At 41.9% G+C, this 144179-nt stretch overlaps 1 protein-coding gene across 1 annotated transcript; it reads right to left on the bottom strand.

Moving 5' to 3' along the window:
* Positions 1 to 29536: 29536 nt before the first annotated feature.
* EMB2421 (FAD/NAD(P)-binding oxidoreductase family protein) lies at positions 29537 to 137438 on the bottom strand. Its single transcript, XM_087664324.1, has 11 exons — positions 137199 to 137438; positions 136548 to 136683; positions 132392 to 132485; positions 113684 to 114177; positions 113026 to 113073; positions 111742 to 111916; positions 88419 to 88531; positions 88223 to 88314; positions 52372 to 52596; positions 30788 to 30953; positions 29537 to 30219 (listed from the first exon to the last, which is right to left on the bottom strand). Exons 4-11 carry the CDS (start codon positions 114020 to 114022, stop codon positions 29752 to 29754), a joined length of 1626 nt encoding a protein of 541 aa, XP_087520450.1. The 5' UTR covers positions 114023 to 114177; positions 132392 to 132485; positions 136548 to 136683; positions 137199 to 137438; the 3' UTR covers positions 29537 to 29751.
* Positions 137439 to 144179: the final 6741 nt, after the last annotated feature.

Raw genomic sequence — 144179 nt, 5'->3', positions numbered from 1 at the left:
CACTGACATTAATGACTAATATGGCATTGGTTCTCTCGATCAATAAGAAAGCTGCACTTTCGAGTTTTTCACACTTTGACCGCGTAGTAACATGACAACATGTTGGCTAAAATCATTGAAAGACATGTTTGTTGCACTTCACTATGTTGATTTATAAATTATAGATTGTTTGAGCATGATGGCATTCATAGTTGCATTGCACATATCACATGGTAACTCCTAGATGCATTGCAATTGGTTTCCTATACACATGACCTATGTTGAGTTGTGAGACATCTAATCTATAGGTTTAGGCATTTGGGTTCCTTGGGAAATTGTTATGTGAGAAAATATCTTATATCGTGGATCGTTCTAAAGTAAGAGTGGAGCTTGTTATGCCTGTGTTATATGTGATAGCGGTGCATCGAGGGGCCAATCCCCCTGGTGTAGGAGAGCTATAGTGGGGCCACAACATTCAACCAGAGAGGTGCCTCCTTTTGTTTGTGATTACAAGGTGTTTTATATCGATTTGTGTGTAGGGACTCCCTCTAAGGAGTGTGAGGCTTAATTGTTGGACTACAACTCAAAACAAACGCGAGATTCACGGTAGTAGTTAGGGCAGTGTGTCCCTTAGATGCTCTTGGCCGCAAGGCCAAGGGGGTGTGGTTTTTGAATATAGAAAGACCCAGCTAGTGCTTAGAGCCAGTGTCAGGCCCTTTGTTGGGAGCCACTAATATGTGGCAATTTTCGAATCTCGATCACGAATCTCGGTCAATTGGGACTAATTTATTAGCGTATGCAAAAAATCAGTGAGATAGACTCACACGACTATCAAGCCGAGCTTCAAAAGCAAGAAATAGTTGAACGAGCTAGACAACGGGCCAAAATAAATAGAAGATATTTTTCAAAAAGGAGTGGCCCAATATCTTGACAAGGATGGGGTCTTAGTAGTGTAATGTGCCCGCCTATCGGCTATCCAAGCACGTTTTAGTGGTCCATCGAGAAATGATTCTAGTTGCCGCCGCCCGATACTCCCATGGAATGTTTCGGGGCTTATCGCCTAGGGTTTCCCCAATCAGGCTTGCAACGGAACGTCCACGGTCGAGAACCCACTAGGATCGACCTAACATTTGGGTTCCTAGTAGACAAAGTCTCCTAACAGCATCCTAGCATCGGGTTTTGGACATCCTAATTTATGTAGAGATACCCAATTCGAAGTAGATCCATATTGCACTTGGTTCAAAGAGAATGGGAAATGAGAGGGATGCGCCGCTCAACCTCTCTGCCAGTAGGGCATAGTCCCATTCCGGTCCCCTAAAACGGCATGAATTGGGTTCTAACTTAACAATACCTAAAGTTGAATGGTGATAAATCCTTGTGAGAAGTCTCCCAATTCCATGGGACCACCTTGCTGTAGGATGGACTCGTCGGGGATTCCGTCCACCCGCTTCCCTTGATAGGTTTAGTTTTCTAATTAGGTCCTACCACATTTATGTGCGACATTTAAAATCAGCTTCATTAATTAAGACTTTTAGGGCACAGGGTTTGTTCGTGTAATTTACGGCACTGACACAAAAACAAAACAAGAAGTCCTTTTGACAAACAAGTTCCTTAACTTATCTTCAAGTTAATCTTTGTCTCGTGCCCATGCATGAGAATTATGTATCCCTTCTATCCAACAAAAGTACCCAGTCCAAATCACATGGCACCAAAATTTCCATCCTTTATCTAGAATAGGATCTTCCCAAGCCCTAGACGTTGGGCTCATGGGGATCTCCAACTCCATTCTGGACAAGCAAGGGGTGTCCAGAGCTCCAGCTGACCCACAAGCGGTCTAGGAGCGAGATGCTATTTTCGTGGTTGGCCTTTTCACCACTCGACCATCACCTGTGAATCGAGCAGTGCCCTCTCAGGGTAATCCGTGGTGCGATCTTGGGGATGATCCATGCATGCAAAATATCCTTCCTTAATTAATCCAATTAAGAGTCAAGTACAATCAAGGCAATCAACCCTAATATCATTTTCTAGGAAAACATTCCTTTATTCCTATGGCAACTTGTCATTACAGACCCCTGCCATGCGTTGGCCATCAACACAAGCCTTGGAATATTCATCCAAATCACAATGCAACAATCAATTGATTGAAAGAAAAACATTTAGGGTGTTGTTCAATCAACCAACAAAACTAATTGTATTTTTTCCAAACAATACAAGAATAGACGTGATAATAAATTCACCACATATTCGCTCTCTCCCTTGGGATCCAAGAGTGATTCTAAGCAAAATTTTCTTAATAATTGTATGCACAATTCTTAATGTCATCCTTTTTTTGATTATGCTATTCATAACCCCTGATCGATTGCTCTATCAACAAATAAGCCATACGCAACTAAGTGCAATTAACTTCCCTTGATACATGCATTTTTCAAATTCCATCTTTCAAATATGTGAGAAGAGGCCTATCCCTTCCCATGACCTATTCTTGTATAGTATGGAGCCTAATGTATCTCATGCGAGAATCAAAACAAGCATCTATCAATTTGCAAATACATTAATTACGACCGGTACCCCAATTGGATTGATAGTGATGCCTTCACCCGAAGCTTCGTTGTTGGTTGTAGGATTGCCATCTGCACGTGGCATTCTTTGCTTGGAGGCCATTTTCCATAAGTAGACTCAAGAGATTAAGAAGGCGGAATAGATTTGAGATGGAAGAGCGTAAAAGAAGATGGTTAAGTCGAGGATTGAAATAGAGGGAATTGTGCAGCCTCTCGGGGTAATTCTTCTCTCTCTCGCTCTTTCTCTCTCTCTCTCAAGCTCTCTCTCACAATCACTTAGAGGGTTATCATTCTCTCTACCTCTCTCTCGCAGTCTCTCGGGGTCTCCTTATGCTCCCTTGTGCCTCCCTATGCCTCATATTTATAATGAATTAGAGAGGAGGGGATAAGACTGAGAACAAGAGTGGAGGGGCTCTTGGAAGACTCAGTGATTTGATGCTCAGATCAAATCTGATGGTTGCATTGGCTCCAAAAGGGGGATAAAACATCAAGACACTTGGTTAGAAAGCTCTCAGTTCACTCCTTCTTCTTTTCTTTGTTTGAAGTGCTGTCTACTGCTTGTAGACTGCAATTGCGGCGCGCATGATTTTGCCAGTCACTTTTCTTTATTTTTCTTTTTATAAAATCTCAAAAACTAACTAAAACATTACTTGTCTTTTCTTTTAAATGACTTTTAGTTCTATCTTTTTAGGATAATATCTAAAATATGTTTTTTTTAAAACCATCCAAACTATACACATTAATAATAGTGATTAATATGGCTCATAAGTCTCGTTCACGTTGTAACTTTCGTGAGGGGTGGCTACGGTCCTTGTTAATCTGATGATTATATTGCATTTACGCCTCTTGATTTTTCTAAATAAAATATTTTCAGTTAAATAAAAACTATTAGTTATTAATGTTAGTTAGTTTTTATCTTAGTTAGTCTTTAGTTAGTAATCTTACTAACTTAATGATTGACTAACTAACTTTCAAACTAACCAACTAACTTTTATTGTGTGGAAATATTACACTTACTAACCCTAGATTGACGCATAGTCCATTAGGGGGAGAAAGCTCTAGTACTTCCCCCCTTTCAATTAGTCCATCCACTTCGAGTGGAGTGATAGTTTGGGTTGTGCAAACTCCTTTAGCAAATCCAATTGTTACCATGGCAGCGCAACCCATTGCAATTGTTGTTGGAATGGCAGATTTGCTAGCCTTAGGGTTTCCTCTGTCCATTTTTAATGGCTTAACAAAGGAAGATGCGGAACTTCACATTAATGAATTCCAAAACTTAATGTTTAATAATTGGATTCAAGATAAGGGACATTCGATGATGTTATTCAACATGACTTTGAAAAGATGAGTTGCATTGTGGTATCATAGCCTAGAGGATGGAATCATAAATACGATCAATTTATTCTTTGCAGCCTTTCGAAGGGAGTTTGCCCAGTATTGGCTAAGTGTCCTCAATGTTACATGTCAAGAACCTCACGAGAATGTTCGTGGTGATTATGCCAAGAAACTAAAGGAGGTATTTCGAAAATTGCAAACCTATATTCCTATTCCAGCTATTGCTCAGTTGCAATATTTTTTAAATGGGTTAGACTTTGACATTCAAGTGTAGCTGAGTAGTGTTGCTCTTGCTGACATTGATACGGCTATTACACGAGCAGAAGAGATAGAATCATGATTACAAGCAGCTTATGCATTTAGGTCAAATTGGAATCTAAGTTTAGGGTTTGGAAATACTTTACCGCTGATGAATGGGAATCAAGGGATGCCCATGAGTCCTACTAATGGGAGAGGAAGCATAATTCCAAATGTGCCCATGTTGCCAGCTCGTCCTAGTGTGACCATGCCTATGACCAGTTAGATGGCTCACAACCGACGGTTGGAAGCCCAATGATAAATCCTACCGTTGTTCCAGGGAATCAACAACCAATCCCTAATCAAGTGGTTAGGCCAATAGGACAACATGTAGACGATCACGGCTATGAGTTGAGTGCCTCGAATGTCCTTGGAAAAGTTAAGGATATGATGAAGTACTATACTGATATGATTAGCAAACAATATAGACAAATAGCCATTGATGTCAATTTCCTTAAGAAGCATTGGAATTTGATAGGGAGTCGACGCCTTGAAGAGGGTGGCCCCTAAAGATTTAGTTGTAAGTGGTGTGGTGGTCAACATTTCCCTAGGAATTGTCCAAATGTTAAATGTGACATATGTGGGAAGTCCGACCATTTAGCTAGTATACCTGTTGGAGTAAGATTACTTCTCTCTAGCAAGGAAGTGAACAGCTAGGTCTAATTAATCATAGTGCACAATGGAATAATCTCTAGCAAGATGAAGGATTGAAACAAATATTACAAGGAGGGAAAGTTATGGTAGAGGAGCTACCTAGTGGTAGTGGAGTTAGCCTTATAGAAGTTATTTGCATCAATGGCACTGAAGCTTCTAATTGACGGGTTACAGACTTTATGCAATTCTGCAACTCTAAAAGAAGGAAACCCTGTAACCAATCCTCTGGACTGCATTAATTTCAGCCTTTGCACATTTGCATGTCCCATACGTTTATGCCATATTTCAATATCTACAACTACTCCTTTTCCTTTAGCATACATAGCAGCATCCATTGCAGGAATTCTAGCATCTAAAGTGAACATTTGGCCAACTCTACTTCCTTTTGCGACCAACCTGCACTTATAATTAAAATCTTCTACAAAACAACCTTTTGCATTGAATCGAACCTGCAACCCTTGCTCTACCATTTGGCCAACAGACACTAGATTCTTTGTAATTGATGGCACATGTAATACATCTGTCAGACTCTTTATCTGGCCATCATGAAAGGACAAGGGAACCTTTCCAATGTGTGAAATTGGGTGGCATGAATCATCACCCGTCTACACATAACCTGGATTTTGTAAGTCTTGCATCTCTCCAAACCATTCAACATGACTGGTCATATGATTAGATGCACTTAAATCAACATACCATACATCATTATGTGTCCCCTTTCCTGTAACTGCATTCATCATATGCTGCATAACAAACAGACGCTCATTTTTGTCTTCATTTTGTCATGAAGATGATGCATAGTTTCATTGCTGCAATTTACCACTGCAAATATCATCCTTCTTAGCATAGCAATGGGCTGCAATATGGCCTGTTTTTCCACAATAATGGCAAACAATAGCAGAATTTCCAGAACCTCTATTCTGCTATCCACCTCTTCCTCTAGAGCTCCCCTGCCTCTAAAGTTTCCTCGGCCTCCTGAAACGTGCATTTCACCAAATTGTTGATTGAATTTGTTTTGTTGGTTATCGCCAGCACGTCCCATACCATGGCCTCTTGAAGAGGATCTACCACGTCCCCTTCTTGAACTTGAGTAAAATGCTTGAACCTGCTCACAATTTTTTCCAGATGAGTCACCCTGCATATTGATCTCTTCAATAATCATGAGAGAGATCAACTCATCAAAATTAACAAATGATTTCCATGCCTTCTCATTATTAAGGCCACTCAAAGTAGATGAAACCAAATCATCATCATCAGGCATTATATCAATCACTTCTAAAGCATTTGCAATGCTTCTTACCTTCAACACATACTCATTGGTGACAGACATTTTCCCTTTCTTCAAGGCATTCAACACTCACTTAAGTTGAATCTTTCGTGCCTTTGTATTTACTGAAAACATGTTCTCAAAAATTGTCCAAGCTGCATGTGAAGTTTCTACATTCTTGATATGTCCAAACATCGTATTATCAATGACTGCAGATAACTAGTACATCACATTTTTGTCTTTCACATTTCATTCTTTCCATGCTTTTAATTCATCTGCTCGGAGGGATACCTAGCTCTGGCTCCTTTTCTTCACTTGAAACAAACTCATAAAGGCCCTTTCCAATGAGGAAGTTCGTCACATGAAACTTTCATGAAGGGTAGTTGTTCTTGTCAAGCTTCTCAATAATGGGATTTCCACTATTCTCTGCCATTATCACAAACAAGGATACAACACAACAAGCTAGTCTTCTACAATCTTTCACAACACGTGCACAGCAATACACCAAGCAATCTTTTTCATTGATTGCTCAATAGTACATGTAATCTGTAGCCTATTTGTAGATAAACCCTATGTTTGCTTCTTGAAAATACCTCAAAAATTACAGATTTAAAATTTGTAACTTGTGCACCCACTTTCGGTCAATACAGCCGAAATCATAGTGCACCTTGAAACTGTTGTCCGCAACCTTGCGGCTCTAAAACGGAGCCTGAAACGGCTTCAGACGCCCAAAATAACAGTGGGAAAGTCCTAAAGGGCCAATTTGTAGAATATACAGTGCTCTGCTCGCATACCAAATCTCATAGCAATCTGAGATTTTCGCTCTACCCTGCTTCCGGTGCCTCCATAGACACTATCCAAGAGAGAGAGAGTGGAAGAATGGGAGAGCTTCTTACCCATTGCTTGCTTCCTCAAACCTTCCTTCTTCTCCTTCACTTCAGCCTTCAAATTCAGCCTCTCTTAGTGGCGCGACTCTAATACCATGTTAAGAATCGCGTGGTGGGGGACTTTGCTTGAGCCGCTACGCCAAACACACACTATATACACAAGAGGAAGCTCACTCAAGAACACAAGAAGAGAGATGGAGGCCAAAATGTTTTCTTGCTAATTTTTTCTTCTTCTTCCACACACTATACAATGTACACAAAGTGTACACAAAGTATAGATAAGATACAACATAAAGGAAAGTGGCATTCTAAGTCAAACAGTGCATAACCGACTATACTAATCGACTGGCGCTATATCTTTACCAGCTGCAGGTAGGTGTAACAACCTAAATATAATAAGTGATAAGTCAATGGCCATGTGAGTGTCATAATGACCACCAATGTGCTAAGTGTAGACGTGCGAACCCATCTAGCCAGGTGGTCCATCATCAATGTCTGCACATGTTGAGCTTGCCATCTCAACAGGGGGGTTGAGTGTGATAGACCTTTTGTTCGAACAAACTGAGAGGTAAGGTTTGAGAGATATTACGACAACTGGCGATAATGTATGTTCCCATTTCCCTATGCACATAGGGGACGAACCTTTAAAACCACAATATGACATGTCACTCCATTATGCGTATTACACTACTAGGCTTTGTGGCTTTCCTTCTCGCAAATATTCTAGACAAGATACACATGTACCATCAACTATGCACATTGGCATACTCTCTCTATGTCCCTCAATTTGTCAACTTCTAAAATTGAGTGTGAGACAAAGGATGAAACTATGTATTATTATACTGTCATACTCCACTTGCATAGCTGCCTTCCATGCTGGATCTGCAAGTGCTTCTTTTAAGTCAGTTGGCTCCTTTACTTCTCTCATAATCTCAGCCATCAAGGCCATATTGACTATGTGAGTAGAAGCCCTCCTTTGCTCCTCTATTCTCTGAGACATCCTTGGTCCGCCGTCTGCTTTCTCCTCAACAGATGTGGGCATAGGATTATTATGGTCATAGAGCTGCTTCACCCAATGTGGCAATGGCTTTTTCGTTGGGGTGATGTCAGGTTGGTGAAATTTTTCCTCATCATCTGAAGATGATTCTTCCTCCTCCTTAAGGATAGGGACAACTCTCGGGAAAGGTTCATAGTGGACTACTTCTTCGCTTGATGATAAAGTGGAAGAACTTGCCTTCTCCTCCTCCACTGTATGTAGCTGCTCCTTGAACACCACATCATGGCTCGCGATGATCTTCTTTGCCTCTTGGTCATATAATTTGTAAGCCTTCTGCTCATTACTATAACCCAAGAAGATACATTTTCTGCTTTTTAGTTGTAACTTGTTTCTCTTCTCATTTAGAATATGTGCATAACATTCACATCCAAAAATTCTGAAGTGTGAGACAGATGGTTTTTTACTAGTGTAAGTCTCATGAGGTGTTTTTCCCTTAAGAGCCTTTGTGTAGCTCCGATTTAAAATGTAGACTGCAGTATTAATAGCTTCAGCCCAAAAAGGGTTAGGCAATCCCTTGCCCTTTAGCATGCATCTTGCCATCTCCACAATGGTGCGATTCCTGCATTCCACAACACCATTCTGTTGAGGTGTGTGAGGCATTGTCAATTGACGCTTGATCCCTTTGCTCTTGCAAAAGTCTTCAAACTCCTTTGAGTTGAACTCACCACCACCATCTGTTCTAAATTTCTTCACACTTTTCCCTGTTTCATTCTCAACAAGTGTTAATGTTAAAAACTATTTTTTTCCTTTTTTCACTATTTTTCTTCATTTATTTAAATAAAAATAATATTTCTAATTTATGAGTTGGGACTAATCACAATCACCAAGAATTGATTTTATATTCATTTCTACTCCACATCTACTCCACATAAACTCCAAAATCACTACAAAACCCCCAAAATGTATCATTTTCATGAGAATCGCATAATTGCAGGTTTTACGTGTTTTGATATAAATTGTTAAATGACTAAATTTTGTGGTTTTCTTCAAGATTTCTGATAAATTTTAGTATTATCAATCAAAGGCATCCATTTACAAACAAGTTCGTCAACCATTTATCATGAAATGAATGAAATGATTGCTTACGCACAGAAACCTGGTTTTGGAGGCGTGTATTTAATGATTGGGAGGCCGCTAATGCTTAGTTTTGGTCACTGACACTCTCTGCAACTTTGATCTATGATCTCCTTTGCTCCGATTCCATTATTCCATTAGCAACTTGCATCCAACTCCTTCCCCTTCTCCCATAGAATCACACGTGTGAACAGCCATCAAGAGGAGAGAGGAGGGAGGAGAGAGAAAGTATGATTTTTCACCTTCTACAACAAGTAGCCATTTTATGATCCGAGACCAGTGATGAGGAGCGAAAATTTGCAGAAGATGATTGCCATTGTCTATTTGGTGGATTGCTCATCACAGGCTGCAATCCCCTCCTCACAAATCATCGCTTTTGTCATGTCCCTTTTGTTGGTCACTTTTGATCTTTAAATTGCCCAATCACTCACATCGCTTCCGTCCGATGCCCGATTCCAAATTTGAAAAATCTTACATGTCCAACTTGACATCTTGAACGGCTAGGAAGTTCTCTCTCTTCAATTCAGTCGTCAAAAAAATTACTAAAAATCCACAACCACTACAACTGCCCAAGTTTTGCATTTCCATCTTCCTCGATCTCTAAAAATTGTCGAATCTTCATGTTCCACTTCCATCAGCTTTAATTTCTTGCCTAAAATTTGCATTAATCCATTCCGTTTTGAGACTTTATGGGTCTTTAAATGCTGCTATCTTTGGCGACTCAGTCCCTCGAATCTCATGGACTGATTTGCACAAAGAACCAAAGAAAGCATCAAGCTGCAACAAAAAATACTCAACAAACACAATAACAGCTCTCACCCTATCCCTTGACAGAATCAAGGCATGAAAATGTACAAGGGATAGGTCCAGCATAATCTAACAGAAATTCGGAGCGAGTCGCTAACTAACTGCTCTAACATGGACTGATTAAAAACCCTATCAAAGAGGTCATCCTAGTGGTGGTCTGAACTATCTACCTAACTTAGGACAACGGAACCATGACCTCCTACTAGTAGGCGAGGACTCCTAGCCTAGTCATCATATTTTTCTAGTAACACATTTGTCTCCTAAGGTTTCCATACTCGGGCGTGTAAAAAGGAGGGAGCTGAGCATAGAGTGACCTAAGAAGAATAGGGCATCGGCCTTAGGTCCTGACTTGGTACACAAGAACCTACCAAGCTCTCATGAGACGACACTTAATCCTTTTCTTTCGCTCACTTTTTTTGCTCCAACCTTCTTTTTTTCTTTTTTCGGCTAGTTGCAACCCCTAGGAAGACAAGGCATTGGCCCCAGATCTCTGACTCATCCCCAAGAACCTACCAGGCCTCCGCAAGGTGATAATCAACTCCTTGTAGGATTTTTCCTCCTTTTTTTTTCATTTTCTTATTAAGGGGTTAGAACCCCTTTTTACACAGCTCTATAATTTTTAACTTTAGATATATTCAGCACTTGCTCTTCTTTGCTATTTTGGTAGGCTTCTCTAATTACCTCATAGTAGCATGGATTCCTAGGACAGTTGCCTAGCAAGCAAGAAGGACAGGGTCGCAAGGACTACCCTCTATCATGGGTCTTTAATGCCTGACAATGCCCTAACAAGAGGTAGACAACTACTCAAATCTCCCCCAGATATACCTAACCAAATCCTAGGACTTCATGCATTGATTGCCGGTCCCCACAAATGCAAAGAAAATAACCCCCACATACACATATAATATCATCAGCTTAAGGGAAAACTCAGAAAGGCGACGATACCTCCTATTATGGCTACAAGAAGCTCCTATGTAGAAAAGGCTCCCTCCAAGCACTTGATCCAACGTGTGTGATGCAATCTCTAAAACAGAAAACCATTAAATGTACCTACACCAAACAGACGTATGGCCCTTTTGGCCTTATGAAGTAAAACATTAAAACTCGATAGAGGCGGCCCTCTTGGCCTTATGAAGTAAAACATTAGAACTCGACAAAGACGACCCTCTTGGCCTAATGAAATAAAACATTTTACTATCATTCAACACAACATACTACTGAAAAAATCCCTTGGTCCTAACGTTACTCAACTAAAGCACAAAACAGACCAAGGATAATCTCTGAGACCCTACACTAAGTGCATCAAGTTATTAGCTAACCCCCCTACATAAATAGCAAGGGGTATTCGATGAATATGACGATACACAATCCTATGCATCATGATAGAGTCAAAAGGTGCTCACTTGCTACCTGACTCATAACCTAAACTAACCATCAGTGGTCAAAATATGACGTGTCAGAGCAAGAAGACCCCGAAGTAGTCTAGGACTAATGTTAGGAGGTAATGCAAGGACTCCACTGGACCACAATTAAAAAAGACATCTTCCACAAAAGCATAATTAGCTAGGAAATCCGCAAAGCGATTCCATTGTCGAGGAACTAACTAACAAGTCACCATCTCAAAGATATGCAACACATCCAAGGCTACATGACAATACATTCGTAAGATGGGATCCCGCACACTATAGGTCCCATTTAGATTATTGATTACTAACCGCGAGTCACCTTTAACCAATAATTGATGGATACCACCACATTGGGCTACATTTAGCCCTATGATCAAGGCCTTGTAATATGCCATATTATTAGTAAAAGAGGGTCCTAAATAGACTCCCGTCTTAATGACAACCCTATGTCGAGGATCTTTAATGACCATACCAATGCTTGCATGTTTAGCAGGCCCTCTAGAAGCTACGTCAAAATATAGAGTATAAACCCGAGATTCATTGATAGGCCACGCCATAATAATTAGCTCACTTGTACTTATGATAATCAAAATCAAGCCGAGAGAGAGGATGCATAACATGCAAAATCCCTCCTTTATTTCACTGAACTCAATAGGAATGTTAGTGAGAAGTTGTTGACAATGGTGGCACTAGACCTTAATTTCCCACGTAAAGGACCTGTCTTGCCACTCAATAACCTGATACCCTTTGCTCCACCAGATCACTCAACCTTGATGGTAACATTTCTCAAGATATGGATGCTCCAAATAGGGAATGATGCATCCCATCCGCTTGTCTTGGTACCTACTGTGTGTTAAAGTTTAATTCTAAAGGACCTGCATAGGCACCAAGCCCAACGTTAGCCCTTACACATAGTAAGGCTTCAGCTTATTAAAGTTAACTTTTAGTCTTAAACTCTACCCCCTGCAAATCTGCTAGAAGGGCCGTAGAGCCATTCTTTCCTAGACGTACAATCTTGTATGGTCCATCCCATTTGGGTTCTAATTTTCTCAGAAAGAGCTCCCGACAAACATCATAATATAGCACTAACTGACCTTTGCAAATTTGTACTTCTTAGCCCAAAGATCATGAAGGGCTTTCATTCTCCTCTTCCCTACTTCTTGATGTAGTAAATCTTGCAACTGAATCTCATCAAGATGTGCCAAAGATACCATTCATGTAACGCTTCTCCCTCTCCCAATGAATGATTGAGGACAAAACTCATAGTGGGGAGCTCTATTTCTAATGGCAAAACACACTCCTCCCCATACACTAGCTTAAACGGGGTGTGGCTTGTGGCTCTCTTGAATGTCGTATTGTAAGCCCACATTGCCACATATAATTTCTTGTCCCATTCTCGCTTGATTCAGATACTATCTTGGATAAGATTCCCACCAGTTGTTTATTCGTACTCTCAACCACTTGACCCTTTGATGGAGGATTATACGGGGTAGTCTTATTGTGTTTAATCTTCAAAGCTTCAATCGGGGCCATTATAACCTTGTTCAAGAAGTGTGTCTCTTGATCAGACACAATCTCCTTCGGTGGACCAAAACGGCAAACAATTTGCTTCATAATAAAACTGGCCATCTCCTTAGCATTGTCCTTCATTGTTGCTCGAGCTTCAAACCACTTTGTAAAGTAGTCCGTTGCTACAATAATATACCGCTTCCACATAGTTAATGAAGGGTATATTGGTCCCAAAAAATCAATACCCCATTTTTCAAAGGGTAACGTAGCCAAAATGGGATTTAGAGGTCGCCTGCGATTTTCCCTCACATCGTGTCTTTGACAGACATCACAGCACCTAACATAACTAAAAGCATCTTGGAAAATCGATGGCCACCAATATCCAGCATGGAGAGCTTTTTGGGTGGTAAGCTAGCCAACAAAATGTCCCCCACATGCTAAATCATGGCACTCCTCAAGAATAAATGGTACCTCCTCGCGTACTATACAATGACAATAGATATCATCTACTCCTCTCCGATATAAGACACCTGCTATAATCGAAAACTGTACTGCTTGTTGCTTGATCTTTCTCTTTTCAGACTTCAATAAAGCAACCCCAAATCCTCCTGTAGATAAATAATGTGTTATAGCCACATACTAGGAAGGGATGGAAGCTGTATCAATTTTAAATAGACCTTCAATATCACTTTCTTTAGCCAAAATTTTCTCTAGCTCCCCGAAATCCACAAGACATTCCACAATACCCTGCTGCTTCGATGGCTTGCTCCTAATCTCATAATTGAACTCCTGCAAAGTGATTAACCACTTTGCTAAAATGGTCACATAGCTGCAACTTGTTCAGCAACAATCTAAGTCCTTCTGCCTTCGTAAAGAATACTATCTTCACATAGAGAATATAATGCCTAAATTTCTTCGTCGCAAAGATCATTCCAAGGCACAATTTCTCCATGTACATATAGTTAACTTCAGATATCCCCAATTTCCTACAAGAAAGGCAATTGGATGATACCATTTCTCCTCCCAAATTTGAGCTAAATAGCAACAGCTAATACTATGCATTGTGGCTGTTGAAAATATATGGAAAACTTCACCTCTTCTGGGTACTCTTAGGATTGGCACTTTTGCTAATTCATACTTCAGATCCTTAAAGGATACTTTACAGGCTTCATTCCACTCAAACAAACAGTTAAAAGATAGAAGGTTTGTCACATCAATGGCAACACTCTTTTCGCCAATGCATTGATAAATCTTTAATAATATCCCATTGATGATGACAGAAAGCTATGCACCTCTTTTGGAGTATGCGGCCCGCTCATAGAGACTATAACCTTTTTCTTTTCAGGGTCATAGTCACAATACCAACTGAACTAACCATATGGCCAAGTAACAACCTTTAGGGTACTCCAAATACGCACTTTCTAGGGTTAAGAGCAATGCAGAACTGTCTACATTGTTCAAAACATTTACTCAGAATAATTAGTTGTCACTCCCTTGTGGTGGCTACCCCTAGATCGTCAATAAAGACTTTTAACTCCTCTAGGGAGATATCACCAAAGGTCTTATCAGTTGTTCATTGCCAAGACCCAAGCGCATTGCATAGACCAAAGGCCATCCATGATACGCAAAGGTACCGAAGACAGTAATAAATAACATTTTCCATTTGTCTTCCTCTGCAATAGCCATCTGGTTATATCCAGTAAAGCAATCCATAAACTAATAGATTTCCCTACCCACTAACTGATCCAAAATCTCATCAATAAATGGCAACATGTAGTAATCCTTAACCTTCTACTTATTAAGCTCTCTGAAATCTACGCAAAGCTGAATCTGATTGTTCTTCTTCTTCCTGATAACAATTGGTGAACACCATTCTGTGTGTTGAACTGGAAATATCAGGCCAGCCTTTCATAGCTTTGTCAATTCTTTGAATAACTCGTCCCTTAATTCGAAAGTCATACTCCTTACTTTCTATCGCATAGGGCGGCTACCTTTCTTCAAAGGAATCGTATGAACAACTAGGTTGGGAGGAATACCTCTCAACTCTCATCATAACTCCAAGCAAAAATATCATAGAATTCTTAAATCAAGGACGCATAGTCCTTCCTTTCTTCCAAATTGAGCATGGACCCTAATTTCATTGGATGTGAATCATTCATCATACCAAGGTCGCTCAATTACATCCGCATCCCTTATCCTCTCTTGAGCCTCTATTGGCTCATTCAAAGTCACTTGGTAGATATCCTCTGTAGTGGACCCCTCATTAGATTCATCACTTGATGACGTCTCACTAGCAAATGGAGCATCTAGTGTATCAAATTCTGGCGAAGATAATGGAACTCTCTCATTCTGAGGAGATTCAGATAGGCATCTACTACTACACGTCTAGCACCTCAACCAAAGATCAATCGCCTAGTGGGTATATCAACCTGATAGTCTGCTTATAAGATCCATGGCCTACCTAGCAATACTTGATAGCTAAGTCACCCTACAAACCTAATGACCCTAAAGTCCAGAATGCATTCCACATTGGCAATGGTCACATGGACTTTAGTGATACAACCTTCGGGTTGTCTTAAACTGTCATCAGCCATTCGGATGATCGTGGAGGCATATTTTTTATTTCTAATCCCAGTCTCTCCATCAATTCCAAACTCATAATGTTGACAGAGGATCCTGTATCCACAATAGCATGATCCACTAATATTCCATTAACATATGTTGCTACCCTCGGACAATGCTTTTCAGCATGCTCAAACCAATCATCTCCTACTCATGTTATTCTCAAGGGCTCAATGATATACCTAGTGCATAGAATCTTCTTAAATGCCTTGCGTACTCCTAGAGACAACTAAATTAACAGTAGAAGATTTACATTTGGGTTAACTCTACAAAGAGAACTTGCTAAATCAAATTCATGATAGCTAGTAAGAGCTCGCTTTTCTTGCCAGACCATTCTCTCCTTTGGTCTTTGAACCAACATTGGTGCTTCTTTCTTGGCTTTTTCCTTCTTCTTTGGGGACTCATTATCCTTATTGGGGTTTTCTTTACCATCTATGGCCTCTTGAGAGTTTTGCCTTCCATATTGGGATTAAGGACTTGCATCCCCTTATCATCTTGCTTGGGATTCATAGGTTTTGCCTTGGCTTTGTTGACTTCTTTACCCTTTTGACCTCTTGTAATAACCCGTAGATTAGAACTTCTTTACCCTTTTGACCTCTTGTAATAACCCGTAGTTTCAGTGCCATTGATACAAACATCTTTTATAACTAACGCCACTGCCACGAGGTGGCTCCTCTACCATAGCTTTCCCTCTTTGTAATATTTGTTTCGCTCCTTTATCTTGCTAGAGATTATTCCCTTGCACTCAACATGACTATTTACTTCCTTGCTGAAGAGAGTTTATCCTACTCCAACAGGTACTAGCTAAATGGCCGAACCTCCCACATATGTCCCATTTAACATTTGGACAATGTTGACCACCACACCACTTACAACTGAATCTTGAGGGGCACCCTCTTCAGGGCATCGTCTTCCTATCAAATTCTGCTACTTCTTAAGGAAATTAATATCAACAACTATTTGTCTACATTGTTCACTAATCATATCAGTGTAGTGCTTCATCATATCTTTAGCTTCGCCAAGGACATTCGAGACACTTGACTCATAGTGCAATCGTCTACCTGTCGTTCCATTGGCCTAACCACTTGATTAGGGATTGGTTTTTGATTCCTTGGAACAATGGTAGGATTTATCATTGGGCTTCCAACAGTTGGTGGAGCCATTTGACTAGTCATAGGCATGGTCACATTAGGAGGAGTTGGAAACATGGGCACATTTGCAATTATGCTTCCTCTCCCATTAGGAGGACTCATGGGCATCCCTTGACCTCCATTCGTCAATGCTAAAGTATTTCCAAACCCTAAACTCCAATTCCATTTTGCCTTAGAGGTATAAGTCGCTTGTAATCGTGATTCTACCTCTTCTGCTTGTGTAATAGTCGTATCAATGTCAGTAAGAGAAACACTACTCAACTGCACTTGAATGTTAAAGTCTAGCTCATTCAAAAAATATTGCAACTGAGCAACATTTGGAATAGGAATATAGGTTTGCAACTTACAGAATACCTCCTTCAGTTTCTTGGCATGCCCACAGACATTCTCGTGAGGTTTTGACATGTAACATTGAGGACACATAGCCAATACTGACCCCCCCTTTTAGGGGCAAACTCTCTTCGAAGAAAGGCCGCAAAGAATAAGTCAATCGTAGTTGTGGTTCCAGCCTCTAGGTTGTGATACCATAATGCAGCTCGTCCTTTCAGAGTCATGTTGGAGAACATCATCTAGTGTCCCTCATCTTGAATTCGATAGTTAAACATTACCTTTTGAAATTTATTGATATGCAATTATGCATTTTCCTCTGCTAACCCATTAAAAATGGGTAGAGCAAACCCTAAGGCTGGCAAGTCCATTGTCCCCTGCTGGGATTGCAATGGGTTGCACTGCCACGGTAACAACCAGATTTGCTAAAGGAATTTGAAAAATTGAAACAATCACTCCACTCAAAGTGGATGGATTGATTGGAAGGGGGGAAGTAGTAGAGCTTCCTCCCCCTAACGGACTATGCATCGAGCTAGGGCTAATAAGACCCCATCCTTTTAAGAATATTGGGCCACTCGTTTTTGGGGAGAATATCTTCTATTTATTTTGACTTGCCGTCTAGCTCATTCAGCTCTTTCTTGCTTTTGAAGCTCAACTTGACAGTCTTATGAGTCTATCTCATTGATTTTTGGCATACACTAATGAATTGGGCCCTATTGATCGAGATTCAAAAACCACCACTTATTAGTAGCTCTCGGCAACAAACGCACCACCTGTAGGACCTAAAACAAGCCCGACACTAGCTCTAAGCACTCATCGGGCCTCTTTATACTCAAAGAATATACCCCCTCGACCTTGCGGCTAGAGTGTCTAAGGGACACACTACCCTAACTTCTATTGTAAATTTCATGTTTATTTGTAATTGTCATCCAACGGTTAAGCCGTACACTCCTTAGAGGGAGTCCCTACACATATATCGGTGTAAAACACCTCGTAAGCACAAATAGAAGGAGGCACCCCTCTGCTGAATGCTGCCATGGCTCCACTACTGCACCTCTCCTACACCTTGGGGATTGGCCCTTTCGATGCGCCGCTAACACAAATAACACAAGCGTCACAAACTCCACTCTTATTTTAAACCATTCTAGGAGATAAGATATTTTTTCACTTAACATTTTTCCAAGGAATTTGAACACCTAAACTTATAACTTAGGCATCTCACAACTCAACGTTGGTCATATGTATAAGAAACCAATTGCAATGCATCCAGGAATTACATCGTGTGATATGCGCAATGCATCTGTGAATGCCATAATGCTCAAACATTTTATGATTTATAAATTAGCATAGTGAAGTGCAACAAACATGTCTTTCAATGATTTCAGCCTACACGTTATGCTGCATTGCTAAGGGTTAGCACTGAGCCTTCTCATGCTACTTGACTGCTTTAAACTTAAATTTTAAACATCCTATATGGTATGCACAAACAAATAGATCAGAATTTCATATGTTATCAGCAACTAATCAACATCAAAACCCTCTTCTCCCCTATCGTTTAGATTATGCATTGTTGATAGGCGTAAAGAGTGATTTTTTCATGTGTTTTTCTTGTAAAAAGCGGTAAAAGCAAACTTTAACATGAAGGCAAGGATGAAATAAGGCTTATCCCTCATGCTCCAGTTATGTCATGCCATACACTCACAAACATGAAGCATATTTTTTCTTAATTTTCTAACACAAAAAACTAAAAAATTTCATTTTTAACTATTTTTCTTTATTTATTTAAATAAAAAATATATTTTTTATTTATGAGTTGGGACTGATCACAATCATTGAGAATTAATTTTTATATTCATTTCTACTCCATATGAACCCCAAAATTAATCATTTCCATGAAAATCACATAATTGCAGGTTTTGCATGATTGCGAGTTTTGATATAAATTTTTAAATGACTAAATTTTCTAGTTTTCTTCAAGATTTATGATAAATTTCAGCATTATCAATCAAAGGCATCCATTTACAAACAAGTTCATTAAACAATTATCATGAAACGAATGAAATGATTGCTTACGCATAGAAACCCGATTTTGGAGGCGCGCATTTAATCGTTGGGAGGCCGATGACGCTCTCTCCAACTCTGATCTACGATCTCCTTCGCTCTGGTTCCATTATTCCATCAGCAACTTGCATCCAACTCCTTCTCCTTCTTCCATAAAATCACACGTGTGAATAACCATCAAGAGGAGAGAGGAGGGAGGAGAGAGAAAGACTGGTTTCTTAGCTTCTACAATGGGCAACCATTTCCTGATCCAAGATTGGTGAGGAGGAGTGAAAAATTGCAAAAGATGATTGCTATTGTCTATTTCGTGGGATGCTCACAAGCTGCAACCCCCTTCTCACAAATCGTCGCAAGAAGGGGGCGGTCGTTTCTAGCTGCTTTGTTTCAAAAATGCCCCCCCCCCCCAATCAGGAAAATTTTTGGGGGCCATTGGCCCCCTAAGGCCCATGCCCAATTGTCTTATCCCTTTTGTTGGTCACTTTTGACCTTTAAATTGCCTAGTCACTCGCATCTCTTCTGTCCAATGCCTGATTCCAAATCTAGAAAATCCTACATGTCCGACTTGACATCGCAAATGGCTAGGAAGCTCTCTCTCTTCAATCTAGCCATCGAAAAAATTACTAAAAAACTGCAACCATTGCAACATTCGAAGTTTTACATTTTCGTCTTCCTCAGTCTGTAAAAATTGTCAAATCTTTATGTTCTCCTTCCGTCGGCTTTAATTTCCCACCTAAAATTTGCATTAATCTGCTCCATTTCAGGGCCTTTAAATGCTGCTCTCAATAACTCTTCAATTGATCGGTAGATTATTGTCATTGAGCAGTGAAAAGACAGGGGAGAGAGAGGGAGCTTGAGCTCTTACAAGACATACCACACACAGAATGGGAAGCTAAAAAACCCTAGTTTTTCTTCTTCTCCACTATAACAGCCTACTAAGAAAAAAGAGAGTGTATAACATATTTAATACATGAGTGGTCCATAGTCTGAGTACGCTAACTAGAAAGATAACTAAGGTCATCTGGGTACATGAGTGTAAGTTCATATGGAGCTTGACATCTCAACACTCCCCCTCAAGCTCAACTTCATGACATGTACACTAAGTAAGCTTCGAAATCATCAAAGCTTTTCTGCTTCTAGGGACTTGATAAAGATATCTACAACTTACTGCTTTGTGTACTCATATATATGAGATTAATGTCACTTGCCAAGATCCACTCTCTGATGAAATGGCAATGAACCTCAATGTGTTTTGTATGTGTATAAGACACCGGGTTTCTCAGTAATTTTATGCTAGTCATGTTGTCACAATAAATAATAACTCTCCTGTCCATTTGTATCTCCAAATCATCAATTATTTTTTGCATCCAAAGTACCACACATATTGCCATAGTAGCACCCTTATACTTTGCCTCCGTACTCAATGATAAAATATTGGATTGTCTTTTACTACTCTAAGTCATAACCCCACTTTCAAAGGAAAATATAAAGCCACTAATGGATTCCCTGTCAAGCATACTACTTGCTTAATCTACATTAACATAACTAAATAATTGCACCATTGAATCAACCTCATAAAAGATATCATAATCCAATGTGGCCTTAAGGTATCACAAGTTGTATCTCATGCCGTTCAAATGAGGTTTACAAGGCACCTGCATAAAGTGACTCTCCAAGTGAACTATATAGTTACAATCTAACTTAGTGATAGTGGTGAAGGTCAAACTTTCCACCTCTTCCTGTACATTGTGGGATCCCCGAATGTCTCATCCATATCAACACTTAGCTTAATACTTTGATTCAATGGCACTGAGATTGACTTACAATCAGTTATACCTTACTCAGTCAACATATCCAAGATGTATTGTCTTTGTGAGATCCATATCTCCTTAGATGTTCTTATTACCTCAATGCCAAGAAAGTACTTCACCTCTCCCAAATCTTTCATATCACGTTTCTACTTGAGAAGACTCTTCGCATGCTCCACCTCTTACATGTTATCACCCCAACAATCAAATCATCCACATACAAGGTAATCATAACAATGCACATATTAATATAATGCCCATAAAGCGAGTGATCTACATTTTCGACATAAAAACCAATAGAGACAAGGTATTGTGCTATCTTCTCGTGCCATGCTCTCGATGCATGTTTTAGTCCATATAAGGCTTTGCGTAGCCTACACACATAATCCGAGGTAAGTGGTGCTTTCATAACCCTATGGGTGCTCCATGTACATTTCTTCTTGTAACTCGGCATGCCAAAATGCATTCTTTATATCCATCTGATGCAAGACCCAACCTTTTGATACAATCATTGCAATAATAGCTCTTACAATTGCCATCTTTGCTACTAGAATATATGTCTCCTCATAATTAACCCCATAAGTTGTGCATATCCTTTAAAAACTAGTCTTGCTTTAAACTTACTCAAGTAGTGGCATTAATTCTCAAGTTTATTTTACATCTAATAAAGCTATTTATTTCTCTATATATTTCTCCCAATGAAAACGACCAATATCTTCCTCAAAACAAGTGGACTCAATTGATTTTATAATATCCACATGTATTCATAATAGCGAGTAGGATAACCATCATATATACATCTATTTATGGAATGCATTACTCTCATGAACATGTATACTTATAGAGCACTTTGTGATCCCTTTATGTCAGGCATTAGTTTTCCTTTCACCAAGTGTGTGAACAACAAGAATACCAAACTCCTCATCCATACTCTAATTTGAGCCCTCAGACTCACCATCTACATGTGAATACCCTGCATAAACATCTAGCACACCAAGTGGCTCAACCACTTTTTCTTTTCCCTTTTGTGACACATTTTCTACACTTGTAGGAGTACTATCCACATGTAATCTATCACTCCATAGTCTTTTACTAGACCTACCAAAATAGGGATCTTCTAGCCCACTCAATATATGTGGACCATGGACCCATACTTTTTGCAATCACCTTTTCTTTTATATCATATGCAACAATCTATTTTTTAGTTACATATCAACTCATCTTATGAAAAACAATACCTCTACTCACTTGTAACTAGAATGTAACTTGATTATAGCATACGTTTTAACTTTCGGATCCAATTTTTTTCTTATTAGCTCGTTAAGAATATTGACATATGCAAAGCATCCAAATACTATAACATGTGACAAATTTGGTTTCTTGCTAGTAAACTTCTCCTTTGGTGTCATATCATGCACTGTAGCAATGGGAGTCATGTTCATAATATACACAGATGTAAAGACAACTTCAACCCAATAATAATGAGACATATTATTTTCAACCACATCAAGGCTTATACAATGTCTATAATGTGCACGTTCTTTCTTTCATCAACACTATTTTGTTGTTGTGGAGTATATTTGCATGTAAACTGCATTTGAATTCTATGTTATTTCAAAAAATTACTACATTCATTGAAGAGGTACTCTTCCCCTCCATTTGACGTCATGTACTTAATTTGCACATTTCTTTATTTTTCAACCATATTTTTAAAATCCTAAAAGTCAGATAATACCTCACTTAAACACCCATACCTTCTATTTTGTCGTTGTGGAGTATATTTGCATGTAAACTGCGTCTGAATTCTATGTTATTTCAAAAAAGTACTACATTCATTGAAGAGGTACTCTTCCCCTCCATTTGACGTCATGTACTTAATTTGCACATTTCTTTGTTTTTCAACCATATTTTCAAAATCTTAAAAGTCAGATAATACCTCAAACACCCATACCTTCTATGTATAATCATCAATAAAGGTTACATAATACTTACATCTAGCCATTGAGTAGTATTTGTAAGACCTTACACATTTGAATGTACACGTAAATGCATACTTACATGTTTATCTTGAGAAAATGTATGCCTTGTCTATTTTTTAAATTGGCATACTCCACATACTTTCTATATATAAGCCACTTTGAACTTAGACAAGTCCATCACGATTTCATGTGACTGCATATTCTTCAACCACTGTATATTTACATGCCCAATATTGACATTGATGTCAAACGCCAATATCAACCACAATTCCTATCCCTTGTGCAAACATAGCAACCTTCAGCTTAGGGACATTTATAGCTAAAGTAAACATCCTTCCCACATAGTTGCCTTTTGCAACCAGTTGACATCTATGTTTGAAACCTTCTACAAAGTGGCCATTCTAATTAGACCTTACTTACAATTCCTTCTCAACCATTTACCCAATAGAGACCAAGTTCTTTCTAATGTTAGACACATGCAACACATCAATCAAACACTTAACTTTTCCATTCTATATATAGATAATGGGATACCCCCAACATGAGCAATAGGGTATGATGTATTGTCACACATGTTGTATTGTCTCTAAACCATTCATTTCTCTTGAGATGTATTATGGTTAGAGGCACATGACTCCACATACCATACATCGTTGGTCATTATTGCTAATGCAATTGTATTCATTGCATTCATCATATGTGCTATATAACAAATAACTTTTTATTCTTGACAACGTGATTACTTGTAGATGCATAATTATTATGTTGCATTCTCTCATTTTTATTGTTTACATCTCTTCTCTTACTTGGAAAGTCACATGCAATATGATCTTTCTGGCCACAATTATAGCATTCTATGTTATCATAATATGCATCATGTTTGCTATGTCCTTTATGGCTCCCCCTACTTGGAGACTACCACTTGTATATGACTTATCTTGTGAGTCATAAGATTGCCCCTAACTTTGTTCATACTGGCCACCATTGCGACCTCTACCACCATGACCTCTATCTTTACTTGTGTTAAAGTAGAGCATCTTTTTTGAATCGTTCTTACTTCATGACAAAGATGCAACGTCCCAAGTTTTTCTCTTCTAGTCTTAATATAGACATCAGATCTATAAAATCAAGGATGGTGTCTCTTGTGTTAATGGAGATTTGAAATAGTTTGCACTCCTTGCACAAGCCATCCAAATATGTAGCCTCTATATCATCATCATCAACTTGCACTTTCATAGATTCAAGAGCTTCAATAATGCTCTAAATCTTTAATGCATAATCATTCATAAAGATATTACCAAACTTAACATTGTTTACCTTAGACTTCAATTGCAACTTTCTAGCTTTGGTATTTATACCAAACAATTTGATCATGTTATTCCACACTTCTATAAGACTGTTTACATCTTGTATATACCCAATCATATTATATGAAATATTGATGAAAAGACAATACATAATGTTATGAGCATCCTGATTCCATTCCTTAAATGTGTTGGCCTGCTCAAGCATGGCATTTTCCTTTGGTAACACTAGAGTCTCAGTATTATCTCCTTCAATATAGTCCCACCCTAACCTCTACCATTATAGAAATTGGTCAACCCGAACTTCCAAACATGAAAGTTATGCTTTTCAAGCTTGTCATTGATAATTTGATTAGATCCCTGAGACATTGTGTATCAAAACCCAAAAATATTCTTTTATCAATAATCTGCTTATTCATGTAAACTATCACTCGTACTAAACTCAGTACATAAGCATACCTTGAGCAACATATGTACTTTTTGAAAGTTTACAAATATTATGTGCCACACCTAACACCTACAACTTATTTACAAAATGATGAAGTTTACAAAGTTCGTAAATCTCACCAAATTCGTATACGAACACCCTCTAAACTTTGCAAAGGACGAAACACACTTAAAACACAAATCTGCTTGCACAACCTCAAACAAACGTCTTTCAACTCCCTTCAACATTCCAAGCTTGTGAAGACAACTTATCAATCAAAAATTGCATGTGAGAAATTTCCATAAGTGTACTCTACATGTAGAATTTGTTGTAAACTTGTGCTTGCAACTCATAGCTCCTTACTTAAACGCCACTCTGATACCATGAAAATATACAAGGAGACAAAGGAAGCTTGATTTCTTGCAAGACACACAACACAAAGAATGCACACATAATAGGAAGCCGAAAATCTTAATATTTCTTCACTATAACACTATACCAAGAATAAAGAGAAAGTACAACATACATAATATACAAGTGATCCATAGTGTGAACATACTAACTGAAAAGATGACTAGATAGATGTACACAACTCAAGTAGGTAGATTAACTAATATCCATTTGTAAGGTATCAATGGAATGATATGGCGGGCAAATACCAATGATGTCAATGATATGAATGTGAAAACACTCTAGGAAAGCGAGTGTCAATGTGTGTTAAGTTGGATATCTCAATAAAATGAGCAATTTCATATGCCATGCCTCTTGGCATTACACTATAGAGCGCATATGGTTTGAGCATAAGCTTGATCAATAAGGGTCTGATTGCTAGATAGAGCCTCATGTTACATTGAATAATGATGGATCATTAGATCCCAAAATCATTGTAATGAGGACCAAGTAAGCTCTCATCAATACCAATTGAATGGGCATCTTCAAAGGGAACACTGCATCCCCTCGAACTTCCGCCAAGTTATATTACCTTCTCATCACCAAATACCCACATCACCCTTGTTCTCTTGTTGCCATCTCTTTACCACAAATCTCAAAAGAAAACCCAAGGATTTTTTTTTTTGATAACCACAATCTTGCCTTCTACAATAAGCGATGGCATGCTATCAATTGAAGGTTTGGAGAAGAGTTTTCTAAGCTCAACATTGTTCTATGCATCACATCGCAATGGCACCTCCCCTTTGATATGATCAAGTGATTACTTGCTCAATCAACTTGATGTTATTTATTAATACTAAAAAGTTGGTTGATTAAATTAAATGCAGTTTGCATCAAGAGTTGCATTGACAAGATTTTTTATACAATGTTGCATGGCCTACAATTATGGAGTGTTAAATCTTTTCTAACATAAATATATACAAATGATATCATTTTAATACTTGAAATTTTTCCTAAAAATGTTATTATTATTATCGATACCTTGTCTATGTTTGGATTGATTACTAAACTATGAATTAATTTTTCAAAATCTGAATTATATTTATATAACTATTGTGATTTGTATACTTTGTTATGGAGAGATTTTAGCCTCATTGAATTTTTGCAAACATGAGCGATATCTTTTTGGACAAAATACCTCTTAAGAATAAATTAGATTTGAGTTTCACAAAAGTTGAGATAGAAGTTACAATATTGAAAGCCTCAACTTAGCTCTTTCATGTTAGTCTATATTATTGAGATCGCAAGCTCAACATGTGCAAACATTAATAATAGACCGCCTAATTAGATGAGTCCACACATCTATAGTTAGTACATTAATAGTGAATATGATTCTCACATGGCCACTAATTTATAACCTATTATATTTTGTTAGTTGCATATGTCTATAATACTGACATTGTTTTAACATCAATTGATTAGTATAATTTATTATGCATTATTTATCCTAGTAGACTATATTTTTAAATATTATATCATATCTATACTTTATGTATATTATATTATGAGAAAAAAAACTCTCTTAAAAACACATTTTAACATCTATCTCATTCCTCTTCTTTTACTTTTGAGTGAATTTATTGTTATATTGTGTATGTTCAATACAATAGCTCAAACAAATTCTCCCACCATGCGATTTGTAACATGGTATCATGGTATCAAAGTGACACCATTGAGAAAGGGTGGTTTTGAAAGTTTGGGTGACAGAAAGTGTAAGAATTCAAGCAAGCAAGCACTTTGCACGAAGCTCTCCTGTTTTCTTTCTCTTGGCTAGGGCTTATGGAGATACTAGAAGCAAAGCAAAGCAACAATCTCAAATTGCTACGAGATTTTGTGTGCAAGATTATATGTTGTGGCTTTTTTCATCTAAGGCCATTTAGAGCTTCATTTTAGCTCTACAAGGTTGTGACCTACAGTTTTAGGACATACTGTAATTCCATCTGTGTTGACACATCTCAAGTGCACAAGTTACAAATTTTTAATACGTAAGTTCCATCATATATATTGTTGAACATTGTAAAAAAAGTTGCTTTGTTTGTTGTACACATCCTATAGAAGATTACAAAAGATTTATTTGTTTCATACTTAATTTTTGTCATAATAACTAAGAACAATGGGAATCTTATTATTAAGAATCTAAACAAAAACTATCCATAATGAAAGTTTCATTTAACAAACTTTCTTATTGAAAAATGCCTCTGAGTTTGTTTCAAGTGATGAAAAGAAATCGGAGCTAAGTGACCCTACAACTGCAAAAGAATTGAAGTTTGAAAAGAATGGAATGCAAAATACAAAAATAACGTATTAATTGTCTATAGTGATTAATAACACTATATTGGAACATATCAAAAAATATGAAACCGATGTCACAAGGAATCCTACAAATGTTGCCCCTTTCATTGAGACCACAAGACTATCCACAAGCTCCTATGTTGTCTCCACAAAGGTGAGGTGAACCATGAATATACCTTGTCCCATCAACACTATCTCTACTATGCATGCGACGTCGATACACAAGGTAGAGTGAAGCCAATCTTGAAGTTGCACCCGGGTAGGGGAGTAACCCACATTGTTCCCTCCAATTTTGTGGTGTAGATCTTTAGGAGCTATTCTATGAAGAAAACCACACGAGTATACTTGTGATCCACCCATGTGTTGCTTTGACATCTAACCAAATATTATAATTATATGTACTCATGCCACCCGTTGTTGAGGGGGTTAAAATGTAACGCTTAAATCACCAAGATTTTGTAGAGAAGAATCATAGAGAAAAAAGACAAGAAATCTTAGAAGAAAGAATGTAATCTACAATAGAGATGCAAGAAATATTGTAATTTACTTTTAGTGGTCTTTAATTCATATCTTATATAATGCATCTGGTTCAAATAAGTTCAAGACAATCGCTCATGATATATTCACTGAGACAAAGGCTCAAATAATACTTTGCATGTATCAATTCAACTGCTGTACATATGATCCAAACTCAAGATATAGACCCCTTGCCAAGAACAAAATCCGTACATAATATACATAGATTTCATTCAAGACAAAGTTGCCTGCATAAATCCAAAAGCTCTATGCTAGAGCTTTCAAAAGACACTTATTTTAGCCCAAAATAAACCTACAGCAGTAGATAGTACCCAAATCAAGTAAAAATTCAATGTCAAAGTTATGATCAACAGTTCAGCCCTGTTTTGCCCTCTATAACAGCAGTGGACTATTGTACTTCAGCCCCAAAAACACATCAGAGAACACACTTCTTCCAACCTTGCTCTTCTCAAGTGTTACCCCTGTTATGAGCGAATTGAGAGCCCTCATTAAAAGCATAAAACTCTTCCTTTCCCTCCGTGAATTCTTCAGAACAAATCCCTGTTTTTTGCACCCTGTTCATTGCTGAATTCTCCTCCTGGGCAGCATGTCATTAAAGTTTATGTAGAGAGTCTCTTCCTTCTCTTGTGTAAAGTGTCCTACAGACATCTACACTTCAGCATGAACCACATGAACTTGTCAAATAACATTAAAAAGACTGAGGTTTCACTGAGCATGTAAGCCACTTGTCAAATCTCCCTATCGAGTTGCCTAACTAACCCAACTCCTCATACAAACAACCAAGTGTTAGTAGGCATATAAGTGAACTCCCTGGTGGACTCTTTCACTATTTCATCCATTGGACATGATACCACACGACACCATGTGAGTTGCTCACCAACAAAAAACTTAGGGGAAGTATGCTGCAGAGAAAGGGAGCAATTAGGAATAAGCTGGGAGGGGGGCAATGAGACAAACGAGGAGCCAGCAGTAAGGAGGAGACTAGCAGGAGGGGTGGAGGTATAGTAACAGGCGGAGGGGGCAAGGATGGGTGGGCAAAGACCAAAGCAAGGGCTAGGGGAGCTACAAGTCACTAGGCAAACAAACCTGCTGGCAGAGCTGCAGGCGCAGCAGGTGTAGCCTCTGATGACTATGGGCACAGCAGGACACAACAGGCATAGCTATTCGCAACAAGTGCAAAAGGTTGATCTGCAGGTGGAGCTGCAAACACAGCAGGCAGAGACAACAGGAGGCACATGAAGGCAACAAGGAATGAAGGCAAACAATTTGTCTAAGTAAGATGGAAAACGGAGAGGGGAAGGGTGGTGTAAAGGTGGTGACAGCACAGGCACAAGGATAATCCCAACCACAATGGTGCATGATTCAGTAGGCTTAAAGAATGATCAACCCACATTTTGCAAGTAAAGCATCATATTGTTGTGCCTGCAACAGATGCCATGTACTAAGTCTAGCCCAATGCTTGGTCAATGCATTACAATTATAAGTGAAATCTACAGCTGGATGCAAAGCAATCAAAGTGCTTGATTTTCTGCAGCAATCATACGAGAATTATGAGTAGTTTTCTTTTATTTGGAAAAGAAAAAAGAATTAGTGTTATCATCATGATTCACACACGTGCGTGCATGCACACTTCAACCTCAGACTGGCACAATCTTAACACTATCAACACCCTTTTTTCAGGGATGCAGAATAAGTTTATTGAATGCAAACTAACTAGAAAGAGAGAGAAGGGACTAACAAATGATTATTACCTTGCTCAGAAATCCTTTATCAGTATTTTCTTCTTTTTGTCACAGGGGATGTCTCTCCTGAAGCATCACTGGCTAATAAAAGCCCAAAAACGGCAAACAGAGACTGGCTTATATACTAAGCCATTCAAAAACCATTATGCTGCAGTCATGAGGCAACTGAATGCAGAAAATTTTGATGAATGATATGACAGTCCACAGATCAAAAGAATTGTACATCAAGTGATTGTGCTTGTTCTTGTAAGGATAGTCTCAAACACATGATGGAGAACTTCTATTGAGTTACAAGGGCTTGCCACTGATGATATCCATCCTATATGATCATCAGGTCTAACCAGGATGGCTCCAACATTCGGCATTTGGCAAATATCCCACCAACTATCAACCATCTCCTCTACATGCATAATATGTTCTGGCTTCTCATGACCCCATGCAAGCATCTTCGTTCTCTCTTGACTGGACACTACACTACCACAGACCGATGGATCTGATGATGTGGCCTTTTTCCCACTGTTGTACATAACAGTGCCAGCAGGCCAAATGACCACCACCTTAGATGGGATACACAGGGTTTTTGTAACAAACAAAAAGGACTCACCCCACAACTGGCCACTGCTATTAGGTCCCACTAACAATAGAAACTCAAGCTTCTCCAACTTGATCAGATCCAGTGTTGAATATATACCCTGAAAAGGCCAGTCATTGTTAGAAGCGCTTGTAGAAAACTAACGATGATTTTACTTTTTAAGTACTTCCAATTTTTCTTCACATGAAAGATACTTGGACCCATGCATGCATGTGATTAAAGCCATGTTAAAGGAGCCTAATAATTTATCACAATGATTAGCAGGCATATTCAATGATCTTCTTTGTAATGTGACCCTAACTGTTAAAATTCAAGCACAACCCTATGCTGAGATTGGCTTGTATTAGTCAGGGCTTATAGCTACCAACATGCTTATAAATCAGCACATTAATATCTAGTGTCCACAGTACTCCTACTTAAGCTTTGCTATGTGTACATCACCTACTCACAAAGTCAGCACATTAATATCTAGTGTCCACGCTACTCCTATTTAAGCTTCGCTATGTGTACATCACCTACTCACAAGAGAGAACATAGAGTTTTTCTGAGTATATTTCTCAGATATTGGAGAAGAAAGCTTCAGTTTATTACAATCAAAGGATATTTTTAGGTATGATTGTACCAAAAGTAATGCTTCATCATTTTCAATAAAAAGCATCCATATTCACCTTGTCCACTCTTTTCAAGTGTCTGTCGAGAAGTGCTATAAATAAGTGTGGTAATCGTACACCAGGCTTGCATGCAGGCTTGAATTCATGTTTCTTTCCTGCTGCAATGTGCCGCTCTACCTTATCCGATGCATTCTCTTGCTCATAAACAGCTCCAGACATATACCTAGACATTTTCAACCACATATAAGAACATATATCTTGAACCATTACATCACATGTGTTTGCCATGTGGCAGAAATAGAACTGTGGGTTCATCATCGATTCATCCACTTTCAGTTTATCTTCTGATAACCATGCAAAAACAGCCAAATAAGCTTAGGACAAAGTCATGTTTGCAAAGAAATACCCCTTTCTCAAAGCAGAAGCCACATGATCCTGATGCAGAGAATAAACATGCATACAATGAAGACAAGTTTAGTTACTGGGCAATGACTGGTTTTCTATCTACTTCTCAATTCACAGAAGCAAGTAATCCATATCACTTCAATAGCCATACTAAACAGGTAATTAGCTTGTTCACAAATGTCATGTTTGTGTGAGATTCCTCCTTTCTTACAACAGAAAACTGTCATCCAACATTCACAAAATACACTATGTTACACTAGGAGAAATGAATCGCTTTTTTTTTTTGGCATAATGCAAAGAGAGGATCAAGTTTCCTCTTTGCTTGTTAAAAAACTGAAACATCCAACATTCCAAAAAATAAATATGTTGATTACTAAGAATGTGGATCAACCATTTATGCCAAAGATGGATAGCTGCAGGACAATATATTTGCTTTATTGGATAATTTCTTGGATTATGTACTACTTGCAGCCTTGGAAACTAAGGCAAAGAGGAGGCCACAACAACCTCATAACTAAATTCATGTCACTCTATTGGAAATGGAGGAAGAGAGGGTGTGAAAATAAGACAATGAGCGCCCCCCCCCCCCCCCCCCCCACAATGCCAATGTGATGATGTACAAGGAGTGAATCAATCACCAAAAGATAGTAAGTTTAAGGACTTGGCTTCACAAGATGAAGTAGCCACAATAGGCTACTTCTTACTTGGCTAAGAAATGCATGACTAGCCTAGAAAGAAACAATGTCCACTAGTAGACTACCTTGTATCATGGCCACCACCCAATCTGAATCACTACAGGCATGCATTTGCAAGTCTCCCCCGTTGGAATATAACAAACCATATGATTGTGTTCCTTGTAAATAACGAAAAATGCGCTTAAAAATTCGCCAATGTAGTGTCCTCGAACTATGCATGTATCTACTCACCTGTGATACTACATATTATGTGCTAGGATAGGTATTGCACAAATAGATGAGACAACCAACAACCTAGCTATAAATAGCAACATATGATGGATCATTGTCATCATGCATTGAAAGCTTCAACCATGTTTCCATAGGTGTACTTATAGGTTTACAATCTTGCATTTTAAGGCTTACTAGCAACTTCTAAACATACTCTGTGTCATGAGGGTATGCATTTTTGAAATCTCACTTAACATGTGGATTAATTTTTAATCACATGATTAAGTAAATGTTGCACATGTGAGGTGCAACTGAGGTTAGAGTAAACTTACGGGCCCAAGACCCAAGAAAATCATGGGATGTCAAAGGCAAAAGTTACTTTAAGTTATGTTGCACACGTACTTGGTGGTATCTAGTGTCAATTGTTGGCCTAGGTCATTCGTTTGCCTATAAGTGTTAGTTGGTGACACTAGAGAAGTGGCGTTTAATGGTACCTAACACCAATATGATGGTCAAAGATAGCGCAGACACACTCAGGAATGAAAGTTGCCTAGCCAATTTAATTATTAGCCAGTCAAATTATTTTTCACGGCACGGAAATAATTATTAGATTAATTTTCTGTATTTAAAGACTGAAAATTAATATTTAATTATGATTAATGCTGAAAAAACCATTTGGGAAGGCTGCCACTTGTAAAAAATGCCCATGTAAGACTGAAAAACGTCTTTAGAGGCTAGAGAGAGGCATTTTTAGTGTATTCAATCTACGAGAGAGACGGAGGAGATGCTGCTGATTTGATTTGCAGCCATTGGAGGACCTTCTGAGGCAACCAGGGGCAGGAGAAGACCAATCAACAGCAAGTGATAGCATCTACAAGCTGTTGAGACAAGGCGGCAGCAGTAAATGACTGATTTTCTTTAGTTCTTTGCATCTACAAGCTGTTGAGAAAGGGCAGCAATAGTAAATGAAAAATTTTCACAGTTCTTTGCAAAGAAAGTCTGAATTTTCTCTCTCCTCAGCATTCTCTCTCATCTCCCAGTCTTGCTCCAAAGATTGCAGCATTGAGATCACCAGAGGCTGAGAAATTTCAGTTTTCTCTGCTATAAACTCTAATTTGCAGCAAAAATTAGGGTTTAGCAACAACCTCAGGAAGCGTGCCAAAAATTGGAAGCTCCAAGACTTGGATTTTTCAGGGCTGAAGGTGAATTTTAGCTAAATTCAGGTGGAGGACTAGCCAGCCATTGAATTTGGGGCATTTCCATCGTCTATGAAGTGGGTGAAGGCTAATTAATTGCCTGAATCAAGGGGCACTGAGATCGAATGGTGCTAAGATGGGATGTTTTAATCCAATGGTACCATCAGTCTCTAGACTTCTGATTAATGAGCTTAAATCATGTTGATGTCATCCTTCACATTCTACAGTTGTTTGATAGATTTTCCTCTTTATACATTGATTATAAGACTCGTGTACTTTCTTTTGAGCTTGATAGTTGCTTTCATGTTATCGAGGGTTATTCATATAATATTAGCTTTGGAATTTAGCAAATATTTTCATGATCCAAATTTTGTTATCTATGTTTATTTTACTGAAAATGTTCGATCATCTATGATACTAATTCACACGTAAGTAGATATTTAGATTTAATTCCACATGAATATATTGATGCCTTTCCGTCCAAATTACCTAATGGACTTTTGTCATCTCGTGATACATTAGATTTATAGGTTCAAAACATTGCCCAATAGCCATCCTATTTCTCAATAATCTTATCAGACTAGCCTAAAAGGGAAAGACAAGATTGCTAGGCAACTTTACGATTACATAGCTAAATAAGTCTTTGTAGAACGTGTGTCATTCTTGTGAAAAAGGATGTCATGATGTGTTTCTACATAGATTATAAGAGTCTCAATAAGATGACCATCAAGAATAAGTATTCTCATTTTTCAACTTTTTCTTCAATGAAGCTAAGGAAATACCGAAAGGGGCGCCAATTTTGGGTACAATAGGGTGTGCATTGTCCAAGATCAGTAGGTAAATTTGTATTTATTGTTTGTTGCTATAATTAAGTTGTAATCAGGGATTTACAACCCATCCACAAAAGAAAGGTTGGTTTCACTATGACTAAGACATAAAAATACCATGCTGATTTTGGTGAATCAAATCTCCAAAAAATAGTGAATCAGCCCCATATCTGACATATAAAAAAGGAATGCAATTCAGCCTTGAAATCTGCAATTTTTCTCTCATTTGGTCCAATGAGTAACATATCATCTACATAAAGAATGACGATAATCAAATCCCCCCCCCCCTTCTTGACGTAGAGGGTGGGTTCAATTGGGCTGTTTTGGAGCCCTTGTGTGGTTAAAAATGCATCTATCTTGGAGTACCAAGTACGTGGAGCTTGTTTTAAGCCATACAAGGCTTTATTCAACTTGCAAACCTTGTGCTCTTGGCCTTGCACAATAAAGCCTAGAGGTTGTGCAACATGTACATCCTCTTCCAAATCTCCATTCAAAAATGCTATCTTTATATCCAATTGATGTACATCCCAACTAAAATCTTCATCCTAGATGTAGGAGTCAATGTCTCCTCATAGTCAATGCCCTTTTTTTTAGCATATCCCTTCGCAACCAGCCTTGCCTTGTATCTGCAAATAGACTCATCAGATTTCCTTTTCACCTTGTAAACCCAACGTGTGCCAATGGCCTTTTTACCAAAAGGCAAGTCAGCAAGACTCCCAAGTGTTATTTTGCTCAATAGAGCGCACCTCATCACTCATGGCTTGCAACCAATGCACATCCTGTCGTGCATCCTCAAAACATGTAGGCTCATCTTCATCCAAAAGAGTACTAGCAAAAGCATATGCTTCCTCATCATCAATAAGATGGCTTGTATCAACAAATTGTGCCCCTCTTGCATTTCTAGCACCAAGACGTGTACATTGAGGCAAATAAGAATCCATATAACTCTCTTTAAGAGTTTGTAAAAGCCATCTAGGGATTGTTTTGGCTATATGTATAGCAGCCCTTTCTTGCACAACTGTGTCGTCCAGTGCCCTAAGAGAAACTAGATCAGCTAGAGGCTGATTTTAGGCAACTAGGGCAAGTTCAACATGCTATAATGCATTTGTTTCTATATTTAGTAGGCATAGATCCCAATGCAAGTGGCAAAAGACCCTCAAAGACATCACCGTTCTCATAGGTGCCTAGCATTCCAAACTAATCATGGGAATAGGCTGCATTTTCAGCAAAAATAATCTCTATTGACAAACACCTTTAGAGTACAAGGATCATACAAACGGTAGCCTTTGCTCTTTGAAATCTATCCAACGAAAATATATTTTAAGTGCCTTATCATCTAGCTTCCCACAAAGCTCTTTAGGCACATGAACATATGCTATACATCCAAACACTCCACAACAATCAACCTTCAGTTTTTGATCATGCCATGTCTAAGGAGTAATCATCTCAAGTGCCTTTGTCAAAGCCCTATTAAGTATATGATTGACACATTGTAGGCCCTCAAGCCAAAACTTAAGTGGAAGTCCTTCACTTTTTAGCATGCATCTAGTCATCTCCATGAGTGTGATTCTTTCTTTTAGCCACTCCATTTTCTTGAGGTGTCATCATCACAGTGGCCTAATGTGTAATGCCATGCTCAAGCAAGAATGTCTCAAATGCACATGATATATACTCCCCCCCTCAATCCGTGCCTAGGGTCTACACCTTCAAATGTGCTTCTGCTTCCGATTTTGCAACCAAGTGTTTGAAGTGCATAAATACATCCGATTTGGCCTTCAAACCATACAGCCAAGTGTATCTAGAGTAGTCATCGATAAATGTAACAAAAATACAAATGACCACACATTGCTCTCGCCTACATAGGACCACACAAGTCAGAGTGTATGAGCTGCATTTTCCGAACAGCACGCATTGCACCATCCTTCATAAAGGCAAACCTGTGCATTTTGCCAAGAATGCAACCCTCACAAGCTTGGGGATGTGGAATATCCAAAGTAGGGAAAGCATCAACCATCTAACAACTCTGAAGAATCATGAGACTGCCAAAACTCATGTGACCATAGGAAGCATGCCAAAGCTCCATATTCTGCATAGCAAGAGTTAGTGTGCTACCTGTTAGAGCATGAAGAGATTTCTTCTCATCAATATCAAGCAAAAATTTACCTTTGTACAAAGCCCTTAATAAGTGAAGAACATAATCAAGCTCTCTATCTCTGACAATGCATTTTTCATCTTCAAAGATGACTTAAAAACCTTGTTTATCGAAGACTGAAACTAAAAGAAGGTTTTTTAGTGATCCCGATTACAAAGAAAACATCATAAGCTGAAAATCTGACCCATCCGTAGCAATGATTACAACTGTACCAATAGCACATACATCATAGCTAGAGCTGTTCACACAAGAAACTCTCTTTCCCCTAGGGGCTGATTGCATGGATGTAAACAAATCTTGAATGTAAATAAGGTGATCTGTCATAGAGTCACCCTCATCCATGTGTGCATTTGCCAATTCTCCTCTCGAGTAAGAGATTCTAGCCCCATTGTGTACTGCAAACATCCCAAGCTGCCTTTGAGGTCTTACATGACCAGATATGAGGTATGATTGCCCTCTTGATTGAAAGAGCAATCGAGGATAAGACCCATGCATCTTTAGAGCCCCATTTCCTTTGTTCTTTTGTAGGAGGAATGTGGGTAGCAATACGGCCAGCTTGCTGCCCTCTAGCCCCTCTTCGAGGAGTATGAGGTGCAAATCCTTCTAGTCTAGTTGAATTACTAGTCACAAAATCCCAAATAACCTTGGCAACAAGCAGATTGTGCACCATGAAACTCCACAAGGAGTAGTTGGTGCCATCCAATTTATCCCCTTGAATGAGGACACCCAAAATGTTGCGATGGTCATTGTGACTTTGCTGAGCCATCACTCCAATAAAGTGCACAAACTGCAACCAAACACTTCCAAGATGAAGTGCAAAATGGCTTGCCCGCCCCACCCCGCAAGACCGCAATCCCCCACAACCACCATCCGCACCACAGACTACCCCACCTGAGATCCCACAGCCCCCACACCCGCAGACTACCCCACCTGAGATCCCGCAACACTCTGACTATCACAATGGAGAACAGGTAACTCTGTGATGCCAAGCTCTCCCACCAGACGTGAAAGCCATAAAGCCTCCTTGCATGCCTTAGTGGCAGCTACATACTCTGCCTCTGTAGTAGACAACGCAACACACTTTTGTAGCCTGGAGATCCAAGAGACCGCTCCTCCTGTGAAAGTAAACACATACCCAGAAGAAGTAGACGTCCTACAATCCGCATGACCAGCATAGCCTGCATCCATAAAGCCAACAACAGATGCCTTCTGCTTTCCAAAGCAGATGCACAACTCCTTTGTGCCTTTGAGGTATCTCATAATACCTTTCACTGCATCCCAATGCTTCTTGCCAGGGGTTGCCATGTATCTGCTAACCACTCCCACTGCAAAAGCAATGTCAAGATGTGTAGCAACCATAGCATACATCAAACTGCCAACAGTTGAAGCATATGGTATCTTGGCCATTTCAGCCTTCTCATCATCAGATGTAGGGCTGTCCTCTGCACTGAGTTTCACATATGGAGGCAATGGAACCCCAATTGTTTTCCCCCCCTCCATATTGAAACGCTGCAAAACTTTGGAGATATACTTCTGTTGAGATAGATAGAGTAAACCTTTAGATCTATCTCTGAGTATTCGCATGCCAAAAATGTGATTTGCATCACCCACATCCTTCATGTCAAAGCTGCCATGAAGGCTTTGCTTCAATAAATCCAAGGCATGAGTATCCCTGCCAATAATCAGCATGTCATCAATATACAAAACCAAGATAATCAGACTGCCATCTGCTGCCTTCTTGGTGTACAGGCAGTGATCCACTTGACTTCTATGAAAGCCTTGGGACTGCATGAATGTATCAAACTTATGATACCACTCTCTTGGTGCTTGTTTCAGGCTATAGAAACTCCTTTTGAGTTTACAGACCATTAGTTATTTCCCTTGTTCAACAAACCCTTCAAGCTACTTCATATATATATCTTCATGCAGATCACCATGTAAAAACGCAGTCTTTACATCCATCTGTATGAGCTCCATATCCTCAACTGCAACCAAGCCCAAAATGGTTCTCAATGTAGTCATCTTGACTGCAAGAGAGAAAATCTCATCAAAATCAATTCCATGCTCCTGCTTGTATCCCTTTGCAACCAATCTTGCTTTGTACTTTGGTGAGGAACCAGAAGTGACCTTCATTTTGTAAACCCATTTGCCTGGAAGGGTTTTTCTGCCCTTTAGGCAACTGCACCAAGTCCCAAGTGCCATTTTTGTCAAGAGATTCCATTTCTGACAACATGGCTTTATACCATTTCTTGCTGTCCTGTCTGTCCATTGCTTCCTTGAAGCAAGATGGTTCACCACAGTCTGTCAACATGACATACTCAACCACATTAATTGCACCACGAACAAATCAGTTAGGTTGTCTGGTAGCCCTAGACGATCTCCTAACCCAATGGTCATTGTTTGCTGGCTGTTCCTGCAAATTTCCATTTTCAGCATGCTGTCCTAGCATTTCAGCCTACAAATCAGCATTAACAGCTTGATGTCCTGGCTGTTCCTGCACATGTAATGGCTCATTTTCATGGGCAATAGCTGGCTGATCATTTCCAGCATCATTTTCTGCATTTACAGGTTCATTTACAGCAGGTATTTGCTGCTGTACAGCGGGCACATTTTGCTGTCCAAAAGGTATTTCTTCCCGGAATACAACCCTACGGACCTCCTCAGTCTTTTCAGGTTGTTTGTGCATGTGATCTTCCCGGAAGATAACGTCATTGCTACGTACTATTTTCCTTTTCTCGGGATCCCACAATTTATACCTCATTTCACCCTCGTCACCATATCCTAGGAAAATGCATTTACAAGACTTTGGCTCAAGTTTGCTGCGTTTTTCTTTACGAATGTGCACAAAAGCCTCACAGCCAAACACTTTTAGATGAGCATATGAAGGTGGCTTGCCCGACCACGCTTCTTGGGGAACTCCCCCCTCCAAAGACCTGTTTGGTGACCGATTAATCAAGTGAATGGCTGTCCTAACAGCCTCTGTCCAAAAACCATGGGGTAATACAGCATGAGACAGCATCATACAGACCTTATCCTGTATGGTCCAATTCATACGCTCTGCAACTCCATTTTGGGGTGGATTATGAGGGGCAGTGAGCTCCCTCTTTATCCCTTTGCTATCACAAAAAGCCTGAAAGGCTTTGGACACATATTCTCCATCATTGTCAGAGCAAAGACACTTAAGTGTCTTATCTGTCTGATTTTCAGCCAATGCTAAGAATTTTTTAAACTTGTCAAGCACTTTATTCTTGCTACGAATAGGGTAAACCCATACTTTCCGTGTAGCATCATCGACAAAGGTGACAAAATATTTCTTCCCCCCTAAAGATAATCCTGGCATTTGACATACATCTGAATGTACTAACTCTAGAGGAGAAGATTTCAAAGAAAGAGACTTTTTGTGAGAAGTCTGTGCATGTTTGCCATAAATACAATGGTCACAGTGCTCAAAATCAGCATAACGAAGACAAGGCAAGTAACCCAAACGAAAAAGCACTTTCATTCCTGTTTGGCTTGTATGTCCCAACCGGCCATGCCACAAAGAAACACTTGGCTGCTCGGTCACGGCAACGACATGGTCACACACACTAGATACATGAAGTGGATACAACGTATCACTCTTGCAACCTCTGGCAATAACCCTAGATCCCTTACAGATCTTCCATTTTCCATCACCAAAGGTGGTATGAAAACCATCATCATCTAGCTACCCTATGTTGATCAAGCTCTTCTTGAACTGAGGTACATGCCGTACATGCTGAAGTGTAAAGACAGAGCCATGCTGAAACTGTAACTGCACACTGCCAATACCTGCAATCTCACATGCATAGTTGTCCCCAAGATGGACAACACCATGTCGACCCCCTGTATATGCAGAAAACCACTCACGATGAGGGGTGACATGAAAGGAAGCACCTGAATCAAGAATCCAGGTATGCATGTCATCATCTGTATCTGCAAGTAGAGCATGTGCACCAAAATGTGAAGAGACAAAGAGTACATCACTCCCACTGTCACTGTCATGAGTGACTACATTCACCTCTTCGATCTTTACACTGCTCTTCTTAGGTTGACTGTCCTTCTTCTCTTCCTTGCAACCATCTGTCTTCTTGTCTTTTCCTTTCTCTTTCTTCCATTTGTAGCAGTCACGTTTAAAGTGACCCTTCTTGCCACAATGATGGCATTCAATATCTTTGCCATGTGATTTACTACGTCCCTTGCCATCATATTTGCCCTTTTGCTGTGATCTTCCCCTAGTATGCAAAGCACTGGAAGACTTACTGGATGCATTGTTCTGCTGATTTATCTCTTCCATAAGTAGAGCACTCTCTACATCAGCATACAAAAGGATCACATTAGAATTGCTCATAGCAGTCCTGAATATATCCCAACTCTCTGGTAGAGTGCAAAGCAAGAAAGTAGCCCTAAATTCCTCATCAATCATGAACTTCAAGGCAACCAGCTGGCTGAAAATGGAGTTAAACTCACTCAAGTGAGTAGACATTGCTGTACATTCTTTCATACGCAAATCCATAAGCTTTTTCAGCCAATACACTTTACTTGCAGCGCTCTTCTGTGCATACAATTCTTCCAGTCTAGTCCATATAGCATATGCAGAATCCAAACCTTCAATGTTGAAGAGCAAGGCATCAGAAATCGATAGCTCTATGGTTGAGCGTGCAAGCTCATTCAACTCATCCCAATCGTCCCGATCCATGTCCGCAAGCTTTGCCCCTTTAGTTTTGATCGGCTTTGCATGGGGGCCAAGTGCACTCTCTCCACGGCCTGTCCGCTTTCTGCAGCTCACGACTGCCTCAGCCTGACTAACGATCGTGCTCAGCACGCTCAGCACCTTACGCTCTCATACCAGTTTGAAGGAATCGATTAGGCACGGAGATCGAGGCAGACAGTCATTACGCGCAGTGAGAGAGACAAAGAGAGTGCAAGTGAGCAGAGTAGAGAGTGAACACATTTTTGGTACAATGACGAGTGTACCACTTTAGGTAGATAGATATATGTATGAAAGTACAATGTGCTAAGGGTGTGTTCACACCCGTGCACATATTAAAGGCACGATGGCCCTTTATTCCCAACACCAAGCAGCCCCCCTGATCCGCACCCATTTCAGAAGATCCCCCCCAGACCCACCCCCCCTCCTACCACAGGTGGCGATGAACCACACATGCCCATATCCTCCTCGCACCAACAATGTTCCCCCTCCCACACTGCCACACACCCATCTGCCCTTGCCGCTCGTCACACTTTTCCTAGTCAGACATAGTTATTGCCACAAGAGTTCTTCCATAGTGGCCCATGGTCCTATCTGAGAGTTGCGGAGCAAGGAGAGTTCCCACTACCTCTAGAGGTGGGGATCTTCATGGTTGGTAAGTCAAGGAGGGGCAAGGTCCATCTACTAGCACCACGGGATAAACCAAACTACGCCTTTTCCCTTCAGTCCTCTCACTTAGGGGATTGGACAATGACACAGATTGGGGAGGAGTTGAAGAGTTAGGTGGCGGACCACATCTCCCAGTGGATGGGAGAAGGACTAGAATTGTTTGCACAGTAGTGGCCTGGTTGCATGATGGACATTAACTGGTGGGCTGGAGCTGAGGTACCACACTTGAGCATGATCTTTCGAGCCCCCCCACAATGGAGAGCTCCGAGGGATGTGATCGAGTGGCCCCTAGCACAGGCGGCCCGTTTCTACCAGTGTACAGAGTCACAACTCTTAGTATGGTTGATAGACACATTGATAGTACCACCTAGAGCATCTATCACCCCTTTGGTGCTCGGTTGAGGGCCATCATGGGGGGACTGGAGTTCGCCATCCAAACATGCGGGAAAGCGTACTTGCATGCCCCATAGTTTTTCCTTCTCATCAGCAACCTCCACACCAAGCAGATGCCTGTTCGATCAATCGCAAGTTTCCTCGTGAGCTTACACCTTGCATCCTGGAATGTGAATCGTCTTCACTATAGTGGGGCACATGGTTCAAGGAAGTTGATTGTTTGGCAAGAGTTGTAGCCTGTCCTTGCCGGACGGATCGACATCTTACTTCTAGAGGAGCACAAGCTCACTCCCACCCAGGCCCAGCGGGTTGGGAAGGTACTCCCGGGCAGCTCGCACACCTACTGGGAGCACACCATAGATGCCCACAGCAAGAGTAGAGGCCCGAGTCTCACCGCTGGTGTACGCGACCACGAAACGATAGTGATAGGGAGGGTTCTATGGATCAGATTGGATATTGGGGACTCTTGCCTTTGGAGTCCTCAATGTCTATGCCCCTACAGAGGTTAGGGCACACAACATGTTTGGGGGGAGATCGCGGATGGACTCCCAGAGGTGGACTCCTGGATTGTTGGAGGAGACTTCAACAACCTAGAAGCTTTGGAGGACCAGCACGGCAGAGGCAAAGACTACCACGGCATAGCTGGGGAGGAGCAGGAGACATGGGAGGTCTTTCTACTAGCAGCAGGAGTACGCGATGCCTGGAGAGACCCTGCCTTCCATAAGAGGAAGAGGTCACTAGACTTCTCCTGGGGATACAGGCGGCTAGGTGGAATCCTGCTGGAGTGGTTGGACAGGTTTTATGTGGGAGAGTGGGGTGGCTCTTGTGGAGGCCAATTGGGTAGTTGGCAAGCACCACGTTGTCCGATCATTGCCCCGTTCTCCTAACACTAGATCCCCTAGCATCTGCCCTAGACACACAAGCCTGCTGTCAGATCCCTGACTCGATCTATAGGAGGGAGGAGGTGACGAGACAGATTAAGCACGTTTGGACCAAGGAGTGGGGAAGGAGGAACCGGATCGCAAAGAAGGTTGCAAAGGCCCTAGCTGAGTCGAGCAGAATCTGCCAAGAGGCAGCCATACAGGCCAGGCAACAGAGCTGGGAGGAGAGAGCTCTCCGACGAGACCTTGCAGCCATGCAAAGATTATTATAGGAGGCACCAGGGGATCCCACCCTCCACACACAGGAGGTGTGCGCGTGAGCAACCATTGCTGGCGTAGAGGACAAGCGCTCGGAGTTCTCTTTCCGCACCTCAGCAACTTTCTCAGCCAGAATGAAGATATGATGTGCAGGGAGTTCTTCCAGGTGCACTAGCCTCACTCCTTAGGAGAGTAGATACGCAACCTTCGAGATCAATATGAGAGGACTCGTTCAAGCCTAGATGAGGTGATGGAGATTGCCACTAACTACTACAATCGCTTGTTCCAGCAGGAGACAGCCTCAGGTAGAGGGCAGCGATGTAGGCAGCAGGTCTGGGATCACATCCCATCCCTCGTCTCAGAGGAGATGGGACGCTCCCTCCTAGCCCCCTTCACAGAGAAGGAACTAGAGAAGGCTTTCCATACACAGGACGGGCAGAAATACCGGGAGAGGATGGCCTCTCTAAGGCCTTCTTCACTTCCTACTGGGAAGTGGTGAAGGACCCCCTACTGATGGCCTTTGTTCACGAGGACGTGAAAATTTTATACTTTGCTTATGTTTAATTGACATTTGATTAAAGGATTAATCAAATGTATAATTAAAAGATGCACATGTGTTACACATGTGAGGTGTAAGCTATTTTTTTTACAGTTGAAGGCCAAAGGACCCTGTGAAAAATATGGGTGTCAAAGACAAAAGTTGTAACAAGTTACACTTGTTAGATTCTAGGTGAATTTTAGTGTCAGTTTGCCCCTAGGACCATTAGTTGGCCATTAAGTGTCAGTGGTGACACTAGGGACTAGGCATTAATTAATGGATTAATGCTTGTCCAAGGGTCAATTAATGCATGGGACCACTTTGGGTTGCAAATGGCCTAGCCAATTAATTTTTGGATGGGCAAGGTCAATTTTCTGGGCATGGATTAAGGGTTGAATTAATTTTCAGAATTAATTAATTCTGAAAATTAATTAAATGGCTGGAAATTGCTGAAAATGGATTAAGAAAGCTGCCACTTAGCAAAACTTTCCTGTGCAAGTGGGGAAAAGGCTAAATAGGGCTGAAGGGAGAGGTCATTTTGGAGCTATTGGGAAGAGATGTTGGACTACTGCTGCCAGCTTTTGGGGCCATTTCCCAGCCATTGGAGACCATTTTGGTGATGGAGATTGCATATTCTTGACCTTGGGAAGCTGGCAATGGCTGCTGATGCACTTTCTCCTAAAGATCACAGTCTCTGATGCTCCTATTGTTGTTAGTGCATCCGTTTGGGGCTGGTACAGCAGGGCAGCTACTGATTTTGATCAGTTCTTCGTGACAAATCTTAGAATTTTCTCTCTCTACAATATTCTCTCATCTCCTTCAGCCTATGCTCAGCAATTCTCAGCCATTCGGAGGAGATCTCAGCCATTTTTTATGGGCTAATCTGTAATTTCTGCAGTAAACCCTAATTTACAGCAGAAATTAGGGTTTAGCAGGATCCATGCCAGAGATTAAAGGCTCAAGGGACTGAAATCAGCAGCTGATAATTGAATATTATCAAGGGATTTTAGGAGCCAACCCATCCCAATTTGATTTGGGGCAGCATTTGGTCAGCCAAGGGTCAAATTGGAGAAGAAGTCCTGGGTGAATCAAGGGGTAAATGACCCAAAAGGCTTGCTGGTCATTTATGACAGCAAGAGCAATTGGTTAGCAAGAGGAGATTGAAGAATCTCGAGTTGTACTCCTTCCAATTGAATGAAAGCTAAAGAAATACCACAAGGGGCACCAATTTTGGGGCCAACAGGGTGTCTACTGTCCAAGAATGTTTTGGAAAAGTGTGTATTTCATTTTATGTGCATTTATTTATTGCTGTAATTAACTCTTAAATCAGGTTATCACCACCCATTCCAAGAAGGAAGGCTGGTTTCAGTCTTCCAGGAGATCTTCACTTCAGGACAAATGCCAAGGAGTCTTTTGGCAGGCCTTATCAGTCTTCTCCCCAAAGAGGGAGACCGGTTGGAACTTTCCCAATGGAGACCGATCACATTGTTGTTAGTGGCTTATAAGGCGCTGGGAAAGGTGATTGGTAGGCGACTACGCTCCGTGCTTCCAAACATCATCCATGACACACAGACAAGCTTTGTCCAGGATAGGAGCATCCTGGACAATGTATTCACCTTCTTTGAGGCGACAGAGTGGGCTCAGCACACTGGGCAGAGATTGGCTGTACTACTCTTGGATTTCAAGAAAGCTTATGACAAGGTGGACTGGGACTTCCTAGAGGGCACCATGGTGAGGTTGGGTTTTCCCCAAGCTTGGATTCGCGGGGTCTTCGCACTATACAGATTAGCCACCAACAGGATTCTCATCGGTGGTAGGCTTGGGGAGGAGTTTCAGCTGGAGAGATCGGTATGGCAGGGCTGTCCCCTAGCCCCGTACCTGTTCCTTCTCTTTGACGCGGCCTCCGACTTCCAGTGAGAGAGAAGACTGAGTTGTTAGACTCAGAGTATGCAGATGGCATAGCACTCTACATAGAGGACGATGAGCTGATGCTGGAGAGAGTGAGGCTGGCTCTTGAGGTGTTCTGTCTTGCAGCGGGAGCAAAAATCAAATGGCGAAAGTCGGTTGGTTTCCTCATAGACCCTGACTCTAGCACGGAGTGGGAAGTGCACCTGGAATTTAGATAGGTGAGCAAAGGGCAGACCATCCGGTACCTAGGGTTCCAGGTGGGACTTGACATCACTCCCGCCCGGCTTGCAGTAATTTCATGTTTTGTGAACTCTGGAGGGATGATTCCATTGTAAGCGATATCTGAACGTATGCATGCTAGAATATATAGCACATGTACCTGCATTTAAAGATTAAAATACTAATTTTAGTAATTATACTCACTAAATGGAGCCAACAAGTGTGATACATAAACACTATCTAGCATGAGCATATCATGACTTTAAAACTCTCACGTCTCTATCTCTAATGACACATACAGGTGTCTCACAATGAATAACATGTGCCATGCGTAAGGCCCAACACTTCTGCCTTGACTCCATCCGTCGGTGTCCATCCTCCACAACCTACTCGACAAGCTCTGGGTTCCATGATGGAATTCCATCCCCCAATCCATGCATAGCACTATCTTCAGGGAGACGAACCACCATGATATCGCATGCCGTGTAGCTAACCTACTGGAGCACGGCTCGCCTCTCACTAGCCGACCGAGCCCTGGTGGTTAACCAAATTCTCCTAGCGACGGCATGGTATATTGCCTTGTGTTGGTGCTTCTCCTCATCCTGCGTAGTGCAGCTTCGCCACCTAGTGCGAAACTTCCTTTGATCAGGGTCAGATGGCTCCAGGGATTTCAAGGCCAAGGTGGCATGTGTGACCATCATACAGCAGCGGTCAGAGGGAGGGCTTGGAATCATAGACCCAAAGTATCAGAGTATGGCCCTCTTGGGCAAGCTAGTTGTTTGCAGACTCACACCAGGTGGGCAGACCTGGAAGGTTTTATTGCAGGAGGGTCTTCAGGATTGTAGACCGAGGTTTGGCGGTGAGTGAAGGCCGTCCCTGAGATGGATCTTCACGTCAGCCCACATCACCCACCCCAGATCACCTTTCCTACACAGCTTACTCCATGTGTGGCAGGGCCTCTGTAAGGCCCTAATCCAGAGCCCCCCAGACTGCTAGGAGGAGATAGATCGTCAGCCCGTGATATGGAACCCCCAGGTCAAAGATCAGGAAGGGGCACAAATTGGCGAGCGCCCCCACATCTAGTGGGCTGGTTGGGAGGCAGGCTCGGTTGTACCATCAGAACATGGTGGGAGGTGTACAGGATGGAGAACGAGGAGATGTTGCAACGAGTATCAGTCTGCCAGAGAGGAGTGGAGTTGAGAAGAAGGGAGATAGATGCAGCCATACCTCTGGAGTGGCTTGCTCCCCTAATGCGCATGCCGATAGAGCCCGGGAGGTATGGGCTGCTAGGTTTTCACCAACAGGCATCCCACTACAAGTAGCAAGTAGAGTGGGCGGTGCTCCACGGGGGACTTTCTTCACCGTTCAGGAGGAGGGGCGTCTGGCCCTTGACAGAGGGCAGCAAGATGAGGGGATAGCTGCCCTTTCGTGGAGGAGGATCTGGGTGGCGGGCCTTCAGGGGAAGACATGGCGACTGGACCCCTATGTTTTCTAGAAGGAGCTCAGAGAGTGGCACCTTTGGATTTGGGAGGGCAGACCACTTGATGAGCTGGAGTGGGATCCAAGAGAGTGGCTATGGCCAGCCACTACAGCCGCCCAGAAGCCATTGAGGTTCTTGGAGTACACTGCCAAGATTCGTAGACACGTACTAATGCAGGAGGATATGGATTGGGCATCATCACGTAGCACGCACTGGGCGGAGCACAGCATCACGGAGCCATTCCGACGGACTTTTTGGCACCGCCTATGGGATAGCTGGAGGCCGAGGAGAGTATCGTATTTCTTATGGCCGGTGGCACATGGAGGCTTGGCGGTGGGAAGTTGGCTTGCCCAGATACAGGAGGGGGGTTGTAAGCGCTGCACACAGCAGCCTTTGGAAACCCCAAAGCACTGCCTTTGGTCATGTGAGGAGGCGCAACTCGTGTGGAGAGGAGCATGCCATATCCTTCGCCATATAGCACCCAGCCTTGGATGTATCTCATGGGGAGCTTTCTGTTGGCAGGTAGTTAGCTAGGGCCGTCACCTTCTGTATGAGGCCGGGATGCAGGACACGATATTCATCATCGAGGCAGGGTCGTGCGCAATGGTCGGTTTGGAGGCTCTACCCATCCGCCAAGTACTGGAGCCCACAGCAAACCGCTCTAAGGTATGGGAGATCATAGGGAATCTTATTGGATGGCATATCTGGAAGGCGCGGTGTCAAGAGGCTTTCGATGAAGAGAGACTTTCAATACAGGCAACCTTAGCAGAGCTCTAGACCTCCATCATCCACTCCCTCTGCGGCCGTTGGGATCAAGTGCACGGCAAGTCCAGGGCTCATCATGAGCTCCGTTGTCATTTCATGCGTACTTGGGGCGGCCAGGACCTGTTTTTCATGATGCATCCAGGCAGCCCCAGATGGCAATACACCCCCCTCCATGGCTTCTTGCCCCCATCCCCCCTAGACCGCCCTGAGAGGCATGTATACAGATGTATTTATGACTTTGCATCAGCTCTAGCTAGTCTGTTGAGCATGAGCACTCCGTTGTAATCAGTTTTTCTGAGCAATATAATCAACCACATTTTATTTGCAAAAAAAACTAGGGTTAATTTAACTCTAGAGTCTAATGTCTCTACTTTTAAAGTCCTAGACACACTGACACGTTAGTTGTCCACATCACACAAATTACATTGAGCACTACCCATAGTTGACCAATTCTAACAATAGCCATGTGGAATGTTCATGGCATTTGCTCTCGTAGCAAACAACATTACAGATGGAGAATTTTGCATGCTAATGCTTTAGATATTCTATGTACCATTGGGCATAAAAGTTGTAAAAAGCAAGAAGAACAACCTACTGTTATGGTTTCAAGCGGTTTTATGATAGGGTCCATCAATGAAGCATTCAAGTGTGTTGATGATTGTGCATGAGAAACTTCAGCAAGTTCAGGTGGTAGATTCCTTGTTGAGATTACACATGATGGTAAGGTTATATGGCCGGTTTGTGTATATGCATGGACTGATGTCATGTAGCATTATGGCCTTCAACAACTATTAGAATCATGCCTTAGACTCGGTAAGCTTAGTTTGTCCAAGGGAAATTTCAGTATGTGTGGGAATCCCTCTCAATCTACTTTGAGATATGGTTTTATAGACGCACCCAATAGTCATGATTGGAATACACTTGCATCAATGTTTTTTAAACGAGATCTATGGTCCTAGCTACATCCAATAGCAAGGTTATACTTTCCATTCTACCAAGTATTTGCAAGCTTGGAGCCTACTAGATTGCATGTATATTATGCATGATGATTCTTTCTTGCTAGAGGTTTTGGAGATTATAGTTCATTAGCAATATATGCTTTATTACCACTTTCTGCTAGAGCTTGTAATGCTTAAACAATCAATACATATTTTCCAACGATACATGGGTAAGTTGTCTGTTTAAACTCTTCTTTTCTTCAGCATGATATATTTGATGGATGTATGATGCATATTTTGGATCAGTTTTTGAATTGACCTACTGATTAAGGGCATTCTTTCATTTGCCTTGCTAGTATGCAATGTATGAAGAGTTGCTAGACATTATGAAATCCAGCATGCTTTGCTTGGAGATAGAGATTGGATACTGCTGAGAAGGTCCTGGCACTAGTACATTCACTTTTAGTTGACACCGCTAAAATTGCAGGTTTGACAAAGGGCATGCATGATAACAAGTGTTACACACAAGTTTTTCCGCAGCCTACATGCCTCTTTTGCAACACAAAATGTGGTAAGGCTACAAAATTCTTGATCCACAAGTTATCATGCGCATGTATAGGGACTACTTTATGGATTTACTCATCAAGGATCAAGTTTCCCCCAATATAGCTGTGAATCTAGATGGAGACATAATTGACAATGAGATGGCTAACATTTTGGTGCACTTGCCGAAGGACAAAAGCCCTAGTTGGGATGGCCTCATCAATGAATTCATTGCAAAATCTGCAGATTTCTTGTCCTCGCCCTTGACCACAATGTCTCACATTGTCAAAAAGTCTGGACAACCGGGATAATGCCGACTTTTTGAAAAGATTGTGTGATTAAATTGCCACCAATTGTGCCTTCATGTTCATCTCAAACATTCATGACCTATTTCATTGATGGGCAACATGTGGAAGAATTTTGCAAAGATGTGGCTAATAGATTGCATAAACACCTTCCTAATACACTGCATCTTGCTCAATATGGGTTTATCAAGGGGAGGAATATTCTACATAATATTTTGAAAGTGCAAATGGAAATGGATTATGCTCCAGAGTTAGTAATGGTTCAACTCAATCTAGAGAAAGCTTTTGATCATCTTCATTAGTCCTCTATAGCCCAAGTCATGCAGGATATGGATTTTAGGCCTAGATTATCCCATTTGATCTACACTATCGGCAGGGGCTCTTCTTCGAGAGCTGTGCTCAACGGAAGTGTTACATAACCATTCATCATCTCTAAGTCTATCAAATAGGGATGCCCTCTAAGTCTGTTCCTTGCTCTTGCAACACATCCTATTCTAATGATGTTATCCCATTTGGTATAAATTGTGATGATATAGACTTGTCTCTCCCTTTTGGGCAACAACTAGTCCATCAAACCTTGGCAAATGATACATTTATGTTTTGGAAAGCTGACAAGGACGACCTTCGCATAGCCATGGATATATGGGGCTTGTTTGCATTGCCTTCAAGGATGCATATTAACACCACCAAATCAGTTCTCATCAATTGCACAAAGCTAGACTTGCTCACTTTGGGATGGCCAGGAAAGGTGGCAACCCATGGCAATATCAATGACACTTGGGATATTCCTTGGGGGTACAAGTCAGACTAAGAAATTGCTTGATTGGATATACACTCACATTGCTCACAAATTTCTTATTGGACAAGCATGGCCTTTCCATGTGCATCTAAATGTTGCTCAGACAATCATGCTGCCCATGATTTCATATCACTTGCTCGAAGGCCAACTTGCAAGAAATCACATTGTCTCTTTGTTTCATGCCTAAGAAAAAGGAGTCTACACATTTTAGCATTACTTTGATTTCCTTAAACCATATGTGTACACCTAAAAGAATGGGAAGGTGCAATTTCAGATGTGGAGGTGCACATGATAGCTCTCTGATGGTCTTCATTAAAAGACATGCCTTGGGGTTTAGCACAACAATTCTTTCTCAACAATGTGAGTATTTTGCATGGCAATAGCAAGAATTCAGGTCTCATTGTCACATGTTATCGATGTTGATCAGCCAGTAAGCCTCAAGTCTTTGATGTTATTGACTCATGTAGTCCATTCATGGAAAGTGGTGCTTGAGAAGTCCTCACACCCAAGCAATGATCGATTGCAGGCCAATTCTATGCAAGCTGAAATGTAGGCTGCCTCTAAAATTGTTTCATGGGAATGAAAACAGCAAGCTTAGCAGGATGGCAAGGCTTGGGCTAGTTTCTATTGTTGATGTGCTTCTACCAGCACAACAAACTTTGATGTGATTTACATCATGTACCCAGAGAGTAATATAATTCACAAGAAACCATTTCGGCATCCTTGCTTGCTTGGCAACCTCTTCCCCGGCTAGACCTGGATAGCCCCTCACAAGATTACTGGAAGGCCAATCGTAGAGCATGCATTCGCAAGTCAAGTATATCATTTCCTTGTCAACGATTAAGAATGGTTGATGGATACAAGCAAGTCCCTTTGGGCCTCCACAAAAGTAGAGATTACTGGAAATCCACAATGATGATGGGTTGGTTTTAAAAAACTCCCTTCAAATGCAAAGTTATTGTTTGCAGAATCCAGGGGTTGGACAATGGCTCTTGCTTCCTTTATACTACAACAAAGAAGACCTGTCAACATCAGCTTCTGTCTTACCCTATGGTCTCTACTGTCCGAGGTTTGGTGTTATGTTGTCACAACATCCATGCATCCACATGACTCAGCTTTTGGCAAACCCAAACTAATAGACTTTGAGCAGCCAGATGTGATGATTGGTTTCCACCTTTTGCACTTTTGGGGTTGCTAGCATAATTGGATTATCTGGAATGCATTCATATTTTATTCCCATTCCAGAGTGCAAAATCATATTGTGCCACTTGGCAGGTCTCCTACATTGCCACTTGGCAGGTCTCCTACATTGCCAGTTTAGCACCATAGTATGCGGGCCTCATTCCTAGGAATGATTTGGCTTCTGCCGTGGTGCAGTCTCTTCAATCTCTTGTCATACAAATAGTTCTCTTTGTCATACAAGAATTTCTTGAATGCAAGTTTCTTAACCCTTGCACTTGGGAGAAGGCATGATCTATTCTCACCACACCCACTTGTGCTCTTTGTTTGTAGATTTTTGTATCGTTGAGTGGGTAACCCCAAATGGGAAAAAAATCCACCATGGAATCCTCAGATTTAACACACCCCACATACTTTCAGAACGATCAACCTACTAGCTCTTTACCTCTCAGTCAGTTCACAAGACCTAAAACAAGTTCCATCCCTTCGCATGTATGACAAAGCATTAAACAATCTGACAACAAAATGAATTAAGACAGGCAAAGAAAGAACCTGAAACCAATATCCTCTGCAGGAAATTGCAACTGTAGGCTTTGGTCTTGCTCAAGAATAAGCTTCAACCTTTGCAACCTAATCAATCCCAATGGGTTGTTTGTGTTCAGAATAAGAGGGGATAACTGAGACCGACCAAGTGAAAATATACCCTCCAGTAGAGCTCTTTGTATGTTTCTAGGGAGTAGAGGGCCAATCTGCTTGTTTATCAGATCATGAACAAACCTGCCATATGTAAAGTAGAAGCCAAGATGAGACAATTTCAGTGTCAAAATATACATAGTAGCAGTCGGCACCAGTTTCTGTGTAAGACCTATTTCTATTCATCTAGAGACTCAATCTCCTGTAACATGTCTAGTGTCCATCAATATTCAACTAAATGCATGTGCTTCACCTCATTTCTTGAGAGTTTCCATATTAATCAAATAAAACACTTATGTGCCAATCAATCTGTCTTTCTGTAGTCACTCAAATAGCATTTTCTCAAACAGTATTGACAAGATTGGAACAAGTACCACTGCTTCATGATGCCTGTCAGCCTAATGTATCCCATTACTAAACAAAACCATGTGTTCTTCCAAAAGAGTCTGAAATATTATAAAACCAAATTGTAACCCAGTAATTTTCCACCATGAGCCTTCATATGAGCCAGGCAAATGAATCCTTGTAACAGGTAATCAATATCTAGCACACTTGTTCAGAAAATAGCAGCAACTATATGGGATAATTATGGATCTGAACTTTGGTGCACTCGCTCAAGAATCTGGACCAGCAATGTGTGTAAAGAAGTAACTGGACAGTAATTGGCACGACAGGATCCTTGAAAGAAGACACCAGACAGTAGCTGGCAAGATTTTTGAGAGTTATGGCTTGATTTCATGTATCAACAGCATTACGATATTGAATCCTAACTTGGGGAGCAACTCCATGGGTCATACAATGAGGTCCAGCCTGTGATTATGACATTTAGGGAGCCTCTCATTTCTCATCTTTGGCCAGTAGTTGACCATTATTCCCACAGCAGACTTCTCTTAGACAGAGTGGACTACATACCATTATCACAGAATAAGTGGATTGCTAGCAATATAGATTGGTACATTTGTTCAGCAAGATGCAGTTGTAGCAGTGAGCTGCAGAACGTTTCTATAGCAAAGACTCTTTCCATGATCTGGACAGAGATTATGCACACTTTTTGATGGAATTCTGAGTATATGAGAAGAGACGCCTTTCTTGCTTATACCAGGGAGATTATCTACTAAAACTCTAGAACAAACTGATACTCTTGAGCTGTATATCTCCAACATTATCTTTGAAGCTTATGTAGTTTGAGATTGTGCAATGGAGATGACAGGCTTGAGCTGCATATATTCAAATGTTGTCTCTGCAGCTTATTTAGTTTGACGATTGTGCCATGGAGCTTTAATATGGTCTTTAACATCTTACTAGATCTGTCTGTAATAACTCTATAGCATCAGTTCCATTTGGTGGCTTTGGTAAATTTAACAAAGCATCCCAAAGATTGTGCTATGGAGCTTTCATAACTGATATGCTTGAGCGCAGCTTATGTAGTTTGGAGATTGTGCCATGGAACTTAAATTGTTCTTTACTAAAATGAAGTGGACCTTCTTTCAAGTCTAGCTGTAATAGTGCATTTATAGCATTATTCCCCTTTGGTGGCTTGGGAAATTTTCATTAAGAAACCTCTGGCAATACTACCCAAAATTTAGGCTTTTGAGAGTGAATTGGAACTTGGTACTGCCAGCCAGCGGACTTAATAATCAAATGTGCAAATGTGCTTGCACATGTGAGGTGCACGTCAATTATTTCACAAGGTGGAACCCACAACTTTGAGATAAGTATGCCAAAGGCAAAAATTGTAATAAGTTACACCTAACAGGTGGTAGGTGGTACCAGGGTGTCAGAACTTGGCCTAGAACATTTAATTAGCCCTTAGTTGTCAGAATTTGCGACGATGCAAAGAGAGTGTAGGGTTTGCAAGGAGAAACACAGAGTGCGTACGGCAAACACTGAGAGAGAAGAAAAACTCAAAAACATAAGAACACAGTGACGATGCACTGAATCATGCTATGAGAAGAAAAGCTAGATAAAGAATGATTGAAGAGGATGGTGATGACCGAAGAAGGTGGTAATGAATGAATGAAGTGACTGTCTATTTATAGGCATAAGCCATCTAGGGTGGTGCAGCACTGTGTAGGTGCCCACTGAAAAAGTGGCCAAAATGTGCATACCATCTCTTTTTGGGGCTGTCAATGCGAAACCCTAAAAAAAGTGGGTAAACTGAAAAAGTGGTTTCTCAACATTAGTATCAATGGTGACACTAGGGAATCAGCATTAATTAATTAATTAATGCCAATTCCAAGCTAATGAGTGCTCAGGATCACTTGGCTAATAAATTGGCCTAGCCAATTTAATTATTAGCTTGTTAGATTATTTTTTTGGTATTGAAATAATTATTAGATTAATTTTCAAAAATTATATTCTAAAAATTAATTTAATGGGCTGGATAATGCTGGAAATTCAGTTTAAAAGGCTGCCACTTGGCAAATTGCCCATGCAAGTTTTGGAAAGCATATTCCAAACCATTTTGGTGAAGGTGATTGCATATTCCAAACCAGGGGAAGCTGATGATGGCAACTAATGCACTTTCTCCCATAGTTATGGGAAATGGGAAAAACTGAGAGAAAAACGGAAACGGAAACAACATAAATTTGCAGTTTTGAGAAGTTTCCAATAACTAAAGGGATGAGAAAGGCAGAAATGGAAACAAAAACAAAAACGAAAATGGAAATAGTGAAACAGTAAAAATATGGTGTTTCCAATAACTATGCATTCTCCTGAAGACTACAGCCTCTGATACTTCCTTTATTGTTGGTGAATCCGTTTAGGGCTGCAAAACTGGGTCAGCATCTCAATTTCACCAAATTCTCGTGACAAATCTTTAAATTTTCTCTTTCTACAGCATTTTCTTACTTTCTTCAACCATTTTTAGCTTTGTTCCAAGTTTTACAGCAATCTAGCCATTTGAGGTGGAGATTTTGGTGAATTTCTATTGTACACCCTATTTTACAACAAAAGATGCGATTTGACAACTACCTCACGAAGCGTGCCTGAATTTGAAAGCTTCAAACTTGAATTTTCAAAGCTAAAATCAATGTGTTCCAAGAGGATTCAAGAGGCCAACTGGTCAGTATTGAATTTGGGGCTAATTTATCTCCCAAGGAGCACAGATGAAGGTCAATCCCCTAGCAAATCAAGGGACAAATTGGTTTGAATCTTTGTTGTATTGAGCTAAGAAATGCATTACATTTTGATTAGCATCTTAAACAGCCCTAAAACATGCTTATTTAATGAAAAATACAAAAATGGTGCGTGGTTCAAGAGAGTTTCAATAAAACCCTAATTTGGGAGGGTCCATCCACATCTATAAATAGACAAGCTGCCCCCATTCAATCCTCATTCTTTTGTGCAGGTTTCTCACTCCACCATGCAAATTTCAACCATCAGCCACCTACCATATGCTGTCCAACCATCACCATTGTACCCCTAGGTGGCCTGTTTCTAGCCATCGCTCTGCTATTTGGAAGTCTCCATCTTTTGCGTCATCATAGCAAATGATCAGTCTACCTTTTTAGCATCTGGAGCTAAGCGAGAGACTGCTGCCATCTCTCCCACCAAGAGACTGCTGAAGTACTTGCGTTTTTGCTGTCCAACAAGCTGCCTACTTCAGCAAACACCTCTCCTTTTGTTGGCTGATATTTCTCTACCTCAACTGATCGCATTCCAGCCTTCTCTAGTGGTACACTCCTACATTTACCAAATTTCAACCTCCGACTACCTTGTTTTAGTGGCCAACCTGCTGCCCTTCATTATTCAGCACTCTCTCATCTTTGACTGGTGGTTACAATACTTGGGATCCATCTCTGGACGAGGACATCACTCTCCGACACTACTACTCTTGCCATGGGTACTCTGTACATCCTTCATGCATTGACAATTTTCATTCACTTTAGAGTTATGTTCGTTCTCTCCCCTCCTACTTGTGTTGGTTTTTGTGTTTGAGTTTTGAGTTCCACTTTTAGGGTTTGGATTTTTGCACGTTTATATTTGTATCATTGTGTTTCTATCGTGATCGTACACTTTGTGTTTCCTCAGTGCAAACCCTAGCAAGTACTCCACAAGCTTCTTCTATTAACCTCAGCACAAAAAGAAAGCGAACAAAGTGGAAAAGCGCAACCTAAGTCAAAGGCACAAGCGCATTTTTAAACCCAAGGCGCCCCTAAAACTTTTTGTAAAAGAGCGCCAAGCTCCCTCCTGTGCAAATTGTAAAGGTAGATGGGTGGTAGAAAGAAAGCTAAGACGAAGATAGGAGGACAATGGAAAAGAAGGCCTAGGCCACGGTCGGCCATGTAAAAAGGGGATAAAAGGATGACTGACCAAAGGGGATAATGTTAACCTCAACACAAAAAGAAAACGGAAAAAGTGGAAAAACACAAGCTAAGTCAAAGGTAGAAGCGCATTCTTAAATGCAAGGTGCCCCTAAAACTTTTTGTAAAAGAGCGCCAGGCTCCCTCCTGTGCAAATTGTAAAGGTAGATGGGTGGTAGAAAGGAAGCTAGAAAGAAGATAGTACAATGGGAAAAAAAGCCTAGGCCACGGCTGGCCATGTAAAAAGGAGATAAAAGGATGACTGTCCAAAAAGGGATTTAGGGTTTTGTATATAAAGTTGAAAAGTAAATGAAGAGCTCATTCTTGGGTGTGTGGCAGAAGTAGCTCTCCTCTTCTTCTTGTTATTGCTTGCTTGAGCTTGTGCTTGAGAGAGGAAGTGTGGAACTGTGAGAGAGTGAGTGTGTGAGGGTGAGGAACCGTGGTGGAGAAGCTCTCTGTCTTCTCCTCTCTTATTCTCCTCTCTTCTCTTCTCTTCTCTTCTCTTCTCCTCTCTTATCTTCTCTTCTCTTGCTCGCGGCGATGAAGCTTGGAGCGTGGAGTTTGAGGATTGAGCTCGCTTGAAGCTTGCACTTGGATCGTGGAGCTACCAGAGTGCTCAGGAGAGGAGGCAACTCGATCGAGCAGTTGAGCGTAAGCTCCCATTGCATTTTGATTCTATTGTCGGGACCAACGGGTTCAAGCTTAAGCACTTACGCACCTCAAATCGAGCATCGAAGTAAGGGTTTCATCCCCGAACCGAAGCTTGAGTTAGATAGGACATCTTGGGTTTTAATCCGCGCTACAAGTATATATTTTTGGTTTTTGATGATTAGTTGAGTGGAAGAAATCATTTCAATACTTGGGTTTTGATTTTTGTTGTGTTTAGAGTAGATTAGGATCGAGAAATCGGAGTGGAAAGCTTAGGGTTTACTGCTGTAAAACAAGCCCAAACAGGGCACAAACAGGGAAAAAATGGGAAAAATGAGTTCTTAGATGTGTTGGAATTGCAAGGGGGGTGATCAGGAGGATTAAGGTTGTGCCCAGCAAGGGTTTAAGACCTCGGATGGCAAGGGGAAGCCTCATTTGTAGTCTTAGGTTTAAGAGAGAGAGAGAGAGAGAGAGAGAGAGAGAGAGAGAGAGAGAGAGAGCTTGGCCACAAGTTTACATCGGATCCATCGGAGTGTGCCGGAGTTTTTTGCGAGTTTCAGGTATATGAGACTCTTGTTCTACACCCATATTTGATTTCTGGAAGGTCTTGCGGGTGGTCGTTGCTCGAGCGTGGAGATTTTTGTCAAATTGTAGTTGATGCATATTTCGGCCGATGAAATCAAACAGGCTTCCCAATGTCCGATTCCCAAAATCGAACGTCCGATTCTGCAAAATCGGACGCTCGGACCAAAGGCCTTGTCCAATTTTGAAAATCGGACTACTAAAATCAGACCCTACTACGTCATCACTCGGACCACCCTATCCTGTCCGATTCTAAGAATCGGACAGGCGAAAATCGGACTCACTACCCATCCGATCGAACACTTGACCCGTCTAATCCCTTGAATCGGACACATGCAAATCAAACCAGCCACCCCGTTCGATCGGACATACCCTGTCCGATTTTGACAATTGAACACACCTTGTCCAATTTTGATAATCAGACATACCTGAATCAAACCAGAATGAATCGGACCACTGGTGAATCGGACGTCCGATTTCCAAAATCGAACCCTGCACAATTGGACGCACATAGATCGACAAACTTGGGGAATTTGACACATCTCGGACGACACGGAGCACAACCCGCACCAGGAGAATCCATTGAACACTTTATAGGCAATTCTAGACCTAGAAATTGTTAGAATTTGCCGATTCTATGGGCAACGCGCAATGTAATTTGTGTGATGTGGACACTTATTAAAGTGTCGATGTAAGGTGTGTAACCTAGTGTTTTAGAAACTTGAAGTGGTGACACTAGGGAAATCATATGCGTGGATTCCGTTCAGCCACCGTCAGCCGGTGCCATCCCGCCCAAGGCCAGATTGGTTCTCAGCTCGAGGAAGAGTTTTCAACTGTTGTGAGGTGCTACTGAACTGGAGGAGGAGCTGTAGCTGAGCCCTTTCTTGTCTACTCCAGATCTGTCCATCTGCTCCAAATCTGTCCAGTTCAGCCATCAGGTCCAGATGTGTCCATTTGCTCCAGATCTGTCCAGCTCGATCATCTGCTCCAAATCTGTTGTTTTCAACCTGCACGCAACCTGAGGAGCTGCTGTTTTGGAAGAGCTGCTGCTGTTTTAAGCTCTGCCCGCCATTTTCTCAGTCCTGCCCACCAATTTCTGCAAACCCTAAAAAGTGCAAAAACCCTAATTTTCAGATTTGGGGTTTTCTCGAAATTTCTGGAATTTCCAATCTATTTCAGCCATCTCTTCCTGCTGCTGTTTTAAGCTCTGCCCGCCATTTTCTCAACTCTGCCCGCCTTTTTCTCAATCCTGCCCGCCAATTTCTGCAAACCCTAAAAAGTGCAAAAACCCTAATTTTCAGATTTGGGGTTTTCTCGAAATTTCTGGAATTTTCAGTCTATTTCAGCCATCTCTTCTTGAATCTCAGCTCATGCTGCCCAAAAATTTGGGGCTTTTGCTAATTTTTACTCCCAGAGTTCGAATTGACAACCAATTCAAAGAAATTTCTCAATTTCTTGGACATTCCCACCGAAAATTTAGGGCTTTTGCCCGATTGGAGGCCCTTTGCGCAAATTGTTACCAAACTCATAGACATTGCGCAATTTCTTTCACATTGGCTCAAGAAAATTTGGGGCTTTTCAGTTTTTTGGATCCAGCACGCATCACGAGGCAGCTTTCAGCTGCTGTTCACTGCTAACATGCACCACAAGGCAACATTTTTGCAAAATTTCCCACTGCAAGGTACAAATTTCTTCAATTTCTTTGAAATTTTAGAAAAAAAATTGGGGCTATTGCCTGACACACACTCCAAGGCAAGCAACAAGCAATACAGCAACATTTAATTGCTATTACAATCAGATTGGGCACATAATTTTGAAAAAAATCAGTAAATTTTGGTAACAATCAACATTAAGTAGTTGTATTTTGTACTTTTGTGGACACACAATTCGAGGCGGGTGTGGTACAGCAGTATAGTGCTCTAATTTACTAGCTGAGTGCTAATTTGGGTGGCATTGTGCACACTTTGGCATTTGAGTGACAGTTAGGTACTTGTTTCTTAATCCCATGGGGGATTTTGATACTCTGAGGACTATACTCTATACTTCAGCATTGAAGTATTTGACTGCAGATTTTTGTCTATCATTGACAGCATGGCACATCAAGGGAATAATGATCAAAGCAACATCCTTGGTGTCCTCACTCAAGAGAACAAACTTGATGGCTCAAACTACCCACTGTAGAGTTTTATGGTCCGTAACCTTCTTGTGGAGAAAGACTTGTGGGACTATGTTACAGGTGATTTCCAGCGACCACGAGGTCTTGCACCTCAGAGACCTCAGCGTAACGCTCGAGGACAGGTTGTTGGTGCTGCTGCTAGTGGTATTGGTGCTGCTATTGTTGTTGCCCCTCCTCTCCCTCCTACCGAGGATCAGAGGAAATGGGACTCAAAAGATGCACATGCACTTTCTTTGATTGCCTTGTCAGTGAAAAGGATAATTATTCCACACATTCGGTATTGTAAGATCTCAAAATCAGCATGTGATGTACTTGAGCGTATATTTGCAGCATCCAATGAGGCCACGATATCCTATCTCCGTAGAGAGTTTGTCAATGTGACCATGGATGAAGGTGATAGCATGACAGAGCGCCTTACTAACATACACGATTTGCATGAGCAGCTACTCAATGTTGATGAGGTCATTCAGGCTGCCGAATTGGTACACATCACACTGAACTCTCTTCCACAGTCATATCTTGGTTTCCACACCTCTTTGATGTTGTCTTTGAGGAGGGGCAACAACCCCTTACATTTGTGGAGTTGGAAGGCCTCTTGCTGCAAGAGGAACAGACTCGGAAGAATGTGGCATTGCGTTCAGGTGATGTGGCTATGCTTTCCAAGTTCAAAGGTAAAGGAAAAGTCAAGCAAAATGTAAAAAATCAGCAAAAGGGTGATGTTGGACAGCCATCAAATAAGGTTTTCCAAGACACAGAAAAGACTAAAAAGAATAGGAAATGCCATTATTGCAAGAAACCTGGTCACTATATCGATGAATGCAAAAAGAGATCGGCCAAAGAGAAGAAAAAGAACTCCGGTTTGGCTATCCAAGAAACATCAATCAGCAAATCTATTGATGATGATACTTCAGCCAACTTTGTAGAGCAAGACTATGCATTTCTCACATACAGTTATGATTCTTCAATGGCTGATTCAGCATTTAATGCTGCTGAAATGCAACAAATATGGTATTTTGGCTGTGGGGCGTCAAAGCACATCACTTCCAAGAAGTGTTTGTTTATCTCTTTGCATTCAGCCCCTGCTAGGAAGCATGTTTTATGTGAGAATACCAGCAATTATGATGTATGTGGCATTGGGACAGTCACTATTATTGTTGCAGATGGTTGTGATTTCATGCTTCTAGATGTCTTGTTTGTACCTGGCATTACAAAGAACTTGTTGTCTATCTCTACTTTTAAAAAGCATGGCTTTCAGATCATCTTTGAGGATGACAAATGCATTGTTAGAGACAGAGAGATGAATTATGCACTTAGGCTGTCCGGCACCCTGCATAAGCATCTATTTTTGTTGGATACATATGACAAACAGTCTCATGATGACTTAGCAGCCACTACTCTTTCGCCCGCTATGCAAAATGCGGAGCTATGGCATGCCCGCTATGGACACATGAGCTTTGGGAGTTTGATGACCCTTCAGAGGTGTCATATGGTAGATGCATTGCCTCCAGTGGAGACTCCACCTCCTCATGCATGTGAGGGATGTATTTTGGGCAAGATGCATAGGTTTGCCTTCAAAAAGGATGGTGCAGTGCGTGCTGTCCGAAAAATGCAGCTTATTCACTCCGATGTTTGTGGTCCCATGAGGACACGTGCACTTGGAGGTCATCATTACTTTGTTACATTTATTGATGACTACTCTCGGCATACATGGGTGTATGGGCTGAAGGCGAAATCCAATGTGTTCATGCATTTCAAACATCTTGTTGCAAAGCTTAAAGCTAAAACTGACTTAAAAGTGCAGACACTTCGCACATATAGAGAAGGGGAGTACATGTCTCGTGCTTTTTAGACATATTTGCTTGATCATGGCATTATGCATCAAGCCACTGTTAGAATGACTCCTCAACAAAATGGTGTTGCTGAAAGGAAGAATTGGACTCTTATGGAGATGACTCGTTGTATGCTAAAAAGCAAGGGGCTACCTCATAAATTTTGGCTAGAGAGCCTTCAGTGTGCAAATCATGTGTTGAATCATGCACCTACTAAGGCACTGAAGACGATCACACCGTTCGAAGCTTGGCATGGCAAGAAACCCAGAGTAGACTACTTTTGGGTGTTTGGGTGCATAGCCTATGCACATGTTCCAAAAGAGCTTCGTGGGAAGCTTGATGACAAGGCTGTTATTTATTGGCTACAATTCGGAGAGCAAGGGCTGTCACTTGTATGACCCACACACGAAGAGAGTCTTTGTCAGTAGGGATGTCCTATTTGCTGAAAATGCTGCATTTTCACATGACCAGTTTCACATGCCAGCCACCTAGGACATTGGTGATGTCTTTGAGGGTCTTTTGCCACTTACTTTGGAGTCTATGCCTGCTGTAAATGGCAGGACAGACTTAATACAGCAAGCTGTTGCTGCACCATATGCTCCTGAACAGCAGAGTATCGATGATGGTTTGCCACATGCAATGGAAGAGGCAGTACAGCATGAAAGGGCTGCTGTAAATGCAGCCAAAACAGAACCAAGATGGCTGTTACAGACTCTCCAGGAGAGTAAATGGATGCTCCTATACCTCAACGCACTAGAAGGGCTCAGAGAATCAGCCAATGCCATTGGCCAAGATCGTAGAGACAGGAGGGCGGCAAGCAACTAGCAATCTCCTCACCTCATTGATGACCACCCCTGTGACGCTAAGCCTAGGAGATCTACTTAGGCAACATCTGCCGTTGTGGCAACAGCTAAAACAGTTGGTTAAAGGGTCAATGGAGCAAGCTGCCGGCCGTTGACTCGCACCAACATGATGCAAAGATACAGATACCGAGTCTGACGCTGTACTCAGTGCCAAAATCCTTACATGTCAATGCTTTTTAGGAGGGTACTGAAATGCATGCGGTTTTGCTGGTCTTAGCTCTAGGCGATACCACAAGGAAAAGAATGTAGTGTGTTGAGCCATGTAGTGCTCCAGACCAACACTAACCCACCGGTCGAGACAGCCAGGTTTAATGTCACATTGGCTAACGAAATGAAAGTGAAGCCATTTGGTGTATTAAAGAATTGGCCAGTCAAGATCGCAGGAGTCCAATTCTCGATTGATTTTATAGTCCTAAAGGGAGTGGACTATGACATCCTACTAGGCCGACCCTGGATGCGCAATGCGAGAGTCATAGAAGACTGAGGCAACAGTCTAATCTTCCTAGGCAATCGAACAGAAGCAGTAAGAGTAGAGATGGATACCTAGAAGACCACACCGGTCAATCTAGATGCCATCTCCACTACGCTGAAGGGTGACGGCCAAAATAAGAAATCTTACGAGACACTGACTAGGTATATCTCTTGCCCAGAGGACGAGCGAGACTGGATGCATGTCCTTGCTACAATCGACCTACCGTTCTCGGACAATGAAGAATACAAGCAAGCTGCTAAGGAAGTTAGCAAGGCCCAAGAAGAGCCCTCAATGGCAATCTGCACGATGGCTACGAGTGCGCAGAGAGGGTCCAATCCAGTTTTATTCCAAGTACCGAACAACAAGCGAGAGCTCCATGAGATCTTAGAGCACTTGACTGACAAGTTAGATGGTAACCCATCAACGAGCCTTAAACTACTGGAAGATTTCTTGAACGAACCTAAGTGGCGATGGACCAAAGTGCACGACTTAAACTTGATGTACAATTGGGCCTTAGCACCGACGAGGAGGAGGAGACATATCAAGACCTAGGAGATAAGGAGCAGTCAAACAAAGATAGCTCTAACGACAAATATGAGGACTATTGTTCCTTCAGTGACGAGAGTGAAGAGGAAGTTGACACAATAGAATACGACACTGAAGGACAAGTGATAGAGCAAATGCGAGCAGACTCCAAACCACGCAAGGAAAATGCCTTTAGAATCGAAAGAGGAGTCATGCGCCTGGATTGCGATCGCACTTGGTTGGAGCACATAGGTGCAATAGACTTTGAGCAAGCAGGTCTAGCCCAACCAAGTGCCGCGCCATTGCTTAGGAGAGATTCACCATAGGAGCTACGACCACCCAGAGAGACTCCCTCTTCTAGCGAAGACGGAGAGTTCAATTCCAAATCAGAAGTAAGCTCAAATAGTGATCTCGAATTACCTCGACCTCCCAAGACTAGATGCACCAAAGGGGACTTACCCATCCACCTCAGACGCCAAAGGTTAGAGGAGGAAAGAAGGAAATAACCTAAGGATATGCAAGCAAAGGAGTAAAGAACACCACAAGACCTACCAAGGAGATTCACTAGGTTCAAGAAAGGCGACATGGTAGTGATCTTGCTAGGAGCCAAACACCAAGAGCAAGCAAGCGAGCCAGAAGGTCCCGCTAAGGTCAAGGAGGTCAAGTAGGTCAATTTGGCCAATGAAGGGGAGACACCCCGACCTGTCTTGACGGCCGATGACTTGGCTAAGGAAGGAAAAGTAAGTCTCATTGCTCTCTTGCGAGAGTATGTAGACGTGTTTGCTTGGTCCCTCGATGAGCTAAAAGGGATAGATCCGAGTGTAGTGACTCACAACATATCCATGACACCCAATGCAATACCGATCAAACAGCAACCAGATCCAATGAATCCCAAGCACGCTCACGCAGTAAAAGAAGAGATTGATAAGCTGATGAGAGCAGGATTCATTTACGAGATTGAGCACACGGACTGGGTCTCACCCATAGTGATCGTGCTGAAAAGGAACTACAAAAAGGTAAAAGCTGTTACGAGAAGAGACAATTATCCATTATCGTATACCGAGCACATGCTCGAGAGAGTGGCTTGTAAAGAGGCCTACAGTTTCTTGGACGGCTTCTCGGGGTACAACTAGGTACAAGTGCACCCTGATGATAGGCACAAGACCGCCTTCGCCACTAAGTGGGGAGTCTTTGCCTACATAGTCATGCCCTTCGGGTTGACTAACGCGGCAGCTACCTTCCAGAGGCTTATATGTGTTATATTCAAGAATATGCTTAGGAAGGAGTTAGAGGTTTTCGTCAACGATCTATGTTCACTCCACTTAAAAGGAACACTTAGACAAACTCCAAGCTATCTATGAACGGTGTCAATTATATCATCTCTCGTTGAACCCCTTAAAGTGTCAGTTCTAGGTAAAGCACATATGCATCCTAGGGCATGTGGTGTCGAAGAACGGCGTTACCACCGACTTCTCGAAAGTCAGGGTTATCGTCAATCTTCCACCACCAACTGATTACAAGAGAGTTCACTGCTTCCTAGGCCATACAAGGTATTATTGGCGGTTTGTGTTGAGCTATGTATCGATTGCTAGACCTCTATACAAGCTGCTCATTATATTGGAGTGGACCGAGAAATGCCAACGCGCGTATAAGGAGTTGAAAAAGGCTCTAACCACTGCACCAATTCTACAAGCCCTAGACTGGACAATCACTTTTCATGTTCACAACTTAGACTATCCTCTGAGCTTTGCTAGCAAACAACTCACAGACACAGAAATGAATTATGCGACAACGGAAAGAGAAGGTTTGGCCATGGTATTTGTTATAAAGAAGTTTCAGCATTATCTTTTAGCTACGTCCTTTATCTTCTTCGTTGACCATCAAGCCCTACTTTGCCTTGTTAATAAACCATGCGCTACAAGACACATAGCTCGATGGTTACTTCTATTTTTAGAATTCAACTATGGCTGACCATACGTCTCACATCCCTACGAGAAAAGCCACTGGACAAGGCATTACAGACAAGCTACTTGATGCCCGTCTGTTCAACATATCCAACAAAAGAGATTTGTTTAAAGCTGATCTAACGCCTTATTGGGCAGATGACATAGTCCAAGTGTTTGAGCACGGACTTCCTAAACAACCAATAGAAAAAGCATGACTTAGACGACTCATTCTCAAAGTCCAACCTTATCAATTGATAGCATACCAACTCTATCGGATAGGACAAGACGAATTGCTATGCAAATGTGTGTGCGAGCATGAAATGCACGAGACACTTACAGAGGCACACGGAAAAATAGCAAGAGGACATTTTACTGGAGACACAACAGCCCGCAAGGTGTTGCAGTCTTAGCTATGGTGGCCTAGGGCCTTTCAGAGTCCGCACCATAGCTAAGACTCCAAACCCTAGAGGGCTAGTTCCAGTTTAGAGGGCTAGGGCCTTTCAGAGTCCGCACCATCAGTCGAACTGGAACTATAGAACTCCAAACCCTAGAGGGTGAGGGCATAGGTTTCTTCAATGGCAACTGCAAAAAGAAGTACTATACTCCCACACACCCACTGTATGAGCCGTCAATGCTAGAACCCCCTATCAAGGTGCGAGTGGCCACTATCACAGAGATTGATGATGAGAATGAGGTAGTAAAACCAGTCTACCTAAGCATAACGGTCACTACCAAGCAAGCACACACCAAGCAAGCATAACGGTCACTACCTAAGCATAACGGTCACTACCAAGCAAGCACACACCTTCAATGCATTAATCGATGAGTGGAGCTGACTTTAATGTCTTAACTCACGATCATTGGACCCATATTGGTAGACCGTAGTTGCAACACACCGACGCCAAACTCAGCCCATATGGGGGCCGATCATATGCACTCTTGGGAAAGTGCAAGGCTACAGTCTCTATCAAGTCCGAAAGCATACCAATAATCTTCTATGTGTTGCCAAACACCAAAGATGCAGGTACGGAATCGCTATTAGGACGCACATTTAAAAAGCAAGCTTATTGCAATGTCAACTACGAGTCCCAAAATATTCACCTTGCCATAGGCAACGTGCATATAGTCATTGATTTCAGCAAGCGTTGCGCGACTCCTTCAAAGACTGCAAAGCCACCAGTAGAGAAACCATCGTCAAGTCTAAGGAGGGGGATCGTGACTCGTCACCAACCACCAAACCTAAAGACCTGCAAACCGCTGAAGCCAAAAATAAAGACCCCTGAACCAAGGCTTCAATGGACACATAAACATCAAGGCCCGCCTCCTAGGAGCACACATCCCTGGCCCCACAAGGCTAAGAACCCACACTCGAAACCTAGGAGGCCAAGACAAAACCATAGACATCAGCGTACGGTAAAGCTACGATGGGTTCCCAAGGCCTTATTGCAAGCGCAAGGCTACTATGAGGGTAACACCTGGATCTAGGTACCTAGAGCCAAAACAGCCAAAAGGCCCTACTCAAACACCGCCCTCAAGCTTGACCACACAACACATCAAAACAGATCAAACACTCAGACCACAAGAGACTCAGGCTACTAAACTCATAGAACCTTTAAAGCCTAGCCCCGCAAAATCTAAAACAATCTATAGGCCTGAATTGCAGCCCGCTACTAACAAACTGTCTCAACCTTGGCCTACTAGTGCCCCTCAAACCTCAGAAGCACCCTTAGCAGCCGCAACCCATCCTATTGAACAAGAGGCCAAGCCACAACCGCAAAAGCAACTAGAGCCACAACAATCAGCTGCTAAACTCTCTAGTTCAGTCAAAGCCCCAGCCACCTACAAGCCTTAGACCCTCTTATGAACAGAGATCAATTCTAATCTTGGCCGCGGACTTCGCTGAGAACACAGGGGATGATTTGGTTGCTTGCCTTAGACGCTTAGATGCCGCTTTCCGATCGCTTGCTAAAATCTATGACCGCTTGGACTTAGATCTTTTGGAAGAGCCTTTCGCAACGGAGGTGCATATGCTACCTTGCTCATGGGAAGAATCCGACTTTGTCTTCGTTAAGGCTGCTGAAGCAGCTGAGGAGTTAATCGCCACCGAGATTTTTTGCAAGCAAGCACAGAAACGACGCCTCATCACGTCATATGGCAAGTGCATTGCAACCGCCACCGACCAAGAAATCGAAGAGTTGAAGCAACTCACTGATAACAACTCTTCCTTCTTAAGGAAATGGTATGCTCTCCGACTTCAATGGGAATTTGAAGGTTGTCAAATCATAACTAATGCTAAGCAGAGATGTGCTATCAAAACCTTGGAGTATGACCCCACTTATGTAGCTCCAACCTCCTATAGGGTTTTCACAACAATGAGTAACAGACCCCTAGAAGAGCACCTCCTGACCCATCCGTCTTTGGATCGTATTCTATCTGAGGAGGAGTTATACATTGCTAGCCGAATTGGCTCCGGTGACTTCCTAGCAGACGTTCTTACCCACATCACTCACGTAGGCATTCGTCCTATCGACATGGACCACTACGCTAAAATGGAATATAATCCAAACTTCTATGCTTGGTTCATACGCAAGTGAAGCACCATGCATAGATGTTGAACGCCCTTAATCCTTTAACCTCTAATCCCAGGAAGGATTCTTCTCATCCTCAAGGGGGGAGGGAGTAAGGTGAAATCAAAATGTAAAATCAAATAAGTAATGTGAATAAAACGCAAGGAAAACTAAAAAGCATCAGTCAATGGCCAAAATAGATGGAAAAAAGAAAGAAAGAAAGAAAGAAGAAGAAAAAGAAAATGAAAATGAAGAAAAAAAGAGAAAATGAACGTGAACGAGAAAGAAAGAAAGAAAGAAAGAAAGAAAAAGAAAGCAAAGATGAAAAGCGAAGAAATCACAATGAACAGCAATATACACCACATAGGCCACAGTCACTGCACCTAGGGGTTCTCAAGTTAGGTGTGTCCAGTTGCTTCCGTCGATCGGTTCCGTCCCTAAACCCCTAGCCTCATTTTAATTCCCCACTTTACGCTTAGGGCATATCAAGAGCAAGACATACCTGGGGAGGTAACACTCGACTATGGTTAGACCTATTACCCCAAGCTACACACACCGCACCTCACTTATGCACAAACCGGGTCCTCAAGTGGGCGACAACAGCCAAGCTTCGACCCAACTCCCAATTCCACTAGCACAAGCACAATGCACCACACGGCAAAGCAAACACACCTCCAAGTAGTGCACCTTCTTTTCTTTTTAGGTACAAACAAGGCTCCAACCCCCAATGTGGGAGGCCACATTATCCATGCAATGAGCTCCCAGCCTCCACCAACTTAACCAATTAATTAGCTTCTTCCCAAGACCAATAGCCCCAAGACCCCATCATCATCAACTCACACAACCGCCCTTTTAAATCAACGAACCTTCATCAGCTCCAAACCGCAAGTGTCCTGGAACTAGCACCTATCTAGAAGGGAGGTCATCTTATACGACATGTCACCATGCAAATGAAACACAGCAGATACATACCAAGGCAGCCCCAGTCAAAAAGTGAATGAAGAAGCTCATTTGGAATAGTGCAGGACAAGGCAAGCTCAGAAAAAAGAGGGCTCCAACGACTGTGACGAGGTCCTCTCAAGGATGAGGGAGGCCCTGTCGAGGATGAAGGATGCTCTCTCAAGGATGACAATAAGCATCGAATATTCTAGCAAGGCTCTCTCAAGAATGAAGGAGAACCTCCGAAGGTCCTCACAAGAAAAGCGCGAGGCGCAATGTAATTCATTTTATGAGGGATACATGTTAAATCCTATGCGAATGGTGAACTCTGAACAGACATAGGTGAACAGATAAGGCAACTTGAAGAGAATGGAAAAAAAAGCCAGGTTCCGTTGGTGTCATTGCAACCTCGGCCGGCGAGAGGGAGATCCGACCAACACCATATTCAAGGGACGGATCCACTCCAAGTCAACGTCAAGGAAGGACCCGCCCCAACTATATCTTCAATTCCAAGGCCGATCCACCCAACACCATCCCCCGCAAGGGCTTGTACACAAACTTAAAAAAGCCATCTGGCTACACCCATCCCATCTTCCAACTACTACCCATTAGTGCAATGAGACTGGCACTAAACTAGGAGGGGGGTAATATTAATCTCAGCATAAAAAGAAAGCAAAAAAAGTGGAAAAGCACAAGCTAAGTTAAAGGCAGAAGCGCATTCTTAAACCCAAGGCGCCCCTAAAACTTTTTGTAAAAAAGCGTCAGGGTCCCTCCTATGCAAATTGTAATGGTAGATGGGCGGTAGAAAGGAAGCTAGAAAGAAAATAGGAGGACAATAGGAAAGAAGGCCTTAGCCACGCCCGGCCATGTAAAAAGGGAATAAAAGGATGACCGCCCAAAAAGAATTTAGGGTTTTGTATATAAAGTTGAAAAGTGAATGAAGAACTCATTCTTGGATGTATCGCAAAGTGGACTCTTCTTTTTCTCTTCTTCTCTTCTCTTTGCTTGTTAGTGACTGCTTGAGGGAGGGAGTGAGAGTGAGTGAGGGAGTGAGTGTGTGAGGGTGAGGGATCTTGGAGGTAAAGTTCTCCATCATCTCTTCTCTTCTCTTCTCTTCTCTCATCTCGCGCATGGCTATGGACGATGGAGCTTGGAGAAAGAGGCTTGAGGATGCTTGAGCTTGCATCACGAATCATGGAGCTACCGGAGTGCTTGAGGCAGGAGGCTACTCATTGGGGCATCAAGGTAAGCTCACTACACCCTGGTAAGATCGAAGGCGCGTCGGCTAGGTAAGAGATAGTCATAGGTGCTCGCTTGAAACGCTTAAAAGAATAAGCGGTCCGTGGGTCTTGGCAGTTGTGTGTGAGCTCTCGTCTCTACATCTTCACATACTGGTCATTTATGATAGCAAGAGTCACTTGGATTAGTAGAGGAGGTTGAAAAATGTCAATTTCACTCCATCCATTTACAATACAAGTTAAAGAAATACCAGAAGGGGTGCTAAGTTTTGTGGCAAACATGCTATCCAATGTCAAGGATTAAGTAGTAACATTTGCATTTTAGGTTTATGTGAATTTTATACTTGCAGTAATTAGGATTGAATCATGCTATCCAAGCAAGAAGACTAGTTTTATGGTTCCATTGTTGGAATGCCATCAAATCCCTTGACTTACTGGATCCCAGACACCTGATTAAAGGTCAGAAGTCTTGCTCAAGTTTACTGAAATTGTCATAAGGACCTGAAATTTTATTGCTTTGCTTAACATTTGATTAAAAGTTAATAAAATTTGCTAATGTAACTTGCACATGTGAGGTGCAAGTTAATTATTTCACAATGTGGAACCCAAGACACCAAAATATTAGTTTGTACCAAAGGCAAAAGTTGTAAGAAGTTATGTCCAATAGCTACTAGACGGTACCCAGGGTCTGACTTTAGCCTAGAGCAACTTATTGGCCATACTAATGTCAATGGTAACATTAGAGGCTCAGCAAAATCCAACCATTTGAGCCATCTAAGGTAGAGATTTTGTTTAATCTTTGCTGTAAACCCTAATTTACAGTAAAAATTAGGGTTTGACAGCCACCTCAAGATGCATGCTCAAAATTGAGAGCCTAGGACTTTTCCAGTAGCTAAAATCAAAGAATTTCAAGGACATTTAAAATGCCAACCAGCCAATATCAGATTGGGGCTGAATTTGTCTTTCAAGGAGCAAGGTAAAGGCCAATCCCCAAGCAAACCAAGGGGAAAATTGGTTTGAAGACTTGCTAGCCAATTTTGACAACAAGAGGCAGTTGGATTACTAGAAAAGATCAGAGAATCTCAGTTATACTCCATCCATTTGCAATAAAAGCTAAAGAAATATTGCAAGAAGTGTCAATTTTGGGGCCAATAGGCTATCCATTATCCAAGATTAAAGTGATAAAGTGTGCATTTTCAATTTATGTAAATTTTATGCTTGTTGTAATTACTGTTAAATCAAGTTATTATCACCCTCTCCAAAGAGGAAGGTTGGTTTCAAATATTGTGTTCATTTAAACATTTACAACAAGTATGTCATCTTACAATGAGATGGGATCAAGAAGTGATGATGCATCTTATTTTGAAAATGCACATAATGAAGGGGAAAATGCAATGCCTAATCTTGGAATAGGCTTAAAGCATGAAAGCAAGGAGAAAATATGATTGTTGACCAAGAAACAAGTCCTTCACGGCCACAATATGCTAATGGCCAGCAAGGAGATGAAGAATATGATGACCAATTCAAGGCTCAGTTAAAGACAACAACTAACATCTTTGTTCAATTGGTCAAAGATCCATAGTTTGAGAGGTTTTTAAATTCTCCCAAAAAGGATAGTAAGAGCAAGAAGAAGATGTCATCTTCAAAGGCCTTTGGGCAACAAGAAGCTTCCAAAGGACAACCACCACAACCTAAAGATGCACCAAAGGTTGGGGATGAGCAAAAGCAAATGGTACCAGTGGGATTGGATACCCAAATGCAAGGCCATCTTGATAGTGCCAATCCAATGGGTTTTGGACAACCGCGCATGCATGCAATAATGAGGCAGCTACGATACTTTGGTGGTAGCATTATTATTCACACTATGATGGGTTAGAAACTGCATAGGGAAATGTATGGCACAACTCCTTATAGTATGCAACAACCAATGCATGGTGTGCAAGGCCCCATGTATTCCAGTATGGCTGGTAATATGCATAACCCCATGTATGGCAACATTACCATGATGCCTAGGGCACAAAGTGTCATGTTTGGTAATACATCTATACCCCAGGTGCTTATGGGGCTCAACAAATGAGTACCCATAATGCAAATGCTTCTTTTAGTGTTGGTCATGATGCAAATACAGCAAATGCACCCTTTTTGCAGCAACTAGTGCATGACAATTTGACTCCCAAAGGGGCAGTAAAAGATGATGATGAGGGTGGAAAAGGGGTGAAGTTTGAGCCCTTCAGTGATACATAAGAAAGGCTAAAAGCCTTGATATTTATTCGGTAGTTTGATGCAACCTATTTAGGGGGGGAAACTTCACTGAATCCTCAAAGATTTGAAAGGCAATCACTTTCCTGAGGGGAAATGCATTGTAATGGTGGTCCACGCTCCTAATGCAAGGTAGGGCACCGCCATCTTGGGTACAATTCAAGTAAATATTTGCATTGAATTGGTTTAATACATTTGAGGTGGACATCATGACAGCTTGGAACAAGCTTGATGACAGCTTGAAACAAGCTTGATACAATGCAATGCAAAAACTTGGAGAGGTATAATACAAAGTTTTGGGATGCCTTGCTGCCATTAACTTCTTATCATCCAATTCCTCTTCATGAGAAAGTGGAAAAGTATGTATGTGGTCTGCGTAAGAGAATAAGGGATTTTTGCATTAAACCCATCATGTCTAGCATGTCTCAACTCATAGAGACTATTGCTACAACTGATGCATTGCTGTGTGGGAAAGATCTAAGCTACTAGGAAAGTAGGGAGAAGTCGAATAAGAACTTGTCAAAGGTTGAGAAAAGGGGCAGATCTGAAAATCAGCCTGAAAAGAGGCCAAAACAGCAAGGGAAGGGCTCAAAATCAATTGCACAATGAAGGGAATTTAGAGCTACAAATCAATGCTTTGTTTATGAACAAGAGGGTCACATGGCTAAGGGCTGTTCCAATAGGTAACAAGTTGCAAAATCAAAAAATCAAGGAGATCCCAAGGGTAAGAAGCCCAAAACATCAGTTGGATTGATGGCGGATGTTGCTAATGATTAGCCCAATAATGATGCTACTAAGTTATGCAAAGCATGGAGCAAAATCAGAGATCGGCATGCTTTGATTTTATTTGACAATGGAACACAAGCCAATTTTATCTTTACGAATGTGGCAGCCTGTCTAGGCATCAGAGAAGATGAGATGAGACCCATGGGAGAAATAGAGAAGGATTACATGTCATTTCTGAAAATGTATGCTAATTGCTTCTCTTAGTTACTTCCAAGGCAACTGCCGCCTGAAAGGCTTGAAGATCATAGCATAGATCTTATCCCTAGAAAAAGCTCACCTAATAAGCCATCCTACGGGGTAAGTGTAGCCCAACAAGAGGAGATAATGAGTCAAGTGTGTTGAGAAACCCTTCACCCGCAGTTTGAGTTTTTGTGTTTCTGCGTTTTGCGTTTAGGGTTTGCAGCCCCAAAAAGGGGCGCCATCCTAGACTAACTGTGCCTATTTATAGGCCACTCTTTCATTCATTCCTTACGGCTGATTCATTCAGTCTGTCACCTCTTCTCTCCAGCCTCTCCACTACCCTCACACCCCTTCAGGAGGACATTGCTGTTCGTGGTTCGTGGCTGTCTTCATCATCTTCCTTGTGCTACGACACCCTTGTTCCCTTGTATCACATTCACTCCATGATTCAGAACTTCATCATTTCATTCATTAGAGTTTCTTCTCTCTTCTCTTCTCTTCTCCATATTTGCCGAGTTCCCTCCATGTTCCTCCCCGCCAACACTACTGTCTCGCTGGTACGTCATCTTTTAACATGTATCAGAGCTAGATCTGCTCACCTAGCAGCGAAGATCCTCCACTCTAGTGACGGCAAAGACCGGTGGTGGGTTCGGCATCCACTTCTCTTCTTCCATTGCATCAAAATCTCGTTTTTGCAAATTTCAAGAGTTTCAGCTTGCTGCCCACACCCCGTCGTTCGCGGAAAACATCTCAACCGAAGCTGTCCATTGCTGTCTCCATCAGTTGGCGCCTGATTACCAGTCCTCTTCACACAGTTTGGAGCTAATTTCAATCAAGCAACTGCTATTCCTGTACAAACCTGCTGCCGTATAGCCTACCATGTCATCGCAATCCTGTTGCCTATGTTTTCAGCCCTTCTCTCTCCTGCAGGCTGTCCTGCCTGCGTTTTTAGTCTTTCTCTCTCTTGCAGGCTATCCTACCTGCGTTTTTAGTCTTTCTCTCACCTGCTGCCTGCGTTTTTATTCTTTCTCTCTCCTCACTGCTGTCTGCATAAGATCCAACTTCTCACTACTACATTTGCTGATGTTCGACATCCGGAGGCTGCCTTGCTGCGATTCGGGATCCGTTCGGAGTACGACACACCTGCGTTTTTAGTCTTTCTCTCTCCTCACCTGCATTTTTCTATTGGTTACAACCTCTTACTGCTGGTCATATCCTACTCCCACTGGCAGCTCACTTCCAACCCTTCCACTACCCTCCCACCCCTTGAGGTGGACATTGCGGTTCATGGCTCAAGGTGGCCAACCTCTTTCTTCTTTAGCAAGGCACACTGGTATCCATGGCTTCTTTACCAATAGATGTCCAGACTACTGGGTGCTCCTACTGTGGTATCATCGAACACACCACCGATGCTTGGCAACTTCGACCTTTGCTTCCCACCCCCTCGGAGTATATGCGTCTTCCACCAGGCACTCCTTCTGCCACCTCTCCTTTCTAGGCCATAGAGATCATTCTACATTGGCTATCAGAGTACTATACTCGAGGCAATAAGACGCATCCGATGTGCACTAAGTCCTTTCAAGCACATGGAGGATCAATTGGCATTACGACCTCCTGGAGATCGTCGCAATGTCAACGGCCATCTTCTCCCACTTATTTTCATATACAGTGGCTTCCACGACCTACGGATCTGCAGTCCGCTCCATCGAGAGAGAGTGATTGTTTGATATTGTCTCCTCGTCAGTCCGCTCCTTTGAGAGACAGTGGCTGCTCAACTCCTTCCTCTTCTTCAGCTACCCAGTCTGCTCCACTGAGAGACAGTGATTGTTGCCCACCTCTTGCTCATTCTAAACCCCACTCTTCCCCACCCTCGACTACTTAGATTCGAGAGGCTACCTCTGGGAGCTCTTCGGTAACCCAGATACCTTCTTCAGCCCAACCGGTGGCACTTCCTTTATCATCAGACATTTCAGAGTCCGTGATCCATGAGTTTTTGGATTCCCTATCTACTTCAGAGGGGGATTCAGAGGGGGATGTTATTTCTTTGCCCTCAGAGGAAGCATCTACTTCTTCTTCGACTTCAGCGGGGGCCCCTCCACCTCCCACCTCAAAGGGGAAACCTACTCCACATAAAGTTCTTCACCCATCCTCTCCTTTCTTGGGGTGGTTGTCTTCGACCAGTCATCTCTTCTACTGATGCCCAGGATCTTCAGGTATCCCCTAGATCGGGACCTCGGAGGTTTAGCCACGACTTGGTGACAAGGCCTTCGTATTCCTTACAGCATGGATGCACAGAGCTAGTGGCTTCTCTCCCGAGGTTGAGTTTCGAGTTCTCCAGTTCACTCTGTCTATTGTTCTTTACTGCAGGTTCCCTTTCCGGTGGAAATCTTGGATCTTAGGGATCCTCTACATCTTCTTCCTCCTCTTCTTCTTGCCTTCGTCCCTTGGTCAACATGGAGCCACCTCCTGAGATCGAGTTCGGGCATATCCTTATGGTTCTCAGCACTACACAAAGTTCAACATTCCTCCTATGCATTGCATGTTTTCATCATCTTTGTACTAGAGCGCTTGGTCAAGTGAACAATTTCCCCACGAGGGACACTGTCCAAGTGGCACCTGTTGCATGAGCATTCTTCAACATGTAGCATTGCATCTCCACCTCACTCTTCTCTTGTTTCCCTTTTTGGGCCTGAGAGGGGGTGTTGAGAAACCCTTTACCCGCAGTTTGCGTTTCTGCGTTTTGCATTTAGGGTTTGCAGCCCCAAAAAGGGGCACCATCCTAGACTGATTGTGCCTAGTTATAGGCAACTCTCTCATTCATTCCTTACGGCTGATTCATTCAATCCGTCACCTCTTCTCTCCAACCTCTCCACTACCCTCACACCCCTTCAGGAGGACATTGCAGTTCGTGGTTCGTGGTTGTCTTCATCATCTTCCTTGTGCTACGGCACCCTTGTTCCCTTATATCAAATTCACTCCATGATTCAAAACTTCATCATTCCATTCATCAGAGTTTCTTCTCTCTTCTCTTCTCTTCTCCATGTTTGCCGAGTTCACTCCGTGTTCCTCCCCGCCAACCCTACTGTCTCACTAGTACATCATCTTTTGACAAAGTGAAGCTATTGGAAAAAGGGCTGATTCAGCCTAGCTCATCTGTTGGGTAGGAAATCCGCGTGTGTGACCAGCAGACTATGGCGAATGGAACTCCATGGAGAGAGAGAGAACTCTTGCAAGTACACACAAACTGAAAGATAGTGATAATGATAAGTGAGATATATGTATTGAAAGTACAAGTGATAGGACTTGAATATATAGGGTAAGATATCCACCTATACAGTTGACCCTTATTTAATGCTAAGTAATGTAAAAGGTGTTCACACCTAAACACAAACTTTTACAGATAATAATGTGTGTTTGCATGCAAGGATAAATAAAATAAATAAATCTAACAAATCCCCCTTTGGGTCATGGGTGCCCGAACCTGTGACACGAAACATATGAAAAAGAAAAAGGGAGGTCTTACCTTTTGAAGAGGTAGAGTCTAATCCCGCACAATGATTCTGGAATGGAGATGCATAAGTAAGAGAGATATAACGTGAGGATAATCATTACATGGTCTACTGAGAAGCTCAAGGATCCAATGTAAAACATAGTTCAAAGGTGCATGTGTATGACTCAAAGGTGGATCAAAAGCCAACATGGCTCAGAGACATTGGTCACATAACCAGAGGCCAAATACGTCGGTATAGCTTTCGAGATCAACCCAGAGGTTACAAGGGAAGTGGTTACAATCCCCCTTGAAATATAGCTCATTTATGAACCAAAAGGAAAGAAAATAAAAAGAAATTCAACTCATTTTGGATTAAATACAAGCAAAGGACCCCACATACTAAGTGATGAAAAGGTCTTAGTATATACATGTACATAGCCAATGTCTAATTCCGATCATCTAATTTATAAAATTTTTCAAAGTTTCTTTTGTCCTTTTAAAATATTATTTTTATTTTAAAAAATTTTATCAAGATAAGTCCCCCCTCCCAAATTGTTGATATCAAGGATATTGTGATCAGTGTTGATTTTTTGCAGCAATGTCACTAAGCACCAGATACCTAGTGAGCCATCTTTTGTCCAATGAGAAAGGAAAGCGCTTAGTCGATCTTCAATGCTTCATTGCTAGTTCGAGCCCTCAATGCTTCATTGCTAGTTAGAGCCCTCAATTCAATGGTAGAAGACTCCAACACGAAAAGCCCCAAATTTCATCGATGAAATTTGGTCAATTTTGAAAAAGCTCCAAATGCATGTGAACTCCTTTATTAAAGCTTAAAATCTTAATAAATTAAGATTTTAATGAAAATATTATGTTTCCCAAAAGTGTGTGGCGAGCTTAGGCATGGTCAACGTGGGAAGTAAGATGAGGTGACTTGCAAGTGTCCAAACAAGCACCACTGATGAGATAGACAAATGATGTGAAACGGCGGCGATATGCACAAGAGGTAGGTGATGACAATTGGTTCACGCACGTTGGACATGATTGGGTGAGATAAACGGGAGGGACGCAAAGGAGATGTTGATGATAGAGTAATACCAAAAGCACTAACAAGTTGGTGGACTACGTGGCAAATCATCCTGGCTTGGATGAAGATCACTGTGGCTAATGTGTCGCAAGGACACGGCAACCTAAGAGACGGACAAGATGACAAGTCAACACCTATGGCTAGGTTGTCGAGTAGCGCCCATAGCTAGGTTGTCAGAGCTACTCAACAAGCTGAAGGGAAAGGGCGTCGTAGGGCTACGAACAGATAGGCTATGTGGCTGCAATAGGTCAAACTGTTAGGAAAGATGAGGGCTGCTAAGCACAATACTATTCTTCTTTTCCTTATTCAGAATCTCCTTTTTCTTATGCTAGAGCTACTGAGCAACATCAAGCTATTGGTCAACACTAGTCTTGCTTTTTTCAGCTGACTCACATCCCACTCCGATACCGCTTTTCGGTATGGAGCTTGTGTGTGTAACTAGCAAGCTATGGCCGATGGAGCTCCGCGGGGAGGAAGGGGGAAAGAGAGAGAGAGAGAGAGAGAGAGAGAGAGAGAGAGAGAGAGCTCTTGCAAGTACACACAAAACTGAAAGATAGATTAATAATGATAAGTGAGATGAGATATGTATAATGAAAGTACAAGTGATAGGGCCTAAATATGTAGACTAAGACACCTTGATCCTTATTTAATACTAAGTGGTGTAAAAGGTGTTCATATCTAAACACACTTTTATATACAATAATGTGTATTTACACATGAGGATAAGTAGGATAAATAAATCTAACATCATCTCCCTTTTATTCTCTAGTGCTTTTAGTGTCAAAAAAAAAAAAGGTTCATGGCATATGTGCATTAACTATCATGCTTTGAATAAAATCATGATAAAGAATCGGTTTATGATCCCTCAAATTGATAATGTTATGGATAGATTGTACAAGGAAGCCATATTCAATCATATAGATTTAAAAAGTGAGTATCATCAGATTTGCATTAAACGAAAGGATGTGCCTAGGACAACTGTCAAGACATCTTTTGGGTTGTATAAGTTTCTTGTCATGCCTTTTCAACTAACGAAATGCTCCTACCACGTTTAATTGGATAATGGATCGCATCTTCAAGCCACATAGGGGATTTGTGAGCACTTTCTTTGATGACAGATTGTCTACTCAAAGAATGAGGCCAAGCATAAAAAGCATTTAGAAAATGTGTTCAAAGAGCTGCATAAGCATAGGCTGGTCATTGATGATAACAAGAGTGGATTTTTCGTGCATAAGTTCCACTTTTTGGGGCACATAATGTTGACTGATGGTATTCATATGGACCTTGCTTTAGGGGCTAATTTCACAATTTGCACAGACCATCAAACATTGTGCTATTTCTTAACCCAAACTAAGTTGTCTAAGAAGCACATGAGATGGGCCAACTTCTTATCTATGTTTCACTTTCAAATTGTGCACATAGATGGGAAAAAGAATATAGTGGCTGATGCATTGTCACATAAGCCTTAGATTTGAGCTGTCACTATGGTATATCACACTGAGTTGGATGCCATGCAAGATCAGTACCCTACTTATTCAAACTTTGCGAGTGTATATAATCAACTTTGCAATGGCAAGAGGCACGAGCACTTTGTGCTCAAAGATGGGTTTTTGATGATTCGTGGACAATTATGTGTTAGAAAGTAGTTGAGGCCTAAAGTGGTCACCAAGAGCCATGCTCCTTATACAGGACATAGAGGGAGGAATGATGGGATGTAGACAATTATTTAAAAATTCAATAAGCAAGCCCATTTCATTCCAGTGAGGCAAAAGATAAAGGCTAATTATATGGCACGCTTATTTTTGCAACATGTATTTAAGTATCATGGCATGTCACTGTCGATCATTAGTGATCGAGACCCTCGAATAACCTATTTATTTTGGAAGGGGCTGCTTGAAAATATGTATACCACGCTGAAATTTTCTTCATCCTTCCATCCACAAACAAATGGTCAGTCAAAAGAGGCAAATTCTATGGTGCTTGATCTCTTGAGATGCTATTTATCTAGGCATTAAGTCACCGTGGGAGCAATATTTGCCTTTGGTAGAGTTTGCATACAATAATATAGTGCATGGTCCCACTGGCAAAGCTCCATTTGAGGTTGTGGAAGGTGGCAAGAAAGTGTGCCCTATTTTGCACACAAAGAACAAAACCTTGAAGGCTGATCAGTATGTAGAAAATATGGATGAAGCCTATGCAAAGGTTAAGTATGCTCTTCAAAGGTCTCAAGAGAAGCAAAAGAAGGCAACTGATTGCCATAGACATGCTTTACAGTTTGCAATGAGCGATTATGAGTTCCTGCGTTTTGAAAAGGCAAGGCTGAAAAAGATGAAAGATAGAGAGGTTGTATCCAAAGCTGAGTATGAGATACTATGGGCCCTTTCAGGTGCTCAAGGGATCGGCACTATTACTTATGGGCTGAAATTACCTCCACATTGGTGGACACACAATGCCTTTCATGAGAGCTTGTTGAGGCGTTTTGGTGATATGTCTGAGAATCTATCTCCTGAAATTCAGCTAAAGGTTAAGGAGCTAGATGAGATTTTGGTATCGGAGTAGATTTTGGCACATAAAGAGAGAATTTTCAGACGTAAAGTTATTTGGTGAAGTTTTAAAACTATTCACCTTGGTCAGCTTTACCTCGAGGCTTTTCAATTAGAATCGACTTTGGATCATGCCCAGTCAAGTTCAACAAAGCAAGGGTCCAGAGCATTGCCTGATGCTCAAGGGGGAGGTAGCACTTCCACTCCTCCTGTGATGGACAACTCTCGTGTATAATGGATCTCGATGTATTTAGCATGCATCCAACGTACTGTGTTTACAGTATGTCTACCATGAGGTCAATGTGCTAGTCACTGCAATTGGTATACAAATGGATATGGTTTTCACTACAGCTCTGAAACTATACATTTCCATCAATATGCATTAGTTTGCATCAGTCTATGATCATCAAAGATTGATTATTGGTTGCTGGTTTTCAATGGATGATCATCATTTTTCAGTAATATTCAACTGGTTTTGTGGACAGCAATGTGTTTTATGAATGCCATTAACAATTCAGCCATGCTTTACGCTTAGTTTATGCTTTGCTATTATGGTTATTTTGCCAAAACACATAAGATATGCTAATGAGAAATGCATTCTATGGGTTCTTGGCAGCAGGTTTGGATTCCTTATGAGTCTAATGTTTTATGCATGCTGGCTGGAAGTTCTCACTTTGGCATTAGTGTGGTTAAACAAAAGTGGCCAATGTTGTTTTTACTATTGCTTTGGCACATTGCAATGCAATCAAGAACGATTGCAAGAATTTCAAGGGGGTGGTTGGTCATGAGGACGTGAAATTGTATTGCTTTGTTTAACATTTGATTAAAAGTTAATCAAATGTATAAATGTGACTTGCACATGTGAGGTGCACGTCAATTATTTCACTGTATGGGACCAAGGACCCTAACATATCAACTGGTGCCAAAGGCAAAAGTTGTAATAAGTTATGTCTAATAGATACTAGGCAGTAAAGTTGACCTAGAACGCTTAATTAGCCATTTAGTGTCACTGGTGATACTAGGAAATTGACATTAATTAATTAATTAATGCCAATTCTAAGCTACTAAGTGCTCAGGATCACTTGGGTTATAAATTATCCTAGCCAATTTAATAGTTGGCTAGCTAGATTATTTTTCCCGGCACATAAATAACTTTTAGAATTTATATTTTAAAAATTAAATTAATGGACTAGACAATGTGGAAAATTCAGTTTAGAAGGCTAGCAAAAGTTGTAATAAGTTATGCCTGATAGATACTAGGTGGTATTGGGTGTCAAAACTTAGCATAACTTGCCCATACAAGTTTGGGAAAGCTGAATTGGGACTTAAGGAAGAAGAAAATCCTGTTTTTGCATTTTGGAGGCCATACTTCCGCCAAGTAGTCTTCAAATGCTACATCTCTAACTCTACAACTTGTTTCTCTCTAACAAGCTCACATGTGCGCAAGGCCTCATAGGAAGGGCCTTGCCACTCACATCCAATCCGACTGATGGCCCTAATGGTCCTTTTCCACCTATTTGTATGTGCAACATGTAAAGGGACAGCACACTGTACAAGCAATCTCGTGATCTCACGAGTAGCCTCTGCATTTGCTTGCTTTTGAAGGGTTGTTGTAATACTTGCCCTTTCCAATGATCCTCTTACAGCTCTTACTGCCCCAATGGTACATCACACGTTCACCTACTACTCCTGACGAGCCACTACCACCTTGCACACCCCCAAGATGTGGCAAAGGGGTCCCTGAAGCAACTAGACTCTCAACAGAAGCACCTACACTTGCCTAAGTGGCCTCTACATCTATATCCATAAAGACGTTGGCACTAACAAAAGCACTACCACCAACACCCATGCACACTCTACCCCTCTTTGGGGCACTACCACCTACGACAGGTGGAACCGTAGGACATGCACTTGGCCGCAAAGTATCATCCTCATGTGGTGCAATAACCACAAGGTGTTGCCACCTCTAATGCTCTAAATTGGCATACACATCATCAAGCACATCAGGGCAATTGTCAATATCCTTACCACTAACACGAGCAAGATGATCTTTCACTCAAGTAATGCTCCCCGTGCATATGACATGGCAGTAGTTGCATTCCCACACTTCAAGCCACCACTACATCCATAGTCGCTAATGATGCGCGTGTGGCTTCAAAATGTGTCCTTCACCAAGGCTGTCCCTTGCTGGAAACAGGGGAGACCAGCAGCAAAAATGGGGAAAAGTTGCTCAAATCAGTGTGGACAGTGAAGGACAAACAAAGGGGAGGGACTGCTGCTGGAAACAGAGAAAATCAGCACCAAATCTGAGGGAAAACAGCTAGAAATAGTATGGATAGGAAAGGAAAGGGATTGGGCAGCTGAAGGATGAGGAATGTCACAGTATGTGGAGTTTTAGGGCTGGGAAAGGGAGCAAACAGCAGGTAGGGAAGGTGATCAGCTGAGAAAGAGGGTGAACAGCAGGGGAAAGAAGGCAAAATGCTCACGCAAGAAGGAGCAATAAGGCGAATTGCAGTCCACGACCTAAAACCAGGTCAAAACCCCTGTCCCCCGAAATGTGTTTCAGGACCCAAACGTTTCCGTTTCAAGCAGCTCGAATCGCTGTTTCAGGCAACTATGATGCTCGTACATGTTAGATATATCTGCACATCCATAGAGATTTGGTAGAGATTAGCACCTCTCTTCCAAATCCGGACATTTGAGCATCGATTATCTCTAGACTTAAAAAGTTATGACAACTTTCTATTGCATATTCCCCTACAATGAGGGATCACATCCACAAGATATATGATGTGTTCTACACCAGTCTTCTCACTTCTCGTAGCCGATAGACTCTCACTTGGGAGGAGCCGGTCCCATTGGTGCTTAAGCAAGATGCATGTCCCAATGAGACAAATTCTTACGAAGCCCATACACATGGCTATGCTTATGTGGCTTTATCTACAGGTACAAGACAAGCCAAGCAAGTGAAAGGGAAGAGGAAGAAGTTGGAGTCATCTTCCAACTTTGATACAGCTTTTGTGGGGAAGCGTAGAGGATACCTCATGTGTCCTCATTGTGAAAAGACCTCGCACCCCAAGGAGAAGTTCTGGAGGATATACCCTCACCTTCGTCCACTAGCAAAGGGTGGATCTACATCAGAGCGTTTGTCTACCTCTACTTCGTCACCCACTATTACCACCGAAAGGGCAACAAAAACAGAGAGGCCTTGAATAGATCACTCTTGAAAACTCCAATAGGGAATATGTGAGCCAAGTCTCCAACCCAACTATGAGACGATAGTGAGGAATTAGCGAAGGCACCATAAGCTGCATAGAAACAAGAGGGACCAAGGGCCAAGTGGCAAGGGATGGTGGTTCAATGACTAAGAAGAGGTTTCCGCACAAAGTAAAGGCCCAAAGTATACTAGAAACTCTAAAGAAACTCCTCGTAATCTTGGGAAGCCCCCTCTAAAACTCAAAGGACCAGGAAATCCACAATTGCATCAATGATAGCATCCCCCTCTAAAAGGGATAGGAGAAATGTGGGAACCACCAAAGGAGATGGTGGGGGATGGGATCAAACCTATAGGATAATTGGTGCACAATTGAGAATAGGTGCAACAATAGAAAGTTGCCTCCGAGGGCCTACACAATGGAAGGGAAATGGAATATAGATAGCTCCCTCTCTTGCCGACCTATCACAAAAGTAGCTCTTGTTGAAGAATCCTCAACAAAGATCGCTAGCTCGGTGAAGACAACGCAAGTCGTGAGTCTAGGAAGGCCATAAACTGAGAGAAGATGGAAGCCCAAGTTTGGAATATATAGGGCCTTAGAAATGGAGCCCGAGAGATGGTTAGATAATAGGGGCAAGGTGTTGGCACCACTAATAGGCACTGAAGAGACGTCAGTAGTAGTAATGATACCCTCAGACAAACGGAGATCCTGCAACAAATCACCTCGTGGAGTCATACAACTCCATGCACCATTATCAAGGAGCCAAGGTTTCTCACGAATGAGATAGGAAAAGAAGGCTCCTCCACTTGATAAATGCATAGAAACACTGACTAGGTGACCTTCTGTTTGCTCAGATTTTTATATGGAGACAAGGTCTTGCTCTTCAGTTGGCATTCTTCATCAACGAACTTCATCGGCATTGGCACTCTTCCTACCACCCTCGAATCTACATCTCCTTTGCCCTTCCTCCACATCCACGATCTAAGAGGGGATGTTAACAGTCGTGTGTCCTGTGTAGTCATCTCCTGCTTGTGAGCCTTAGTCTGAGTTAGACAAGGACATTAGAAGCTCTAACATTATATTTGTCTATCATTTTATGTGTTTTAGACACTTTAGATGGAGGGCAAATTAGTGTATTTCCTTTTGTGCACTTTTGGCCATTTTAAGGGTTTTGTCACTTTTTGCCTATATATAGGCGGCCTACCCGTCCACTTTCATTATCCATCATTGATCCTTCATGATCAGCCAACACTCCTCATCCCCCCCCCTCCTACCATCTCATGCCCACATTGACACGTAGAGCTACGTGTTGGGGCTAACTATTCCTTCTCTCACTTGGACTCTCTCTTTGTCTCCTTTCGTGTTCACTTTCCTCTTTCCATTGCACACTCTCACATCTTCTTCATCTCAGTCAAGCCCAATATCAAGTTTATATAACACCTTGGAGTCACATGAATCAAAACCCTCTCCTACTTCTCCTTTTGGTGTGCACGATCTGGATGATTTTTAGTATGTAAGCTTCAGTAGAGGAGACCCGAAGCAAACATTCTTCATCAGGTATATCTACATCTTCTGTTTCATTTGAGCATGTAAACTTGTCTTCTTAAATCCCTCCAATCCTACCCTCTTCTAATTCCCACCTCGATTTCCTCTCTTCTTCATTCCAAAACCTTAGATTGAACTCACTTCCACTTCCATTTCCACTAGGAGTTCGATCCTCCATCTCCACTCCTAGCACTTTCTCTTTCTCCACACTATATTCTACTTATCCTCACTTCACTACCTCTTTGCACCATGGTACATCATTAGGGGGGATGCCACCCTTTAACATTGTGCCTTCCACATTCCCACATTTGAGCACTTCTTTTCACACTAGGTCAGCAATGATGGGCATCCCCCTCACTACCCCCGATCACTCACCTTCCTATTCATCGACCTTCCAAATGCAAGGATTTCTATCCTCTACTTATGGTGCGTGGTCACACTCCATGGGTCACACCTACATCTGCTGCTCCACGTGTTTGCATCATAGTAAGTAGTTGCCTTGGCTAGCTGACTGCCAATAGAAGACTCCCCATGAATTCCACCCTAGACTAGGCACAACTCAACAAACTAGTTAGACAACTTCTCTCCACGCCAACTATGCTGCTTCGCATGACCAGAGGTAGTGCTTTGGAGTCTCCAAGTGCTATTGTGGGCAGCACTTGCAGACTCCATCTTACTACATCTAAATGAACCCATTCTCGACTGCTAGGCAAACATGTGCTGTAAACCATAGGAAGTAGGATACCCTCCTCGGCCGCTAGCAATCCCATAGGCGACTCCAAAAGGTCTAACGAAAGCATCCATAATGATATGCTTTGCTCAATGTCTATTGTATGAGGGGGCCAAGTCCATGTCAACCTGCATCAACAAGTGTCTACCAATCTAGACCGTGTAAACAAAGAAACTCAATGGCTTTTGGGCAATTGTTGAGGCTGGTTAGAGCCACTTTCTTGAATCCCAATTCAACTCATCCAAAGGCCAGCCCTCCCAAAATCGAAGGTGCCATCCATTTGACCAAGTTATGTGTAGATGAAACCGCCATGTCTTCCCTTGGAGACCTATGACTTTGATCCTCCTCCAAAGGATGTCGGGGAAGTCTAGACCCTATTGTCCTATGACTAGGCTAGTCAATTACCCCCCTGCACAGAGAAGAAGGTACCTCCCTCTGCTATTGTCTCTACCATAGTCTTGGCTCCTCTAATACCTTCAACCTCTAAATGTTCTTTGGAAGATCCAAGAAATCAAACAACTCTCCTACCACGTCAAACAACCTGCCTAGAGAACCTCCCCCAAGAGAGACAGCTCGTCTATCCATAGTGTGGCTTGACTCTGATCTCAAGATGTGGTTAAAGAGAATTGAGTCTTCAACTTCTCTTCAACAAATGCCAAAGCTATTTGGATAGAGAAGTCACTAGAATAAATTGATCTCAAAGCTTAAATAATGGCTAATACAAGTTTGAGATCAAAACCCCTCTTGAGAACTCTAGCTCTGATCTGCTGAAAATCCAATCGAATACAGGCCTGCCACAGCCTTCAAGACAAGGGATAGCAACCCTCCAATCTCCAGAGCACTAGCTTCTTCCACAGATCTGCACCTAGAGAAAGGCCTTTGACAATGAGCTTAACCAACAAACCTCCATTTTAATAATCTAGATCAGGCCACATGATGACGTCCCAAGCAACCCTCACCCTTGTTGAGTTCCCATCTCCTTCTGACCAAATGAAATTCCTGATATTTTGCCTCAACTATCCAATGCAGCAGCAAAGTCTAGTTGTGCAGCCTGTGCTCCAATAAAGAAGCCCATCTAACACTCAAAAGCAGGGGTGCCAAACTACAATTCTATGTGATGTTGATTCCCACGTGACACCCATGCTCTCTCACTTAAGTCCCATCAGAAACCCAATGACGTACTCATTAGGTCTCCAATCTGACTGCCAAGTGCCACAAACCCCAGATCCATGTGACTAAGGAAAGCTTACTGGACTACATTTACATAACTACTGCTAACCAATCATCATACCCAAAGGATGGTGACAGGAGTATGCTGTGTTCTTTCATTGGCTGGAATAACCGAGAAGCTTTGTTTCAGGAAAATGCTTGGCTTTTGGTTCTATTTGAGACAACGTGAAAATCTTAAATAGACCTGCACATGCTCCACATCAAAGATAAGGGACTCATCATTTTGAATATGGACTCCAGTTGTCAAGTCTAAAATGTTTCAGATAAATGAGTCACTTTTACAGCCCAACGTGTGTGAGCCCCTGCAAATCTCAACTATAAATACAAACATGTTGTACAAATCATGAAAACCAAATCTGGAAAGAAATGCAATACTACAGTCAAGCATGTTACTGATTCAAAATTTTACCAAGTTTTCAGACTGTATAATGCCATCAACATGCTCCTCAAATCATTATTGTTTTGCTCCTCTAGACAGGTCCTAAACTCCCCCTACTATGATGCAGAAGGAAAATGAAAATAAAATGATATACTTATAAACCATAAAAACGAAGATCACCTTGCATTGGATGGATCAAGTCCTAGAACAGAAGGGATTGACATTGCTGCTTTGAAATTATCCATGCTAAGAGCTGTATTAGCTTTGGCTATCTGATCACCATCAAAAAATATCAGAATATTCAGCAATTTATCTATTGTTGAACTATTGGTGATTAATAAAAGATGGTTGCTCAAGATAACAGAGTTACACCTACAGATTGTCGCTCTGTCTGATATGTGCGAAGGAAAGCCCGTGGTGCGATACCATTCAGGACCATAGCAAGCTTCCATGCTAAATTATGTGCATCTTGAATGCCTGTATTCATACCTGCAATGCAAAACATCTGTTGTTTAACTATGATGCTTTATTTTTTAGGTCTAGATAATGAAAGATTACTGAGGTAAATTTGCGATATTATAGCACTCAGGATTCATGGAACACTCAAAACAGCAGAAGTGTCAAAAGAGTTGAATGCTCTCTGTCTTGATAAGCCGTATACCTCTCACTGTTGTAATTTTGGATAATTGACAATTTGGTCTTGCTCATTGGCATTGTTGTGAAGAAATATTTGGAAACAACATAATACACTATTAAATATGATTCCATGAACAAAAAAGCCTATTTGATTTATGTATACAATCTATTAAAATGTAAACAATCTCATCACCTTTCTTTATACCTTTCAACCACAATGTGAGAACCAGCGCTCAGCCAATGAAAGACATTGAGAGCTTTGTTTATTTTGGTCATTTTGACCATGATAGGACTTTCTACATTCATGGCCAGTCCTAAGTAACTCTATTCACCCTAACCTGCATTGGCATGTTGGCAAATTCCTCCCCTATCTCCACGTCAATTGGTCTCTCTCATCATCATCTTACTTGTGCTACTAATGTAACAATGCTTCATATAGCCTTGTCATTAGCTTCATATATTTCTCATGGAGATTTCCTCACAACAGTTTCTTAAGATATATTTTGACATGGTGTCACAAGTCCTACAAATACTCAAAAGACAACCAAAGAATATCATTAGGCCCTCACAAAGAAGCGGAGATAACTGCTTATATCCATTTTATGCCAGCATGACGGAGTTGTTTATGCACCAATCTCCACCTTTCATCATAGTGTCCATCCTATTGAGCAAATCAAATTAGAGGCCTCAATAAATGTAAAATTGTTATGCATTTCTGCCAAATTTAACTCCACAAAAGCAGCCCCAAAAAGAACTATTAAGAAAGAAAAGGATATTCAATTCGGTGGTAGGACAAATGCCCAAAATTTTCCTACAAAAGGACATGGTGTGGGCATTCTCACCCCCACACCTCTCTCTCTCTCTCTCTCTCTCTCTCTCTCTCTCTCTCTCTAAAAGGTAATTGTAATTAAGAAAAAAGTACAAGATTACATGGTTACAAGATATAGGATGGCTCTAGACCATCGTGCATAAGATCTAAGAGACACAATCAAGGTACAAAGGAAACAGAGTGACTTAATGGGGGGCAAAAGAAATTGCAATGTGCCAAGTAAGCAAATCCTGTCTAGGGCGAACATCTGTTAACTCAATCAAGTTGAGTTGCCAATGAAGAAGTCCTTTCAAGTGGGCTATATGACTCTACATGCCCAATGAAGCATCAAAGATAAATGCATTCCTCAATTGTCCATATATGCCAGCAACCCCACAAGTGTAAGAAAGGAAGAGCACTTTCATATCAGCCTACACAAGGTCCACAAACTTGGGATGTCCAAAGACCCAATCCTTTGGAAGCACCAATAGCCCAACCACTCAAAACCAAATGGCCAATAGTAGTGACCAAACCTTCTACGCCACCAGGCAAGTAAGAAACTAATGGCAGGGGGTTTCAACCAACATCTAACAAAAGAAGTAACAACCATTGGAAATCCTTCGCTTGGAAACAGCAGAGGCAAGAGGAAGCGCACCAATTAACACTCGCCAAATGAAGACCTTGAATTAGAAAGGAGTTTTGTTAAGCCAACCTATCATTACCATAGATTTCCACCATGCCATGGGACAACATGCACCAATTTGCGATCATAAAACAATGGCAGCTTACTTACAAGATCCTCACGCTGATGAGGGGATCAGAGCAAGACCTCATAAAACCCCATTGAGGCCACAAAGATGTCCTCCACACAGTCCTCTTGCACAACTCTCATCAACCATGAGCAAACCAAAGACATTGTAGGAATTCTGGCAATGAAGAACAGGATGACCGCTTTTTCATGGAAGGAGGAGAACGAATGCAACACCTTTTTTGTATTCCTATAGTAAATAGTACTAGTTAAGGGTACTAAGATGTTTGAGCACAATATCAATGATTATTTTAAATGAAAAACTAACACGAGTTTGGATGTTTAATGTCATAGGTTGAGTTGTACCAAAGATTCAAAAGGGCCCATCCAGAAGTACTCTTCAAGTGGCTGCTGCCTCTCCCTTGTTGGCTTCAGCCTTCAAATCAGCCTGCTGCAGCCCACTGCCTGGAGGTGCCACCCTGACTACTAGAGGCTTCCACCAGCCTGCTGGGGCTGCCACCCTGCCCAAAGGTGCCATCAGCAGATCTGTCAGCCTATTCCCTGTTGCCCCAGCCACAACATCACTAGACAAAGAACCTACTCCCTGTGTTTTCTACTCTGCAAACTGTGTTTGCAATAGCCAGAAGGCAGAATACTGATTTGTAGCCATTACATGGGGGGTTAAATGGACTTCGATTGATGAACGGACACTTGCGTCGGATTCTAGGCATCGTAATGCACCTAGAAAAAAAAAATGAATCTTTTGTGGATCTCGAGCCACTTTTTCTCTTTAAATTTGTCTCTACAATTTAGCTCTCATCTTCACAAGAAGAGGAAGAGGAAGAGGAAGATCAAATGCAACTAGAGTCAAAGGTAGACGTGGCCACAAAAACTAGAGCATCAACCAAAACATGATGGATATTCTTAGCCCTTTTATGAAAGAGGATATGTCAATTATAGAGGTACACATACTCATGGAAGGTGCAAAGGATATTCTAAATCAAATGCATAATGAAATTATTATCGTAAACTGCTGCATAGGGGACTGCTTTCACTTCCTGCACTGCTGCCCACAACATCAACATCAATGAATTACTGATTTTTCATTATGCTTTCATTTCTAAGTTTCAGAGTTTTTTCTCATTGTTTAGTCACTATCTGGCACATCTCTGTTTTCTTTCTACAAGCCCTTCCATTTGCTCACATGCTATCAAAGAAAAGATGCTCTTGAGCTAAAGATCCAAGATCTTTTGTGAGCTAGCAAGGCTTTGCTGAGTTACACAATCTACACTATTTTTGCCTATTCCCCTGCAACATTCCCATTTGGAAGGAGCTCCATATTCTTCTCCCATATCACCCTCCCACTTTCAAATCTAACTGTTGCAACTCCAACTTGTGTTATGGCTTCTTGACTGCAGATTGATTCCTTGACTGTTAGGCACACCTACTACAACAAGCCAAGAAAATCTACCAATGCTTATCGTCATCAAACATTGCTCTATACACAACAGGAGTACATGCACCTTCCCAAAGGCACCTTTTGTGCCAATGCATCATTCTAGGTGACAGCATTCGCTCTGGAGTGGCTATTGGAGTACCATGCTCAAGGCAATAAGTGTTACAGATTTGGTCACCTCCAGGATGGGCACAGGCAGGTGCAGGCCAGTTTAGGCAATTTCACCATGTACAGGAGCTGGTCAGACAGCATTTTTGCAATCACCAACAATTTGGGCAGGTTTCTAGGCAGATCAAGCAGGCTGGATAGGTCAGGCAAATGTGCCACATCGCAGGCTGCATTTTTCACAACAGATTTATGATTATTTTATTGCTTATTTGCTAGTGGCCACTTATGCAGCAGTCAGCCAGTTTTTCACTAGCCAACCTGGTCATTTTCTATCATTTTATTCAGCCTATTTAAGCTGGTGTGCCCCAGTCACACACACTTCAGTTTCTTCCTGCAGGTTGAGAGAGATTTCTAGCTGGTTACACTCACATAACCCTTCGTACAGATCTACCTTCAGCATTCCGCATTGATTCTATGCAGTCTTCAGCACGCGCACTCTCTCTCTCTCTCTCTTTTTTTGGTAAAACTCTCTCTCTCTCTCTTTTTTTGTAAAAGGTAACTCTCTCTCTCTCTCTCTCTCTCTCTCTCTCTCTCTGCACTTCTTTCCTTCAATCCAGTCATATGCTTCCACATTCGCTGCACTCTGATATGGTATCAAAGCTGCATTGGGGGGCTGACTGATCATGGGCAGATCTGAAGGGCAGGTTTCAACACAACACCAAGGCTATGTTCTCACTGTTCGAGGTCGAGTGGGAGGGCTGCGAATTGAAACAAGGCTGAAATGAAGACATGTGGGATAGGAAGTAATTTTGCTGTTTTTGTGCAAGATTTCTTGTTCAAGGAGGAGGAATGGCTGCATTTTCAGCCTTTCACAGAAGATATCAGATTTTAATCCCCTCCAGCAATTAAAGCAGGTTCAGGACGAGCATAAAAAGCCCTAGCCAGCTGCCTTTTAGAGTTAAGAGGGGGTGACCATTTTCTTGTGCAAGTTATTCAAGTGATCATGCCTTCCAAAAGTGACATGGAATTCTAGGGTATCAGGGACCATAAGGTCCCCGTGCTACCAACTCTTCCACAAGATCAAAATCTAGGTGGGAAGAACTATGGCATTTGGCAAGTGATGATGTTTACCACCTTGGAGTATTACAATGAGCAAGCGTTGATAGTTATAAATGCAACTTCAAAATGCAAGCAAGACAATCACCTACGAGGACATGACAATTACTTTGTTGTCATGATTGCCCCTTGGATTCACTACATTCTATTCTGCCTTGATTGCTTCAAGGGGAACAAAGAACCTTAGGGGGAAAGAGCTGGTTCCTATGGTCTTGGACCAAAACGTGCAATTGAAGGGTCCAAATTCTCAAAAATCTAAGGCTCTTATAGGTCACGCTTCCCAAAATAAGGGGAAGCAAAATCAAAAGAAGGAAGACAAGAACAAGAAGGATAAGGAGTCCACCTACCATATTTGTGGTGAGACAGGTCACTAGAAGAAAGATTGCCCTGATAAGAATAAGAAGGACCAAGGAGGAGGAGAAGAAGACTACAAAGGACTCAGGAATGGTGGCTACTCCTCCATCTGTAGATTTTCTACATCTAGGGGTTATTGAGACCCCCTTCTCTAAATGGCATTGCCCATATGCATCTGATGCATGGGCACATTCTAATTGGTGATAGTTCTTCCATTCCAATACAGGGCAATGTTGATATGCAATTGATTCCAAATGGGCATGGCAGTGCTCATACTTTGAAGGTTCTCTATATTCTATGCTTGGGCTATCATCTCCTTTCATGAGTGAGATTCGTGGGGCTTACGATTGACTTTGACTAGGATTCTTGATGGAAAAACAAGACAGGTGCTTTGCCAAGGGCATGAGAAGAATGGTGTCTATAAAATGCAAAGTTCTTCAACCCTTACTTCTCTTTTTCTCACTACCCAGTCTCAGACTAAGCTATGGTATGCTCAATTCCACCACCTCAACTACAACTACCTTAAAAAGGCACCTCGTAATCAACTTGTGCCTGGATTACCAAATGTTGGAGTGAGCCATCCGCCATGTGTATCTTTTATCCAAGGTAAACAACTCGTGATCAACTTGTGCCTAGGTTACCAAATGTTGGAGTGAGCCATCCACCATGTGTATCTTATATCCAAGGTAAACAACATAAAGACGTGCTTTCCTAATAGGCTTCACAACGATCCAAGGAAACCTTGAGCTTGTTTCTACAGTTTGTGTAGACCTATGCAAACGGCCATGTTGATCATACACCTGATCTACTCCAAGATGCCATTCTCTTAAAGAGTGTAGGTATTGGCATATCCCTAACGAATTCCTCGATCTACACAAAATCGAGCTAATTCATTGAAGACAAACTTTTCACAATTGTCAAATCTCATTATCTTAAGCTTCTATCTTGAATTGTTCTCCTCAAAGATGAGCCGGCCCTTAAAGTGAGAAAAGCGTCAAATTTCAATTCCTGAAAATAAGCCCATGTTATCCTGTGGTAATCATCCACAATCAACATAAAGTAAAGACTCCCCTTAAGAGACTTGGGCCACAATGGAGCATTGATAGACACCTCAATGTCTATGGGCCAAAGTAGTGGCCACTGCAATTCATATCCTAAATCAGTCACTCACATCCGTCGTTACTGATATGACTGCTTTTGAGGCATATTTTAGTCTAAAATTGGATGTTTCTTATTCCAAGATATTCTAATGTGATGCATATGTTCATATCCCATAGAAGCAAAGGGATAAGCTTCAAGCCAACTTCCAAAAGATAGGTGTTCATTGGCTACAGCTCTCAATCACTCAGATACAAGATTTATGTTCCCATCTAATGGGATGTTTGTACGAGTCGCAAGATGCAGTACGCTGCGTTTCTAACTGCAAAAGGGGCTGAGGGGCATCCTATTCTTGGAGATCTAGGTGATAGCCGCTAAGATGTCCCCAAGGATCCAACCTGCACATGAGACACAACATAAGCCATATCCACAAATAAGGAACTGGATATTAGACTCACTCCCAACCATAGAACCAAATGGGCTTACCCCCCAGCTTGGGAGCCAACAACACTCCGGGTCATGACCACATCCCAAGGGTTGGTGTTCCATACCACCAATCCACACCATCTCAATATAGGGACGCGTCCGCCAATGGGCCAAGAGTCCAAGAGTGGTGACCACACGATGAATGTGCACAATAGGGCCTTGAGTCCTATAAATAGGACTCGGCTACTCTCAACCTAAATTGCCCTTAGTGCATTCGCACTAAGTCACTTCGCGACCACTGTGACCAATGCTACTAGCGCCCATCTAAATGTCCAAGGACATAGCACTTCCCCCCTTATGAATGACCTGTCCTACCATTGTAGGTGTATGTCATGAAACCATAGCTCACCATCAATATTCTTCATGTATTTTTTTGCGAAAGACACATAGGAAATGGAAAAATTTCTTATGGAAATTGAAATGCTTAAATACACAAAGGAAAATTTCCTTGAAACAATCCATGCATTCCTCAAAAAAAGTTATGACACTTCTCCTCAAGCATAAGTTGATTTTTATCCATTCTTTTCAACTTTTGGATGTTGATTGAGGTTTTGGGTCCACATCTTTGTTCCACACCTTATCCCCTCCTCCCTTGGAAAGGAGAAGAATCCTTCCTAAGATTAGATGTCCTCTAGAACGAAGTGGGAAAAATGACTCTCCAACAAATGTATCAACTCCCAAGTAGCCTATGTCTTGGGGTGGTTTTTCCACCTGACCAAATACTAGGGATAAACAGTCCAAAGCGACCGTTTAGTCCTAAGGTCAAGAACCAATTCCAATTTGATTCGAACATAACAAGTTGTGTCCTCAAGCCGCAAGACTTCCTCAATCAGAATAATCAGTTCACCTTGTCCCAATCATTCTTTCAAATGACTCATGTGAAACACACGGTGAACTCGAATTTCCAAAGATAAATCCAACTCATAGGATACGCTACTTATCTTCTTGGTAATCTAAAAATGACCACAATACCTCGAAGTTAATTTATAGCACTTGCGGTTAGCCATCGAATCAAAGTCCTTTGGGACTGTAAGGTAAACTAACATGCCCTTCTAGAGCTCTCAAGAGGTATGTGTGAAGATATGCTAGGCTTTGCATAGAGAAAACATGAAGTGTACGAACACTAACTAAAGCTCGATAACTTAAATAATCACGCAATATACACAAATCCTAAATGCAAAATGCAAAAACACAAACAAAGAGACAAGAGAACTCTGAAGTGAATGAATTAATGCAGTAAATGAGTGTAAGTGTGTACATCATGCTCAAGGGTAAAGCAATGAATGATGTCAAAGGGTGATGTCCACCAGAGACAGATTCCATGTATTGAAACCACCAATTGGAGCAGTAGGAGTGCTGAATAGTGAATGCCAGCAGGCTGGTCACCAAAGCGCAAAAGTCTAGAGGCTACAGACTAGTAAACGTAGCAGTGTACCACCGAGGACGAGCTAGAAACGAGGCTGAAATCAGTCAAGCAACAGCAAGTGGAGTGTGCTGATGTAGGTCGGCCTGCATAGCTGCAAAATGCCGGCTGAAAACAGGTGACAGCATCAAAACGTGACTACACTATCAAAACGCATACTAGCTGATGTCATACAATGTGCTGATCAGCAGGATGGCAGCTGGAAACTATCAAGGCAAGACAAGGTGTCATCAGTAGATGGATACAATCCCCAAGCCTATGGACAGGCTGATGATGATGTGGCAGCAGTCGTATGGGCTGGACAGCCACTAATGAAGGCCAATGACTGAATCTACAAAACAAGATGGGGCTGAATGGTGGGCCACTTGTCTATTTATAGATGGAGAAGGACCCTCCCAAATTAGGGTTTTGCATATGAGACACAAAAACTCTCTAGAACTGCTCCCATTTAATGACACTTTTACATGTTTTGCAGTTGTTTTAAAGAGGTAATCAATATGTAATTTATTTTTAGCTCAACATCCCCTCTCAAGCCCAAAACTGGAACCAAAAAGGGATTGTAAGAAAAGCTCAAGCCCATTATTACCCCAATACTTGTCAAGCGTTTTCACAATAACTCAATCTATCCCAAATAAGTTGGAAGCTACATCTATGTAAAGTGGAGCAAGCACAAAGTAGGGTGCAAGTTGGACATAAGGAATTCGTTTTCAAAAGATCTAGCAGGTGGAGAATTATAAGTTGTATTTGGATGACTTAAGAGCTTTAGCAACTATGAGTTTGAATCCAAAATGCGGTGGACCTTATTCCAACAGCAAAGGAAGTAAACCTTAATGAAGATTGTGACAAGGTGTTTCAGACTAAAGCATACTCGGATATCTCAAAGGTAATTGGGCATGAGTGTAGACCCATGCTTAAGTTTTTTGTTTTTGAAAGTTTTAAAAAACTATTGCAATTAAAAGTTGTGAATTATGAGAATTGATGTTGAGCCTTTGAGGAGCAACACAAGGGATGCAAAACGTGAAAAAGCAAAGCATCAAAAGCTAAGGCTTTTTAGCCTTAGAAAAGCTTTGGAAAAGCTAAAAAACACAAGAGGGTAATATATGGATGAGCGTTTTGGGGGGTAGTGTTGATGATAATGGTCGAGTGTATAGAATGCAAGTGCCGGTCTGTTTTACGATGGCCATATTCTAGGAGCTGGGGTGCCAAACCTTACTTACAGCGTTTTTTTTTTTTTTTTTTTTTTTTTTTAAGGTGATGAAGCAACCTGAGTTGCATATTTGAATATTTTCTTGAACATGTTATTCTTCAAGCTAGCAATCTTGACCTTCAAATTGGAGAAACTATCCGCTCTACTAGGAATGATTTAGCCAATTGAATTGTACAGAGCTATGATTGCTAATCTAGATAGTGTGTTCCAAAAGCTAACCAAAGACACGTTGTCAGTATTGATTCACAAGAGATTCCGACATGCTAAATGGGTATAGCCATGTTATTTATTGGCACCACAATTTGGTTCGGTATGCATTGTGATTTAAATCAAAGAAAAAGGCCTCCATAATATAGTGCCACTCTTTAGAATTGGTCTATGATTATAGCTGGGGATTGGCCGATGATAGAGGGTGGTTCCGTGATCTTGTGGAGTTATACCTTATTCTCATAGGTTATCGTTAACAGTGGCTCAATGTATACAAGGTAAATTCCAGTCCGTATATAGTGGCCATAAACTCAGAGCTACATGTGGAAGTTGGGGGGAATCGCAGCATGGTTTTAGCTGGGGGCTCGTAGATTGGAGATGTGTGTTCAAGAGGTAACTTGTTGCGCTCTGGAAAGACTAATCAGGAAGAACATAGAGGGCTATTTCAACAAATTGTTTATTGGAAGCTCGCATACATATGAGGGTGGCAGGCTTTATTGAAAAGAGAGACTGTTTTATTTTGCTCATAAAAAGAGACAAGGAGAGAGACCGAACACATATTCAAAAATATCCTTACAATCCTCCTCTTCCACCATGTCTTACACTTACCTCTTGGAATACACTATTGTTGAAAACAAAGGGATGAACTGCCAATTGATGGAGCATCTTCAAGCCCATGAGTTTGAATATTAAAGGGTCGCCATCACGAAATATTGACAAGGCATAATGAGACTTTCATAGTTGCTCAGTGACAATTTTTTTATGGAACGCCTTTTGCCTTCGGTGCTTCTCTTGGCTATATTCAATACATAAGAGAGGATTCTTGACATGTCTAAGCCTCAATAGAGGAAAATTTTAAAGCGCATTTGATCTTGTATCTTCTTGAGTTTTGAATTCTTTTCTAATGCTTCATGTTCTTGAGGAGCTATCATTTTAGAGATGTTTTTATATGAAGAGGTTATGGATGTGGATCTTTGTATGAAGTCTTCCTAGGTGGCTGGGTGGTGGTGAAGAGATAGATCTTGTCTTTAAACCTATCTTTTGTATTCTTCAAAGTTGTTAGAAAAAGTACTGTAGCCAAGAGCTGAGTTATTTGAGGCATTGCACCAAGTCACAAACCTATACTAATGCTCCTTCTCGTATCTTTGAGTTGCGTGAGAAGATTTTCCTTAATCACCACTCATGAAACAACGTCCCACCCCAAAGCAACCAAGGCATCGAACAAAGGGTGCATGTCGACTGCCCAGTGGCCTATCAAGACTACAAAGGCAATGTTTATCTTACCAAGGGAGTCCAAGTGACCACGCCAGAGAGGCCAAGGCATTTGACAAAGGGTGCTTGTTGATTGTCCAATAGCCTAGCAAGACTGCAAAGGCAAATGGAACCACATTGAGATTTTGTTTTTTTGCCACAATAGAGATGATTTGCAGCATGTCAAGTAATTGTGCCCCATGGGGAGAATGAAAAGGGATATTAGGTCCAACACATCACAAAACAAACAAGTATTCCTTCTTTAAGGATCTAAGTGTTTAACTTCGTGATTTGTAAGACTACAAAGAGCCTCCCTCTATACATATCAATATAGGAAAAGGGAGTCGCTTATGCATATATAATTCCTTTATATCTTTACCATTTTGATCTACTTGTCTTATTTTAACTCTTGGATTTTTATAGTAAGGTCATGCTACGATGCTTTTTCTAGAAACCCTAAAAACCCCTAACTTGCAATGGATTTCTTGGTTTTGGAAATCTTGGATAAAAGAATGGTTGTTGCTTTTTTTGCTTTGAAAGCCAATAAACCTTAACTCTTGATAGTCTAGGAGTTCAAACTCAATTTTGACTTGAATTTCCTTATGCATATAACTATTTTTTTGTGGAGTTTTTCTTATATAGATAAACAAAGAACCTAGATGCTGGAGGCCAAGCTACACAAAGGAAAGAATATATTTTCACAAACTTACACTTGCACATCAATTCGATCAAGAGGGACACATACACCATACTTCACTTTGTTTTTGGGCACAACACATGGGCCTCTTATATCCATTTTTCTAGATATACTTCCATCCCATTGGGTTGATGCACTTATATGCATCAATGCACTTATATGCACCTTTTCAATGCGTTGCACAACACAAGACCATTGGGGCTATACTCATCATCTGCCACAATCTTGTAGGTATGGTGATAAATTTCCCACCCATTTGTAATGAAGATACAAAGGATAGGCTGGCTACATCCCATCTTTATGTTTCACTCCTAAGTATATTTGACAGAAAATGCATGATTCCATAATGTGTGAAACATCCGTATACATTTCCTATGACCAATACCTTTCCTTAATCTTCTCACATGTGCTCCAAACACCTCTACGGCTAGCCCATAAAGTCTCATGAAACTCCTTCATTGCCTATAATTGCGTAGCTCTATCACTTATGACTTGGGTCCAGGGCAACAATGGCAAAAAGTAAGTGAGCATGGAAAGCATAATGATCCGTGCCACTTTAAGGCGTACATGAAGGGCAATCAACTAACACTTAATACCCCCTAATTGCAAAACTACTCAAAAGCTTTTGAGACATACTCATTTCCATTACTTGACCTTAACTATTTCATCCTATACCTAGACTGGTTCTCAACAAGAGTAAGTCAACACTAAAAGATAGACAAGACATCAAATTTCTGCTTAATAGAGTAAGCCTAGACCTTATGTGAGTAATCATCAATGAATGTGACAAAGTACTTTTTGCACCACCTAAAGCCAGATGAAGGATGTGCAATGAGGGTGTATGTGTAGAGTGAATGCAGAGACCCAGATGAATGCTAGCTTGGCAGTGTGTGCAAAACCTCTTCTTTTAGGGAAATTGCTACCATATGGGTTTAGTTTCTTGGGTTCGATCGAAGGAAGGGATGTCACCCTTGTTTTAAGATGTCTTCGCATCTCGCAAATGCTTCAAGCAGCAATGACACGAAATCCCTTCTTGAAATGAAGAGGTTTGATGGCACTGGTTTCGACTTGTGAAAGGACAAGATGCAAGGTATTTTGTTTTTGAAGGATTGTGATGATGCCCTTTTGGAAGTCAAGCTTGCAACTATGATGGATGAGGATTGGGCTAGACTCAACAAGAAGGCCATTGCTTACATTAAAATGGTTGTATCTAATGATGTACTTATAGACATTAAGTGTCTTGATATAGCTTATGCCATATGGAAAAATTTGATGGACACTTATGAAAATACAACTCCAATAAATCAAGTGCATCTCATGCGCAAGCTTGTAAACATGGAGTTGGATGCGTCTAAGCCAACATCGGAGCATTTGAGTGCTTTCACAAGGATTTTGAGCCAATGCAAGACTCTAGTTTGCAACTCTTCAATGATAAATTAAAGGCTATTTTCTTGTTGATGGCCTTTCATGATAGCTGGGAGTCTTTGGTTGTTTCATTGAGCAACAACCCTACTTTAATCTTCAATGGTGTTTGGGGCTCTATTCTCAATGAGGAGATTAGAAGAAATCCCAATGGAGAAAGCAGTGATTCAGTCTATCATCTTAGAGGCAAGTCAAAAAGGAGGGGTAATGCAAGAAATAAAGGCAAAAGCAGGAGCAAAAGCAAGGGCAAACAGCAGGATGTTACTTGCTATCAATGCAAACGTAAAGGGCATAAAAAGCCCAATTGTCGCTACTACAAGAAAGAGCAAGAAAGAAAGAAATGGCAAGGAAAGAAAAAGAATGATGGCAAGAAAGATGATGACAGCTCTCCCTCAAAAGAAGTTGCAAAGGCAAATGTTGCATCTAGTGTGGGCATTGAAGAGCTCTCTGACTTTAGAGAGATACTTGTTGCAGCCTCATGTAATGATGTAGATATTATGGCAGCAGCAGGTGATATACACATCACTAAAAAGTAGGTAATTGATGCCTTACTTTCAACTCATGATGGGCTATCTCAAACATGGATAGTGGACAATGCTGCCTCTTCTCATATTACTCCCTCTTTGGTGTCATTTTCTAAATACAATGCAGGTTTCCTAGGCAAGGTTTACTTGGTCAACAATTATGCATGTGAAATAGAGGGTATACGTACTAGGTACCATTCACTTGGCCCTTGAAAATGGTCAAGAGCTGATTTTGCAAGATGTCTGATATATACGTGGCATAAAGAAAAGTCTTCTATTAGTTGGACAGCTTGATGCAAGAGGGTATTTTATTACCTTTGGTGGTGGATCTTCGAAGGTCCACAAGGGCTCCATGTTGATTGTTAAAGGCATTAAAAGGGAAACTTTGTATTATTTGCATTGTAAAGCATTACCTAGAAAGTTTTTGGTTGTTGCTGAAGTTCGTTCACAACTAAAACTTTGGCACAAAAGACTCGGCCATATGAGCCAAAAAGGCCTTCAGGTTCTCTCCTCTTTAGGAAGATTTGATGTAAAAGACTCTGGTCTCGACTTTTGTAATGATTGCATATATGAAAAACATGTGAAATCTCCTCGTTACTCTGGTGTCATTAAGAAGTCCAATACTCTTGACTTAGTACATTCTGACCTGTGCACTATGTCTATTAATTCACATGGGGGTGTACGGTACTTTGTCACTTTTATTGATGATTTCAATAGAAAGTCATGGGTATATGTATGAAAGAGCAAAAAGGAAGTGTTGGACACCTTTAAAAGGTTTCATGTTTTTGTTACCACACAGAAAGGGCTTAAGTTAATAGCTATAAAAACACATAATGGAGGCGAGTATATTTCAAATGGGTTCAAAAAGTTTTGTGAGATGCATGGCATTAAAGGAAAGTTGACAGCCCCTTACAATCTTGCATCAAATGGCGTGGCTGAAAGATATAATCACACACTTTGTGAGAGAGTCAAATGCATGCTGTCCACAACTAATCTCCCGCAACAGTTCTTGGGAGAAGAGGCTCTTAAAACTGCAATTCATGAGTGCAATCGCTCTCCCAATCGTGCATTGAAAAATGGCATTCCTGAAGAGATTTGATCTGGCAAACTTGCTTCATATGACCATTTGCATATCTTTGGTTGTGATGCCTGTATGCATATTCCTGAAAATCAGAGGACTAAACTAGACATGAAATCCATCAAGGGCATCTTCATGGGATATGGAGATGAGGAAGAGATGGGATGTAGAGTTTGGCTTCCTCAAGATAGAAAGATAGTACGCAACCGAGACGTACTATTTAATGTGGCAAAGCTGCTGAAAAATGCTACACATGGTGACCTTGACAAAAAGAAGGTCAAATTTCAACATGAACAGTCAGCCATTCAGCAATCATTGGCTAAAGATTTTGTTCCTTTCGATGCTGAAAATGAGCAACAACCTATTGTGCTACAGCCAGAAGATAATGAACAGCAAATTGATGCACGTGATGGAATAGGACAACAAGAAGAACATGCTGAAAACAGGTTACAGCAGCAAGAAAATGCTGAAAATCAGCCACCAAGTGATGGTGTGCACATGCCTGAGAATGTAGGCCCATTGCCTATCAATATAGATCATTGGGTAAGAAGGTCTACACGTGTTAGAAGGCAGCCACAAGGATTTCAGCCATCTTTGGATTGTATTTTATTAACTGACGAAGGTAAGCCTCTAACATTTAGAGAGGCACAGTCATGTGAAAACAAGAGAAAGTGGAAGCTTGCTATGCAGGAAGAGATGGAGTCTCTGTATGTGAATAACACATGGGAGCTTGTACCTTTGCCCAAGGATAGGAAAGCTATTCCTAATAAATGGGTTCATAAGGTGAAATATATTGATGGAAAGCCCAAATACAAGGCACGTTTGGTTGCTAAGGGTTATACACAAAGGGAAAGCATAGACTTCCGAGAAGTTTTTTCACTGCTGGTGAAGATGACTACGCTCCGTGTTTTGTTTACTCTCACTACATCCTTGGATTTAGAGTTGGATCAAATAGATGTGAAGACTGCTTTTCTTCATAGTGACCTGGATGAAGAGTTGTCCATGAAATAGCCCGAAGGTTTTGTTATTTCAAGGAAAGAGCATTTAGTTTGCAAGCTGAAACGCAACTTGTATGGGCTAAAGCAAACCCCTAGATAGTGGTATAAAAAGTTTGACACTTTTATGCTCAGCCATGGATTCAAACGCAATCATGTTGATCACTACTTATACACTAAAAAGACTGATGATGGAAGCCTTATTGTGCTGGTTTTATATGTGGATGACATGTTGATTGCAAGAAAGCATAAGAGTACTTTACATACTCTTAAAAGGCAACTGAGTTCAACCTCCTCAATGAAAGCTTTAGGAGCAGCTGAACACATTTTGGATATGTGCATTAAAAGAGATAAGAGGGCAGCACTTGTTTCTCTCACAAGACAGGTACATCAGCAAAGTGCTTGACAAATTCAATATGGCTGATGCTAAACCTCTTGGTGTGCCTTTACCACCATATACAAAGCTTAGTAAAGTTGATTGCCCAAAAGATGATGCAATTGCTACTGCTATGAAGGGCATACCTTATGCATTAGCTTGTGGTTCTTTGATGTATGCCATGGTTGCAACTCAACCAGACATTGCTTATGCAGTGGGAGTTGTTCGTAGATTCATGTCTAACCTTGGCAAGCCACATTGGAAAGCAGTGAAATGTATCTTTAGATACTTAAAAGGTACACAAGACAAGTGTATATGCTATGGAAAGGGTACACTAGAGTTACAAGGATGCTATGATTCGGACACGGCAAGAGACCTTGACATTAGAAAATCTACCAATTGATATGTCTTTACTTTGGCTGGTGGGGCTATTTCTTGGTATTCAAGGTTGCAGAAAATTGTAGCACTGAGTACTACAAAAGCTGAATATATTTCAGCCACAGAAGCTTCTAAGGAAGCTATTTGGCTCGGTCGTTTGGTCAAGGATTTTGGTCTTTCTTCACGTACTCCAATACTTGGTTGTGATAGCCAGAGTGCAGTATGTCTGGCTAAGAATGCTATGTTTCATACACGTACCAAACACATAAATGTTTGGTATCACTTCATTCGACAGGTCTTAGATGATGGCCTTGTCACACTAACTAAGGTCAAGACCCAAGATAACCTTGCAGATGTTCTCACTAAAAGTCTTGCAAAGGCTCAGCATGAGTATTGCATTCAACTAGTGGGAATTGGATAGTTTAAGGAGGAAGATGGTACAAAGACTTTCAAATTTCCCTCCTGTTCACACCCTTTGCCCCTCAAGCAACATCAACAACCACATCCACAGGTTGCCACTTGGATGGCTTCTACTGTTGGGAATAAAGACCTCGTGCCTTTAAATGTGCTCGGGTGTGAACACACCCTTAGCACTTGTACTTACACACATATATATATCTATCTAAAAACCTAAAGGTACACTCTCATCATTGTACCTAAAAACGTACACACTCTCTACTCTGCTTTCTCTCACTCTCTCTGTCTCTCCACGACTAAGGAACACCTACTGTCTCGATCTTCGTGCCTAACCCGTCACTACAAACTGGTGTCAGAGCGGACAAGAGATAGCTCTAGTATTGCAGGAGTCTCACGTGGACTCGATGAGCAGCAATCAACAATCAACAAGCGAACAGGTGGTGAGGTCCTTTTCTGACCTGGCAAGCAGGCGGGAGACAATCGGTTGTTGCAGCAGTTGACAATCGGTTGCAGCAGCTGACGAACGACAGGCGACCAGGCCTGAAGACACACTACAAGCGACCCCAGACGACACACTGCAAACAGACGACTAGGACCAGACGAAACGGGCTGCAGACGAGTTCTACGATTGACGACCGCGTAATAGGCGACAGGGAGGTTCCACGAGTGACGGACGTCACGCAGCCGCACGGACCACGGGCAGTCAACGCCTGTTTTTTCTTTTTAATTGAAATCAGAAAATTTCAATCTGATTTACTTCCCATTACCATTTGTGTCTTCAAATTTGGGGGTTTTACCAAATTTGTGCCCGACACACATTGCAGTGTTCTCTAGACCAAAAATTGCAGACATTGAATACGCGGGCCTCATAAATTTTTTGGGGATTCTCAAAATGCAAGTGAGATTTTTCTTGGATGAGTCAATTTCACTGAAATTTGTGCAATCTTGGCCAAAAAATTTGGGCCTTTTCCTAGATTTGGGAAATGTGATGCAGGACAAACAAATTTGTCTCAAAAATTGCAGGAATTTGTGACATTTTTTTGTCCTCGACATTTGGGGCTTTTCATGTACATGCACAAATTGGGCTGAAATTTACCCAATTTTCCAACATTGATGCACATTGGACCCCGTGAAATTTGGGGCTTTTGCAGTTTGGGCAAAATCTGTGCAACATTTGGTCATTTTATGTACATGCAAGTTGAATTCCATGCAATTTGGACATCACCACTTGGTAAAATTTGGGGGTTTTGCTGAAATTGCTCTATTTTGGCAAAATTGACCTGTTCTATGCATGACAGAGAAAATGTGATGTGTGGTTGATGCTTTGAGCACAAAAATTTTGGGGCTTTTGACCATGTATCACAAATTTTATGCCCGTGGGTACATGTACAATAGAAATTGCAACTAAAATTTGGGATTTCTCATGTAATGTGATGCACATGCCCTTGGAACAGCTGTAATCAGTTGTGGAATGCTGTAGCACATGGTTTGGTGCTTCTGAAAATTTAATTACAGATCTGAAATATGTGCTTCTACGTGTATTGCTGGTTGGTACTTGTTTGTACCTTGGTCACTTGGGTGACAGTTTTGGGCTTGCATTTGCTGTCTTTTGGTCACATTTGGGCTGAAAATCATGGCCGGCAGTAATGACAGCAGTAATCTTATGCACATAAAGAAGCTTGAAGAAGCACATAACTTTGCATTTTGGCAAAAACAGTGCTACAATATCCTGTTGCAAAAGAAGCAGGCAAAGCCGATTAAAACCAAAGGGGCAAAGACCACGGACATTGAACAGGAAGATTGGGATGAATTAAATGAGCTTGCACGCTCAACCATCGAGCTATCGATTTCTGATGCCTTGTTGTTTAACATTGAAGGTTTGGATTTTGCATATGCTATATGGACTCGACTGGAAGAACTGTATGCACAGAAGAGTGCTGCAAGCAAAGTGTATTGGCTGAAAAAGCCTATGGATTTGCGTATGAAAGAGGGTACTGCAATGTTTACTCCCTTGAGTGAGCTTAACTCCATTTTCAGCCAAATGGTTGCTTTGAAGTTCATGATTGATGAGGAATTTAAGGCTACTTTCTTGCTTTGCACTCTACCAGAGAGTTGGGATACATTCAGGACTGCTATGAGCAGTTCTAATGTGATCCTTTTGTATGCTAATGTAGAGAGTGCTCTTCTTATGGAAGAAATGAATCGGTAGAACAATGCATCCAGTAAGTCTTCCAGTGCTTTGTATACTAGGGGCAGATCACAGCAGAAAGGCAAATATGATAGCAAGGGACGCAGTAAATCACATGGCAAAGATGTTGAATGCCATCATTGTGGCAAGAAGGGTCACTTTAAACGTGGCTGCTACAAATGGAAGAAAGAGAAAGAAAAGGGCAAGAAGACAGATGATAGCAAGGAAGAGAAGAAAGACAGTCAGTCTAAGAAGGGCAATGTCAAAATTGAAGAGGTGAATGTAGTCACTCATGACAGTGATAGTGGGAGTGGCGTACTCTTTGTCTCTTCACACTTTGGTGCACATGCTCTACTTGCAAATACAGATGATGACATGCATACCTGGATTCTCGATTCAAGTGCTTCCTTTCATGTCACCCCTCATCGTGAGTGGTTCACTGACTATACAAGGGGTGGACATGGTGTTGTCCATCTTGGGAACAACTATGCATGTGACATTGCAGGTATTGGCAATGTGTAGTTGCAGTTTCAACATGGCTCTATCTTCACACTTTAGCATGTACGGCATGTACCTCAGCTCAAGAAGAGCTTGATTAGCACAGGGCCGCTAGATGATGATGGTTTTCATACCACCTTTGGTAATGGAAAATGGAAGATCTGTAAGGGATCTAGGGTTATTGTCAGAGGTTACAAGAGTGATACTTTGTATTCACTTCATGTATCTAGTGTGCCTGAACATGTTGTTGTCGCGACCGAGCAGCCAAGTGTTTCTTTGTGGCATGGCCGGTTGGGACACATGAGTCAAACAGGAATGAAAGTGATTTCTCGTTTGGGTTACTTGCCTTGTTTTCGTTATGCTAATTTTGAGCATTGTGATAATTGTATTTATGGCAAACATGTACAGACGTCTCATAAAAAGTCTATTTCGCTAAAAGTCTCTAGAGTTAGTACATTCAGATGTATGTCAGATGCTAGAATTATCTTTAGGGAGGAAAGAAATATTTATCACCTTTGTCGACGATGCTACACGAAAGGTATGGATTTATCCTATTCGTAGCAAGGATGAAGTGCTTGACAAGTTCAAAAAATTCTTGGCATTGGTTGAAAATCAGATTGATAAGACACTTAAGTGTCTTCGCTCTGACAATGGTGGGGAATATGTGTCCAAGGCCTTTCAAGCATTTTGTGACAGCAAAGGGATAAAGAGGAAGCTCACTGCCCTTCATAATCCACCCCAAAATGGAGTTGCAGAGCGTATGAATCGGACCATACAGGATAAGGTCCGTACGATGCAGTCTAATGCTGCATTACCCCATGGTTTTTGGGCAGATGCTGTTATGACAACCGTACACTTGATTAATCGGTCACCAAACACGTCTTTGGGGGAGGGAGTTCCCTAAGAAGCGTAGTCGAGCAAGCCACCTTTATATACTCATCTGAAAGCATTTGGCTACAAGGCTTTTGTGCACATTCGTAAAGAAAAACATAGCAAACTTGAGCCAAAGTCCTGTAAATGCATTTTTCTAGGATATGGTGATGAGGGTGAAATGGGGTATAGATTGTGGCATCCCGAGAAAAGGAAAGTAGTACGCAGCAATGATGTTATCTTACGGAAAGATCGCATACATAAACAGCCTGGAAAGACTGAGGAGGTTCGTAGGGTTGTATTCCAAGAAAAAATATCTTTTGGACAATAAAATGTGTCAACTGTACAACAGCAAATACCTGCTGTAAATGAACCTGTAAATGCAAAAAATAATGTTTGAAATGATCTGCCAGCTATTGCCCATGATAATGAGTCACTACATGTGCAGGAACAACCAGGACAGCAAGCTGTTAATGCTGATTTGCAGGCTGAAATGCCAGGACAGGATACTGAAAATGGAAATTTGCAGGAACAGCCAGCAAACAATGACCATTGGGTTAGGAGATCGTCTAGGACTACTAGACGACCTGACAAATTTGTTTCTGGTGCAAACAATGTGGCTGATTATGTCTTGTTGACCGACTGAGGTAAACCGTCTTGCTTCAAGGAAGCAATGGACAAACAAGACAGCAAGAAATGGTATAAAGCCATGTTGTCAAAGATTAAATCTCTTGAGCATAGAACATTAAGGATTAGGTTAGTAAATATTACTTGTTTTAACATTAGAGTGGCTACCCATGAGATAGAGTATCACAAGGCATTATCCATCCAATACTAATACAATTTACAAACCACAAATGTCTGCTTCATTTTCAACAACGAGTCATAAACATAATGAGAGGTTGAGACAAAATGTAAACCTAAGACTCTAGTTACAAGTTCGTTCCAAGATGTCATCATCTGCTTGTTCATTGTTGCTAGATGATTGCATCCATTTGTTGGCATATCCTTCTCTTGCCCAAGAGAGCTTGTGTTGACAATGTCCAGCCGCCACCCTACTGATCAGCACATTGTACGACATCAATAGGCATTTTGATAGTGTAGGTGTGTTTCACTACTATCACCTATTTTGTGCGTGCATTTTGCAGCTGTGCAGGCTGCCCTACATCAGCACATCTCCTTTTGCCATCATCTAATTGATTTCACCCTCGGGTGATTAGTTTCGAGCTTGTCCTCAAGAGTGTTGGTTAGCATAAAACTTGGTATGATAATGGACCTTTATAATGTTTTCCCTAGCAATTGTTAATATCTCATGCATATCATGCAAAAAGTCAACTAAGTATTGTGTTTTCATCCCCTTGAGCTCTGTGGCAATTGATACTTTCAGCTCATAATCATACATAACCATAAACAGGCTATAACCAGTAGTTGAATGCTTAGCACTATTATAAGCAAACTCAATCTGAGAATAATAACACTCCCAATCAAATTGCCTATGGGAAACATATGCACATGATTTGTCCTTCTAGTTTGTCCATGGGTTTTTGGATGATTCGAGGATGACGTGGACAATCAAGTTTCTAGTTTTTGAAAAACTATTTACTAGAAATGGCCAGTGAACTTGGGTTCCCAATCCCAACTATTTCGTCGAACAAACCATAAAGTCCATAAATATTTCGACAAGAGACCAACCAACCCATGGCTTTTCACTATCATCTTTACAAGAATGAATCGAGCCATTTTTGTCAATCGGTCAACCACAACCCAGATTGCATCATGATCTCGGTTCATACGAGGCAATCCTACTACAAAATCCATAAAAATGCTACTTTACTTTCTATTGAGAATTTGTAAAGAATGTACCATATGCGCTTGTCTATGCCATTGATCTTTACTAAGCTAACACTACAGCACTCACACACATAAGACTCAATCATAGTCTTAATATGTGTCTAATAAAAGTAGCACCGATCTACATCATGTCTCAAAACTTGCCTATAAAAGTAGTCAATTGTCTTGATTGTATGTCCTGGATAAGCAGGAGCATGACTTTCTATCATCACTTTTGGCCTCAATTCTTTGTGATATATAACTCGCCTTGCATTAGGAGAAAGTCATCTCTTAAAAGACACAATGTTCATGTCTCTAGCCATTGCAAAGCCAATCATATACATTGTCAAAGTCCGAACCATCACCATATTAATCTTTGATGACATCCAACTCAGTGTGATATACCATAGTAAATGCTGAAATTTTAGGCTTTTTTGACAATGCATCAGTCACCATATTCTTTTTGCCATCAATATGCATAACCTAAGAATGGAACATGGAGAGGAAGTCTGCCCACCTCATGTGCTTCTCAAATAACTTGGTTTGTGCCAAAAAGTAACGCAATGATCTAAAGTTATCTTTTCCTTCAGCTTTTCAAATGTTGAAATTTCCACTATTGTCCATCTAAAGGGAACACCTTCTTTTGCAAAGCATGCAATGGAGAAGCAATTTCGGCAAAGTGCTAAACATACCTTTTGTAGTAGAAACATGAGCCTAAAAAGCTATGAACCTCTTGCACATTTTTCATGTGTGGCGATGAGTGTAGGCTTCAACCTTTGCAAGATCCATGCACACCCCATTAGCCAATACAATGTGCCCCAGAAAGTGGATCTCATGCAAAAAGAACTCACTATTCTTACCATTAACACTAACCAATGCTTACGCAATTCAATGAACCTAATGTTCAAAACAGCATGACAAGAAAAGATGTCCGGACAAATGGTGGAAAATGACGTCTAACTAATGACCTCCTATGAAGCAATAGCTTCCCAAACTGTTCCAATCATTGCCCATCGTAGAGGAATTGCTAGTGTGTATACATGTGTTAATGATAGTGAGAGAGCCTTTAAAGAGAGAGATGGTTCAAGGTCATTCATATCATCCAAAGGGGCCAAAAGCCTGTCTAATGCAACAAGGAAGCAAATATGACCAATATGTGACGATAGGACCAAAGATCCAAAACTGCATAGGCAAGTGGCACTCCAAGAGCTGCACTTGAAGCTTTCGCTGAGAGAAACCTCAAACAGCATGGCAGCTCCAAAGTAAATGCAGTCTTGCAGCATTACGCAGGAGGGACAAGTGTCAGGTAAGATGCAATTTGACTGCCAAGCTCCAAGGTCCATGGCATGGGTAGAGGGACCCCATAAACTCTAGAAGCACTAATCAGACAGAGAGGTAGCTTGAGAGCACCCAAGTAATTGTACTGAAAATTCCAGTCTTCTAGCCCATCATCCCAAGATACACACAGTTATTCTGTTGTGAAACAATGTCAGAGATGCATTTAGAATACCCCAAAAAAGGACATTACCAAAACCACCAGCAGGGGGAAAGCGATGTGCTGCGTCTCCAGCAAGTATAACTCGTTGATAACTGGAGACAAACTGCTTTGCAACTTCCGCATGCATTACCCATTGTTTGATTGTTTCAACTGCTACATCATGAAGATTCATCCCTGTCAAAGCAAGAATTATCTGGTTGCATGCCTGCAATCAAGGTAGCCCGCATTACTCTTTTGCGTACAAGTAGCCATTGTCAATTTCAAAATTGAAAATGATACATTGTTCACATGTTTGACCATATCCAAACAACATTTAGGTGGAGTTAATGCATTGTTATCTAGATATTCATTTCCTCTCCTACAAAATCTGAATAAGTTTTAGGCCACTTTATCTTCGATCAAAACATCAGATATGAGCTCTCTGAAATTGCCCAAACAAGAAAATTTTAGCTTCAAAACACCTAGAGTGCAAAATCACAGACAAATTATGCCATACTGTCATGCTCATGCAACAACTATTTTTTATAGTGAAGGAGCTGGTTGCCATCTTTCTAGTTTGTAAGCTCCTTATAAGACCTTCCCTTCCAACTACAAAATTCCCCACCAGACGTTTCAGCTTTCAGACTAGCCTCCACAAGGATCAGTCTACTTCCACAAGCAACAAGATAGCTCAAGTTGGATCGATCCATCTTTTTCAAAAATTTGGTGAACCCAACCCAACACACTTGGTCATGTAAAACCATTTGCTAGGCAGTTTGCAAGTATCGAGGGCCATTTCTCCTCACAAGAAAGAGGCTGCTTTGTGTATTTCACTGTGCTAGCATGCAAGGGAGTTGTAGGCCTACGGATTCTCTCCAAATAATAGAAGGATCTCTTGTTTGGAAAAGTTGAGATTTAGATCAGGTTGGCTATGCACAACCTAAAAACAAACTCAAGTGGTCTTCACAAATCATGTTCCCATGGCTCTTTCTACCACATTACAACATATGGGTTGTACAGATAATAATTGATTATTCCCTCACCTTGCTTACAAGGCATGCTCAAAGATAATAATCAAAAGAAGACATGGAACACAGCATGAATATTTTTCTGGAGATGACAGAACCCGTCTCAGAAGGTCAGATGGCAGCAAGATGTAGAATCACTTGAAATAGTTAACAAAGGGAATGTTGGAATATCTGTCAATCCATACAAATATTGCGCACACATGTCGAGTTCTACATTTCCAGACTCGCACAGAACTGGATTCAACACAAGTGATTAAATGTACAATTTAAAGGATTTTCTGAGTCTCTAACTCCTATAATTGCTTACCTCAATTGTGAAATCTTCATAGCGCTGCTGGGGTGGAAAAAAAGGAACCTGAAATACCAGAGAGACACTTGCATGATAAATACAAGCATAGCATATTCATAAGTATAAAGAGCACATGAAGTACTTTACAGATCAATCTATATACACAAAAAGAACAAAATAATCAATTGATGTAAGGTGGCAGCAAAAACGATCTCTTTGAGAAGTGAAAACAACCATTTAGTAAGAATTAAAAAGAAAATGTTCAAAATGGAGATAGAGCAGAAAGTGCTGCAAAAAGATTGCAATAATAAGCACCCAAGAAAAAGATAATCAATTGATGTAAGGCAGCAGCAAAAATGATTTCTTTGCAGAGAAGTGAAAACAATCATTTAGCACGAAAATGGAGATGATACAAATTCTGAAGTGTCTTTACCATATTTTCAACACATTCCAAAAAAGCAAGCACATGTACATCATGGTATTGGGCAAGCTTAATGAGAAAGTTCATTTGCTCCATCATTGGAATCAAGCAAGGAATCCCTAAAATAACTTCTAGATCAATCATCTCCTCATATACACAATAAGCTTCCATGTTATCTAGAAGAGTCCTTTTTAGCAGAAAGTGCAGCAGGAAAGATTGCAATAATAAGCACCCACTAGGGAGCTAACAGATTACCTGGGCCACGAACTCTCCCGCTTTAAGATCATGTGCAACAAGTACTCCAATCACTTTAGTGTTGAAAACGAAATACAGCATTCCTGGCCTATTTTCAGATAGATACTGAGCCAATTGACCACTGAAAAAATGGATGCTGATTATATTTTGCAACGCATGTTCTCCTTCCATGTCCACACCCATAAGCCGTCTTACTATACTGGCTGCCCCATCTGTTCCCACAAGGAAGCTACAATTCACTTCCTGCGTACTGCCATCAGTGTCTAACACTCTGGCCTTAACACCTTCAACTGTCTCTTCAATGGAAACACACTCATGCCCCAATTTGACTTCTCCCATGAATGGTATTCCTGTTTCTGCAGTCACTTTCTGGCTATGTTTGGCACCCTGTTTCACCTGCAAACCACATCTTTCTGCCTGTTGAAGAAGTAGAGGCAATAGTCGATGCTGGGAGAAGTGAGCCACCCAAGTAGGGCTAATTTTCCTAGCGAGATCTGAGATGGCCCTCCAACATCAGGTGTTTGATGCCACAATCAACAACAAGAATTCTACAGAAGCTTTTAGTATTACAGATCTGCTCACCCAGCTTAGTGGCATTTATTAAAGGTATCATCCTAATAAAAGAACTATAAAGTTTATTTACAGAGTATTTAAAATGAAACAATGGCAGGCAGGCAGAACTTTGCAAAACAAAAACTGAGTGAACAAAAACAAAATAAACAACACATCAACGAAACAAATATGGAGGGAAACAAACCTAGATACAATTAACATTTGCTTTGTACTTGTATCACTTGGCAAAAGACAAGATCTAAGAGTACATGATGCACCGTAGTGTTGCCAGACATGTTATTACTTGTCTTTCTCTGTGTCCATATCCTGGTTGTGAGCCTTCAATAGAGTCTGATGGGACATTGGGGTTTCTCAGATCTGTCCTCTTCCCACAGCACTCTCAGTCCTGTCCACTCTCTTCACTGCAGCCCATGTGGCTCCCTGACAAAAGGGCTCAGGTGAAATGAGTTCCTGCATTTCATGGGCATTTTCATGCTGGCAGCATATTTCAGTCTGGGCAGACAGTTACCAGATCAGAGCAGACATTTTCCAGCAGGGCAGACATTACTTTTCCCTTTGGGCAGGCAGGTCAGCTAGCCAGGCAGCACTTTTACTGGCTTGTCGGCTGCATTTCAGTCTTTCGGCTGGTCCAAACAGCATTAACGCAGGTCGGGCAGTTTGTGCAGCATTGGCAATACATAGCCATCCCTCCTCCTTGAGCTCCTCATCATGTCATCTTCTTCTTCATGCCAGTGGTCATGATCATTCTGCTGTTGCAGCTCCTCTCTTCAGTCATCATCTTCACTGTCCTCTCTCCTCAACCAGATCTTCCCCTCCTGCTGCAGTCTGGTGCCATCACTGCCATGGATTTGTCCATACATGCAAGAGCTACCCTTTGTATGAAGCCCTTTTGCTCAGACCACAAAGAGATGAGGGAGATCTGCTAGCAACATGAGCAATACACATGAGCTACCCACAAATCATAACCAGGTGTAACATTATTCAGCCACGCACTAGGCACGTATTGCTCCATATATATTCATCCCATCCTCTCTTTGCATCCCTATATGGGCACTGTATTGTACATCACTATAGCTTCTTTGCACACTGTCATTGATTACCATTTAGCGCATCACACTTTGATGCCTAATGAAAATTATCATTGTAAATGGTTTTGTCTCATAGGCCATTTTTCAGCCCTAGCAAACATTAATAATTCTTTTTTTCTTCACCCCCCCACCCTGCGCCCCCAAAAACCATCTTAGGTGCATTCACACGCTACCCTCCTCAACATGGTGCTAGGACAGGGGATTATATACTTGCCCCTCCCATGCTTATTCCCCATATTCAGGATCTCGGTCTCTCTGCACCCTGTTGCAGTTCACACAAGGGAAGATTCCCATGCACTTCACCAACACTCCAAATACTACATTTCTAGAGAGACGAAGAGTGTCTACTCACGAGATCTTCAATTGAAATATGATGTTGACCCCCACATTCCACTATCTAAACTCACACAACAGTTCAATCAAGCCTTACATCTAGCAATAGTTAAGCCTTCCTACACTCATGTTAGTGGATTTGTCAATTCATGTGTGAGTCTATGCGTGTCCTAGTGGGCTGGGTACCATTTACCAGTTGTGATGCGGGCTGCTATTTTTTTGCACCAGTTTTTTATGGTTGACTATATATTATATTGTGGCCAAATTTATTTTTTGGGTACCTATCTCTTGGTCTAGTTCATGATTTGGGCCTATAAATAGGCCATGCACTCCCTCCTCAAGTCAATCAGTGTGCAGGTTCTGTTTGGAGAGATGGAGGCCATGTCAGTGCCCGACAATCAGTGAATCATGTTCATTCGGTATTATCTGATCTTGATATGGCTTTTGCGATGTTCTTTCTTCATTGTGTTTCTCTTCTCTTGTGTTTGTTCAATCTATTGTAGCAGACTCTCACGCTTCCATCACTGCACCCTACATTGACAACTCACGGCCCACACGACAAGCTCCCTTCAGGCTACCCACAAATAGGCACAACCACTCTTGAAATACCTCACATGGCTCAATTGGAGAGACACTTGTATCAGTTGTTTTTGAGCCACAATTCAACAAAGACCTCGCAACTTTTCAGAGAATACTATCTAGCCACACCCATTATATCTCCTAAGCTGTCGATCCCATCACGACTATTGCAACGTCATCACCAGTCACTATGCCTATCCAGCCCACTGTGACTATTGCCACATCATCACCAACCCCTCGCGCCCTATCCATTGTTGCCACCCTGCTGTCCACCAGCCTCTTCCAAAACATCATACAACTTGCGTTTACTGCAGTGCATGCCCAATCAGCATCATCTTCACCTTCCTTTTGCCATCGCCCAGCTTCCTACAGCCTCCGATGGATTAGCTGCCATCATCTTCAAGCAGTTACAATGCTGCATTTACTACTTCCAACCCCATAGACTCCTACATTTTGGTTTCCAGCCTACTACACTTTCACTTTCAATCTCATCTCAACTTCGACTAGTGGTTAGAGCACTCAGGAACCATCTCTGGTGGACATCATGTTAAGAAACCACTTCTTCAATTCACACACTTCATTTAGGGTTTCACACTAACAACCCCAAAAAGGGCTGGTGTCCACATTTTGGTCACTTTTTCAGTGGGTGCCCACATAGTGGTGTGCCACCCTAGACAGCTTATGCCTATAAATAGGCAATCACTTCATTCATTCTTCACTCCTACCACCCCACCACTCTTCAGTCATTCTTCACACCTCTGCCTCCGTCATCAAACACCCTTCCCTTCTCTCACTAGCCCCTTCCACTGCCCTCACACCCCTTCAAAAGGACATTGCGGTTCATGGCTCCTGGCTGCCTTCACCCTTCTTCAAAAGGACATTGCGGTTCATGGCTCCTGGCTGCCTTCACCCTTCTTCTTCTGCCTCAGGCACCCTGTTCCAGCGTTAGGCCTTGAGTTTGGAGCATCTTCCAATTGGCATCACCATCATCTGCTTGGCGTCAGCACCTTTTCCATTAAGCTCCGCCTTCACCTGCACTTTTCAAAGTGGAGATCTTCTCCTTGCCTGGCATCATCTCCAACTTGGTACCAACATCCTTGCCTCTAGCAACAATCGTCACCAGGCGTCACTGATTTCATTACTCGTCTATCACAAGGGCTACTAGGGCCTGCATTTTTGTAGCCTAGATTCTCCTCCATTAACTGGCGTCACTCGTCCATCATAGGGGCTATTGGGACCTGCGTTTGTGCAACTTGGCTCCTCCTCCATCACTTGGCATCATTCGTCTATCACAGAGGCTGTTGGGACTTGCGCTTTTACAGCCCAGCTTATCATCCATCATCTTGCGTCATCATTATCAACCTTGCGTCAACATTTGGGCTACTCTCCCTACATTTGACAGCTCCGATACTGCAATTTGCTCCCTCCATAGCCAGTAATCATCTTCCACATCTCCGAGGGCATCAAAGAACTATCGTTCGCTCCCTTGACAGCTATTCTTCACCTTCCAGTCATTACTTTGATAGCCCACTTCCCAGAGGACTGTGTTTCACTACCTTCACTGTGTAGATTTCCCATAGGTGCTGCCGCCTAATTCAAACAAGACAATGCAATTATCTTTTGAGCTTCGGCTCCACTATATCAGCTTTTCTTCTCATGGCATGATTCAGTGCATCATCACCGTGTTCTTCTTGTGTTTTTGAGTCTCCCTTCTCTCAATGTTTCCCGCACACACTCTTACTCCCCACAAACCCTACTATCTCTCTACATTGTCACTTATTTTGACACAGTATCAGAGCATACCTATTATTTTTGACATGGTATCAGAGCATGGGAGCTCAGAGAGCTAAAGACCCCTTTCATTAGAGAAGGCAAAGACAGATTGTAGGTTCGGCATCATCTACCGATTTTTCCCTTCATTTCCGTTGCATCACCAAGAGACAAAGATATCCTTCTCTTCCTCTCGCACCCACCCTCCCTTTTACAGGTTGGCACTCTGGTGCTATGACTTCTCCATAGGCAGATGGACAAACCCCTGGGTGCTCCTCTTCTAGCATCATCAAAACCCCCACCGATGCTTGCTATCATGAACCTTTGCTCCCTACCCCTCCGGAGTACATGCGTCTATCCCCAAGCACTCATTGTGCCACCTCTCCCTTCTGGGCCACAGAGTTTTTTCTGCACCGACTTTCAGATTTTTACGCTTAAGGCCATAAGACGCATCCAATGCACACTAAGCTCTTACGAGTCACAAGAGGATCGACTGGTACCACGGTCTCCTCACGACCGCTGCAATTCACTATGGAGGTTTCTTCTACTTCTTCTAGGGTCTCACGAATGCCACCTCGACAACCCACGGTTCAATAGTCCACTCCCCTAGAGAGGCAATGATTGTTGGATACCATCCCCTCGAGCAATTGTTCGACCCCCTTTATTATTTCGGCTCCACAATCCGCTCCGCTGAGAGACAATGATTGTTGCCCACCCTTGGCTCCACATGAGCCTTATCTTTCCCTACCCTCAACTACTTATCCCCCAAATACATTCTTTGGCACGACCAATGGCACTTTCTTCATCATCAGATGATTTGGAGTTTGTGATCTATGAGCTTTTAGATTCCCTATCTCTTGTAGTAAAGGAAGGTGAGCCCTGATGTGAAAGCACGAAGCAAAAGAGCTACGATGGAAGAAGCAAGAGCAAGAGAGAGACACCCACAATATGAGAACTCCAATAGTCACAATGTGTGACCAGCCTTCCCTTTATTTAAATGTCACTGAAAGGATAAAGGATGAAGTAATAGTGATGGGCGCCTACCACCTGCAGTGTACAGGTGTACAGGTATGCAGGTATTGTCAATGTAAGTAATATACGAGCAGCTGGACACAAGTGCCTTTGCCCCCAACAACCTCCCACTTAAAGGAAAATGTACCTCTAGTGATGAGAAGAGAACCAAAAAAAGTGACAAAGTACAAATGTACATAAGTACAATAGGATGAGGAAAGATATCATCTCATCCAACGCCCACCAACTTCCTAAGGAAGACAAAGCACTCCGCTCAAAGACTTTTAGTGAGTAGATCTGCAAGATTTTGGTCAGTTGAGATCTTGATAGACTCAATGGACTTGTCCTCAACAACAAGCTCTCGAATGAAGTGGTAATGCACCTCAATGTGCTTCGTCTTTGCATGGAAGACCAGATTCTTGGCCAACTAAATAGCACCCATAGAATCCTAATGTAATGTAGAGACCACATCAGTAATGCTGAGGTCTATCACCAAACGGCCTAACCAGAGAGCCTCCTTGCAAGTCTCCATGACTACAATATACTTTGTCTCTGTAGTAGATAGGGCCGTGTATTTCTGCACCCTGGACATCCAAGAAACAACACCTCCAGCAAAGGTGACAACGTACCCAGAGATGGACTTCCTATTGTCTGCATGTCCTATATAATCAGAGTTAGTGTATCCCACAACTCCTGTATCCTGGCGACTAAAACATATACACATATCTGTTGTGCCCTTGTAGTACCTTATGATACCCTTGACGACATCCGAATGCGGTCTGCCAAGTATGGCCATATAGTGTGCCACAACTCCCGCTGCAAATGCTACGTCAGAATGAGTGGCTATCATGGCATACATCAAACTACCCACTATGAATGCAAAAGGAATCTTGGCCTTCTACTCATCAAATTGCGGACAATCAACCTAACTAACCTTCATGTGAGAAGATAAAGAACAGCCAATAGGCTTAACATCTTGCAGATGAAACCGCTTAAGGACCTTCTGGATATACTTCTTTTGTGACAAGTATAGGAGCCCCTTAGAGCGATTGTTCCTAATGCACATCCCAGGAACATGTGAGGTCTGTCCCATGTTCATCTCAAAGCTCTTCTTAAGCTAACCTTTCAAGGCATCCAACTCATCATGAGCACTTCTAGCAATCAACATATCATCCACATAGATGATCAAAATCATAAGGCTGCCATCATGAGCCTTCATGTATAAGCACGGATCCATATCACTGTAAGAATATCCCAATGAATACATAAAGGCATCAAACTTATGGTACCATTCCCTAAGTGCCTACTTAAGGCCATTAAGGACTTCCTCAATCTGCACACTAGGTGATCCCTACCAGGTTCTACAAAGGCATCAAACTTATGGTACCATTCCCTAGGTGCCTGCTTAAGGCCATTAAGAACTTCCTCAATCTGCACACTAGGTGGTCCCTACTAGGTTCTACAAAGCCCTTAGGCTACTCCATGTAAATCTCATCATGAAAGTCCCCATGAAGAAAAGTTGTCTTGACATCCATCTAATAAAGATCCAAGTCAAGCTAAGCAACCAAAGCCAGTACCAAGTGTAGGGTAGTCATCTTCACAACAAGAGAAAAAACTTCATCAAAACCACGTTCCTGCTTAAAGCCCTTAGCAACCAATCTAGCCTTGTATCCTGGCTTCGGGCATTCAAAGATACTTTTCAACTTGTACACCCACTTGCATAGCAAAGCACACTTACCACTAGGCAAAGGAACCAAATCCCACGTATGATTTTTCTACAGTGAGTCGTACTCTGACTATATGGCCCTCTCCTAAGAGTGAATATCACCTTTGCCCATGGCCTCATCATAAGTAAGAGACTCACCAGCATCTATCACCGTAACATAATTCACAGAGGGTTCAAACCACACAAGTTGTCATCTATCTCTAGTAGACCACCTCAAAGCTGGTTGTGGGGCCTATACATCCTGTGAAGCATCAGGGACCTGGGCCATTGGGACATCAACTACTACGACAGGTTGTCTAGCTGGCTATACAGTAGCAAAAGGCTCTTCTTGAAATATCACCCTGCGTACCTCAACGACATGCTCAAGCTGCTTATGCATTTTCTCCTCATGGAAGAAAACATCATGGTTGCAAATGACCTTCCGAGCCTATAGATCCCATAGGCGATAGCCCATGTCACCCGCATCTTCTTAACCAAGAAAGATACATTTCCTAGACTTAGGATCCAGCTTATTGCGCTTGTCCTTGGATACATGGCAAAAAGCCTCACAACCAAAGATACGCAAATAAGCATATGAGGGAGATTTTCCAAACCATACCTCTTCTACAACCTGATAGTCAAGAGCAATACATGGAGACCAATTTATCAAGTGTACGGTAGTAGTAATTGTCTCAGCCTAAAAATATTGTGGTAAGCCTACCTAGCTAAGCATACTGCGAACTCACTCCTGAATTGTCCTACTCATGCGCTCAATCATACCATTCTAAGGTGGGATATGTAGAGTGGTCAATTGACGCTTAATACCCCTCTCGTCACAAAATTGTGCAAAGGCTTTAGAGACATACTCACCCCCATTATCTGACCTTAGGCATTTCAGCCTATACCCAAACTAGTTCTCAACTAAAGCAAGCCAATGTTGAAAGGTAGCCAAGACTTTCAATTTTTGCTTAATAGGATATGCCTAGACCTTATGCATATAGTCATCAATGAAAGTAACGAAATACTTTGCATCTCCTAACAACTTACAAGGCATGGAACCACATACATCCAAATAAACAAGAGCCAAAGGCTCACCCATGCGTATCATACCAAACCTTTTAATGCATATTGCGTGTCTACCTGCCATATAAACAATGATCACAAGACTCAAAGCACTATAGTCAAGTGGCGGAAGATACTGCAAATGGATAAGCATTTTTCATTCCTTTCAAGGACATGTGTCCAAGGTGACTACCACAAAGATACATGTGGAACTGTATCCACTGCCAAAATATGGTCAACTGACCCAGATACAAGCAAGGGGTAGAGAGTATTGGACTTAGCACCTCGTGCAATGACAAGATTTCCACATGTAATCTTCCATGAAGAATCACTAAAAGAAACTACATAACCTACATTATCCAAAGTGCCAATAGAGATTAAGGCTCTTCGTGAGAGCCAATACATGGCATACATCATGAAGAGTAAACATGCAACCTGAACCAAACTGCAGTTGGACATTACCAATACCAACTATTGCCAATGCCAAGTCATTACCCAAACGAACAAATCTAATCATATTGCGATAGGAGTGAAACCATTCTCTATGAGGGATCACATGATACCCGGACAAAGCATCAATCAACCATGAAGTATCAAGAGAAAAAGCTGCAAGTATGAAATCATCATCAAAATCAGTTTGCACAACATTATTCTCTTCGATCTTACCACTTGACTTGCTAGGGACAATGTTGTGATTGTCATTTTTGTCCTTTACTTTACCGTTGCCCTTTTCCTTGCGATTATCTTCGTGCATATAATGGCACTATAACCGAATATGTCTTAGCTAGATGACAGCTATCCTTATCTACTCTAGTTTGTGGCTCAGTTAGTATGTCACCTTAGTTAGTTGAGTTTGGTTTGAGACCCATATATAGGGTTCTTCTATTTCTATGTATTAATGTTCTTTTGGCTTACACAACTAAGAAGAGGAAAACTGTTTTCAGCCTCCACCTGTGTGTGTATTTCCCCCATTGTGCAAGTAAGAAAGCTACAAGTGAGACTCCTTCCTTCTCTCCCACAATCTTGACATGGTATCAGAGCCTTGTTCGTGGTAAGGAGCTCAAGAAAGCAAACCAAGTTCGCGGTGTTCTGGTAAGAGGACCAGTGTTGCTTTCATTTTTCTGTTGGCACTGGGACACAGAAGCCCTGTCCAAAGTTCGGGTGGGACATAGTAGGATGACCAGAAGGTCCACTAGGTAAGGTCATGGAGGCAAACTGTGGTACCAATTGTTCCACACTCGGGAGAGACTGGGAGGGATACCTAGGCTGCAATGATCCTAAAAGTGTATGAGAATATGGAACACCACTTGGCTGAGGCAAGGATGAGGTCCTAAAAAGTGTGCCTATGTTTCCATAACCCCTCGGTGTGATCTGCGGTGCAACTTGAGGTGTCTGAAATGGAAATGCGAATGGTGTGAATGGAAGTGGAGAAGCAGTGGAAGAAGATGGTGGGATGGGTGGATTTTGAATTTGTGGAGTGATAGGTGAAGATGCATTTTGTTCATTTTTCCCATTTAATGATTGAAAATGAAAAGATGATGATGAAGATGCACCATGCTACCATGCCTACCTTCTAAGAATTTGAGTGTCAGCTATTGCGTTATGCACGATTATTCGATCAATTTCATATGAATAATCCCTCAGAGGCGACTCTTGTTGCTCATTCTTAGAAGGGGTAGCAAGGGAAGGGCAAACAAAATCAAACTTCCAATCAAAATCAAAAACAAAATCAAGCCGAGGAATCACAAGGAAACTCCCGGTCACAACTCAAACTAGGGTGGTAGAATGTACCTTAAAAAAATAGATATTGTCAACACTATCAAAAGACTTGCCATTTTGACGAAGAGTGTCGATCAAAGGCAAGAGGCACAACACCAAAACCTAAGTCTCACACCCAACCCCTCAGTCGAGCAACCCCTAATGGGGGAGGCAAGGTGATGGCAAGGGGCACTTTAAAGCTTAGACTCACACTACCATCTGTCAGCCATCTCAGTCGACAAGGTTCTCAAATCCAAAGGGCTTGTCTGACTAGTTTGCAGCAGCTCACATCGTCTCCATAGAGACATCAGATGCGAGTCTCGTCCATATCTGTGAGTTGCCTCCTGATGAGATTTCCACAGAGACCCACTCGTCACAGCCAAGCACTTCAGCTTCTGTTTGGACTATGGACAGTGGAGCTAGACATCACATGACTCCTATACAGGACATCTTTCGTGCCCAAGCCCCTGCAACCAGGTGGGTCCCTGTAGGAAATGACTCCTCGGTCAAGATTCAAACTCAAGGTTGCGTCAGTTTTGCCACGGATCCAGCTTCGTTGGACAATGTATATCATGTTCCTCAGCTTGGGGTGAACTTGTTATTTGTTCAGCAGCTTTGCTAGTCGGGGCGAGCAGTTTTCTTTACAATGACCACAATCGAGGTCCTTGACTCTCAAACCAGTTTAGTGATTGCTCGTGGTGAGGCACAACCTAATGGCCTATACCACATGATACACTTTCTTACCAAGCCAATAGCTGAGGGCTCTGTGTTCCATAGCTTCTAGGCATTTGCCACATTTCGGGAGCTTGCGAACAATGAGCGTCTTTGGCATTTTCACTTAGGGCATCTTGGTTATGACTCTCTTTATGAGTTGTCACACCATGAACTAGTTGGGGGCCTTCCCTGCCTAAAGCTAGCTCGCAATGTCTATAAAGCATGTCAGCTCGGGAAGCAGCACCATACCCCTTTCCCTCAGCAGTCCACACATTATGCTGAGGCACCTTTTAGATTGATTCATGTTGATCTTTGTGGATCGACATCCATTGCCGCCTTGAATGGCACAGTATACTTTTTTTTTATAGTGGATGATCATTCTAAATACATGTGGGTGTACTTCCTCAAGCATAAGTCAGATGCTTTCATATATTTTTCTACTTGGGTGCTGTTGATTCATAACCAGACTAGACGTCGTGTTGGTTGCATAAGTGATAGCGGTGGTGAGTTTATCTCCATGGTGAGTTTATCTCCTACGAGTTTTCCGAGTTTCTACAGTAGCATAGTATCTCTCCCCAACTCACCTCTCCCACCTTCCCCTCTCAAAATGGAGTCGTAGGACGTAGGAACTGGACAATCATGGAAATGGCACGCTCTATGCTGTTCGCAGCAGAGCTCCCTGAGCGCCTTTGGGTCGAAACTGTTAACACTACAATATACATTCTCAACCAGTGCCCTACTGTGGCTCTTTCTCAAAAGACCCCGTATGAGGCATTCTTTGGCTCGCCGCTTGTTATTTCCCACTTCAAAATCTTTGGATGTCGTACCTATACACACGCCTAATGATAAGATAGGAAAGCTCACTCCCTGAGCTATTCTCCTTATTTTTGTTGGATATTCCTCTGACGCAAAAGCCTATCGTTTGTTTGATCCTCGGACAAATAAGGTGATCGTTCGAAGGGGCGTCACTTTTTTACGAGAGGGATATCGTGCAGTCCTCTTTACCGGATTCCGATCCGATTTCTCCTTCCACATCATCGGAGATCGTGCCTACTGAGCCTGGTCTATTTCCTGCTCCTGGCATTCCTGCAAATTCTTCAGCTCCTAGGCCCTCTCTGGGAGACCCGTTACCTCGCCGGTACTAGCAGACCATGCCGGATTCGGGGATCTTACCACCGGATTTCACTCCGGAGGGACCTAGAAGATCTACCTTGCTTGCTCATCAGGTATCATTTGCATCATTGTTTATAGCTAATTACATAGCGCATTCTGAGCCGAATACATGGCAAGAGGCTCTTGAGCACCCTCAATGGCGAGAGGCCATGAAGAAGGAGCTAGAGAGTATTGATAGAAATGAGACTTGGACATTGGTGGATCATTTGAGCCACAAGAAAGTCATCGAGACAAGTGGATTTTTAGGACCAAGCTAAAAGCTGATGGGACTTTAGACAAGTACAAGGTTCACCTTGTAGTACAAGGGTTTCAACAAAAGCATGGCATTGATTACGAAGAGACCTTTGCCCCTACTGCATGGTTGACATCTTTCCGGTTGCTTCTCGCACTAGCCGCTCACCACGATTGGCCGATACATTAGATGGATATCAAGAGTGCCTTCCTCGATGGTTATCTTGAGGAGGAAATCTATGTGGAGCAGCCACCGGGATTTCCTTCTCGGAACCCACAGGATAAAGTATTTTGTTTGCAGAAAGCTCTTTATGGGTTGAAACAAGCACAGCGATTTCGGTTCCATAGGATGGATGAGTTCTTACAGACTCATGAATACCATTTTACACCTTATGACCCGAACTTATATGTTCAATCTACTGCAAAGGGAGTCAACTATATCCTATTGTACGTTGATGACTTACTCATCACGGGCTCAGATTTTGCTGCCATCGCAGAAATTAAGGCAAAGCTTAGTGCTACCTTTAAGATGACACACCTTGGTTTGTTGTCTTATTTCTTGGGGATGGAAGTAGTTTGATATGGGAGCTGTATTTTTGTGTCACAGCAAAAGTACGCACTTCAGCTTGTGGAATAGTATACTACAGATCAGACACGGCCAATGGCCACACCTCTTGATCCTACTATCCACTTGTCAAAGGATATCCTAGGTCAACCCTTCGATGCACACACCTATCGGTCTGTGTAGGAAAACTTCTTTGGTTGATTCATACTAGGCCCAATTTTGCTTACTCAGTTAGCATACTCAATCAATATTTTAAAGCACCTAGGATCACATTGAATTGCATATCTTCATGTGTTGCGTTATTTATGGTGTACTTATTCTCATGGCCTGACATATGGTTCTAGTTTATGTTTGCAGGGGTACACTGATTCTGATTGGGCAGAAGATCCTGACACCTGGCGTTCCAATGGCGGCTACCTCTTTACCTTGGGTACAGCTCCCATTTCTTGGTCTATCCGTAAACAGGAGATGGTGGTGGCTTCATGGCCGAGGCTGAGTGTAGGGCTCTCTTCGATGGCACCATTGAGGCCACCTACCTGAGGAGTTTACTGGCAATGCTTCATTTTCCTTGCGACTCTCCCACCGTTGTCTACTGCAACAACCAGAGTGCCATTGCCTTGCGGACAATCCAATCATCACACCACGGACGCGGCATGTCGGAGTCCACTTCCACTTTTCCAAAGAGCAGGTTGAGCTAGACACTATCCGACTAGAGTTTGTGCCTTCATTGTTAGCAATCAGCTCCCTGCCATGTGGCAGTTTTGCCACATGGCAACAATCGGACTGTCTGACTGCAGTTGGCTGCATTAAATGCAGTCGACTTGCCTATTTTGGCATTTTACAAGGCATTCTTTTCAACCTTTTAAAGGCTGAGTTTCCAGCAGTTTTGATCACTTGTATCTGACAAATTTCAGCTTGCTAGTGACGGAGACAGCACTCGGGCTAACGGAGATTGAGGTCCTCAAGGCGGAGACATACGCAGATATTCTCTTTGCACCCGTGTATAATTCTGCATTCTTATACAGCATTCTTCACTGCAGATTTTCTACGTTTCACTGTCTCTTTCTCTCTCTCTCTCTCTTCTCTCTCCGTTCACTCTTTGTCATGGTTATTCGCTTCCGCATTGCTTCACTCTGACATTCATCAAATAATTTTGCAGACATCTTGACCAAAGCCGTCAATCGGCCGGTTCTTCAGTACCTGCTACCCAAGATCGACTTGGGTACACCCTCCCCTACTTTTTCAGATTGACGGGGAGAGGAGGCTTCCCTCTTGCTTTCCTTTCCAGTTTGAGAGGAGGCGGCTTCTTCTCTTGATAGTGACAGTGATGATGCTTACAGTTTTTAGACATTCATTTATTCTTCTGTATTGTACTTTGGACATTTGTAACTTCATCCGCATTGTCGAGATGATATGATTGTAAAAGTAACTCCATTGATTATTTGACATGAATGGGGGGACCTTTTTTTTAAGATAAGTAACTGTCAAAAACTTTAATAATTAGGCCATCTATGGTTTGACACCATGAGAAGTCCAAACAGAATTCCTTCAATGATGATGTCATGCATCTTAATTTGCTAATCAAGGCAAGGTATGAATAATGTATAAGTACCCATATTTAACACTCCTAGAAGAGTTTCTTTACTTGCCAACATAAAAACTTAAAATCATCAATACTTTTATAAATCAATGGATTGCTTATCTGTTGATTGAGGCAAGTTATGAAAATTAACTGACATTTAAAACTCTATATTGACAGTGGTGCCTCTCGGCACATGACTCCTCCTTCCGCTGGTGTTACTCATTTGCGGCCTTCTCATGGTCAAATTCTCATTGGTGATAGTTCGTCTATTCCTATTTAGGGACGGGGCAACATGCATCTTATTCAAGATGAGCGTGGTGGTGCCCATGCATCCGAGGTACTTCATGTGCCAGCTTTGGAGTATCATCTTCTCTCGGTGCACAAGATTTGTGCCCTCGGCCTTTTGGTCGAATTTGATGTGGATTTTTTTCGGATTCTTGATCGAGGATCGAGACAGATTCTTTCTTCAGGTTATGAGGAAAATGAAGTCTACAAGTTGCGGTCTTCTTCTGCCTTGACTTCTCTTCTTCTTACCTCTCAAACTCAATCCGAGCTTTGGCATGCTCAGTTTAGCCACCTCAATTATGATTACCTTCGAAAGGCGTCTGAGGATCAATTTGCTCAAGGTTTGCCGGATATTGTGGTGAGTCAGCAACCTTGTGTATCCTGCATCCGTGGGAAGCAGACTCGCGATGTTGTTCCTAGCAAGGCTTTGAGGCGGTCTTCAGCACCCTTGGAACTTGTTTCTACCGATCTTTGTGGACCGATGAGGACGGAATCCCTTCGAGGAAGCTTGTATTTCATGCTCATTGTATGACATGGGCCTATTTCTTGCAGCTGAAGTCAAAGGCTTTCTCCAACTTTAAGGATTGGCTGCTCTTTGAGGAGAACCAATCGGGGCGGAAGCTAAAGACTTACGATCGGATAAGGGCGGAGAATTTGTTTCTAATGAGTTTGCTCGGTTTTGTACAGATCGTGGTATTCATCAGGAGTTTAGCAATACAAACACCCCTCAGGAGAATGGCATCTTGGAGCGAAAGAATCGCAATGTGATCGAGATGGCCCGTACCATGATGGAGCATCATCAGACACCTCACTGTCTATGGGCTGAGGCTACGGCTACTACAGTTCACATCCTTAATCATTCCCCTACTTCCATTGTTGTTGGTATGACTCCTTATGAGGCATATTTTGGGTCAAAGCCCGATGTTTCTTATTTCAGGGTTTTTGGGTGTGATGCTTATATTCACATCCCGAAGACACACCGTGACAAATTTGAAGTGGCTTCTAGAAGACAAGTGTTTGTGGGCTCACAATCTCAAGGCTACCGATTGTATGATCCTATGAAGCAAGATGTATACACGAGCTGTGACATTCAGTTCGTGGAGGCTTCAACCCCCAAAGAGGGGTGAGGACCACCTTGTTCTTAGAGATCCCGGTAATAGCTAAGCCCCAGTGACTGTTCCTCTCAATTCTGTGTCTCTTGAGGACTCTTCTTCGGATGAGGAGCCTAGTTTCCAGCCACCGGATTCACCAATCGGTCCTCTATTGTCGATGGACCTTCCAAAAACTTCAACAGATAGACAGCACCGAGGTGAGATCCGGCCTCCTCCTCATTGGGCCCATGACATGCTCCGAGATCCAAGGATCAAGGGGGTCCCTGAGGAGTGGCAACCGCAGGAGGTCATGGAGGTCCCTAAGGAGAGGCAACCGCAGAGGTCACGGAGGCACCAGGCACATACTATGGAGCTTGTTTGCTCGTGTTATGCAGGACAGAGAGCCTATCTCCATGAAGGAGGCTTTACAATCTGATCATTGGCGGAAAGCCATGGAAGCCAAGTTGGAGGCTATTGAGCGGAATGGCACTTGGTACCTTGTGCCTCGTCCCTCTCATAAGAAGGTGACTGGTATCAAATGGGTCTTCAAGACCAAGTAACATAGTGATGGCTCTTTGGACAAGCACAAGGCTCGCCTTGTTACTCAAGGTTTTGCTCAGCGCCTAGGTGTTGATTTCCATGATACTTTTGTCCCTACTACTCGTATGGCAACTATCCGTGCTGTTCTTGCCTTGGCTGATCATAAGAGATGGCCCGTCTTTCAGTTGGATGTGAAGTTGGCCTTCTTGAACGGTGATTTGAAGGAGGAGATCTATGTAGAGCAGCCTCTTGGCGTTGGTTACTCAAATGGAAAGGTTTACAGGTTGAAGAAGGCCTTGTATGGCCTGAAGCATGCTCCGCGTGCTTGGAACAAGAAAATTGATTCGTTTCTCCAAGCTAAGTTGGTATATCGGCACTCTAGGACCGATCCGCAGCTTTATGTGCACACTTTTACGGGTATTCGTATGTTGTTTATTTTGTATGTTGACTTCTTGATTGTTACAGGTGACCATGCCCAGAAGGTCGAAGAGACAAAGGCAACCTTACATCAAAAGGTTCGAGATGATTGATTTAGGCCTTCTCCATTTCTTTTTGGGCCATGAGATTTATCAAACTCCAAGGGGAATTTTCATCTCTCAGCAGAGATATGTACAGGAGCTCTTGGTGACTTTTGAGATGGAGGATTGTCGGTCCATTTCTACTCCTATGGATCCAATTGGAAGGCCACTTCACACTCAGATTCTCCTTTAGCGGATGCTACCCGCTACCGTCAGTTGATTGGATCATTGATTTGGCTCCTCAACACACGCGTTTATCTATGTTTTGTTGTAGGTCTCTTGGATGGGTTCATGAGTGCACCTCAGCAAGTGCATTGGCAAGCTGCTTAGAGGATACTACGATTTATGAGGGGGACCTCCGACCTCAGGATTTCCTATCCAACAGGTACAGGTACTTTTGATCTTGTTCTTGCAAGTTGGAGTGATTCAGATTGGGCTGGCGATGTGGACCAAAGGCGGTCTATTACAAGTTATTGTTTTACCTTAGATGTTGGTGCTATCTCTTAGAGTAGCAAGAAACAGCCCACGATAGCCCTATCTTCGACTGAGGCAGAGTATCAAGCCGCATCTTCTACCACATGTGAGATTGTCCTGGTACTATTTTGCGATGTAACAATGAGAGTTGCATTGCCTTGGTACGAAATCCCGTATTCCATGCCCAAACAAAGCACATAGAGATCCACTACTACTTCATCTAAAAGAAGCTTCTAGATGCAACCATCGATGTGGAATACTGCAAGACGGAGGACAATCTTGCTGACTTGTTTACCAAGGCACTTCCTTAGGCTTTACTTTGATAGCACTCTAGATCCCTTAGTCTTTTGTCGTGTCCAAGATCTAAGAGGGGGTATTAGAGCTGGACATTTCCTGGACTGGCAAAGGGAGCAGGAGCAGTTGTGCAGTAGGCAACAGGGGTAGGATGTGTGCCATGTGGCAGTCGGACGGATAGCTGTTGTCTAGTCGGTTGCATTAATTGCAGAGCCAACTTGCATATTCTAGGCATTATTTTCAGAATATAGATAGGCTTTGCATTCAGCATCCTTGGTCAGTTGTCTCACACAAATTTCAAGCATGAAGACCGTGGAGATTGCCCTGGGGGCTGACGGAGACCGAGATCTTCGAGGTGGAGACATACGCAAATATTCTTTCTACACCCATGTATAATTTTGCATCCTTATATAGCATTCTTCACTGCAGAATTTCTACACGTCTCTCTCTCTCTCTCTCTCTCTCTCTCTCTCTCTCTCTCTCTCTCTCTCTCTCTGTGTCTTGGTCATTTGCTTCCGCATTGCTTCACTCTGGCATAATGGCCATGGGACTTACTACAAGATTGTCCACGTGACTAAGAGCGAGACTGTTGAGAGTCTCTTCCACAGTGAGCATTATCGTTCCTACCATTATTGCCTCTATCAAAGCATGAGAGGTGCGAGAAGCATTGGCATTCTTTTTGTTAACCTCTTCAGTCATGAGTGCACCCTCTACATCCTGCCACTGTACCCCATCCAATAGGCATGTTGGCACACATGGCGGTATAAAATGTATTGCATGATTCAAGAAGTGTAACTAAGAGGAACAAGGGGAGTAGAGTACCCTTGAATTCCATCACCTGCGAAGACGAATGACTGATAATGGAATGAAACTCATTTAAGTGAGCTAACATAGAAGTGACCTTCTTCATGCGAAGATCCATGAATTGCTTCAACCAATACATTTGAGCAGTGGGACTCTGTTAGTCACAAATATTGCGAATCTTTTCCCATAAGTCCCATGTGAGCTGCCCATCAGAGACAACATTATAGAACACCTACTTAGAGAGGGACAATATGATATTGGACTTATATAGCTCATCTAATTCAGCCCAATCCTCTGCATCAATAGGTTCAGGCTTGACATCCTTATGTTTCAAAGGCCTAATCTACATTTTTTACACTAAAACTTACCAGATTTGGGCCTTCTAGTAGCTGTAGTTGGTGCCATCCATCTTGTCAATATTAAAGATAGCACTATTACTCGAGCCACCAACCATAATAAAGGCAAACAAGTGCATTAACTGTTAAAGCAGACTACTATAATTACTATAAACAGCCCTAAAACCACTACTATATGAAGCTTAAAACAAGGGGTACTAACCAAGTAATGAATTGACCACAAACTCAATGCAAAGAACTATCAAATGGAAGTAACTGCCCTCATGAAAACTGCCAAATTCTGCAATCACAGTTTGCTGTAAAGAAAGTACAGTAGTAAGAAAACCAAGCCAAAACTAAGCTATCACTAAGACATGACAAACTAGAACTGCCATGGAACATCCTGCATCATGTGGGGTATGTAAGAAACTCTAGCAGCCAGCATACATAAGACAAGTGTCAACTTAGATCAGCCCTCAAGGCATAAACTGCAAACATATAGCATGTAAACAGAGCATGTACATAAAGTGAATATCCCACTGTCTCAATAATCAAACTCAACTGCATAACCACGAGCTCTACGTAGCCAAGATCCAAGTGCATATATCCGGAGCATCTAAGTTAAAGTAGTTGGTAAAGCATCCATTGTAACATCCAAGTAGGTTACTGACAACCAATGTCAATGTCCAAAAGCTCCAAAATAACTCAAATGCAAGTCGAAGGCAAAGCCCAGTGTCCATCAAGCATCCATATCAGACATAAACATCCAAGAGGATTGCCCAAGTATCATCCAAGGATACAAGGCATAAATTGTCTCAAAGAATGCTTGCTATAGGCAAATGACAGACAATGTCAATCAAAATGAGCTTCAATCACTGCTCAAAAGCATTCGGGAACCATGACAAAGCATGTCACATCATCCATAGGTATCGGTACATCACCCCAAATAGTCAGTAAGCACCCTGGAGCAATAGGCATTTGCTTTCGCTCATAAAATAAGCATCAGCCCTGTTATAAACAGCAGCAAATCTGTGTCCAAACTAAGCAAATGAAGTGCTCTAATCAGCCCAAAATAATAAGCATTAGGCAAACATTCCCAAAGGTACGGGCATCAGCCGAGCATCATGTATGCATAACCACTGAGCAATGGACATCCAATACAGGGAGCTGCCCTGTTATTACAGCTTGTGGACTGTTTACAGTCAAGAAAACTGAACGTAAAGGACTCAAACCAATGCCATAACCAAAGATTGATGTCAAGGTTGATTCTTGAGTAACCAAGAGTGTATATGAGCGCCCAATAGCTGCCTATTGTAGAGGAGAATGATCACGACTGATCTACTGAGCTGGAGTAGGGCCTGAAATCAGGCGCAAACTGCTGGGATCACATTTTTGTTGCTGCTGAGTGGGCTGAGCACTACTAAGTGCTATGGGAGCTCAAGGGGGTCCCAAAGAACCCTTACAAGAGGCCTCAATAGGCATTGATCAACATAAGTGAGAGGGATCTCTGATTTGAACCTCTATAGGCTGAACCATGGCTGCCTTCACTATGAACTGAGGCAAATGCTTACTGAAGTGGGCTCAATGCTGGCTCAAGATTGCCCTGAGCAAGCTCCAAGAAGCCTCAATGAGTGCTTAAGCAAGTAAACGACCGATACGAACCTCGAAGATGTGGCTATGGCTGCCAAGAATGAAAACCCTGCTGTAGCTATTTGAGTGGAAGCTGACCAAGCTTGAGCTCGTGAGAAGATAGCTCTGAAGGAAGGTGAGCCCTAAAGTGGAAGCATAGAGCAGAAGCAAGAGCTATGGTGAAAGGAGCAAGAGCGAGCGAGAGAGAGAGAGAGAGAGAGAGAGAGAGAGAGAGAGAGTATGTGTGACCAGCCTTCCCTTCATTCAAATGTCATTCAAAGAATAAACAATGAGTGGCAGTGATGGGTGCCCGCCACCTGCAGTGTATAGGTGTGCAGGTATGCGAATACTATAAGTGTAACTAATACACGGGTGGCTAGGCACAAGCACCTTTTACCCCAGCATGTAGAGGAGGCTTTAGAGGGGGATGTACTCTTTTTGCCCTCCGAGGAGGCTCCTACTTTTTCTTCGGCTTCAGAGAGAGCCCCTGCAGCTCCACCCTCAAGAGGGGCACCTCCTCATGAGGTTCGTCACTGACCATTTACTCTTCTAGGATGGCTATCTTCGAGCAGTCATTTCTCCTATTGATACCCACGATCTTCAGAGACCGCCTAGATCAGGGCCTTGGAGGTTCAGCCCCGACTTGGTGACCAGACCTTCAAATTCCTTCCAACATGGAGTTACAGAGCTTCTCTCTGGACGTGGAGTCACGTTCTATAGTTCATCCCGTCTACAATTCCTTGCTATAGGTTACCTTTCAAGTGGCAATCTTGGATCTCCGGGATCCTCTTCATCTTCATCATATCTCTCTTTGCTCCACTTTCTTCATCTCTTTTTGGACCTGAGAGGGGGTGTTGAGAAACCACTTCTTCAATTCACACACTTCAGGGTTTCACACTGATAGCCCCAAAAAGAACTTGTGTCTTTCCTTCATTTACACCATTCAAAGTTATCTTTCTTCTTTGTTTGTATTTGCATATTGAGTTTTGCATTTTTGCATTTTTGTGTTTGTGTTTGAGTTCTCTATGTTTCAATTGTGGTCGTGCATTGAATGTTTTCTTTTGCAAACCCTAGCATATCTCCACACTTTAGTTATGCAAAGTGGAGGATATCCTCCATTGTCCATTACAATCCCTTTCCCTTGACCTATTGTTGACCCATAGTCAAGTGCTTTAGTGGATTTGGCAACTCTTTCGAATAGGCTCAACTCTCATGCTTGCTCTTTTCTCTTTTTGAACTGCAATGGTATAGTTGTCGTTCATGCCAAATGCATTTGCATTGTTACTGCATTCAAGATAGAGTTGTCTTCCCTCTATCAAGTCAAGACACATAACCATCAAATCACACTCAAGATGAGCCTAAGATAGCTATTTGTCTCAAATTCCCCACAACGAAGGGCCACATCAATAAGATGGGAGCAGATTTTATGAGAAAGAGCAACGGAAAGAAAAGTGACTACAATGGTTGAAGGTACAAGGCTACAACAACTAGCCCCAACACGCAACTCTATGCATCAATGTGGGCGCCAAACAATAGTAGGGGGATGAGAGAATGAGGAGGGCTAGCTGATCACAAAGGATCAATGATGGAGGGAGAGAGAGAGAGAGAGAGAAAAGGGGTGGGAGGGGGGGCAAGCTGCCTAGATATAGGCAAACTAGGGCCACAACTCCTAATAAATTAGCTAGGCTTGAACTAAAATATGGGAGCCCAAGACAATCTGAAGTGCCCAAAAAGAAATGCAATATTGTGCCCTTGATCTAAAGTGCCTAAAGCACATAAAATAACAAAGACAACGTCAAAGCTCCTAATGTCCTCATCAGACTCACATTGAGGCTCACACGCAAGAGATGACCATACAAGACACACGTTTGCTAACACCCCCTCTCAAATCCTGGATGTGGCTAAAAGCCATAGGAGATGTGGATCCGAGGGTGGCAAGAAGAGTACCAATGCCGATAAAGTGCATTGATGAAGAATGCCAACCCAAGAGCAAGAACCCCTCTCCAAATAAAAATCCGATCAAACAAAAGACCACCAAAGGCCAATGGAAACAGAGAGGCCTCCAACAAATCACTCCTAAACTAAGTCGTGAAAGGTATTGCTTGCAAAGCGCTTTAACTTAGAATACAGCTTTTAACTCGTAAAAGGTAGTTAAAGCACTTTAGATTGTCCTCCACACTGCCCCCCAAATGGTTTGGCATTACAGCCCACCGGATTGGTTGTTCACACAACCATTGGTAAGCAACCATCGTATTTGTGATGTACTCGGTTACTCTTTATAGAGTTCCTTCTACTTTGTATTTTGCTGTAGGTTTTCTCCGAGGTATTATTAAAAGAATTTTATTTTCTTCCCCCCCAAAAAAAAGCACTTTAGATTGGTTTTTTCAACTCGTAATAGTCATTTTATTTATCATAAGAGCTAGTATATGCTCTAAACCTGATCAAATGGTCTATGTTCTCTATTTCTTACACTCGTAAGTGCTTTCAAGAATATGGCTAGGCTTGTCGACACTACAATGGTTGGAGCACTCTAGTGTTGCACCACTTGTGTTCCCATTTGTCAGTCCTGTAAAGGTGTAAGTCACCTTTGTATATGACATAAATTTGCAAAAGTGAATAGTGGGAAAACATTTGCAGTTTTTCAAACAGCTATTTTGAAACGTGCATTTTCTCTTTTTCAAATCCAAGGGCACACAAGCAGCTTAAAAATAAGCCTTAATGTGGACATTCCTTTACTTGTAAGACCATACCTTGAGGACGTAAATGGTCCACCACACCAAGCAAAGGGCCTGAGAGAGAGGTACAATATACAAATTTCCTCCATTGATCCACAGGAGGTTGCAAAGCCTCGATGTCTTCAGATAAGGCGTTGAGTTTCCTGAATATCTATCGAAAAGTCCATTTATTAAGTCTTCTTGAAGTCTAGACATCGGTTGCTTCAAGCTTGCAAAAACCATTGCTTCTTGTAATATTAATCACTCTTGCATTTATTTGATTCTCGCGGTTTGTTTATTAACATGGATTTTCGACCCCTATTCATCTCGGTCGTGCTACTGAAACATGCCTGCTTACATGACTTGAACATGAAGAGTAACAACTAGAGCACCTCCATGGTACGGTTGTTGATGAAGTGAGCCTGCGGATGCTGTGAAAATGTCAATTTCTTTTCTATTACCAGAGACCGTATGCCTGCAATATTCAAATGCAATTTCGCCCTTATATTCTGATTCTTCGTACTCCAAGTTGGTTTCAGAGGAGACTATACGTTTTGATGTTTGTAGAATAATACGGAAGACATCTTATGGAGGATGCACTCAGTAAGAAAGGAGCTTGCCTAAGGAGCTATGTCAGAATAACTGAGAGAAGTAGCATAGAATGTCTAATTATGTGATTTGTCTCACCGAGCTTGGCCAATAAGATGGAAAGAACGAGGCCAACAGGTCCTGCTCCCACGATCAACACGGGCACTGACGGGGCCAGGCCTGTATGTCGCAATTGGTGATGATGATCGCGACGACAATGAAGGATGCGAAACGGGGGAGAAACGCAATTTGGCGAGAGTCTCCTGAGAAGCAGCGCCATGGCTTTGACGCAATCGAAGCTTATTTCTGCTTCCTTTTCCAGGTATTTGTCCCACAAAATCCCTCTCGTCTCATTCATTCAAAATGTCACAAAGCAGATACATCGGCCTACCAACTACTCCTGGCATCTTTGCAAAGGTCGCGAGGCTTCACACGCGTGTGTCATTAGCGCTCCTGTAAAGCGACGGTGTGTACCTTCTCTAAACACCTTCACACATGTTATTGGTGCGCATGTAAACTGATGGTGTGTCCCCTTTCGAAACACCTTCCCCATCAACCCGATATACTTTTAACAAGTTCATCTTATAATATCTTATAATGAATATCATCTATACTACTTTATTATTTGAGCTACAGGTTCGGAAGGTGACGAAGCATCGAGGAGCCCTTGAACCTGTCTCCCAAACCCGTATCAATGTAATCCTTCATTAAGCCAACAACGTCAAAGACACTATTGTTTCACTTTGTTCGCCTTCTTGTCGTCTCCCCATGTTCGTCTTCTTTCTTCCTCCCACCCTTGATAATGTCGACATCTTCTTCCTCATGACTTGGTCCTCGTCCTTCGTCACCCTAGATGCCCTTGACGACACCTTCCATTTCTTCTACAACCTCTGCTCGTTGCAACTTTGCAGTTTTCCTTCATATGCGATCTCAGTTCACAGGTCTTTGTCTTTGTTCTTTAAGATCTTCTTCTCCGCTTCCTTCTTTGTCATCAATGCTTCATCGCGGCCTTCGAGATCACACCCTTCTTCTTCCCGTTGTCCCACTTTTTGTTAGTCATCATCTCCTCACCACCTTCGTCGTCGTTCCACGGTCACAGTCTTTCGGTTGAAAGCTCCACAAAGTAATGACTTTCATCCTTCAAACATACTTAGCAACAATTCTGATTGCTACAATGACCTCTCTTCAAGAAAGCTTAGTTCGTCACCCTCTCGAACTCGCCGAAGTCCCTTCAATCACCTCTTCCAAGTTAGCACCATCTTCTCGCCTTCTTCACCTCGTCCTTGCTGCAGTCTTCCTTCTGCCTACAGATCAATCAAACATTGCCGAGGTCCATCCTTCAAGTTCCATTCACTTCAGTTCTTCACAGCCTCATTGTTACAAACTCCTCCAATCCTCCGTCACCTTTGCCATAGTAGCGGCAAATTGGTGTTCGTGTGCTGCAGAAACGAAAAGGAAGAAGAACTGAACCCTTCATCACTTTCCTTCTTCAGCACCTCCGAGTCTTTGACTTGTGCGCAAATTCTTCAGATGGTGTTCGATGGTAGATTGTCCTTTGCTTACTCTGTAAGCATGGCACCCAATCAGGTCAGGCTAGTCATAGCAACTGAAGCTTAGACCTTCGACCTAGTGGAGCGAGTCAAAGCTTTTCAGGATGGACAAATTGATGATGTTGCGATAGTGCTGGGAGAGGTGATGCGGCGTGTGGCTATCATGACAATAACGCTTTGAAGCCTCTTCCCCTCATCTTCTCCATCTTCATAAGGAGGGTACTAGTATGTTGCAATCACCTTCAGCTTTGTGTTTGAGCACCGTTTTAGCTCCCAAGATTCCCTCTCTCGTTCTTCTACTTCTTTTTCACTGCAATCTCGTCCATGCCTTCGTTCGTTCCCTCTGTAGTAGCTTTGTTCCGCCCTTTCGCTTCATCATTCCCCTTTGACACAACATCAACACACAGAATTCAACTTTCACAGCTTCATTGTCTCCTTCATCTGTGATTCCCCCCCTTGAACCTTCTTCTTTCTGCTGCTTTTATAACTGTTTGATGTCTCGCAAAGCTTACGAAAAAATTAAAAAAGCTTTGATCAAAATTACATTCACATTTCTTTGTTTAAGGCGTCAAAAAAAATCATTCATCTCTGCTTGGCGTCATAGATTATGTCATCATGCCTACGTTCTTGATTGTTATGCTTTCCATGCACCTTAAAACTTTACAAAAGTTATAATAGCCATAATAACAATCATTGATATTTTGTAATCTCAAATCTTTGCCCATCTCAGCTAAACTAAGGCCTTTTCTTGCTGTGTTTCTTAATCATTTGATGGAGCCATATCTCCATGAAGTACTGTGATGTCATGAGCAGGGGTTTGACTCCATATCCTTTCACCTTTTGCGATATCTTGCCATTCCCAGACTTTACTTGCAGTAGTGACAAGAGCTATAGCCATCCTTTTGTGGGTTTAACAAGTAAGTAACAGATTGTACCTCAGCGTCTTTTATTTGTGGAGGAGAATCACAAATTACTATCTCAAGATATCATGAAAATATTTGTAGGGGGCATGTTTTCAATTGCCCAAAGAAGCACATTAGTAAGTAGAACATGATCACATGAATTTATGCCATCGTTTTTGGGACATGCTTGTGCGTCTTGCAAATGCAAACACAAAAGAAACACACAACAAGATATAAACTTATAATGACGCTGATTAAAAGAGTTCGAAATCCTGGTGAAAATATCCACCCTCAGGTTTGCAGTGGTAGACGTGCAACGTCACAACATCCGCCCCCTCCAAACCTGCACATCCTCCAAATGGACCACAACTACCCATCCTCATCACCGCCAAGCTCGAAGGTCAATGCAATCTCTTCCTCTTCTACAAAAGCATCTTTAATACTGCTCAAGTCTATCGTAATCCGCATCATCCGACTCCTCAACTACATAGGCTGTAGCATCTCTTCTCTTGAAGAGTTTGATTCTCTTTCCTACCCGCAAGGCCGTACCATCAAGTTGTAATAAGGAATATGTAGCATTGTCATGGACATGCTGCACTAGATAGGGGCCAAACCATCATCTAGAAACCTTGCAGATAGCACTATACTGGTTGTCTAGAATTCTATCATAGAACAACACCCAATCTCCTTCTTTAATTTCTTTAGGCCTCAATCTGTGTCTACTATCGAAGTGGTCTTTGTTGCGAATTCTAGACTCTTTGAGCTTTTGAATTGCTCTCTCAATATCTTGAAGTCTTCTCTCTAACTGACGAATAGGAAGAGCCAAAAGATCTTCTCTAGACATTTCTTCTTGATGCCACAGTAAAGCACTCCAAGTAAGTGTGCAAGTCTCTGTAGGCATGACTAGCTTCTACCCATACATCAACTCAGCTGGCATATAACCTGTAGTCACACTATGAGTAGTGCAATCAGCCCATAAGGCATAAGGCAATAACCTAGGCCACTCTTGAACCTGTCCATTGCATGCTTTGGCCAAGGCTTTCATAATCTGCGGATGGCCTCTTTCGCTCTTCTCATTGCCTTCTAGATTATATGCCAAAGTCAAAACAAGTTTAATGCCAAGGCGAGAGAAAAACTCTCTGGTCTCATCAGCATCCAACTCACCTCTATCTACAGTAACTTTTCCAATACATCCATACCTGCAAATAGCATCCTCCAATAGAAACTTACAAACCACTGAAGTAGACTTTGTTCGTAATGTTCTTCCTTCCACTTGACTTGTGAGACCTTCTTGTGCCAAAACAATATAGTGCATTTGCCGTAAACCAATAGGCATAGTAATCAAATCAGGAACCCACTTGTAATGAATACATAGCGAGTAGGTAGGATGAAGTTCATCTCTATGCCTCACTGAAGAGAACAACTGACAATCAGGGCATGTCTCAACAAACTGCGAAATATCTCTATGCATGCCTCTCCACCAATAGTGTTCTTTGATCTTCTCATAGGTCGCCCATACAGCTCAATGTCCAGCCCAGAGACTTTCATGGAATTCTTTCATGATACGCACCTGTGAAGTTCTATCACAAACAACTCTCAATGGCTGACATCCTCACTTTTGTGGATGCTTCCAAAATAGCCCACTTCGCAAGAAGAACCATAAGCTTTTCTTCTAATCTTTTTAAAGTTTGCATTAGTCCATCCATCCTGTCTAGACATAGTACTCAAATAATGTCCAATCTGCAAATACTCTCCGGTATACAAAGTCTCATCAAAGCTTTCCAAAGCAGACACATGACAAACATGATCAACATGCATGGCTAAAAGATCAGACCCATCATTAGCATCATCAATGCAAGAAAAATCTATATCATCATACCTCGCTCGTGAAAGCATATCAGCTACTGGGTTGTCTTTACCTACTATATGCCTGAACTCAAGAATCATGGATTTTATGTACCCAATCCACCTAAGCATGCCAATATCTGGGGTAGAACAACTTGTGATCATACCTAGAAGAGGCAAACAATCAGTCTCGACCACCACAGCAGCTCCAATGAATTACTCTCTATCATTCTTGAGAGTCGTGACAACTCCCAAGAGCTCTCTTTTAACTTGAGGACGCCTTCGTTGTCGCTCGTTTAGGACTTTTGCCCCAAACTGAATAGCATACCTACTCCCATCTGCATCATCTTGGCCAACAGCCCATCCAATGCCGATAGGACTAGTATCAACAGTAAGAACGATAGGTCTTCCACACTCATAATCTGCCTTTCGAAGAGTCGGAGCAGCTCTCAATAAATTCTTCAGTTTCTGCATGGCTTTAGTACGTTTTATATCCCAAGAAAAACGTTGCCCTTTCCTCAAGAGCTGATAAAGATCATCTACAATATGAGCAAAGTGAGGAATCCGAATAAGATAAGATACATAAGCTCCAAGAAACCTGCGAACCTCCGAAGTAGAGGAGCAAGTCTCCGCAATCTTTTCTATGGCATCAACCTTTGTAAGAGAAGGCTTCCTGCCATAATATCCACACATATGACCAACAATCAAAACTTCTCTAGCACCAAAAATAGATTTCAACCCTGACAATGTCAATTTCACTTCTTCCAGTCTGCAAAGAATCCTCTCAACATCTCTAATATGCGAAGCCACAAAGAATCTACATCCGTGATCATCTAAAGAATCATCTTTACCTTCTTCCAAACATCCCTTGATAGGTAAGTCATCAATGAAAGGCATAATAAGCTTAGGAATAAAATCTCGTAGAACCTTGTTCATCCCATTCATCATATGAGCAACTGAATAAGTAGCTCCTTGTGGAAGCGTATATCAAGATTGTGGGAGAGAAGGAAGGAGTCTCACTTGTAGCTTTCTTGCTTGCACAATGGGGGAATACACACAGAGGTGGAGGCTAAAAACAATTTTTCTCTTCTTAGTTGTGTAAGCCAAAAGAACTCTAGTACAAAGAAATAGAAGAACCCTATATATGGGTCTCAAACCAAACTCAACTAACTAAGGTGGCATACTAACTGAGCCACGAACTAGAGTAGATAAGGATAGCTATCATGTAGCTATTATTCATGGGCGATGTACCAACTGCGTCTGCAACTGACACGTCGGTGACATAAATGCACAACGGTCACCCTGGCATATCATGAGTGGAGCTCGATATCTCAACACTCCCCCTCGAGCTCAATCCCAATTCCTGCACACCAAGCAGGTCTCTGAACTTGCGCAGCTTCTCTACGCCCAATGCCTTCGTAAATATGTCAGCTACCTGATCCTCGGTGCTGACATAAACTAGATCAATAAGACCTAGTAAAACCCTCTCCCGCACATAGTGATAATGCACCTCAATGTGCTTTGTTCTAGCATGATAGACTGGGTTATTTGCCAAGTGTATACTACTCATGTTGTCACAATAAATGACAACTGGCCCATCTGTAGACTGATGCATATCATAAAGTAGCTTATGCAACCAAGCTACCTCACATGCAGCCATTGCTGCACCCCTGTACTCAGCCTCTGTGCTCGACAAGGCAACTGTAGGCTGTTTTTTGCTGCTCCAAGTGACTGCAGCACTCCCAAAAGAGAACACATATCCACTGGTAGATCGTCTATCAGAAATACTACCATCCCAATCAGCATCAGTGTATCCATGCAACTGTATCTGAACCCTAGTCTCATAAAATAGTCCATACTACAATGTGGACTTCACATACATAAGTATGAGTCTAGCCGCATCCAAATGCGGTTTCCTTGGAGCCTGCATAAACTGACTTACCAATCCAACAGCATAGCTCAAATCTGGCCTGGTAATAGTCATATAAATCAAACTTCCTACTATGCGTCTGTACATAGTAGGGTCTTCTAGAAGCTCACTTGTATCTGTGCTCAGCTTCACATTCTGCTCCAAAGGAACTAAAATAGGCTTACAGCCTGTCATCCCATATTTGGACAGCATGTCCAATCCATACTGCCTCTGCAAGAGCTATATCCCACTTGGTGATCTAATCACCTCAATGCCCAAGAAATAACGCAGCTCTCCCAAATCCTTCATCTCAAACTTCTGCTTCAATAGCATTTTCACATGAAGGATATCTTCATCACTGTCACTTGTCATAATCAAATCAACAACATAAATGACAAGTAGCATAATACCTTTCTCTGTTTTTCTCACATAAAGTGAGAAATCTGCCTTGGAAATCTGAAAGCCAATAGTGACAAGATATTGTCCTATCTTGTCAGACCATGCTCTAGGTGCTTGCTTCAAGCCATACAATGCTTTCTTCAACCTACAAACAAACTCAGGATGAACAGCATGCACATAACCTGGTGGTTGCTCCATATAGACCTCTTCTTGCAAATCACCATGCAAGAAGGCATTCTTTACATCCATCTGATGTAAAGACCATCCCTTTGATGCAGCCATAGCAATGACTGCTCTTACGGTTGCCATCCTTGCAACCAGACTGAATGTTTCTTCATAGTCAATGCCATATGTTTGTGCATATCCCTTGACTACTAATCTTGCCTTGTATCTGTTCACAGAACCATCTGCATTGTGCTTCACCTTATAAACCCACTTACAGCCAATTGCATTTTTACCTTTAGGCAAAGGTACC

Source organism: Lygodium microphyllum, chromosome 23 (assembly GCF_053477565.2).
Source record: "Lygodium microphyllum isolate KBCC chromosome 23, Lygodium_microphyllum_v1.1.10, whole genome shotgun sequence".
Lineage (NCBI taxonomy): Eukaryota > Viridiplantae > Streptophyta > Polypodiopsida > Schizaeales > Lygodiaceae > Lygodium > Lygodium microphyllum.
The sequence above is the reverse complement of the archived record's forward strand: the minus strand, read 5'-3'. Positions and strand labels throughout refer to the sequence as shown.

Coding starts and splice junctions, on each gene's coding strand:
- EMB2421 (XM_087664324.1), bottom strand. CDS start 114,022: ATGGGAGAAGTCAAATTGGGGCATGAGTGTGTTTCCATTGAAGAGACA. Junction 113,074..113,683: donor CGGGAGAGTTCGTGGCCCAG/GTAATCTGTTAG, acceptor CTGGTATTTCAG/GTTCCTTTTTTTCCACCCCA. Junction 88,315..88,418: donor ATCAGACAGAGCGACAATCT/GTAGGTGTAACT, acceptor GATGGTGATCAG/ATAGCCAAAGCTAATACAGC.